Source organism: Numida meleagris, chromosome 1 (genome assembly GCF_002078875.1).
Source record: "Numida meleagris isolate 19003 breed g44 Domestic line chromosome 1, NumMel1.0, whole genome shotgun sequence".
In the NCBI taxonomy this organism is placed as follows: Eukaryota; Metazoa; Chordata; class Aves; order Galliformes; family Numididae; genus Numida; species Numida meleagris.
The window spans coordinates 36,830,047-36,950,715 of record NC_034409.1 but is presented as its reverse complement, the minus strand read 5'-3'; the positions used below and the strand labels follow the sequence as shown (position 1 = coordinate 36,950,715).

The following is a 120,669-nucleotide window of genomic DNA, read 5'->3' as shown; positions in this document are numbered from 1 at the left end:
GGGCCAGGCTCTGATCTAACCACAACATCAATAAAGCAATTAATTATCTGTGGAGGTAAAACAGTCCAGTATGGATCCTACAGGTCTGTTTTTGTAGTGGACAACTTCACCTGTCTCTGAATTGCTTATGTCTCAAGGGTAAAGATTTTTTCTAAAGAACTTGCTTCCTACTTAATATCAGGCTTGTAGAACCTCACAAACTGTAAATGAGCAGAAAGTAATTGCTCAAACAATAACTCGACACTCAAATCTACTCATAAAATAGTTTTAGGATTTTTTATTTCTCTTATACCCACATACTGAAATCAAATACTCATTTTGTCACTTATTGTTGTCACTTTTTCATCCTATTTTTTCCCTCTCCAGAACTCTCACTTTCCAAAACTTTTCCACTAGCTACTTTGAGTAAGTTATACAGCATAGAACCAAACGCCACAAGTGGATTGGGAGCACTATGTCAGTAAGTTTGTTCAAATACTTGCACACTTTTCTCTGTTCTGAAACATCAGGCAAGGAAAATAGTCACCGCTTCCCCTTGGAAGTCTCCAGTGGTGCCTTCCCTGCAGCTTCCCTAGTTGGCATCACATGGCCTTCACTCCTACATGCATACAAAGATCACATAGATCAAGAATAAAGAGTTAAAATCAGAGTCTCTGAAGCTGGAAGACTGAGCAGGGAGATACCCAAGGAAAGTAGCAGAAAGGCTTAGTACTCATGGTACTACGTTTCATGCAGCTGTAGCTTGCTCACTTTATGTAAAGTCAATGTCTCTATCCTTGCTAGCCTCAGTATCTTTTAGCTAACATTTACATACCTGCATCACTGAGGAATCCATTTTGGTCCTAAAAAGAAACCAGCACAAAAGGACAACAGAAAGTTTTATACTGTTTAGTATGATGAGATCTCACCATTTACCACAGCTAACAAACCAGCAAAAGTTTCAAGCCTAAACCAGCCCTTGTCAGACAGATGAGCCCTTTCATAAAATGGAAATGTATGCCTGATGTTCAGGACTGAGTTGGGATCACAGCTGCTCCATGTAATGATGGTTCTTCCTTTTTCTTGACAATAAAATTGCCATAATATTTGGTTCCCTTACTTGCTCCTGTAATGCGAATCAATCATTTTTGTTTTTCTAACCCCCAAAGTTTTGTTTCATTTTTCCAGATGAGGAAAGGATGGATGTCTGCAGGTGTTACTTCTGTCTCGTGCGCAAAGTTACCAAGAGATACTCTCTTTCATGTTTATTCATTATTTTAATAATAGGAACGCAAGTCAGGTCTTCGGATTTTGATATTCCTGTCGGTTATGCCTGAGATACCCAGACATTGCTCCTGCCGTTGAACAATTTACAGAAGTGGGATTGCTTAGCATTCTCCAAATGTTCCAGTGATGACAACAAGCTCTACTGAGCAGGCTTTTCTCCATCAGCATGACAGAGCGCACTTTTATCTGCTGCTAGATGCTAGTTCTGCAGCGCGACATCACACAAATCTGAGATGACCCTGCTACCCTCAGCCTTGCTAATGATCACAGCTCTGTCTGGTGGCTGGATCCTGGCAAAGATTTTCTGTCTCTCATAACCTCTGCAGGATGACTTGTGAATGCAAAACAAACAACGGTATGTTGTGTTGCCATGAGCTATGCAACAGGTAGGGACAGCTCACATGATTCAGCTGTGTTAGTCACACTGACTGCCCTTGACTGCCACAAAGACATTGCCTCTACATAGACAAGAAAGTATCCGTTTGCGACTCATTTTGTAGGTGGACTTTTCCATACAAATGCTAGATTGAAGGACACATTTATAGACTGCAAATGTTTATTTCTTTGTTCTAGTCACAGTAAAACAGCTGACATATGGCTCTGGGAATAGTGCTAAGCTAGAGGTTTTGTTTAGAGATCAGTTTCTCTATAGTTCACAGTTCCATATACATAAACCAAGTAAAAAACTTAAAATTGTTGGCCCCCCCCCAAAAAAAAAATTGAAGTTCATTGAAGTAGCTATTCAAAAATATCTATTCTATAACATATTTCAGAGTGCCACATGGCAACCTTGCTTTACTTTGGAAAATGTGCTTAATGTTTATAGTAAGAAATAAAGATACCTTTCTAGCACACAGGGATAAGCTCACTTTCATTTCTAAAAGGCATCTTATTGCCTATAATCAGAAGTCAGGTAACTCTAAGATCTCTACACACATTTTCCTTCCTGTTATAGGAGAACAAAGTCACAGTTGACTGAACTCCTAAGATGTACACTTTTTAAGAAATACAGAATTCAAGTGGAAAATTAGCTCTAAAAGTAAATCTATGGGTTCTTTTCAAGTTTCAGTCATTTTCTCCTTCTTAGAGACACCAACTGTTCGTTTCAGAATAGCTTTCCTTAAAACTGCTTGTAAAATAGTTTGTAATATTTTGATGATATAAACTGGCAATGTTAAATCCTTCCATTTCATTTTAGCAGGAGGATAAAATCCACAGTGCACAGTAGAATTATAGAACGGTTTGGGTTGGAAGGGACCTTTAAGATCATCTAGTTCCAACCCCCCTGCTATAGGCAGGTTCTCCTCCCTCTAGACCAGGTTGCTCACAGCCCCATCCAGCCTGGCCTTGAATACTTCCAGGGAGGGGGCATCCACAGCCTCTCTGGGCAACCTGTTCCAGTGTCTCACCACCCTCACAGTAAAGAATTTCTTCCTAATGTCTTGTCTAAATCCACCCTCTTCCAGTTTAAAGTATCTTCCTCTCATCCTGTCTCTACGTGCCCTTATAAAAAGTCCCTCCCCAGCTTTCCTGTAGGCCCCCCTCAAATACTGGAAGGCCGCTATAAGGTCTCCTTGGAGCCTTCTCTTCTCGAGGATAGACAGCCCCAGCTCTCTCAGCCTGTCCTCTTAGGGAAGGTGCTCCAGCCCTCTGATCATCTTCGTGGCCCTGCTCTGGACCTGCTCCCACAGCTCCATGTCCTCCTTGTGTTGGGGGCCACAGAACAGGATGCAGTACTCCAGGTGGGGTTTCATGAGAGTGGTCATGCTTCTCTTGATGCAACCCAGAATACGGTTGTATACACCAAGATTTAATCTGATTTACCTCTGCTCTGCCAGAACACTATGAAGTTTTTGTCTACAGGCTTGCTATAGCGGGAAGGAGAACTTCCAAGTCATAATGTGGCAGAACACAGAAAAAAATGAAGCTATGGAAAAGTATCAAAAGAGGCGTAAACAAAAGTGGACATCACTAAGATCTAAAAATGGAGAGAAGAACATTAATTCAATAGAAGGTCAGAAATGCAAGGAGAACAGATACATTTATTATTACTGCAAGAGATGATGACACAAGCAGAAAACTGAATTCTCGTTACATTGCCAAATCATAATTTACTCAGTAAAATAAGGAAAATCATTCACAAGTGGACTAACCAAGGGGCTTCTTCAACAAGGAAGAAAAAATGTACAGTCCTTTCCCAGATTACCAAAGATGCACACACTACCTCTTACATCTGTTTCTCTAAATGAGACAGGTCTGCTGAAAAATGTGTGATCCAAACATAGATTTTATTTTTAAGTCATGAAAATGAAGGAAGCACAGTTTTTCAAGCAGCTAACAAAATTATCCCAATTCAACAACAAAATTATCCCTTAGTGCTATTCTAATAGCACTAGGATTTTAATTGACCAACAGCTGTTGTTTGGTACCTACCAAATGAGAGACTGACTGGGAAGATCTGGAAATATGGATGATAAATTTTCATTCAGGATTTGGAAGAAAACAACAAAAGAGAAAACTCTTATAGGTTGGATTTGAGCCAGCAGGGAGGAATGTGTTGAAAATACTATGCAGAATGGGGATTGCATGGTCTTTAGCAACAGAAAGGTCAGAAAAGAATGCAGAAATGGAAAATTTCAGAAAAAAGAACTTCAATTAATTTAGTATTATTAAAGCATTCAGAAGAACGAAACCCAGTGTGGAAAGACAGTTGTTTTCTTCCAGTACTGGTTTTGGCTTGAGTAGGGTTAGCTTTCTTCATAATAACTCATATGGTGCTGCATTTTGGATTTGTGATCAAAACCGCGTTGTTAACGCACCGGTGTTTTAGCTGTTGCTGGGGGATGCTTACACAGCATCATGGCCTTTCCTGCTCATGCTGCCCCGTAAGTGAGTAGGTTGCGGTGCACAAGAAACTGGGAGGAAACACAGCCAGAACAACTGACCCTGACAGACCTAAGGGCTATCTCACACCATGTAATGTAATGACCAGCAATAAAAACAGGGGAAAAGAGGACAGAGATGGGATGTTTGGAGTTAATGGCGTTCATCTTCCCAGGTACTTACACATGATGAAGCTGTGCTTTAATAGAAATAGCTGAGCATCTGCCTGAAAATGCAAAGTAGTGAGTGAGCCCTTATTCGCTTTATTTGTGCACACATCTATTGCTTTACCTAATAAACTTTATCTTGACCCGTTTTCTCACTTTTACCCTTCAGTCCTATTCCCCATTTCTGGTGGATGAGGGGAAGGCTGTTGATGTGGTCTACCTAGACTTCAGCAAAGCCTTTGATACTGTCTCCCACAGTATTTTCCTGGAGAAACTGGCAGCCTGTGGCTTGGACAGGTACACCCTTTGCTGGGTAAGGAGCTGGCTGGAGGGCTGGGCCCAGAGAGTGGTGGTGAATGGAGTTAAATCCAGCTGGCGACCGGTCACGAGTGGTGTTCCCCAGGGGTCAGTGCTGGGGCCTGTCCTCTTCAATATCTTTATTAATGATCTGGATGAGGGAACTGAGAGCACCTTCAGTAAGTTTGCAGGCGACACCAAGCTGGCAGGAAGTGTCGATCTGCCTGAGGGTAGAGAGGCCCTACAGAGAGATCTGGACAGGCTGGATCTCTGGGCTGAAGCCAATGGGATGAGGTTCAACAAGACCAAGTGCCAGGTCCTGCACTTTGGCCGCAACAACCCCAGGCAACGCTACAGGATTGGAGCAGAGTGGCTGGAAGGTTGTGTGGAGGAAACGGACCTGAGGGTATTGGTCAATGCTCGGCTGAGCATGAGCCAGCAGTGTGTCCAGGTGGCCAAGAAGGCCAATGGCATCCTGGCTTGTATCAGAAATAGTGTTGCCAGTAGGAGTAGGGAAGTCATTGTCCCTCTGTACTCAGCCCTGGTGAGGCTGCACCTTGAGTACTGTGTCCAGTTTTGGGCCCCTCACTGCAAGAAGGACATTGAGGCCCTGGAGCGTGTTCAGAGGAGGGCGACGAAGCTGATGAGGGGTCTGGAGCACAGGCCTTAGGAGCGGCTGAGGGAGCTGGGATTGTTCAGTCTGGAGAAGAGGAGGCTCAGGGGAGACCTTATCGCTCTCTATAACTACCTGAAGGGAGGTTGTAGTGAGCTGAGGGTCGGCCTCTTCTCTCTTGTAACTTATGACAGGACGAGGGGGAATGGCCTCAAGTTGCGCCAGGGGAGATTTAGGCTGGACATGAGGAAATACTACTTTTCTGAAAGAGTGGTGAGGCGCTGGAATGGGCTGCCCAGGGAGGTGGTTGAGTCAGCGTCCCTGGAGGTGTTCAAGAAACGTTTAGATATAGCGTTGAGAGACATGGTTTAGTGGGGTTATTGGTGGTAGGTGGATGGTTGGACTGGATGATCTTGTAGGTCTTTTCCAACCTTGCTAATTCTATGATTCTACTGGGGCTTAGCTCCCCACTGGGACTAACCTACAGCACTCACTAAAGGAAAAAGTTAAAAGTTTTACTGGGAAACTATTCCACTGAAGAGGAAGTGCAGTCCTCTACTACACTTTTAGTACTAGTACTACTGTGATACTACTAGTATCATGAATCATTTGTTTCATTACTGCCTACTCAGAAAGGTTACGTACAGGTGATGAAAATTAGGGCTGAGCTTCTAAATATAAACAGCATAACATGTTAATGTGTAAGACAAAAGCTGTGGTACAAAATTCACAGTAATTATTGTAGGACCTCAAAGGATTTTGATTTTTTACTAAAAATACAGCAGCAGTCAGAAAAAAATCAAAGCATTAGCCCGCTACTGAACACAAGAAAATGGCAAGACAGAAAAAAACTTAAAATGGCCCAAGAATTTAATTTTTTAAAAAATTATTCTTTGCTAAAAGAATCCACTGTGACCAGCAGTCTGTCATATTTAATAGCAGGGACAGAGAGATAAGCTCTCAGCTTTCTGCAGGATAAAACAATATTGGAGAATACTTGGGTAAGTCTGATGATAACGAATGGCTTGGCACAGAAACCACACTAACGAAGTAGGCTCATTAAATCTCTGCCATCAATAATTGTTTTGAGAACTTAGGGGATGGGGAGGTGGCAAAAGACTTAGAAAAGACCAAAATGATGTACATCTTCAGAAAGATACATGGGGGAGGAAGGGCTGAAGATTTATACATCAGTCTAATTTTTTTTTTTTTTGAAAAAATGGTAGTAGCAAAATTATTTGTAAGCGCCTAAAAGATAACAGATGATTAAACAGTCAAGATGGATTTGCTGAGAACAGACTGAGTCAAGCTAATCTCATTTCCTCCTATGACAGTCCTGTGGATCGAGGCAAAACAATTCACGTCATAAATCTTGGCGGTAGTGAAGCATTTGGCACAGTCTCTCATAACATTCTCGCAAGACAGATAAGGAAAAGTCCAGATTAAACTAATAGATTAAAAGGAGGGTTCACTGTTAAATGGAAGGGTGTAGGAAACAGGAGAGGCACAAGTACCTGCCCCCACTCCTATACTACGTAGTAGACCATGTAGTGACCACCTTTAACTTAACATTCCAGTGTGCTTAACAGTTAAAAAAATTAAACAGATCTTGGGTGGGTGCTGTTGGAGAGCTACTTGTAGACCAGCTGCACAATTACGAGAGAAAGCAAAGCTCATATCAAGGGAGCTAGAGGTTACAGAAAATCACCATCTGAACATCACCATTCACTCTACCTGGAAGCATACAAGCACTTGAAAAGTGTTTAAGACCCTGCAATAGTTACAAAGCTATCCTCCAATCCTGTTCAATACAGGTAATCTCATCCAAGCTTCTATGTCTGGTTTACATCTCAACAACGGGGAAAAAAATCGTATGGACCAACACTTGTCCAGAGAACATCTATGGGAGTGGAAAGAAAAATGATCGGTGCATGAAAAAAAAAAAAAAAAAAAAAGTGATTCCAATCATGCTTGTCCTAAGAAGAAGTAAAGGATGAAACTAAGTGCACAGAAGATTGCTGGTCAGTACGGAGAGCATAAGAGTCACCCTACAGCAAAGGCTTCTGACAGTAAGAGCCACGAGGCCATGGAACAGTTGCCTGCAGAGGCTGTAGACACGACCTTACAGGAAGCCTTTAAGAGATTAGACAAGCAGCTAGCAGATGTAAGATACCCCTTTCAACGGGAGATATTCACTAGTCTATTATTCACAAGCTTTTAAAAGTGCCTCCCAATATTGCAAGTCCATGGTTTTTATAAATAAATATCTGCACATACTCAGGTATATACACACAGTGAAATAATGTGCAGTATGGTTGATCTGGAGACAAGAGGTTTTTAGCTGTGAAATTTATCAGGTCCTGTACGTGATCCACTGCACATCTGCACAAGTGGATCCTGCCAGCACAAGCAAGCCAGAAGTGCAAGGGAGAGAACCAGGAATCAGGACTGCCACTTTCTCTAGCAGTAGGCATACTGGTTTGCTGCTTGAAGAATTATCAAGTCCTTGAACCCAAATGCCTGTATCTTAAAGACCTTCTTGGTCTCCTACATCAGTTACTTTAAAAGTCAAACCAGAAGAGCACATGGAAAGCTCTCCAACACCAGTAACCAAAGCTGGCCTACGCTCACATAACTCAAAGTACAATTCAATCAAGGTCCAATTCAATCACCAGGAGCGTATGGGAGAAATTGCTGCTGTGTCACCTTGCAGAGTTAGGACAGAAAACAGCAATTGAATGCAAGTTGCTTCTGTGTAACACAATCATTTCTGTATCAAATCTAAACAACCATTTAAAAAGTGTCACCTTCAAGAGGAAGGATTAATTTATTTCTAGCACAAGGTCAGACATCATCAAAAATGGCTGTCATGATATCATACTGGGTCTGGCCGGGATGGAGTGAGCTTTCCTCATAGCAGCCTTTATGGTGCTGTGCTTTGGATTTGTGGCTGTACGCTGTTGGTAACAGTGTCCTGGCTCCAGCTGAGCAGGGTGTGCACAGCACTGAGGCTTTGTCTCCTCTCAGGGAGGGGCAGGCACCAGGCTGGGAGCACACACAGCCAGGAGCCGGCTCAACCCAATTGAAGGGACAGCACTTGCTGTAAGACGCTGTGCTCAGCCAGAGCAGCTCAGGGAAAGGAGGGGGAAGCAGGGACACGTGCAGTCATGCTATTATCTGTCCAGATGTGCTGAGGCACTGCTTTCCATGCAGAAGCTGGATATTTGCCTGCCCGTGAATGTAGTTTATGAAATCCTCTTTATGCTTTGCTTGCAGGAGCATCTTCTGCTTTTCCTATTAAACTGTTGTTGTCTCCGTCCACGAGTGTTCCCACCTTCCTCCATACCCATCTTTTGAGAGAGCCTGGGCAGGCACCTGGCTGAGCACACACGAAGAAGGAACAGTGTGGCCAGCAGTGTCCTGACCTGGGCAAAAAGTTTGGTTCTACACAATGCGGCCTTGCAGTTCCTTAGGAACGAGATATATCTGAGAGGCATAAGAACTAATGTTACAGGAGGGTGCACGTATCCTATATAATCAAAACTTACATTATAATCCAAGTCCTTCAAAACATAACCCATCTAGAAGACTTAATTTATTTGAATTACGTGAAGAGTTAGAAATATTTAGTTAGAATATTGACTCAGTTCTGACATTTATGTGGGATGTGGTAAAACATGACATCCTACAAATTATTTTTTGTTTGGAATGCATTGGGAAATTCAATCTGTGCAAAGATACAGCTAGTTAACATGAAAATATAGCACACATTCTCTGTGAAGTGTTTATGGTTAAAATCCCCACTTCAATGAAAAATGAAATTAAAGCTGAATATATATGAGGCCTGCAATGCAGTAACATTATAACACCTAATTGAACAGCAGACATTATCAGGTCCCACTAAACATGAAGCATAATTCATTTTGTTTTTTTTTTTTAACACTCTTAGAAAAAAAAGCATTTGAAAGCACCTTTCAATCAAATATAATTGCACACGCATGTGAAATCTGCCTGCTCATTTAGGCACGCGTCTTCTTGATGCTCATGTGCAGTACATGCATCAGATTCAGGTGCACTGTTGCATGTGCAGAACCAAGGGTTAGGATGCCTGCCTTAGCTACACCATCCACAGAGCAGCTCAGAGAATTTCTCCCGTATGAACAAGTGTTGACCGCTGTCATCATTCTGTCACACAGACGGAGATGGCACCAATCACTCTCTTGAAGTGTCCAGAAAACAGCCAAAAGGCTGGAAAATATATTCTAAGGTATTTAGTCAGCTACAGAAAAATATTGTTAAATACAGAAATATGTTTAATACAGAAAAAGTGTTAATACAGAAAAATAGTGTTATCAGACAGCTTTCTACAGCCCACAGACCAAACAACTTCCATCTTACTTTATATGAGTATTTATTAAAACAGACTATCCTGCCTCACAACCCACTTTGTCCATCAATTCTCAGACGCACTTTTAAAACCCCAGTGATTTCATTAGCATTTTCCCCCACTGTCTAACAAGGATCCTTTTGAGGAGAGCATAGGTGTTGCCTACAGACTCAATTCCCAACTTGGTAAGGCTGCATTTGCATTACACTACAGCATGAATCAATTGCACTAGTGGTACCAAAAATTCTATTTATGGTCTAAATACTGAATGCTGAGATATTTAGAATAAAATCTTTCTTTTTCTTCAAGTTTAGGCTAGAGTCTTGCAGCAGAAAATCAGTTCAGAAAAGCAAAAAAAAACCCAAGTATCTCAAATATAATTTTGAATTAAAATGTTATCTCAAAAATAAAAAGCTCCAAGAATACCTTCTACTGCTGAGGATTTTCTGCAGTGAAGCTTTGCTTTGGTGCTCAGTAATCTATACCTGGGAGCAGTGAGGAATCTCACCGCTTAGGCTGACTGGGAGCCTAAACATATTTCAGCAAGCAATGCATGGGGGAAAAAGAAAGGAAATAAAAAAAGCCCTTAGAGCAGCTGAAGAAGCACTGTCAACATCATTGTCCACCAGAAAAATGCAAATATGCTATGAAAAAAAGATTGTTCTCAACAAAGCTGGGCTTACTGAACATGAACGCCTTCATTTTAATTATACTACAGATCAATGCAAAAAAAAAATTGCTAATACTGTCAAAATCACAACATTTCCACACCTGGTTCCTAAAGCAATCAGGACCTACTATACTGTATTATGTAGCCTTTATACTCTTTAGATCAATTACCCACAACAATGAATACAAAACCTCCACACCTGACATAGGTTCGAAGACCACTGGCTGTGATGCTTGCTGGGTATAAATACAGTGATGACAGATGAACAGGACAGCCACACCTTTGCTAAAGATATTCAATATAACTGAAGTGTTAATGATTACGATGGGTAATTAAGTACATCATCCTTCTATAACAATTTTAGACCTCCCAATATCAAATTCATTCTGTAAACATTCACATTGGTCCAAACTCCTATGAGACTGGCAAATTCTCCTTTTTGTTAAGGTAACCTCTTGCTGTCAAACAGCAGCAAAAATCCTCAAGAAATTACTTTTGAGACAAATAAAATTGCCCAGTTATGCTAAAAAAGGAAGAACAGCTCTTGAGGGGTACATAAACTTTACTTTGGAATAGATACTATTTGAATACTAAGACTGAAAAGCATCAAGTTTTAAATACATCCCCCCCATCAAAAAAAAAAAAAAAAAAGTTGCCTTCAGGTTGAAACATTAAAAAACAAAACAAGTTTGCAGTAATCTGTTTACAATTATTGCCCATGTTCTAAGATGAGGATGAGGTTCCTCCGGATTTCAGCTCTTCGCAAGGCTGCTGGCAGCAGGAAAGATCCAGGCAATGAGCGCTGCAAGGGGCATTTATCTCCTTGCTGCTGAAGGCAGAGTAACACTACCTACTCTGCACCTTCCACAACAGTTGCACAATGTAATTCAGGAGCAACCTTCGCATCCTTGACATCTCATAAAGGAAAAAGATTGATCTTACCCAAAAGAGGAATGCCAAACTTTACTTTTTTACAAGGCTGGCAGTATTTCTTATCAAGGGTGATTAAAGTTGCATGACATAACAGAATCCCACTCAAATATTCAATTATGATTTCCTTCAAGACTTCAATATATTGCATTTTTTGACTGCATACCCTGAATAACTAAGATGCACGCATACTTAATTGACAGACTTGACCACATCATCTCAGTTTAAGACTTCCCTAGTTTCATGTTAACAGTTTTTTGACAAAAATATTTAACAAGTACACTTCAAAGTGAATTTGGTGAACCAAAAATACTGAAACTCAGTGTATGCAAGCCACGGTGTTGATGATATAAATACTAATGCCTTTCCGTATTCTCTGCCACATTAGATTAACTGCCAAGAAGCACAATGCTCCACAATGAACAAAGGCCTGATGCTTCAAGTAATTTCCTGAGCAGGAAATGAAAGGACAGAGATACGCCGAGCTGTGAATCCTTGACTTCTAACGCATAAGATTCTCTTATTAACTGATGAGAGATAGCACACGGACAATATTGAAAACAAAGCTTGTACTGATTCAGCTCTTCAGTGTTTGTTCACAACCGGTGTGAGAAGTTTAATCGGGTCTCAGATTGTTGTAACAACTTTATTCATCGATCAAAGCCCTTTTGTATTGCTTGTATTTGCTTTAGATGGTACAAATAATGTTTGTAATAGCATACTGCTGCAGAAAAGAAAGCTCCTTCACATCCATCATCAAGAGGCTACAGCTGAAAGACATACACCACTCAAAGAAGCAAATACTCCCACTGCTCTTTGCTACACGGAATACACAATGCCAATGGACTAACATGTGCTAGCTGTCCCCTCTATCTCACATTGTTACATCAAAGAGACAACTAGATTTTTTCTCTAAATATGATTTAATTAAAAACACTAAATTAGCTTTGATTTTTATTTTATATATGTACAATAGTTACCAAATGATGAATACACTTTATCAGTTATGTTCAATTTCACATAACGTCAAAGACATCAGCATGGCATGGAATAAACTCACAATGCCTTCTGCATATACAAAAAATGCATTAATGTTAATTGTGATTACTTTTTAATAACCTGTTTATTAATTCTCCAAATAATTTGGCATAAAAACAGTGTAAGTAGTTAACTGATCAGTTATATATTAGCAAAGATAAACATTAGTAAAGTTGGCAAGAAACCATCGCAAAATTACCTCAAATGTAAAACTGAATGTATTCACATGAGTTACCTTCAGTTAGAAAATAGTTCTGAAAATGAGCCCAAGTTTGAGCTGTGCATTAATCTGGTCAAACTGATTCATATGAACGAACAGTCAAGTTTATTCAGATATTGAAAATATGACTATCCTTCTAGTACTCACAAACATTTGTGTATATAGTGTATGTGTGTAAATATATATGCATATATAAAGTGAAGATATGTTAATGTAAAAATATACTGTCATCCACTCCCAGTTACACAAAATTCAGTATTTGGACATTAAACTGCCTAAGTAAAAATGTCCATTTCAAATCTACATTCAACCAGCAACAAATACTTAGAAGTATTTTTGTAAACATTTGAAATAGGGAAAACCCATTCATTTACAAAATTATCTTTAACATATCAGCATCTCTTCAGCTTTAAAATTTTGTACAGCAGTTTCAGCTGGACTAACGTGAATCTGCTCAAATCAAAGAACTCACACTGTCTCAGATCAATATGTGTGAAAGCTCAGCAAAAGCATAATTTTCAAATTCCTTCTTAATCACCATCCATTTCCAGTTCACCAGCAAAAAGAAAATGCACTTCGCTACAAAAATATTAAGGAATGTTATTGAAAACAAAAGGCTATTTTGGTAGAAGAAACTACAAAAATAGTTAAGTTGAGTCATGTTGTAAAGCTTTAATGCAAGAGCATTACAGTACAGATTTTCTTTCCAACCTTAAAGCTTAATCAACACCAAATTTAAATATCCATCTCTCAAGTGCTTGGAGACAACGTGCTCGGTAAAGTCTTTCTTCAATTTAATCAGCTGTAATTACGCAGGTGCCAAGCTCTGCGTCTCAGACATCTGTTGAGTGCTTTCTCTTGTTCCATTGGCAGCAATTACAGGTGTTGAGATTCTCTGATACGACGATGTAGGACAGCTCAGCACAGCTCCACTTTCATCCTCTCCAGTATCTGAATCTGGTGTTACAGAACTACTTTCTATCCCCAGGATCTCACTAACTGCTTGAGGCAATTCCTATAAAAGCAAAGGGAAAATTTTCTTTGATTTTTTTTTTTTAATTATTAAGTTCCCTCTCCCCAAAGTAATTATTCAGCTGAATTTGGCTGTATTGCAAACATCTCAGCGTGAGTACCATTTTCTGCATCTGCTTTTCAAACAGACAGCAAAAGAAGAAAGGCTCAGCAGTCAATTAATGATTTTCATCTTCATCCCCAAAATAGAAGTCCACAATAGAAGTCCAACTATTAAAATTACACTTCATCTTATTGAAGTTATTTTTATCTAGTGCATCATTAGTTGATGGCATCCATTTGGTACTCTTTCAGTGGAAAGAATCTTTCATCTCATCCTTCTTAAGCCCATCATACATCAAATTACTTGTACTGAGGTTATCCAGTAAGAGTTAAGAAATAACAATCAAAAGGCACAAGTCAGCTTTCCACCAGTGGACTGCATTTCTCTATAAAATTAATCTTGTTTATAGACTTCTGGAATATAGGTGCTATAGATAGGCACAGCATATCTTTTATCATAGCCAGACATTTAGTTATTTCACAACTTGTACAATTAGAGCCAACTGCTTAGTTTTACTGTCTATAACTGTTTACAGTAGATATATTCAAAATATCATTACCTTGCAATTCATCATCTGCATAGAAATTGCTTCTGCTTTGCAGAGTATGTATTCCACATCAATTTTCATAGACAGTTCATTGATATGCTAAAAAAATACATTCACAAATAGTGAGCGTAACAAATCATGTGAAATATGCTGTGTCGTTAAATATACTGCAAGAATAAATATCATCTCATAGGACTAACCCCTAAGCTGTGAAGTGCTAAACATACTGTCTATTTGCATTGACAAATGGACTCTAGAAGATGTAGTATGCAACAGCTGGCTTTCATCACTAAGACCTGTATGAGGAATCCATGATATTTCTGTATGTGGCAAACTACCCAGCCCTCCTAAGTTACTCCCTAGCCCACATTTTCAATGAGATATCAAATAAGATTATAAGACAAAGCAAAAATTAAGATTAAACATATTAAGCAACAGTTTAAACTGAGAATCATTTTCCATGCTCATCATCTTACTAACTACAGACATCCAATGCATCATTCTGAAAGCACGGCAAACAGGCATTCAGTTCAAACGTAATGCTACAGAAGATGGAGTTTACCCTCCCCACCCCCATTCCCCCCAACATGAAATACAGAAGATACTGCATTAACGCCAGAGAGTTAATATTTAAATAACGCACAAGAACTCAATACCTTTAATATTTCATTAAAGCCATATTGCTTATCCATTATTTGCTGTTTTTCAGATTCTAAGATAGCACAACAGAGGAGAAGATGAAAATTCTGGCAAGGCAATTCTGTCCACATAACCTGTTAAAATATGAGAAACTTTTGAAATGCTTACACTCCTCCTCTGAAAAGAGAGGCAAATGTTAGAAAATAGTGTTTTAATAAAACCCTGAAGCTTAGGGGTTTAACAAGAACAAGCTATTTTTGCAGGAAACTACATATTTCTACAGTTATTTGAAATTTCTCTTTCAGTGGCAACTACAAGTTTAAGTCACTAGCTGTTTAGTTTATCTCAGATACTACTAATTCCCTGTTATCATGGGATACCATCACCATCACACAGGTTCCCTTCAGTCTCTCTAACCTTGGATTAAAACACAGCATGTAAATTTTGCTCTAAAAGCAGTTCACATCTCCACTAATTACATAAGAAACATCGTGTCCCATGTTTACACTTTTTGAATCCCACATGTACATTCCACTGATACCAATGAAGCTGCACAGTTGTGAACAGGAAGAAAAAACAGCGGTAAGCTGGGCTTAAAACGTGACAAAGGTAACACTAGTTTTCACATAAAAATTTTAATATAATGCCTTCTTTTAAAAAAAAAAATGAAAACAAGATATACCTCATTCCATATCTCCTGGCAAAGACACTGAATACTTGTAGTAAACATATGAGGGCTGCTCTAAAAGTAATGCCTCCTATTTTATTATGCTGGCCTACAACTTCAGATGCGGATGTTGGTGGTACGGCAGTAGAGGTTGAACCTTCCCACCAATATCCATTCCATGTTGTTGCTGTGTGACAGATGGTAGCAGAGGGGCAGGCTGACACAATGGCATCTGACAAAGAGATGCGTATGAAGCAAACGTGTGTCACTGAATTCCTTCACATGGAAAACATTGCACCCACTGACACCTGCTGAATGTTTACCAAAGAGACCAAAGAGTGGCTGTGAGCACTGTGAGGCAGTGGGTGGTGCATTTCAGCAGTGGTGACAGCAACAGTGGGCCGCATCTGTTGGCACAGATTTTAATGAGCGTGGCACTCAGGCTCTTGTTCACTGTTGGCAGAAATCCATAGCTAATGGTGGTGACTATGTTAAAAATAGCATTTTGTAGCCGAGATTTTGCTTCGTCAAATAATGTTATTGTGCTCTTTGTATCTGTGGTAGTTTCCATGGAAATAAATAGGAGGAATTACTTTTGGAGTGGCCTACGTACGTTACGATGTGATAAACAGAACCTATGAGACTATCACGTATCATCAGGATTCCATCATCCTCCTAAGACAGTAAAAGTATTTTAAGGATTTAGATATATAGGGGGGTGTTCTTCTGTACACACATTTATACACGCACTAAGGCAAAGGTGATAAAAGCACCAGACTAGGATTACAAACTATGAGAACAGATACAGTTCTCAAGTTAAGAAGAAAAATTTGTCTTTAAAAAAAAATACTGACAAGATAACACTGGGAACAGGAAATGTGAAGATGAGCAATTTTTCCCCCCCAAAAATCTCATTTTACACCTTAGAATAAGAGAATTCTTTTGGTTTTGTGCATTTCAGATCCCATATTTATGAACATTACACCAATACCACTTCTCCTAGCAAAAGATGTTTTTCACACACAAAAAAGTAACCTGATATTCTCCAGTTACTACTCTCACTTAAGAGTCTCACCTGAGGAGTCCTGTTCAAACCTTATGTAAATAAGCCAACTTAACCCATCAGCTCTTATAAGGATTTTTTCACAAACATCTCAAGTTACTGCTTTGGCTATAAAGACACAACATATGCTAATATGCCTTCTCTTACACCAATACAGATTTTTATATTAGAGTATTAATCGCTTTGTAGAATGATCTATGCCTTGCACAGAAGAATACTTTATAGCTTGTGTGATGAAACACCTGCTTACCTCCCAGAGTCGAAGAATATCTTGAAAGCTAAATTCCCTTTTAAATCTGATGAGAAGCCATCGGAAGCAAAAATAAAGGTAGCCTGAGTCTTGAGATTCTAGGAATATGAGTATTACATTTCATAAACATCATATTTGGTTAAGACAATGGGAAAAATACACTTCAAAGGTACAAAATCATACAACGGATAAAATGGTAGTCCTTCTTCAAAACCAATGATACTTGGTGGATGATGGCATAAGCCAGTAACAAGCAGGCACTTTTTCAACACATGCAAAGCAATTACTGAAATCTTACAGGTGTTTCTAATTTAGAAATCTTCTAGATGAGTCCTGTAACCATATCATATTACTCTTGGAAATATGTTTGAAGACTGGTCAGGATATCAATGCACACAGAATGTAGTAAGTTGTTTTAGTTACTGTGCACGAGTAACACACCTACCTAAATAACTGCAAAATCCACTGTCTAGTAAACGAAGCAAAGTACTCAGCTGAATTAGTTGTGTCTTCATACCCTGCATCTGTTCTTCAAAATTCTGATGCTGGATGAAATAAAATATTCACACTGTCATTTATATTAACTCAAATAACGATGAGATTTATATATATAATTATATCAAAGTTATCGTATCAAGTGATTCTCATCCTTTAGGTATTTCGTGTGCGGAGTAGTTAGAGACTATACCTGTAATTAATGAAATGTCTGCTTTTTACTGAAAGGTTTAAGTTAAGCAGTGAACCACACCTCTCCAACATTATCCTTACTTACTTTATTATGTAACAAATGATAACTGAAATTTAAATTAGTCTACCCTCTGTACTGCCATGCAGCAACATTGCACTCAAAACAAAAGACAACTTTTCTTTTTTTTGTTGTACTAGTCACATAGTGTTTTACCACATACATCAATCAGAGAAGTTTCTGTTTGTAGGAAGTCTAAACTCCAGACTGGGAACAACTACACTGGATAAAATCTTTCTAGAGGACTCCTGTATAATATGAAATTAAGCATTCTGGTTCCAAGTTACTTTGGAATTTTCAAATAGTCAAATTTGTCCATATTACGCAGTAAGATTATTATCAACCCACTGTAATTTCTGTCAGAGATAAAACACATTGCCTTCAAATACAGGAGATGATCCTTGCTTTAAAAGTATTTAAAAAAAATCAAGTTCAAAAAATTAACCCCAAATGCTACCCACAGATCTTTCTTTTTTTTTTTAAATATATGTAGGCTAAAAAAAAGCAACTTATTTTTACCATTTGATCCATATATGATACAAAGCACCAAAAGGCATCTACTTCATTCTCCATAACATACAAAACAGGTGAAAGCAAGTCGCTCATTCCCTGGACATAACCTTAACAGAAAAAGAAAGACAAACAGGAATTTAGTTAAACTCAACAGTAGAACAGACATTTTTCAAGTGTGTTAAATGACTGAGCTAGACAGATGTTTGCATTACAAGTTTGTACATTCACTATAATTGGAATTAACAGCACAATTAAGAATAGTAGGGAAGACTTTCAGAGCTTGTTTTCCCCTTATCTCACTCTCCCAACTACCCTACCACTGATGTTCAAGTCAACTTATCTGCTGTCCCATTGCTGCTGCTAACATCTCTAAGTAAGGGAGAACATAAATTGTGTGCATGTCCACCATCAGCAGTCGGTTTAACTTATTTCTCACTTAGACTCAAACATGGTCAGTTACATTTCTTAATAATGTAATTATAATTGAGTAACTGACAAAAACTGAAATCATTGAGTGTGAAAATAGGGAGCAAATGTGAGAAGCAAAATAGAGCAAAGAACAGAAAACAGGTAAATAATTCAAAAAGATTAAAAAAATTTATTTACTGTACATTTAATACTATAGGCAAAAATAAGTCCAGAGAAAATGCCGCTGTACAAGACAATTTAAAAGTCTCTTAAGGATCAATACCAGTTTCATTATCATGTCTTGAGAGATACATTCATTTAAAAAAGTGTCATATCAACAGCTGATCTGTCCCCTTCATTCATATGGAGATTTGTGGCATTAACCAGACTCTCTGTAGCTGTTGTTGAAATATTAAAGCGAGAATTATATCAATACTTGAGTAACTTAGACTCGCTGGACACATGCAATGTCAAATATACTGTATTTCCATTATTCTTTCTTGTTTATAAAACAAAAGACTTCTTCCCTGTATAAATTTAAGCCATCTAAACTGTTTTTAATAGACCAGGTGGTAAACATGCTTTTATTTCATAAGATAAATGTTACTGCAAGGTAATGCAGGTAGAAGCGTGGAAAAACATAGAAGAAGTACACATTCAGGTTTCCCTTTCTTTTTCAAGAAGAAGACTAAGTCTCTTCACAGACTTGACAGAAGGCACAAAGCTGACAAGAACTACTGCTCTGAAGCAAATGTATTAGCAATTAAAAGATTTGTTCTGATTTTTTCCTTCAAAATCCATCACAAAACAGACTTCTAGAATCCTAGCATTTTTCTGTAGAAGAACCAGCCACCCACAAATACAGAAGAGCCAGATGTCATGCTAGGGATAAGGAGTGGAAAACAGCTAGAAATATCTCTCAACTCCCAAGACGAGTATCTCAGCTATACTGGGATTTAAGGTCAGCGTTGTGTGCTTTTCCTTCTATGCCAGATGCATACACTAAAGTACAGTTTTTGAGAAACTGCTAAGTGTACCTCTTGAGAACCAGCTTTTAAAGTATTCAGAAATACAGACGTGTTTACAAACAGCTGGTTAAGCATGCTGAGTTTTAATTACAGCAGTGGCAGCTGCTTTATCACTTCTTATTAAACCCAGTTAAAACTCTGAAAAGCAAACCTGCCTCAACTGCAGGAAAACAACAGTATGGGTAAAATGAAGGCAATCTGCCACTTAATTCCTAATCCCACCTCATCTGATGAATTCAGATGCCTATGAGATTAGGTAAGAGAGTGAGAAGCAGAATCAGAAAGCAAAGTTATCCATATTATTAAAATATGAACCTAGAATTTAAAGAAAGTGTTGTAAGCAATATGAGATCAATCATATTAACAGATCTTAATACAAGCAAAGCTGTACATCGGAAACTAAAACAGCTATTACGTTCAGAGGAGCACAACTTACCTAAGTCGAAGTCATACATGCAATAGGTCATCAAAATATCATGAAGTAAAATCAATCCTGGATTATCTTCACCTTCATAGAACTTATTTGTTCTATCTGTCCTGTTTACATCTTTCTCTAAAAACAGTTCAGATTTAAAAACATTTTCAAAACACGTTGTACAAAGCCAGCATCTAATCAATTCAAGATGTTTTTCTAAACTGCTGTTTATTCCCTCAAACAATGTTGCAAATCTTTGAAGTCTTAAAGACAACAGATGCATCACTGAAAGAACACTTGAAAAGTAAGAAAATCTCTTAAATAAAACAATTCATTCATAAAACAGATTTGAAAGCTTTAGTTTGTTTTAAATGGAAAAATTCCTGATTATAATTCAGTGGAAATGTTCTTCGCTTACAGGGATTAAGAACAATTTTATGTGAGCTAGCTATGCAAGCCATTCACGAATGCTTATGAGATGCAGCATAAACCACAGCAGGAAGGTTACCATACCATCAGCAAAAAGACAATTACAGTTCACTACAGCACATGAGAAGTTCTTTTTAACAAATTCTTACAGCTCGTATTGAGCAGAAACCACTGCTTTCATCAGACAGTTGTGATGCCTCAAACATCACAAGTATGTAGCATGTTCTTTATTAAAGTAACCTTTTTTGAATTTATCAAAATGTGCAAAATTTTAAGTGCACTTTAAGGAAAAAGGACTATTTCATAATTTGGGGTCTAGTTTACAAAAGCCTATTACTCTCACTTACATTTCAGATACTTAGAACTCCAGCCATTTTTGAACCCTGAATGTTATTTTCTGTTAATAAGCCATTTACAAGTACATACTCACTCTAAAAAGCTCAAGACCTCTCTTAACCCTCAGCATACGTGTAAAATTCTTACTGTATCACCATTATTTTAATGACATTTTCAAATAAAAAGGAAAAAGCATTTTTTTTTAATTAAGGGAAGTAAAAAAAAATCCAGCCATTCCGCAGCACTATGGTGTAAAAGCCCTGAATTACCCTGGTTAAGAAAAAGTTCTAAGTGTATAAGAAAATTCAGACATCTTTAAGAATAGCTACACACTAGTTTTTTAATGCCTCTTCATATATGTTACTCAAAAGCTTACATTTCTTCAATTTCATGATGAATTGCAAAGATTTGAGAGTTCACAGAGTTGCATGTTTCTGAAACCAAATTTACCTATGAGACTCCTGTAGTCTCTTAATCTTGAATTTCGTTTTTCCTGTTCCTCACTGACAGACTTCCACTGCAGTTTCATCCTGAAATATTCATCCCTGAGGAAGAAAGATCACTGTGAAACCAGAACATGCTCATTCACTACATTTCCTTTTTTTTGTTTTTTTAAATTAAGTATTCTTTCCATTCGTTCTTTGGAATAAATTGGGTAACAGCAATCTGTCTATATAATATTTTCCCTTGAACGTAATAATCTTTTTAAGAAGGTCTGTCAAACACCTCACCACAATGAACAATCTTGAACAGCTACCTTTCAAGTTACACCTTAAAAAAAAACACCAAACAATTTCATGTATTTTTCAACTTGAAACTGGACTCACGTTTTCCTTTTTTGCAAGTTTGCTCTCTCTTCTTTAGTGCTATTCCAAGGAAAATACCCCAAAAGAAATTTCCATGCCTCTTTTCTTAAAGTATGGCAGAGTCCCTAGGGAAAAATAGATTGGAAACATTAACAAAAACATGAATTCAGTTTTGAGAGGAAACACTCCTACAGCAATACAATGCTTCTGAAGGGAACAGCTTAAGAGAAACAAAACTTATGAATAAGATTGTCCTTGTTACAGTGCAGCCAAACTTTAGTTGCTAACTAATGTACTTGGAGGAAAAGAAGGAAGACAGAATGACTAAGCAACAATACAGATTAGATTCATCAAAAAACTGGAATGAAAACCAATTTAACACATGCTCTAAGCTGTAGAACTACTGGATACCATCCTCAGAATATAAAAAGCTTTTCAAAAGGTATTTCTTACTATATTTTTGCATCACTGTTTGAAATAAAAACCTTAAGGGCACCGCAGATACTAAGAAACAAAAAAAAGTACCTTTAAAATCTATACATTTAAACATGATGCTGTTTAACTGCTGAAGTTTTGTCTCCATACACTCATCTTGAGTACTAACCTTCCATTTTCTCTCTTTTCTAAACAAATAGTTTCATCTAACACAACATAGTCAACTTGCAGATGAACCTTTCAAGCAACCAAAAATACCGTTGTTCACTGAAGGGCACTATTTGTCAGACATCTTGCTAAGTAATCATTTCTATATGACAAAAATGTACTAGCTGAATCCTATCCCCCATACATCAAAAGAGACTTTTCCAACTCCTAAGACCCCACTCCCCCAGTTTACCAGTCCAAGGCCATACTCCTGCCGCTTTGCTTGATGTCTCACTGTATTTTTTTCCGTTTACCATTAAAGAAAAGCAAGGAAGGTGGTGCAGTAAAGAGCATCAACCACTGAAACTTGGTGCTCTAGCCAAGCAGTAACTGGAACTCATCCAGTATGTAACAATGGATGAGAAGCACTGTCTTTAAAGAGGCTCTCCATTTAATGTACTAGAAGTTATCGAGAGTCATTAAGAACACTGAGCACTTGCTCCTCTGGCAATGGAAAACACAAGTGACACTGAAACATCGGTGGCTGGAAAAAAGGGTTTGCAGGAATTGTCACGATTGCTCAAGGGTCCTTAGCTGGACACCTCAGACACAAGCATATTAAAGAACAGTCACATAAACTAAAAGATCTTTCAGTTTTGCTCTACCCCCTTCAATATGTATTTGTAATAAAATACATGTAATGTCAATGTTATCATTCTCTACCCATGCTTAAACCTCCAGAACAGAAGATTGCATTCTCATAAACATGCATCAACAAGTTTAGAAAGAATGCATTAAGGCAGCAGGATTCCCACAAAAATAGAGTAAAAAAAAAAATCCAACACTAAAGTAGCATCAGGTAGAACAGCTACAGCATATAATAAAAACTTATAAAATCAGTGAGACTGAAGTCACATTCAGTGGATTCAATTTTGCAATTATTGAATTGCAATTCAATAATAAATATCAGCAAGTGTTTAGTACTGAGGGACAAATCCAGGTAAACTGCTTGGCAAAGAAAGGAAAGCTTTTGTTGGATAAGAAAACACTCTTAAGAACAATAAGCCTGATAGTCTAACACTCACAGAATCAAAGAATATCCTGAGCTGGAATGGACCCACACGGATCAGAGTCCAACTCCTGGCTGCACACAAAACCACCCAAAAATCAAACTACGCCTGGGAGTGTCTTCTAAACGCTCCCTGAACTCCAGCAGCTTGGCGCTGTGACCACTGCCCTGGGAAGCCTGTCCAGGGCCCTTTTCCTAATCCCTTACCTGACCCCTCTGATGCAGCTCCATGCCATTTCCCCAGGCCCTGTCACTGTCACCAGAGATCAGAGCTCAGCGCTGCCTCTCTGCTCCCCTCATGAGGAGCTGCAGGCCGCCATGAGGCCTCCCCTCAGCCTCTTTTGCTCTGGGCTGAACCACAGCGAAGCACTGGCATTTTCCTGAAAGTCACTTTGATTTCTCCTCTCAATCACTTGGGCCTCTGTCTTTTAAAACCACTCCCTTTTAGTCAGCCACCACAAGATCTCTCTACTTGTACAGTACACCTTATGGTTATGAGATTCATGAGGTATTCAGTGAGCAGTAAGCCATCTTTTATAGTCACTCCAACAACATTGACTACCTCATGCCTTCAGCCCTGCATGAAGCATTGCAAGTATAACAAAGCCAGCATAACTATAATTTGGGAAGGAGATAAAAGGATTTTAGAAAAACAGGTGGTTACCCCTTTGAATATTGATTGCTTTATGTAGTCTACATTTAAAATTCTTCCTTCAGAATCCATATTTTTAGCCCATTCTTCAACTGACACAGGCTCTCTTCTACTAACTTCAGGCTGTTCTCCAAGATCAATCTGAAACAAACAAACACAAAGGTTTTATACAAACCTCAACATTTTTGAACAGTCACACAAATGTTACTGAGCTTGTTAGATCCTCACACTGAGTTCAACTATATTTTCTCACGTTCATATTTGCATTAGCCTTAGATCCTCAGAGTTAGTAAGTCTACATTAGGGAGCAGTACAGAGCAACGCAGGCAGAAAGAGCAGGACACAGTGCACTGAGGACCTGATTATCCAAGCTAGTATTTCAGATTTTGGAAGAGGATGCGTTTGACATAGCCTTCCACCTCCACTAACATCTGCAGACTACTTTCAGGTTAGTCCCATGGACTGATGCCTCTGAACAACTAGAAATGCAATAGGTAGGTGCAGAGCAGCCAACAAAGACAACAGGGAGTTTCACTTCAGAAGCACATTCTTGACATGCACTAGCGCATCTTGAGAGAACTGAAGAATGAACTCAGGCTCAAAGATGTTATTCCCAAACCAGACTGAACAGCATGGCAGTAAGATCAATTAAACTAAGCTACCCCTTAAAAAAAATGATTTATTAGTGGAAAAAGCTAAAATGAAGTGCTAGGCAATATATTTTTAGAACTGCATAGTTCAAACAGCTACTGTTAAGCTATTAACACTATTTTGACCTCAAGGAAAAATAGTAATCAAAATAGTTTAACATTAAAAACATATGAGCTCCTTAAATAGTACTCAGAAGCATTTACAAAGATGTATTTCCCACTCATCTGTAAAAGACAACAGCAGAAGCCCAAAGCAGTTCATGATCCAACTACAACTTCATTCTAGTTTTGGTTCAAGTGAAACATAAATCTGTACATTTACAGATCATGGACATTAATTATCCAATTTAAGTTTTTTTTTTTTTTTTTTAAAAAAAACCTTCTTAAGCTATCTTCTTAAATCTCTTAAAACAAACCAAAATGTTACAGTGATTAGCTGTGGAAGTTATTTAGTAGACTGCATACCCTAATTTTATTTAATATAGCTCTACCCAGCCACAGAGGAAACGTTAAGCATGAAATGAGAGTTCAGTTTGAAGTGTATCTATTCCATATGATAAAAATAATTCCCACTTCAATAATCTCAGACATTTTTGCTTTAAAAGCAAAATTTGTACTTGCAGGCATAAAAAATGACATATTCCAGAAGTAGTTGACAATGATTTTACTCTTGTCAACAAAAGACAGAGTAGATCATGCCACAATTGCCAAGTATAAACAGCACAACTCACCAAGCTTCAAGTCCTACAATTCTTTTAAAGATGTGCATAAAAAGAATCAATACATCTGTGTCATATTCATTTACACACTCACTCGTGTAATGACTTCAAATCCTGGTTCCTCCTGCTGATTTATCTTTAACCCTGGAATAGCATCGTTGAGGAAGTCTGCCATTTCTGATGGTGGTCGCCTTTGAGTAGAAGGGTCACTTAATCGGAAACTATCAAAAATATAGTTTGTGACTTTGGAAAACCTTCCCATTGTTACCGTGTACGGATCTTTCTTCCATTTCTGTGTTATAACAATAAAAACAAGCAAATTATGAAAAGCCCCAGATTATTTAGAATTCTCGTGCTTAAAGGAGATAAAAACAACAAGTAGAACACAGTAAGTCTCAAAGTTATGAAAGTTTCACGTGTAAGTAACTTCACACAGTACATTCATCGCATGATTCAAAAAGTTAAGGTCTTAAGTATTAAAACAATACTACTGATGGATCTGAAAGATTAGATAGCAGTATGCTGAATAAATCTGACCTATGTATAAGATCAGATCAGACTTGGTGTTTACTTTCCTGTGATTAATGCTACAAAACATCATTTTTCTGCCTAAGCTTGTCTACCTTCACATCATGTAGCACCTTGAAAACTCAAGTACTCTGCTAGCAATCACACAGAAAACTTTTATATGACAACTAAGTCCAGAAACTAATGCGCTTCTGAAGATCCCATAAATTAAATGAATCAGTAGGTCAGAACTCTGGCCTCATCTAACCACCAGAAATTTTGCTGCTGACCTTCATGAGGCCATAAAGTCCACCAAATAATGAACAGTTTTAAGAAAAAACTCTAAGCAATACTGTGCTCTTTACTGCTGCTCTATTTCCAGCCTCTCTTTGAAACCGCCAGAAAACAAGAAAAGAGCATTTGGTCAAGGAAAGTTTAGAAAATTCTTTTCCATTTCTAAAACTGTCTGCACCCAGATATACACAGTTGCAGGCAAAAGTAACTTGAATAGGTTTAAAACAGGAATGTTAAGAAATAAGTAGTGTACTAAACAGCTTACAAGTAAGTGTGTTCCCTAGTAAGTACTCGTTTTAGGATACAATTAATGGTGCTGGAATGGCAATGACTCAGGAGATTTTTGTGATATAAAAAGCCTGGCATTTTTCTTTTAATAAATGCCTTCTGAATATTAAAAAGAATATATCAAACAATACATACCTGCAGTAAGCCATATGATGGTTCATCAAGGAGATTTTCAAAAGATTGAGACAGAGATTTGTTCTGAGAGTTCACAAGAAGGAGGAGTTTATCCTGTGGAGATCTACAATAAAATTAAAGCATGGGGTTTCTATAAGTACCACCAGTTCTTCCTGAAAATGTTTTAGAATATTTATAGGTTTTAAAAGTCACATTTCTGGTTCTGTGCAAGGAAAACAAGTCTGATGCAAGATCACTTTTGGCAAGAGTCCATAATGCTAACATTTTATAAAACAGGACTTTTGTAAATAAGATCAGTAATTCATTCTGAGTTATATTCTGTACTTTTCCAAAAAATTACGATGCTGTACTGAGAAATTACATGAGGGTGTCAACTTTCAGAGTAAATATTTTCTATATTTGAGAGTGGACAAAAAATATGACGCAGGAAAGGAAATTCTCAGAGGCAGTCAAACTCAACATATACACTGAAACACCTTTAACATAACAGTGCGAGTGAAAAGAATCCACATCACCATGGGTTAAGTAATTCTTTCTACCAATTAGTAAATCTTTCATTTTTTGTATACTGTAAAACATTACATAAAGGAATACAAACTGTCTTTCATTGTATGAAAGCATATCAACAAATTTCTAACCAATAGTATTACAGCACCTACTGTCAGCCTAATGCTAAAATTCATCCCAGTAAGAGTTTACCAACACCGCAAGCATCATATTGTGAAACAAACATCTGATTACCGTCACACAAACATTTTTGTGTAGACTCCAAATGCTAAGTGAACACAAACCTGATTTAGCGTAACTCACTGCATTTGTACACTCCTGTACTTCAGGCTTGCACAGTCAGATGAAAATGATAGCAAAGGCAGCTGGAACTGTGCCACTCCTAGTATTTCATCTGTTCTTTTGCTCTTATTCCCCCTACATGCTCTTCCCTCCTCTGGCATGGGAACCTGATCAATTAGTCAGCTCCTGAATCAACACCACTTACAGCTCAATATATTAAACTAGTGACAACATTTCAGAAGCCAATCTGACATTCAAGCCCTGCAGTTAGTAGCCAGGCTGGAGAACGCTAAGCTCTGTGCCATCTAATCCTAACCCACTGCACAGACTTGCATTTATAAAATACCTTACTATATCACTCTTTTCCAAAGTTTAAATTCACTATTTCTAGTTTTCAGCAGAAAAATTACTTTTATTTTTATTAATACCTGCATCATCTACCATGTTATTAAAATCAAAGATAAGAACTTTTTAATAAGCCTTATCAGTTTTCAATTCCAACATGACAGAACACTGTCGGATATGAAATCCAACAAGAGATCTCATTTTGAAACAACCAGACACCACAGTCCAAGATCTGAGGCAGTGAAAGTTAATGAAGCTCAACTGGCTTTTACTAAAAAAGTTGTTCAGGGCAAAGGCTGAGTCACATACTGTGTTTTTCTTAACTAAAAGAACAAAAAACTTTGTACAATACTTCCACTGTAATTAAACACGTGCTCTGGACAGCTTGTTCAGTATTGGCAGCTATGTGGCTAATGCTCAAAACACACTTGTGAACTAGAAACTTAATTAAACGTTTGTTCACAATACTGAAAGTTAGAAAGTGTCTTAAGTGTGGTATTTTCTCAATATTAACCTGGTGCAACAAAACTAAGAAAAAATCTTTAGAGCAACAGATTACAAGTATTTTGCTCAAGTTTAGTCCCTTCACAAATACCAATTTCAGCAATGACACAACATTTAAAAAGGCACAGTCGTAATGAAATGCAAAAACCTTTGAGGTAGCAGAAACAGAGGAAGAAAATTCTGAAGACAGAAGGGTATTCTAGGAAAAAGCTAAACTATGTCTTAACATCAGTACTTGATATCTACATAGATAGAGAGGTTGGAATAACAAGTAATTGCATTGCTGCGTACTTCCTTATGCAATCCAAAAAACACCCTTCCCTAGAAGAGGCTGTGAGCTTGGATACTCCACGTACTAAAGCATAAATAGCTACCACAAAATGACAGAAACGTGCGAAGAACAGTTTGTCACCTCCGCAAGTTACTTAGCGTACTATTTTCTTACAAAAGAAAGAAAAAATCACATATGAATAGACCACAGAGGAGACTTTGGTGCCAAAAACAGACCTTAAATGGAAGATAGGAATCTAAGTATTCTAACTAAAACTGGAAATTCCTGTTCAGCTCACTGCTTGACTTCATGCAAATTTAATTTCCATAGCTGCATCACAGTTCCCAAACTACACACATAGTTCCCAAAGTATCTGCTGTTTCAGTCTGCAACACTCAGAACAGTCTCAGGCAGAAACACTATGCAGCTCTGCATATCCCAAATACCCAAATATCATCCCAAGCTTCCCTATCATCCCTTACCAGTGAACTCTATCTGTTAAGCACTTCTGAACTCTCCGGTGCACACAGCTGCTGGATCAGACTGCACAAACCTTTTAAGAACAGATATGAGGACATGGCAGCCTTTCTACAGTTTCCTACCCAGTCTGAGAGGAAATGTTTTGTCCTGATGCTGCGGGAGCATCCACACTACCTGACAAGAGGCTATGAAGGACAAGAACTAAGCATCTACTGGGTCAAGTAGAGGAAGTTAAGTGGCCAACTATTCACCACTGACTATCTGAAAGAGACTGTGTTTGAAATAGGAACCAAAATCCTTCTCTTTCACTTCCATTCAATTACTCACCAATAAATCAACTTTATGTAGCAATGTGAATTACAATTATTTGTTGCACATGACTCTACAGAACTGAAACTGAAGCTGTCACCCAGGGTTTCCTACCCTCCAACTGTATAGAGAATATTCTAAACTATCTCTTCACCTTGTCTCCCTGCTACCCTCCTACATTCATCTTCACAGATTTTTTTCTTCTTTAAAGGCCTGCAGACAATGCTACCAACAGTACCATTTCACCAGCTGGTCACACTGACCATATCACCCTCTCTAAGCAGTTGACAACTTATCACAGACTTGGCCACCACATTCTCATACTGCCAAAGCCTTTTGCAGATCAGCTCAATGACTATACAACACTCATACTCTATTGGCTTGCACTTCAGCATAACAGTAATACTTAGGCCGTAGCTTTACCAACCCACTGAAGGCAACTCTGACACCCTCAACACTCCCAGAATGAGAAGGGCTCTCCATAAGGATTCTCAAAGCCATTTCATTACCTGCCTTCAAATCTTTCATCAGAACATGTTGTGAGCGATGCTAACAAAACACAGTATATATTACACTGATGAAATATCTTGTTGTTTCTTAGTGCTCTGCCTAGTCTTACTTACCATGTTGTCTTTTTATATTATACTTGTGACTAAATGATGATAGCAAAACATTTTATTCTGTTATGCATCTACACTATGCCCAGCAGAACGGCTTTTATCCAGGTAAAAAGCCTGGAGGTAACACTACATAAATACAGAACAAAACTCAAGCACTTAACACCATGACAAGGTCTAACTACATTTACACTTGAAAAATTGGTTTGAAGAATAAAGACCAAATGCAGTATATATTCCCCACAGAAAGAAATTACAGAGAATTGAGTTCTGCGGCAAAATATTTATATATAAAGTGATATAACTGATAGTACTATATTTCATACACTTATTGCCTCATACACCAACATCAATATTCAGATATTTTCCTTATAGGAGGAGATCTCAAATTTTAAACACAAGTTATCTCATTTCACTGTAGCGGTTCATGAAAGATTTAATTTTACATGATCTGACCGTTCACGAGAAGCTTATGAATCCACTGGAGGGAGCTACTGAGGCTAGTAACATTTCAACAGATTCTGAAGTGGCTGATAAAGTAATCCACATTTTAAAACTTCAGCCCATAAAATTACAGCTTTAGACACCTTGATTCTACTAACAAAAAAGGGATCGTAAAATACATCACAAAGTCTTAATCTGAAACTCACTGAGGAATCAAAAAAGTAAATCAATAACCCAAATTTTAAATCAGAACTAAGATTGGCTGATACTTACTCTCTCAGCACAACATGATTTTCAAGGCATTTAATAAAAAGTTTGCTGTCTCCATGATGAAAGTGAAGAGCTGGAAGCTTCACATCATCCTTCAGACAGAACACCAAATAAGACCATCCCATGCCTTCTTTGTTTTGTTTGATTGATTTCAGATCTGTCAAACTGAACAGGAATGACCACGTGCTTTCTCCATTTGTGTGATTTGTAGCATCTTAAAAACAAAATTATCACATGATTTTTGTTTGGTTTTCAGTATTAGCAACCACAAATACATCATCTATCCCTGTTCCTCTAAATAAGAGAAATAACACTCAGTAAACAAACACCCAGCATTAGTTCTGAGAATAAAACATGTACTATAACCACCACAGCGATTTCTCATTGTCTTCTCATCTTGTACAGACTTTTGAAATAAGCAGTTCTGTCAGACTGCTTCCCTTAAGATATGTCAACAGCGTACGAAAATGATCCACCACGTAATGTACAATTGCTGTACAAAATTCCAGCAACATGATAAATCCCACCAGCACCTTCACATGGTAGTACTGCTCATTAAAACTAAATGTAATATACATTATAATATTGTAGAATACTGTATACACTGCATACTATACATTGCACACCATGGGCATGCCTTGTCAGGCTGCAACCAATATAATGGAGATGGAACTGAAAAGCTATTTCCTCCTTCACTGTGCAAATAGGTATACACTCTGTGCAAGACTGTAACACTTTCAAAACAAAAGGATTCAATGCTACGCTACTGGGAGACTGGAAAGCAGCAGGATGCAGGGACACTGGCACATAACCCATCCTAACACCATCCAATTATAGCCACCAGAAATAAAGAAGTAACAAAAACGTATGATCTAAGTCAATAGCTCTCACTGACACTTGCTCTGGATCAAGACGGACTCTGCCTCTTAAAAATTAAGAAAAAAATCAATACAGACCAATGGCATAATAAAACATTCCATGCCTGACAGAGATTTAGCCTCATGTCACCTTAGACGCTCCTCTCAAACACTGAATCCAACAAGCTAAGATTGCACTTTACCCCCACAACATTCACAGTCTGAATTCTAAAACCTGTACTCATAAATGACATGTATGACAGCCAGAATCATTTAAAACTACCATACACATGGAAAAAAAAAACAAGCACAAGAGTCTCTAGTTTCGGGCTCATAAATACAAAGAAACAAAAATTATAAAGAAAAATACTGTGATGAATCAGAGGAAAAAGCTGACTAGAATTTTTTTTAATCATATATCTACTGAGATAGCACAGTAGGAATAATTAGCTATGAAATTATTTTCCCAAAGTATGTTCACTAGACAAAACAGGTTTTTAAGCTTCCACATAAAAGACTCAAGTATCAATATAACTATACGTTCTATCTCCCCCTGCTGTTCCAATAGTGCAAAACATTTGAGTAGTAAGCTTTTCTCATTTTTCTCTCCAATAAGACATTTAGTTCAAATCCCATTTGTTTGAAAGAATGTAAGAGTCCAATGCAGACAGAACTGTCACATCATTGAAATTTCCTGACAACATGATGTTGGATTTACCATTTATTTTCCATACACTTCTCTACTAATTTAGAGAAGAAGTTAGATTGGAGGTAGAAAGCAGGTATTACATTCCAAATTGTTTTTCCACACCCAGAAATTCACCTTTTACCACAAACGAGCCCAGCATTTCAGTTCCTAATGAAATCCATTACACCGGACTATGAAAGCAGTTCTTTAGTTACAAGTCAGAAGAAAGAAAAATAAAGTTCACTTATTTTTGAAGTACCTCCATTTGAATGGGGTTTCTTTTTAAAAGAGACTGTGGTGACCATGTCCCATTCTGCTTCATAATTGTTTGGACGGTCTGCTCCTCGGGAAGACTTTTCCTTGGGAGCTGGAGTCCACTCCACCACAGAACTGGAATCCTAAGCAAAGAAAGTAACCATCAAAAAAAGCACAAGACAAGATTCTCAGATTCAACAAGCAGACGAAAGAGTATCTTCATTTTCACAGATGAAAAGAATTTTTGGTATTAAATTCTTAGCACACAATTCAACACAGGAAATTCTTATTTATGACAACTAAGAAGAAAAAAAGGTTTTACTTGAATTCAACATGGTGCTAAAATATCCAAGCCTCTTTCACAGACTCCAGCAACACAAAACTTTATTTAAACATAAAAATTTCATCTTCCTGCTGTATCACATCCTCTTAACACTGCTTAACCACTGGATCTTAGAACTTTAATAGACTTCAAATATTTTGCATTAGAACAGTGTCTCTCTGCTTTGAGTCTAATTATGAAGAATGAATCACCATAATCCAACAAAATAGATGCAGGGAGATTGGTGACTGTGATTGGCTTATACTCATTTGGTCTTTGTTAATGAGTTAGTTCTCCTTTATTTCATGTGCATACATAAAACACATATCCCCACAACCTGAACCAGGCTGTAGTCCACACACGATATTCCTACGTATAGCTATTAATGCCAACGATAGTCACGTATATAGATTTTGCCTCCAGTTATGAGGTCACCTACCCGTAAATTCCCACAAAATCAAATCCCTAGAAAAACAGAATGAAGAACATTCATAACTAACGAACATACCTTTCCTGCACAGAGGATATTAGAAGTATCCAAAGTATCATCCTGTGGTCTCCAGTCTACTATTACTTCATTTTCCTACAATACAAACAACAAATCTGTATACGAAATTACACATTCCCCTATTTACTCACAGTATGATTCAGGTGCAACCTACACTATATATATAAATGATGAAGATGTCAAAAACTATGCAATACTCATTCACTAATGAAATCCAATACCTAAGAAGACATTTAAGATTTATCAAACACATTATATGCTTGGCCAACAAATATAAGAAGCTTCTGTAACTGTACTGTGCAAATACCTTTTCTATGACACGTAGTACTCCTGATATGAAGTTGTCCTGATCATCATTTTTTCCACAGGACGGATGAATGAACACTCCATCTTGCTCATACAAAACCTAAAACAAAGAGTATAATGAAATAGGAGACAAATCATTATTCATTATCATTTTGATTCACCTGCATAGGTTGAAGTGAACGCCTGAAGCTTCTTACATTTTTATCTCCCTTTTTTCTCCCCTTCTAAGATTCTCACATCTATCAAGAAACAACAGAAACTAGGACTGATTACATTTATTCTCTAACCAATACAGAAGCTGTTATTACTTTGTCAGAAAGTCACAAAAAATGCATCCAACATTCAGTATTTATTTAATTAGCAGACAGAGGTTCATATGAAAGCACTACATGGCATTTAAAATATTAGAAGACTTTCTTACATAGCTCACCTTTCCACCACTTGCTATTTAAGCACGTTGAATTGATAACCTAAACTTAAACTAAAAAATGGCCCCACACTCAGCATGAGTAGCAAAGGTTCCATTTCAAAGCTAGAATATGCAAGTCAGTAAGAGAGGTCCACAGGACTATGCGCTGCTCATCACCTAACTTCTGCATTTAAGTGTTCACAAAAATATGTCCGAAGGTGACAATCCTCAGAGAATTCTGCTCTATAAACAATGTAAACAAGTCCTTTTTAAACAAGTCTTCTAGAGTGAAAAGTCCCTAACATGCCAAGGTAAGATTTTGCAGAAGTGAAACGCATACAAAGTGTCAGTAATTTTCTATGATAATGGTAGTTTTTCAAACTAAGCAGCAAATACTGCCTTAAGAAATACATATTTTTAAAGGCAAAATAAAACAATTTATTTACTCAAAGAGAGAGACTACACTTCTTTAGTACTAAAATATCAGTATCTCTTTTACTGAACACTCATCAGATTTTTAAAATCATCATGTTTGCAATCAGGCCAGTAAGCTAAAAGTTCAAGTGCGTAAGCTTACCTAGCTATAAAAAACAGAGCTTAAAAATATCAATAAAATTCAGTTTACTTGTCCTTTCTGCTGTATACTTGCTTCTCTAGTTTCTCCTCACTTTAATGAAGGAAAAAAAAATAGTGTCAGATTTAATCACAGAAATATTGCTTTTAGGAGCTGATGAGATCACTTAGTCTGATCTCCTGCTTGAAGGATTAATGGCAACACTATTAAGTTCTCTTCCAAATATTGGAAGTCTTCTTACCTTTTCTCTATTACAGGTTTTTTTTTTTCTACCAAAGAAATAAATTAGATCCTCCCTCTATTTCTAACAAATACCTGCTCTGAAATTCAGTCTCTGTTTAAACACTGCAACTTTAGACATTATTTACATTGTACCTTCCAGTATTTGAACCTGATCTATTACCACAATTAGAAGTACGAACTGAAGTCATCAATCACTGGGACAGCTGCTCCAGATAAAACTCTTCTTTGGAGTTATTCTGGTAGCTGTGCATTTCTGCCAATAACTTCGCTAAGTATAATAAAGTACGCCTCCTCAATCTAATATATTACACCAGTTATTCCATGCCATCAAAACAGCTCTACTACTACCAGTCTAATAATTAATGTTTATATGCTTTTTCACCCATTAACATCTCCCAGTGTTGACAGTAATCACCTAACTGGAAGATTCTACATTGCTCTGCAGAACCGATCCACCTCTGCTACAACACATGATGAAATCGAGGAACTTGGAACCTGCTCAGAAGTTTAGACGATATCTGCAAAACAGAGCCCTTTCCACAGGGCAGTTTATTTCATTCCTATCATTACCCTCCCCCCCCCCCCAAAAAAAAACCTCTCAAGGCTGAGCTGTCAGGCTTTATTCTTATCCAGTAACAGGTCTAATTTTGTATGTATTTCTTCTGTTATCAAATACTTAATACAACTGAGCTTAAGGAGGTGATTTTTTTAAACCAACAAAACACTGAAGAAACGAGGTTGAGTCGCACACAGACAAAAGCACAGAAGATGCAATAAGGTATCTTATTTGAAGAAAGATATGGCATTCACAATTCATTCCAGTCAGTCATTAACAACTCTGTGCCATGTGGAGACAGCGGCTATTCTACCAACTAAACTGACAGAGGGTCTGTAAAAACAAGGAACCACTGCACAAAATTCAGGAAAGCTGTGCAATGGCAGTTTACCACTGACCAGAAAACAGAAGGAAGAGGTCCAACGCCAGCTCAGTTAAAAAAAAAAAAAAAACATCCCCTGAGGAGCAGCCTCCTCTGCACTGTTCCAGGACACAACATGCACAATGCTAGTTCAGGATATGGAAACCTGTTCAAGCATTTATATTCCATGGCCAGCAGAATAACTATCTGAAGTCCTGCTGTTATCCTTGTATACAGCTGGTATTGTTCTTATACTGAAGGATGCAGCGTGGAAAATTCCTATCACCAGCTCATTATGCTGCATATGATGAGGAGCCAACGGGTAACATTTGTTGCATTTTATTGTCAGAGACATACATCAGAAGGCCTTCACCACAGCACATCAACAATTACAATACATGCTAGACCACAAGCAAACGTTCTAGATTAAACACTTGTCATTTGATGGCAATTTATGGCTTTGTGCAACCAACTAGTGAGAGACTGACAACACTGCACCCAAAGACAGTGAGGTGTAGGCAACAGGAGAGCTCAGAGCAGGTGGTCCTGACCTTCCCACTCATTAATACCTATCCTGTTTGTGCTGGACACTACTAATTGATATGAGCCAGCAATGTACATTTGCAGACCAGAAGCCAAATGTATCCTGGGCTGTATCAAAACAGGGGCAAACAGCAGGGCAAGGGAGGGAATTGTTCCCCTTAACTCTGCCCTCATAAAGCCCCATCTGGAGAGTTGCGTCCAGGCCTGGGGGTCCCAGCACAAAAAAAAGACATAGAGCTGTTGAGTGGGTCTGGACAAGGCCATGAAAGATGATCAGAGGGCTGGAGCACCTCACCTATGGAGACAGGCTGAGGGAGCTGGGCTTGTTCAACCTGGAGAAGTCTCAAGGGTGACCTCATCACAGCCTTCCAGTACCTAAAAGTGGTCTACAGGAAACACAGAGGGGGATGCTTTATCAAGGAGTGTAGTGATAGGACAAGGGATATTGGCTTTAGCCTAGAAGAGGGTAAGTTTAGGTTAGATATAAGAAAAAACCTTTACTCAGAAGGTGGTAAGGCACTGGCACAGGTTGCCCAGAGAAGCTGTGGATACTCCATCATCCCTGGAGGTGTTCAAGGCCAGGCTGGATGGGGCCCTGGGCAGCCTGATCCAGTGGGTGGCAGCCCTGCCCGTGGCAGGCAGGGTTGGAACTGGATGGTCTTTTAAGGTGCCCTCCAACCCAAACCACTCTGTGACTATGCTATCATGCACTCACTGTTCACACCTTACATTCCGTCTCTTACCTCTCTGTCATACACCACCAATTTGTCCAACACCAGACATTTGAGAAAGTGGAGCAGCTGTGCAACTCTCCTGCTAGTCCTATCTTTCAGACACTTCATACTCTCTTCCCATATCCTTACACACATTCTCCTTCTCTGCCAGAAATTACAAATCAGGGCCTCAATCACTCTTCCAAGACACCATCCAGCTTATGACAGACTCACCATGCAGCACTTATAGGGTGAACCAGCCACTTCAGATCACTGAGCAATTGTGGCACTGTGCAAATCCAGATTCTAACAACTTTTCTACATTTTTGCCTCATATTATAACATCAGGTAGAAGATCTCATTGTGGATTCAACAGCTGAAGCAGCAAGCAGGCATGCTCACAAGAAAGTGACTGAGTAAAAGTCTGAATGCTCCACAGACTACCAATTAAGGAAAAATGGGTCTGCCTGCCAGCATTAACAACAGATATAGCAGCTGATTAGCATCTTATTTTACAAATGCTATTACAAAAGGTACCTCTTTACAGAAGGTAAACAGAATAAAAGATGCAACAGTAAGGAAACCACTACAGGCAAATAAAATAAATTCAATTTAGTCAGTGGCTGTTCTAACTTACATCAACAAAGTATAATACCATAGTTCAGAGCTGATCTTTAAGTTAGAAAAAATAGATCTCAATTTACAAACCTATATCATGCTGCTTTAATTTCCACCTCCCTCTTTGGAAAAGCTGAGCCTTCCCCAGGGCTTATTAACATTGCTCAGCCATCACCAGGCACAGCACTGGGCACTGCCACATCAGTCTACTTCCAGTCACCAGACACCACCATACTTGAGTACTCTGCAATTGTTGATCAATGGATCAACATAGTCCTTTCCTACAAAGAAGATATCTAAGAAGATACCTGAGTTCAGTAAGTGGATAAAACCATATCCTCGCGCATCTTGTTGGCTGAGTCTATGGCTCAACCTGTTTCCTAAGACAGTAAAATTTCTCGCTCTGCTAGTCTTAGAAGTGTAAAACTCTTACAACCAGTTTCCAAGTGGGGAAATGAAAACAAAATACAAATATTCATGTTGTGATGAACACGAGAAAGCTCGCAACAATGGGAAACACATAGCATAAGAAAAGTTCCCCACTCTACAGCAGTTAAGTTTCGCAAGACTGTGCTGTAGATCTCTTTGTCAATCCTGGCTACGAAAAAATCTCAATGACGTCACCTCCATACACACATTACAGCATTTACATTACTGTTTAGTAATACCTACAGTGCTACTTGAACACTTCTAATTGCAAAAACTACACTGGCCAAATATCTGAGCTTAGACCCAACTTCAACTTGAAGAGCAAGGACACGAGCAAATGACAAATAACTTCTCCAACAGCCCATGCGTCAGCTGGTAATTTGAGAAAGATCTAACAGCCCATATGCTGAAGACAGACTCAACTCCAAGAACATGAAACAAAAATCATTACTGTCTTTAGACCAGCTGTAATAATAGCCTATACACTGACAGGCTAAATTTATACTTCTCCCCACAAACAACTCTCTACCTCATTTTCTAAAACAGATCTCCATTATAAGGGTGAGAGTTGGCCCAGAAACTCTTCTCTCAAATAAGGAAAATAACTAAGCAACAAAAAGAGATAATACACCTGCTTTCATGAACAAAGCCAAAAGCTCTGAAAACAGAAGACCTTACTGACATTTTACTTGCAGTAAAAAAATGCAATCCCTAAGAAAAGGCAAAAAGAAGTCCACACTGTTCTAGCACAAAACGCTCATTAGCAAAGAACAAGTTAGGGCTCCAGAAATCAACAGCATTAAGTTTCCTGGAACTGCGTTAACTGTACGGGGAAAAACACTGAAAAAAACCTTCACAGTAAAAAGAAGGAACAAAAAGGAATCTAGGGAAAGCAGTACATACAGTTGCATGAGGTAACTATACTTATAGTTCATACCACATTAATGTTATGAAACAGAAACCACAGAACAACAACAAAAAAAGGAGATAATATGAAATAACCAAGTTGTGAATCCACCGCTATTAATGATGTCTGGGATATAAAACTGAACAGAAAAAAAACAACCATGACAGAAGGGGAAACCACATGGGGTGAAAATAAAATAAAAGCCTCAACCTGATATGGTTTGCTGAGAGAAGATTTCATGAAATCTGAAAGGCAAGCTATCACAGCTCTTTAATACATCACTTCATGGAATTATCTTGGGTAATATTTTTCAAAAAATCATTTACACAATAAAATACATTGCTTTCAGGTTACTGTGCAAGGAGCTCTGCCAAATGAGACTACAGCACTCCACAAGCTAACACCCACTACTCTCTCTCCCAAACATTTATCACCCGAAGTACATCATTAAAACACTGCACAGCCAGAAGGAAAAGCAGAATTCATTTAGGACCCTCACTGTTTCGAAATACACCAAAATGCAGAATGCCCTATGTGAGAATACCAAGTCACACTGTGCTTATTCCATCTGGAGTGAAGTTTCATGAGTTTGTGAGGCCACCCAGAATCCTGCTGCCATCCAAAGAAGCAACTTGTGACCCCGTGATATCTATAAATCAACGAAAAACTAACCCAGACAAAAATAAATGCATCTTTTTCTGTATTTTTTTCCAGCTTGCTAAATCAAATCCCTGAGTGATCAAATGAGTATAGCATCCAAGCAAGCAAGCAGAAGTGCAACACACAGGTGGCAGAGCTCCCGAAGGATGAATGTGCACACACCACCCACTTCCTGAAATTTTAGAAAACACAACTGTCACTTTGTTCTCTGTTTCAAGAGCTTTCTCTTTACCAAGATACCATAATTAAACTACATGAAGAACAGGAAGAATGTTGAATTATAAGTGGCGTTAACACGTAACTGCGAACATGGAATAACTGAACAGAGTTCTGCAACAATGTAGAGATTGTAATGTAAAAGTTGTAAAAGTTGTCGCTGCTGTAATGTAAAAGTTGTAATGTAAAACAATGTAAATGTTCGGCAAACTGACTTTTTGTTAAATGAACAACAAATACACATTAAGTTACGAACAAAAGCCCAAAAGCATCATTGATAACTATGATAATAAAGCTGCCTTTACAAAAAGCTTAATGAATAAGTTCTTGATGAAAATCTATGTGAAAAATGATGCAAAATGAAAATACTCATCAGCATCCAATAAACTACTGAACTGTAAATGGGCAAAATTAGAAGTTCCATTTAAGCTGGATTTTAACAAGCAGCAAGATTTCAAAATTGATTTTTCAGACTTTTAGGGAAGATGTTTTTTAATAAGATGAAGATCCCAGTGTTAAGGCCTTGAATAAAAAGCAATCTATTTCATTTTCAGGACTGAGTGGAGAAGAAACATAATAGCAGCTGTTTTTTTTTTTTGTTTGTTTGTTTGTTTGTTTTTTCCCCCACATAACTGAAAACTCAATTGGCATATCTGGAAACGGCCAGCAGCTCAGCCCAGATCAGCTATATTACATCTTGAACGCCTAACAGCAGTTAAGGATTTGTGTACGACACGTAGGAGCTGTAACAGAGGATGTGGTAAAGCTGCCCGACTAAACCAGTCCCCCCACACCCTCTCCGCAGGACAAGAGAAATACGCATTTCCCTAGCAAAACCCTCCCCCGAGGACCTCAGGGCAGAGTGGACATCCGAGCGCTGCCCAGCCCTTGGGCTCCACCTCATCGAGCTCCGCTTCATCCCCAAACCCCCCTCCATTTAGGAACGGCGACGTGAGCAACCCGGGCGGTCTGACAGCGCTGCGAGCGGGCACACGCAGGGCGGGAGAGCCCGAGTGCCACGCAGCGACCCGCTGGGCGCCCGCCGCGCGGAGAGCCCGCGGCCTCCCGGCACCGCCAGGCCCCTCCTCGCGGAGGAAAGGCCCTTGGAGCCACGCAGAGGCCCAGCAGCCCCTACCCACCCCGCTCGAACGCAGACGAACCCAGCACGGCCTCCGAGAGACGAGGAGGCGGCAGCGGCAGCCCCGCGGTAGCGCTCGTTACCTTGCCGCTCGGAGGCGCCGCCATGTTGCCCGAGTGTTTATGATGACGTTGCGCTCTTCACGTGCTTCCACGCCGACCCACAACAACACCCATCGGCCCCTGGGCGGACGGCGCAGGCGCACTCGGGCGGAGACACCCCAGAGCCCGTCTCTCTGCGAGTACGAGTGCGCCTGCGCGGAAGAGGGAACGAGCCCACCCTTCCCTTCCTTCCCGCATGCGTGGGCTGTGACCTCAGGCTTTCCCGGGGAGCGTGCTTCCCGGTTTGTGTTCAGAGGCGGGTGGTGGTGGTGGTATGGCGGTAGGTGCTGAACCTTCCCGCCCATATCCCGTTATGTTTTGTTGTCGTGTGATAGATGGCAGCAGAGGGGCGCTCTGACAGGGCGGCATCTAACACGGAAGTGCGTATGAGGCAAAGGTGTGTCATTGAATTTCTTCGTGCGGAAAACATTGCACCCACTGGCATTCTTCAACGCTTGCTGAATGTTATGGAGACCAAAGAGTGGGTGTGAGCACAGCGAGGCGGTGGGTGGTGCGTTTCTGTGGTGGTGATAGTGGCAGTGGGTTGCTACTGCTGGTGCAGATTATAAAAAGCATAGCATGCAGGCTCTTGTTCATTGCTGGCAAAAGTGCATAGCTAATGGTGGTGGCTGTGTTGAAAAATAGTTTTTTGTAGCTGAGAATTTGCTTTGTCAAACAGTGTTATTGTGCTCTTTGTGGTTGTTTTCCATGGAAATAAACAAGAGGCATTACTTTCAGAGCAACCTGTGTTGACACAATACAAGGGAGGGACAGCATCCAGAGGGATCTGGACATGCTTGAAAAGTGGGCGCACAAGAATCTGTGGGCACACAAGCCATTCTGTGAATCTACAAAGATTATTTGTTAGGACTACTTACTGTCCCATAGTTGTACTAGGGAATTGTAGCCCACTCAGAACTTGACAAAAAGACAAAGCTATGTGTCGTTATTCCCTATGAAAGGCAACAGCTGGGGCTCTGGGGACTCAACTAAGAGGATGAAAGTTATAAGAAAGGTAGTCTTCAAAAATCATTGTCCAGCAAATAGTTGCTCATCCCTGAAGCTCATTGGAGCCTGAATGCCTATATCATCACAGTGTTCTGGTTACAATTTCTTGAGCAAAACACATGAGAAGACAATGACCTAACTAAAACCCTACCTTTAGAGTGTTCCTGATCTTTCAATCCAGCGTTGTGGCCAGCCCTACTCACTATGCAATTCAAAAGGAAAGAAGAGATTAGAATGAAAATAAACTTTTGCAGTCTTCAAATAGAGACTGTACGTGCCAACATTTTGCCAATATACATGTAAACTGCAATAGCAACATTTAAGTAATTCTGAAAATAGAGTTTTATAGAGAAACGTATACCAGTAGGAGAATCCTAGAACTGTGACACATTTGTCCTTATTTAATGATATTTTAAATGGTTGATTCTTGGAAATTCCCCAAGAAGTACCAGAATAGAGGGAAGAGATAGCCTTCAAAGGTCATGAAACAAGTCTGAAACTAAAAACTTCCGTTATGAAGCCAGAACAGGGAGAAGCGCAGCACAACCTGAAAGAGCTGTCAAGTAAAGAATGAAAAGATAAAACCCATTTGCATTACTGCTGGACATCAGTTAATAATTGTACTCTCAGAGTTAATATCATTTTGTTGGAAAACACCACAGGAATGCCCTATCAGGGTATGTTTGTGTAAAGTTATTGGATGAAGAACAGGTGCAGATCAAGAGACTAATCTTCAATTTGTCTTCTGTCTAAAGCATTACAATTTGATATGTTCATTTTCTTATTTTGCCTAAGGACTAATCTTTGGGAAATTTCCATTACTCCTGAACTCAGCTTGGTACCCACTGAATTGAACCCCTGAGTTCAAAATTAATCTTCTCTAAGTGGTAGTTCTCCCACAACCAAGGTTATTGTTTCCTGGAGAAGTCTTCTCTTAAAAGTGACCCAAAGTTAAACTTGAGACACTTCCCAGACTTTGCATTGAGACTTTATTTTCCTTTGATGGAGGTGTGTGCATTGCAGCTCTCTTCTCTTTCCATGAGACCAGAAAAGGAGTTTTTGCTGGAAGTTTCTTTGGTGAATGATCAACAGTTCCTGTAAGACTCTTCCTGGGACTCCTCTTCTACTGCAGTGCTTTCTTAGTGTCCTAGTCACTGCCTGCCTAGCCATCAAGAAATCAGAAAGCTTTGGTCGCATAGACCAATTTACTCTATGAGATGCATTTCCACCTTCCAGCTAGTTTCCCAATATACCAGGCATTTCCCTTGGGGCCTTCTACATTGTTCTTTCACAAACTATCATTCCGTAACATGGAGCATGTCCTTAGTCAAGATGGAGAGCAAAATGACTCTTTGCTACTAGGTTGCAGTGTTGTAGGATCACTTAGAGGTGGAGGTTAGCAGGGACCTTTAGAGATCATCTAAATGCTCCTGGTCAGAGCAAACTGCTCAGCACCTTGTCCAGTTGAGTTCTGAGTATCTCCAATAATAGACACCACAGCTTTCCTGATCAGTCTGTTCCAGTGTTTGACCTACCTTGCAGTGACAAAGATTTTTCTTGTGCTTCTTGTATTTCAATTTGTGCTTGTTTCTTTTTTGTCCTGAGAAGAGTCTGGCTCCATGCTATTTACTCCCTCTCATAAGGTACTTTTAAACATTGGCAAGATCCCCTGCAGCCTTCTCAAGACTGAGGAGTCCCAGCTCTTGGCCTCTTCTTATTACAACAGAAGAGCTCTAGTCCCTTAATCACCTTTGCTGACCCTCAATAGAACTTGTTCCAGTATGTCCATGCCTCCCTTGTACTGGGCAGCCCAGCACTTCAGAAGACTCTCACTAGTGCTGAGCAAGGGAAGGGTCACCTATCCTGACCTGCTGCCAGCAGTCCTCCTAATGCAGTCCAGGATGCCGCTGGCCAGCTTTGCTAGTTTACTGTTAACATTGTCTACCAGGACACTCAACTCTTCTCTACAAAGCTGCTTTCCAGTCAGTCACTGTGTTATTTCAGTTTACAAACCTGAACCATACACAATACCAAGTCCCATGAGCTGATACAGCGTTGGGAGATTCCTCTCTGCAAGCCCATTAAGAACATGAGGCATTCTGTTGATCTCTGCTAGAGCCCAACCCTTCACACACCACGCAGTTGGGAATCAGATCAGGAGGGTATCATCACCTTGGTGGTCCACACTTCTTTGGATTTTAAGTATCCATCTGCTCTAATAAGGAGCCATATGAAGGTAGTCATTGAGCGTGCAGCCGGAAAGTGTTCCTGGCTTTTCCTGCGGTTTCAATTGCTGTCACGGCTGCAATTGTAGCTTGTATTGCCATGCCAAGAGCTGCAGCAGCTGCTATTGTTCACACAGCTATTTCAGCAGAGCTCCAGGCTCCGTTCCCATATTCAGAAGTGTCAGCTGCCCACATGCTCAACCACACAAAAACCTGGCTTGCATAGGACAAGCACAGATTCTGTCAAGTCCTTCCATCACAGGCCTAATTTGTAAAAATAAAAACCTTACAGCAGAGAAACAAAGACAAATAGTGCCAAAAAAATCTTTCCCTGTGACCTCTTTTTCTGCTTACAGAAAAATGGATGTTTCAAGCCCAGCTTTGACAGATGCAAACCAGGCACATGGATGAAAGCTGTACTCTGCCATTTGGTTTCAAGGCCAGAAGTGCTCATACCTGGGTCTAATTTATATAGCAAAAATAAAATATAGCTTTTGGGACCAGCTAGAATCTTCTAAACTCAGTTATTGCCTTTCTCTCAATGTTGAAACTAAGAGATAAAGAGATAACCATCTTTCCCACCTGTTCCTCTAAGAAAACATACAGTGCCTAACCTGTACAAGTGGAGCAAGCAGGTATAGTGAAGTCATATGGTTGGCTTCCTTTTGCTGCCAGGTCAGACAAGGACAAAGGAATTAAGAAGACACACACTGAAATTTGAAGGAAGGAAATCCCTTTCCCTGGTAACATTTATTTGCATTTGGAGTGCGAAGGCATGGAGATGTAAAACATGAAGGCAGTACACCAGCTGAGGAGTTTTATTCAAGCATTTGTAGCATGTCATGTTTAGTCTGTACATAACCACAGCTGTGAATTTGTGTGTGAACCTGATTTTTTTTTTAAATCTATGCATATTAAGTATTAACAGAATTCCAGAATATGATACAACCCAAAACGTACAAGACTCAGAATAAGAAAACACTGCAGTTGTTATAACTGATGGCAAGCTTACAATGACTTTGTTCTCTCTGTGGGACAAGAAAAATTATCTTTTAAATATAAAACAAGCAGAACAGACACCAACATGAAATGTTCTGTATTTGCCGTACAAGGAGAGATTTGTGATTGCATCAGCCTCCAGAGAGAGTAGCTGGAAACTATCCGAGAGTGATGACTAAACAGAAACTGATCTGTTGTTTGTGATTGGCACGAACAAGTATTGCCAAAGCTAGGAATCCAGAAGTCAAAAACAAGTAGTAGTAACCCATTTCTAGACATGCATTACAACAAGGTGAAAGAGCAATGTTTCCCAGAAAGAGAAGTAAACTAATGGAACAATAGTTTCAGAGTGAGGGTGTTTCATTTCAACTGTTCAGAATGCAGCGCTAGGGATGGGCCTGTTATTAACACAACATTTCCTTCTCTAATTTGCTACTGTAACCCACTCTAGAGATCACTGTTTTCTATACAAGCTGAAATCCCCGAGACCTGAAAACGCCTGAGTGTCTCACAGTGCCAAGCACTGCAGCATTCATATACTAAAAGGACAGTCAGGATTACTAGAATGCTCCAGGCAAAGTATAATCTAATGTCATTTTAAACTTCAACATTTCTAATGTGTATGGGTACATTTTATGGTGAAGGATTGTTTTGTGGTTAGTGTAAGTAATGTCACAAAGTGATGGCACACATCCCCGAGCAGGCTGGCTGTGAGAGGTGCACTGGCTCCTTGCTCTTTGAAATGTTTACCACAGGACTCCCACTGCAGGGCATTACAAGAAGCAGCACATCTGCTTGTCACCATTTAATATAGCCCCTTCAGTGAGGTGCTGACAGTGCATGGAAAGAATAAATCAATGGAAGAACTACATTTACTCCTAAAAGCTCTTGAGATTTTCCTTCTTTGATCAATAAACATCTCAAATAGAAAATACACTCTGACATAAGGATTGTAGGATTTAAGTATTGACTTCTGAAAAGTGCAAATCAAGGAGCTAAGAACAACCAAGGCAGCAAGTGAGAAAACCCTCCTTTCCTTTTGCTTGCTATTTTCATTCACAATGTCCACCTAGTTCAAATCCTTAGCATCAGCTGAACAGTAACTTTCACTAGGGAAGTGAGATCAAACACTCCTTGTAGAGAGGGGACATCAGTATTATATGAAACATTGCTGTTGGTAAACTCCCAATCTTGAGCCTTGGTTCCATGTTCATAGAACTGGTGAGCGTGGTTCAACAGCAACTGCTTCTCCCTTCTCAGTTGTTGCAGGCTGCCAGAGCCAGGTTTTGAGAACCAAAGCTGCATTATGTTGCCGTATGCTCATACTACAGTCTCCAGGGTGTATGGTGGCATAATTTAGAGCAACCTTTCTGAACCTGATTTTGCATCTTCAAGCCATCTTTCAGAAGATCATGCTCAGATGGATCCAAAAACTTGTAATATGAAGAAAAATATAACCTCAGTCTTTACCAAGCCTCTTTGAAATCAGGCCACACCTCCCCCACCCCCAGTAATTTTAAGGGCCCCTTTATTTCAGATTGTTAAAGTTCCAAATTATGTCATTTATTATATGTAAGAATAATTTCCAGATATGACTGTAACAAGGTTTTAGCTTTTTGGCTGTTTATACTTTCCAGCTGTTTTCTTATAATGATTTTCAGTACACGTTTGTCCTCCACTGATCCATTCCTGCTTGCATGCATTTTGACTTTTCATATTTAGCATGAGTGTTTCATCAACGCCTAAAAAGTTCTTGTGTTCTTATTTGACTCTTGGAATTAGTTTATCACATAACTATCTCCGTTTAAATGCATCCTGACAAGTATTTTAGAAACTTCAGCTGCAGCAGCGCACTGGGAAAATTAAGATTTGCAAAGCATCTGGTACACTATTAATATGTCTTTTCAAAGAAGTCTTGTATCTGCAAATTCCAAATAAAGTATTCCTACAATACTCGACAATGTCAAGTTAACTGATGTTAAAACTGATGTGTCCTTTTCAGTGTTGGCTTCTGCCTTACTACAATCTTCTCTGAGTTCAGAATAAATAATTCTATTTGATCAAGCCAGGTAAACTCAATGAGCTTATCATCAGATGAGAAAAATTCAGTCCATCAGTAAAATGCCTGTACAATCAAATAGCACTGACAGCACTCAAGTATTTTGGTTTTAAGTGCTTTCCTCTTCTTCTTCCCCACTAAGAAACTGCCTAATCAAGCTTTTCTGTAGTTTCCTGTCTGAAAAGGAAGAAAACATTCTTCCTACACCTTGAAACCCAAGTCTGTTGACCTTTTAGAACAGAGCACGGTTAACCTGAAGGGTGTACAATTTAACAGTTTCAATAGCTCAAAAGAGACCTGTTATGTGAATTTGGATTTATCACAGGACATCAGACACTCAGCAACAGATGAAAAAGTGGTTATTACTCCCTTCAATCCTCTCTACTTATATTTCTTCTAAGTCAATATCCTAGAATCTGAATTCAGGTACCAGAGGTAGCAGGGACTGTCAGCTCAGTATCTGCCCTTCACTGATCGGGAGGCAGGATACGAACAATTGCTACAGCAGACTGGGGAAGATCACTGCAATACTAGTATTCATTCTTTGTTGTGGTACTTTCAGTGAGATTTTATACACTCAAAAACAAATGTCAATAAGTGAAAAAAGCTCCTCTTAAGAAACTGTTCTCAAAAACAAACAAAAAACAACCACACGTTCTCAGACTGAGAAGAATTGGGTATTACTGCTGTAGGAGAGCTAGTAAAGCAAGCAGGGGGTACACATTTCCTTTCCTGTACAGGGAGATCTCAGGCAAGGAAAGTTTCCTGTGGTATTAGTTCCTTATCAATGAGGAAAACTGTAGCCAACAAGCATTAAGAGACATAACCCCTTACTGACTACTCTACAGCTGCACCAGGCCATGCTGCTCACCTGGAGGCACAAAGCAAAGTAAAAGATGTTTTTCCAATCTACCTTTCAACGTCCTCTTACTGATTAAATTATCAATCCTCCAAGCTGTCCAACACAAGAGAGCGCACAGCTACTCCCTGCAGTCAGACATTTCAGGGCTGTAGAAAATGCCTGTCTATGGACAGTTATGGCTGAGTTCAGTAAAGTTGGTAGTCTCACAAAAACTAATCAAAATATATCAGCTTGAAATCAATTTTCATTTTGGAAATAGTTTGAAAAATTTAGATTTTTTAAATAGATCACAGTAACTATTTTCTAAGCCAAAATATTTTCCACCTGTCTTTGTAGTAATGGTGATAGTTCCATTCTCACTTTTAAAGCCATCTCAATGGAAGAGACATTGCAGATTCTGCAGAGTTCTCAGAACTGTTTGTCTCATTCTGCTCTACTCACAGTAGCTGATGACAGCACTGAGAACACAGGAATGAAAAGAATATACATTATCATTTCATAAAAAAAGCCTAAATTCAGTAGATGGCTACAACACTGAGATGGAACAGGTTGATCCTAAACAAAGCAAAAACCCCATGGCTGATCAAAATCCCCTCAAACAAAAGGATGAGCAACATGTAAAGTTAATAGGGAGCTAGTTTTGAGGTTCTCTCTTTTGAGCTTGTGCAACAACTGGTGCCAAAGATCTTAGTCTTCACTGTTAGTCCTTCACACAGCATTAACTGACTTCATTGAATGATGCATTCTGACAAGTCAGGAAAAAAATCCCAACCTTTGAAGTGAAGCTTAACAAAATCATATAGTTGAATATCTCCTTTAAAAGGAGTATATTTTGGTCAAGATTTAAATAGGTTAGCATTGTGCCTGAAAACCCATTCAAAGTTAGTTGTATTCACTTCTTTAACAAGGCAAAAAAAAATGGTATTTCACAGATGGAAAAATCAATCTAGGAAGTCAGTCACCTCAGAAGAGCTCTGAATTAGGTGATTAGCATTGCTGGAAAGGCACACTACCACCCCCACCAAGAACCAGTTAACTTACCACAGGCACCTTCAGTTTCTCCTACTTCTCCTTTTCCCTCCACAAGAGAAAAAAGCACAAAAGAAAATGGAGGCAGGTTGCTCCACTTTTCTTGTTCCCCTGCTTTACCATTCATCCCACTTGTCTGCTTTCAGCTTCTAGAGATTTTCATTCATTCTCAAGCAGGCCTCCCACTCCTCTTACCTTCTTTAAACTGACACCAACATTTTCTGTGAACCTCTCTGAGGCTCCAGCCACCTTCTAAGACTGCCTAACATTTTGCAAGACTTTTTCATTTGGCTTTGAATCTTGAAACCTAAAAATTCTATTTCTGTTCTAGAGCTGTAAGCTAAATGAGTTACATACTTAGAACAAATAGAAGTAGCAGGATAGAAAGACTCAGGGATTCTTGCCTTCTACCACATCAAAAAGTATGCCTGTCCATAACATGTAAATATTATCAGAGAAAAGTGTGTAAAGTCAAGGTGATGCTCAGTTACTTACCTGTCTCAAGAGACTAGTCAATGCAATTCATCTGGTCATTAGATCTTAAAATTCTACGCAAGTCCACTGAAAGCCAGTAACCACTCTCAAGTCTTTAGAGCTAGTTACATTCAGCTCCAAGCACTAAGCATCAGAAATAATTTAATAGCTTCCTTGTCTACCTCATCACATAGAACTTTTGATCTATAGCTTATAGTTCATAACTGTAATACAACAAGACTGCATCCAAAAACAACTCTTAAAAGAGATACATACCACTGCATTTAAGTCTTTGGACTTTGGTTTGTTAGATATTGTTTCAGCAAGTAATAAAACTTCATAGGTATCTCAAGTATTTATAGTAACTGCAAAACTGTAAGCAGCTACTTAAAGTTGCTTTAGAAAAGTATTTGTACTCACATACTACCATAAAGGAAGTCCCATATGCTATCTTTGTCAAAATTTACCCTGAGGAGGCGTGTTCAAGGTTGTAAATCCTCTTAATGTTGACTTCCATGCTGTAGTAGGAATCTGGTTGGTATTATCTATTCATTAATAAAGGTACTTTGTCACGTTGCTCTCTTGAACCATTCTCATACATGCATATATACAGGCATACAAACTAGTCAATCTAGATAAATTTCAAAGGCAAGATTTAAAAAAAAACTCTAGACACACAGTATTAGTACTGGGTTACTCAAGTAAGATTCTGCTCAAGTGCAGAAAACCAAGCTACTTGTGCTTTCTCACACATTTAATCCAAGTAACAGTCTAGATACCTTCCGCAAAGAGTAGAAGTGATTTTTCCATAACAGTTGTACTTTGCCTGGCAAGAATGAATAGCTCAAGTCTTATGTTAATCAACCTCAATCAATAATATCTTTACTTGTCTAGGAAGCTAGCTTCCATAAATTCATGTTCAACTTTCACTCTCTATTTCCACCATCCCAGCCTTTTGTTTTAGATGCACAGTCCAATCAGCTGTTTCCAAACATTAAGAAACCACAAGTATTCTAGATAATGTCTCAGATCAGTAGATAATATTAAACAAACTGGCTTTCAGGTGACTTCTGTTTTACTACTCATGCAATTAAACCAATATTTTCTTAGAAAAGTCACTGACTGGAGACAATCCTTTCCTTCCTTTAAAGGAAGTAAAGATCCTATTACAGGAGTGTTTATAAATAACTGTCATATGAATCCATACTGCAGTCTTTGTAACATTTTATAACACTTGCCTGAGACATATGTATTACAACACATTTAACAACCTAATATCAGAGAAGAAGGATTTTTAAGAACTATACTCAGGCTCATACTCATATCACCAGATACGATATCTTGCTAAATGGATTTGAGTTCCCCAAATAAAATCCACCAGCCAAGTTACAGCTTAAACAGCAAAGCTCCCATTCAGGCTTTGTCATTTTGTAGTTTCATTGAATTTAAGAGCAGTAACTTCTGAGAATTTCTTTTGAAGTAGTATTTTGCTAATAGCAGCCAAATATTTATTTATTTTAAGTACAAAAGACCAATTTCCTTACCCTCACGGAAGTTTTCAGTAGCTAACAGTTTCAGTTTTGCAAGTGAATTAACGGTTGGTATCAAGGTGACTTTGTTAAATTTTGTATTTGACAGAAGTCACGCAGAGTCCCTACTACGGAATACCTTTTTGCATGCAGCTCAATATTGCATGCCTGCAGACTGCATTCACAGTGGTCCAATTCATGCAGTGTTTACCCAAGTCTATGTTATCACAGCTATCCACTTCAACAAAGCAGAGAATGCTCTGCTCTGAAGGGAAGACATGCTCTGGAATAGATGAGGAAGCAGATAGCTCAGAACTTAACAAGCCTCATCAAGGTTTTTTGACTCTTGGTAAAGAGTGAAATTGGAATTTAAAAAAAAAATCAGGTATCTCCCCATTAGAGAAGTTCCAATCTTGAACATAGGAGCTCAACTTCACTCCTCATATCAATATGACTGACTTGTCTAGTGAATGTATTTGAAGATATTTTAAAAAAAACTGACCTGTTTTTAACTTTGGCAAGGCTCACTCAAGTTGGATATAATACCAGAATGTTTACTTAAGTGTTGCTATATTGACACAGTCATGAATTTTAGAATCAGAGCAAGGCTCTGTGCAGTCATGTAGTATCATCTTCACTAGCAAAAAAACCACCCACATTTTCTGACATGGCTGTATGCATGATGGGCAGAGCATACCAGTGTTAGCTTTAGAGAGAGTTTATGTACCACAGTTTAAGCAGAAAGAAAGGAAATAAAAGCATCAGGACCAGTCTGTAGCAAAGCCATCTATTATTTCAGAGAAAATAGATATCAGATGAAGACATATTTCTTACATGTCAGACTGATTAGTTCCTACTACTCCTGTTGTGCACTGTAACATACCCACACCATTCAATGCATTTATATGCAATACTAATACTACCCTTCAGAAAAAGGAAGGCCAAGAAATACTCTATTTTGTCATAGACATCACCTTTACTGTTTTTCCAAGCATGACAACTTAAGTAAAAAATTCAGAGCACAAAACACTTTGAACTACCACCATTTGTGTTCCTTCTGTGATAGCAATTTATACACTATTTCTGAAATCCCTCCTCCCAGAACCTTAAGTGGGCTTCAAAAAGCATTACAAGTAGAAGAGCAAGTCAAGAGTAAGTTCAGTTTTGTCTAGTATTCCCAAATTTACAATTGCATCTGGCAAGTTTCTTACCTTCCACATAACAATTCCAAGTCAGAAGCAGTTCTAATTAATGCCAATTCATTTTTCCACACAAGCCTTGCAATACAAGAAAAACTTATGCTCATTTTTTTTTTCTAATGCTGTCTTGGTGCACAAATGTATTAATGCAGATTAAGAGTTTCCCCACATCTGGTTTAGGTGGTGACCAGATAGACAGGGGCTAAATTTGCTCCAGTTCTCTGGGGATACTCTGGGAGGCAAGATAAATGCACGCTCCAGCTGTTTCAGCTGGGAGTCAAATGCCTCAATGTTTAACAGCAGCCTAAGGAAGCATTCCCTTCCTACTTAGGGGGTACTCTAAATACTTCTGCTTGCCAGAAAAGAAAGCTTAAAGAATACTGTAGCTATGAGTTCACAAAAAAAAAAGCTGTTTTCAATTTTCAGGAAGGGGAAATAGAATGAACAGTTCAACAGTACACATGAAAAGCTTGCATCTTTTCACTGACTTATTCACTTCACAATCACTGACAAGACTGATGTACATATTTCTGCACCTGCACTTGTAAAAGCAGATAAAATATTTAATAGGTAATTTACAATGTATTTTACCAGCTTGGCATACAGGATGAACAGAATATATCAAAGTAGTTGACGGTTATAGGCTTGTGGAGGCCCTGCAAAAATATTACTTAATGTATCTGCTAATTTAAAAAAAAAATCAATGTGCATTTTAGAAGTGATACAATTCAATCTAGCATGAAATACAAAGAGCTGCAAAAATGTATACCATTCCAACAACAACGTATATAAGTTATTAAATAATGATCTGATTTAAAAGAATATAAATGAAGCCTTTAAGTAGGTCTTTTCTACATGCATATTATTCCTCATTAAAGAAAAATATGTAAAAAGGCCATTGGTAATTGCTTTGTTAACCACTGTAGAAAATGCCAATTCTCTGGTCACAGACGCCACTAGTTTAGCACTTAAGGTCTCTGCAGTGTTATATGTGATTATTTTTAAATACTGTTAACTCTATTACTCCACTGGTAAAGAACGCGTGACTTGGAATATGGCAGTCTTCATATTGAGAGGGCAGTGATGCACAGTTTTGTCACTATCCAGAAGAACAGCACCCTCCACTGCTCTGTACTTGTGGTTCATCATCAATGATCTGTACACCTCGCCTTGCTGTTCCTGACTGACTGGATCCATTGCCTCTTGCTCTTTCATCCACTTGAGCAGTTTCTATCATTCCTGCAAATATAGCGTATTAGATGAAACGTATTAGCATTCCACTGTGTTATGACACAAGACCTTAAGATCTTAATCTATTCGAGTTACACGCACAAAGTTCAGCAAGACTGATTCACTTAATTATGCACACGTAAACACTCTGGAATACCAAGGCATAGTTGAAGGAAAACGTTTAAATCTTTTTCCTAAAGCATAAAGCATTCAGAAGTTCTTGTTGACTATGGAAAATCTCAGATGCTCCGATGTTCTGGAGTTAGTGACCTTCAAAAGCCAGATTTACCCACTCATATTAGAAACACTTGGTCAACTAAAACCACACAACCCACAAAACACAACCATGCTGGTGAAGTTCTGCTTAATTTCTTGCAAAATAATAACACTGCAAATAGGATAGCTTCCCTGTGTTGTGTTTTATCCTAGGTTCAGTATTCTTTATCATTTGCTTCATCTACTCATTACAGTTTCAAGTTTATGAACTGTAACTGACATCGTTTGACAATATATTTGAAAGATGTTGAGTATAAAGTAGAGAGCAGTGAGAATAATCGCACTAAGCTTGATCTGAAGTTACTACTTAAGTATGTTGAGTGAAACAGAAAGCCCAGGACTCCAACAGAGCAAGAAAGATGTTCTTGAAGTACAGCATGAATTTTCATCCATACATCAAGTTTACATAGCTGTTCCAATACAGAAGTGGACTGCAGTACACTCAGAGGAAAACAGTTCTCAGTGATTTAAAGGGTTTTTTATAGGGTTTGAAGCATTCCTGAAACCTTTGTGTATAAACTTGTCATGAACAAATTAGACAATACCTACTTTTACAGAGGTCAAGAAACAGTTCTTCAATTCCTTTATTCTGCTTAGCTGACGTATGATAATGTTTTGCTCCAACAGATTCAGCATACCTGTAAGAATGCAGATAAGAAGAAGAGTAAGATGCATTGAGTAACTTAGTCTTTCTAAGCCACTTTACATAAAGTAGAAAGGAGTTTAATTAACTCTTAATTCATACATGCTGATTTAGCAAAGGGAACTGTGGTTAAAATTGAGCAATTCAAAAAATATTAGCTTAAGTACATTTCTAGACACGACAGCTACAAATGTTGACTTTTGTCAGAAATGATGTAAAACTCAAATAACACTTGGATCATTAAGGACATTCCAAGATTAAGATACTAACAGAACACTTTGTAGGAGCCAGCCAGGCACAGCTAGTTATGCCTGCCAGTTGTTAAAAACATCACAAGTTTATTACCCCAACGTAAATCTGCAATGACTGCTTCTATTAATAATTGGTGTGACTTACGTTTCTGCTTCTTGCACTGAAACATGTCTCTCTTTTTCCAAGTCTATTTTGTTACCTGTTGAGAACAAGTTAATATTTCACATCTTTCTACTCCAAAATTAACAAAAGTCATGTAATCATTGTACCTTATCTTCCCCCCCCCCCCAAGCTGCTTCAATAAAAACAGATTCTTACACAAGTCTATCTAGACCACAACATCCTTTAAAAGCCCCCTTTCAGTCAAACATTTACAGGCCATGAGCTTTTGTAGCTATATCAGGATAGTTGAATACCTTGATAAGTTAAAAGAAGAAAAGTAGTGGCTTTTATTCGGCAAAATATCTGTGCTGCAGAATGTAGTTTTCATAGAATATCCACATACCTATCCCCCTGAAACTTAAAATCAGATCTAATGATTAAAACTTCAAAACTAGTATTTACATGCATTTGTAAAAATTTATTTAAATATCCAAGTTTTAGACTTATTCCCCACTCTCCACACCCAAGCACTTAATTCTGAAAACAGACAAGTATCCAGTCTGTGCCACTGCAAACAGTACATAAAAAAACAAGGAGTCAGGGTACTTGTAAGAAGGATCTAACACATTTGAGATTTATGTTTCTTCATTCAACTTTGAACTTTCCAACTTGTCTGAACCATACACTTCTGCCATAGTGCATCACTGAACTTTTTCTAAATTAATGCTATTTTCTTCAGTTGTGATCCATTGAAGCTTCTAGCTCCAAATGCCTTTTTAATTGCCAAATTCACTTCAGATTTATCCCTTCATATGCACAAGCTGTTACAGTAGAGCTTGGAAGGTAATATCAAAAGAAAAATTTCCAATTCAGTCACTAGAATCATATGTTAAAGAATACTTACCTACTATACATAAACAGATTTCATTGCCCAGCATTTTTCTTAATTCCTTAACCCAGTTTTTTACCTGCATAAAGAACAGAGGTAAGTTTGATTTCTCATGATACACTGCCAGTTTAGCCACTGTGGAACTGGCCCATTTCCTTCATTAGCTGTTAAAGCCTGAAACAAATGTGTTTAGAACAGAGTCTGACAAAATATTCTTTACACGGCTACACATGGCTCTTGTTCATAGTTGAAATCTAGAGCAAAGTGACTTGGATAATCCAACCATTAAGTTACTTCTGAAACTGAACTCTTTAAACTCACATGAGCCCCACTGCAAAGAACAAGTTCACTACATCAGCCACTTTAGATGCACAGAAAGGCACAAGATGAACTGATAGACAAGTCAGTGGTGCAAGCGCGTGGCAATGCAAAAAGCACTTTACTTGCCTTACACTGGACTATTTCTTTAAATTGCTTATTCTGCTGTAGAACCATATCCTGATACTGCCTCCATCACTAATTCAAGCCTGGCCATACAGCCATTTCCTATTCCTCTAGAGGAGAAGTCCTACTGTTTTTGCCATAAGCTCATCAGGTCCAGACTCCTCAGAGAAGCGTATCTGTTTACAGCTGGGGCATCCCACAGAGCAACAGCACCAGTCTCACACAGGACTGGACAAAAACTCACCGGCCTCAACCTGATCAACTAATACCGTAAAGTAGCTGATGATCAAATTTCAGATTAAATGAAGACTTGGAAGTTCAAATGTCTATAATCACCAAGAATGCAACATTTCCACTTCTGTGTATTGTGATTTCAGAGTGTTCATAATCTGAAGCTTAATATCCTTAATATATTTGAGCAATTTGATTTATACGGTAGAGAACAGTACTTTATATTATCACAAAAGTACTTCTATTCACATTTATAGTCTGTTACATATCTAATTCTCTGGTGTTCTTTGAATAACTCTGCTAGACCCTTATTAGGAGTAGGCTTCAAAAAATAAGGTGTACACTTTCATTACACGGTCTAATTTTGTAGATGTAATATTATCTGCAAATGACAATCAGGCATTAATCTCATTATTCAGGCAAATTAAGCATAGGTACTATCCCTGAAACAGAAGATTCCCCATAAGCACACTCATATCATAGATTCCCTTTCAATCAGGATACACTTTACATAGGTAAAAATCTGTTCGGTACCTTCTGGAAAGAGTCCTCATCTGTTATATCATATACTAGAATAGCACCATTAGAGTCTCTGTAGTAGATTGGCCCCAGTGCATGAAATCTTTCTTGACCAGCTGTATCCTGCATTTAAAAAAAAACACTTGTTAGTATGTAAGACTGTAACAATACTGTGAGAGATTCCAATGACTTCAAACTTCTACTTTATTACAGAGTGCCTAGAATTCAAATGTTATCAAACAGAATATTTTCCTGAAAAATAACTTACTTAACTAGGGAGGTAGTGCATAGTGGGGAGGACAGTTTAGGAAAGCAAACATACCCATATTGCAAGGTTTACTCTTTTCCCGCCAATATTCAGCTTCTTTGTAAGAAAAGATGCCTGGAAAGCAAAACAGAGTTCAGTTTTCACACACAAATATGTCTGTCTGACTTCAGATTTATTTACTAATACAAATATCTCAATCAACAGAAGACAGATTCCTGAATCAAAATACTCCCTGAGCCAGAAGGCTGGGTCAATATTAAGCCAGTTAGTCATTTCACTACAGTTTGCCAGAAATCTGTTCTAATTAAGTCTGCCTTGAGCAAATCATTTCCTACATCTTTCTGCTGTTGCTCTAAATGACTTAAGAGAGATAAGAACGTTGAATTCTGAACAAGGATAAGCCTAAGCTGAACTTGAAACACTTCACGAGAGTACACAAAGCTACCTGGATTTTAAGGTTGCAGGTATTAGTACAATAGTTCAGTACTAGTGAAACAGTAAAGATAAAATAGTTCAGATTTAGAGCTAGAAGTCTCACAACATTAGTAATTTGCAAGAACTTCCTTCATCTGTATTTTTCTTCCTGCTGAAATGAGCTCACAGCTCTCTTCATTTTACGCCCTCCCCCAGTATTCATTCAGATACTGTTTCTGAAAGCCCAGTGTTAACGCTACTCAGGTAACAGGACCACAGGAAGCAGGAGAAGGAGTACATACAGAAGAAAAGCAAGTGGCAAAGTGAAAAAAGCCTCAGAAGAAACATACACGCTCCTCTATGTATTCTACTGCATTGTCTTCTGAAAACATTTGACATGACCAGAACACATTGCAAGCTTAGCCTAATTTCCGTAACTCAGAAAGATGTCTGTTCTCAGAACCTGCATGGCACGCACTTTCAAATGCTATACTCTTCTGCTACCCTTAGATAATTAACTGGCTAAAAAAATAAGTATAAAAATTGATATTAGTTCAATAGACTAGAACAGGCTTTGAAGTAGTCAATACATTAAGAACCTGTTCCTCCATTCTGAAGACCAGCAGTAACAGGTTAACATCAGATAATTCAGCTGCCAAGATTAACTTCAGTCTATTTCCCAAGTTTACTCAGCTCCCCTTTCAGTTTCACCTCAGCATACACTCGGTTATCAAGTAATCAGTAGTATCTTCATAAACATTCATCTCAGATCATTTTAGGCTGGCCTGTAGCATTTCAACACAAGCCCTCTGTATGAGAGCACTAATCAGGCACTGAGCTGACTAAAAATCATGTGTATGTAGAAAGGGAAAACGTCATCGGCCATGTCAGCTGCTTGAACCAGTTTGCAGCTTAACAACTAATACATGCACAGAAGACCACAGTAGTTCAATTTACATCAGCATAAACTGCTGTTGAAGTATCTTTCTCAAGTCCTGCCCGTGTTAAACTAATCCAGCATCAATTCTGGCAGTTGTATGACTGAAGATGAGCCAATAATTTTCTTCTCTGTTTTGAAAGAAGTCATACCTCCCTGCAAAGCTTTCCACAAAGTCTGGCAATAAATGGAGCAGAGCCAGAAAGACAGACCACGGGAAAGAAAGACACCCTGAGACTTTCCAAGCACAGGCAGAAAGGAACTAATCACGACCATTGTGTTGAACACACCTAGAATTTAATACCACCCCTTCAGTCTACAGTAAAGTGGTGTAAGTCAACTTCAGGAAGAGTTCCAGACAGCAAGTTTGAAGTATTTAATGCGCTGGTCAACTTGTAACAAACAGCAGAGCTGCAAGTCTTAAACATCAGGACAACACCAGTGGATTTTCATCATAAATTGCGCAGAAGTTCTTTTACAGCTTTCACTCATCTGTTCCTAAGGATCATAAAATCCATGTCTAGTCTCATAATTTGTTCCACTGCATCAGTTTAAAAGTTGTAAGCTCAGATGTTTTAATATACCAACACCTGGATCACATTAAGAAAAGTTATGGGTTAGGCACACTGAATCAAGCTTACCTGCCAACATTTTATTGATCTACTGTACTAAAACACTTGATACTCTACTGTACATCTCAGAGGAATAGCTGTTCAAAGCATCGTTTGCTTTTGTCACTAAAATAAAGCTCTCTCCCAGTTGATGCAAAACTGGCAAAAACCACTCGAGAACCTCATTTTTTGGACCTCTGGACCAAAAGAAAAACGCTTCACTGAAACAGGATTTGCATTAAATACCACAGAACACAATATTCATGAGGTTAAGTCATCATGGCTTTGGACATTGGCCCAGTGAGGATAGCTGTGCTATTAGTCGTCTGACATATCCAATATTAAAGTAGGTTTATCACATCACAGACAAGGTGGTGTGGTTTCTTTATCCTGTTTTGTTTTATAGTAACATGTCCCACAGGTCACTATAGCTTTTGATAGAACATTATCATTTAGGACTAAGAATAGAGTATCTCCTTTTCAATACATCCAAATATTAGAAGGCCAATACACTCAGGCAAGTCTTTTAGTGTTTCCTACAAAAAGTGACATGTGACAGTAGCAAGGGTATTTAGGATTAGCTAATGTATTTGCTCTCTGCATCAAAACTTGGTGCATTTGTACTGTTTTAGGTTATAGCCCAATAAAGTCCTAGATTCCTAACCAAAATGATGATAGTCTATATCAGATATCCTGATTACAACCAAGTTTATATAATAAACTTGCTTGTTAACAAGACTGGTACTTGGTATTTGAGGCAGACATAGTTAATAATGAGCAGAAAACTTTAAAACATGCTGTGAGAAATAGTCAATACTATATTAAACTATAAATGCTTCATTCCTCTATTGTATTCATATACTTGAAGAATACTGTAAGCAGGTCCTGTTCTTAAATTAAAAGGTATGGGTAAGTCTGGTATAATTAGGATCAGTTAAGTATATTTTTAAAGTCACAGTGCCATATACTCCAAAGACAAAACAGCTGATACCTAACGTTTTAAAGTTACACCCACATCAATTTCCATTTGTCTCATGGAAGAGCAAGGTTACTACTCTCCATCCATTCAGAAATTAGAGATGAAAAAGCTAGAGAAAAAAAAATAATCAAGGGATCAGCAGGACTTGCAGTTTTTAGAAATCTGGGGAGTCCAGTGAGTAAAGAAAGTCTTCCCTACAGGTTGTGAGTTCCCTATCCAACCTAGTGTGAGGGGGGAGAGTGTCAGCCACCAAGAGTGTGAAAGCCTTTGAAAGCAATGCCATCCAGACAGCATTAGATGATTACACATTGAAGAGGAGCGACATATGTTCTCATCTCCTGAGAATTTACCCAGTTGAGCACTAGGGAGTTAGTTAAACATCAGTCACGATTTAATTTATAATCAGCAACTCCTTTCCACATTCTTCTCGTTATAATGGCAATTCATTTTAGCTCCGACTTCCAAAAAACAAGTGTATGGGACTACTGTTAATTCCAAGATAAGTAATCTCAAGCAGCTCTTTGAAGTAGACTACTAACCTTGGTATTTTGACTCCAGTGTCTTATGACTAGCATGAAGAATATTCATACACTTAGAAGGAAAGGAGAATGCAATTGTGAGCACTAAAATACCAGTCTCTTTATGTGACTGTAGAAAATCTCTCTGTTCTTTTAATTCCCTTTTAAGAGCTCAGTTCCACATGTGCACAAGGCCCTGCTGAGATCTGACAAAAGGACCTGACAAGAACACCAGGAAGACTCAGCTGGAAAAGATACCCTTGAAAATCACTAGAATACAGCAGGTTTACATCATCTGCACCTTGACTGCTTTATCACAGAGGCATAGCAGGCATACAAACACTGCATGCAGCACTGGACTTCCTTGTATTGCTTTTTCTAAGCTGTCTTACACATCCAAGACAACTTTTCCTGGTTATGCAAGTCCACTAAAGCAGTGAGGATCACTATATATCATTAGCACCACCATGTCTGTGGCTTAGTACACAAAGGTTGTATTTATCCCAAGTAATTAATTACCAGAACATGCCCAGCATATTTCACTTGGTATCATTTTACATCTTAGAATCCTTCAAGAAGATACTGACCTCCGTATTTTGATCAATGGGAACCAATTCTAATCATCCCACCGGGTCTAACAGAAGGTTATGGATTGTCAAGGAAGAAAAACCACAACAAAAACAACCCAGTCTTTCCCACATTTTTCTTCAGCAAATCAATAGCTACCTTAATTTCTATTTGCAGCTCACTGATATCTGATGTAAATGACTTCCAGCTAACAGAACTCCAGCAACATGCCCTGCAGCCTCCTAACTTCAATATAAGCAAGTCCCAGTTTACCACTTCCTTCTAACCAGCACTTAGAAAAAGAGCAGGAGGGGAGAGAGACATATCCCTTTCAATAAAGCTTTCTGTTGCCTACAAATAGGTGACTTTCCTTTCTGCTAGTACACTGACGACCTTCACAATAGGATATGGCTAAGTACAGACTCGCACGCTGCTGGAAGATTCACACTGACCAGCTGAAGGCCTTCCTGTGCTCTCTCCCATCATTGGGGTCACACTACAGGAATCCCCAGCCAACATCTATACAAGAACACTTCAGAAGGCTGTAGTCTCACTATGTTTTTGTTGCAAAAAGGTTGGCATGAAGTACAATAGCACTTCTACCTCACCACCCCCTCCTAAATCAGATTACTGTGGACTGAGAGGCCTTCATCCCACTGACCAGTGATTTTTTTTCCATATAGCTCATCACTGTGGCTCCTTTGCTGAATTAGGAATCCAATATTTATCTAATTTTGGCTTTGTTGGAACCGAAACCTATGTGCTGCAATACTTTGAACTGATGCCACAAAGCAAAGTCACTTCACCAAATTAAGCCTTTAATAAAAAAAAAACTTACAAAAGTGTCACTGTTGTGCTAGTCTCCCCATGTTTTTTTTTTTTTAATGACTGTTTTAATGAGGTTTGGTTACTCCTTCCACTACCATTCTTCTACAATTACAAGATGCAGAAAAACAAGAATGATAATAATTCACAGGCATACACTATATACAACAAGACTCAACAACTGACACTGCACTTTACTATCAATAAGATGCACGTGACTAAGGAGGTTCAGAACAGAAAAAGCAGGGTGAGTTAAGATACACTGCAACTGGTTAAAATACACAGGGAGCAGCTAGAAACCTAATCACAGCAGAGGAACAGAACTTCAATATCACATGTCAGCATGTGCTCCCCTTCCTTCCCAATTCCCAATCCTCCATTCCCCACAAGCAGCCTCAAACAGAAGCTCTTGTGCTGCAGCATCTAGATAGACATTTTACTGTCAACATTTTGGTGCCATTTCAATTTCCATTTTATGACGTCTGTGACCCAGCTCACTTTTTGCTTCTAATTTTAGGCTTTCCGCTGCAGATTTTAAGAGACAACAAAACCAGAGCTACGTCACATGACAAGCTATTCTTTCTGCACAGGATATCAGAATTCAGCTATACACAATCACTGTAGTGCACTTCTAAACATGACTGTTTGCTCAACACTACGCTTCAGGTGGTATAGCAATGCAAGTCACAACTGCAACTCTGATATCTATCAACTGCTGATTGCTTCGGTAGCGTGTCAAGAATAGGTTACCCCCGTGGCAATTAGATCTACAATTAGCTTGCCGTGACTCCATCATCACATTCAGTAAACCTACTAATAGGTACATCTAACAGCCCAGCATGAGTGCAGGCAAATGAACTTCAAAATATTTTTACCTATCTAAAACAAATATGGAGCAACAGTACCTGTTGATGAAATATTAAGTATACTGTTTCCAGTGAGTCTCTAATGTTTCCCTTCTTTTAAGGGAAAGTTTCAGGGTTACACACTCCCAGATGCCCAGGCCACTGGAATCTCCCCCAAGGTGTGCACAAATAGCAAACAGCTACCCTGAGGCACCACCATTTATTCTGTTATTTCACAGGACAGTATACATCACAGTTCTAAAACCACGCTTCCACACACATGCACACAATAAGCAGAAAAGATGCTGTGCAGCTGCAAATAAAGAGGTTAAGCGTGCAGAGAGAGCTTAAGACACGTGCTGATTGTACAACCCACAACATAAAGTTCAAAACACATTTTCCAAGGCCACATAGAACGCACGTGCATTTTACTGCGTGGGATGCAGACCGCTCAGCACTGGGAGGCAGCGACAAACATTGCTTTCAAGTAGACACCCATCACACTTTCACCAGTGGAAGGAATATCACTGCTCAGATGTTGATAAGTTTGGTGACAACTCTTAATGTAAATCGGGCTAGAATTCCAGGAGATTACATGACGGCCTTATGGATCTTGCCTGTTATTAAATCATAAGCCTTAATCTCACAAACCCATTTGTGAAAGCTGCTCTTTCTAACCGCTGGCACGGAGGTAACTCAGGCATCGGGTCTGCCAGCAAGAGGAAGGCTGTCGTTAACAGAAACGCAACACACACGAAACACTTAGTCATCAGCCCACCGCCACCGATTACAACAACCACGTTACTTTAAAGCCGCGCTTCCGCATCCCAACACCCGAACGAACGCATCCACGCGCACGACTGGACAAGAACCACCAGAAGGAAAGCGAGACCCCGAAGCACCACCCCTCGCTACGGGCGCAAACCGAAGCGCGACAGCAGCCCTCGGCAGCGCCCCGGGAGAGGAGCGAGAACCGCCCCCCAGCCCCGCGTTCCCGGCCCGCACCTGCAGCGTGGTGATGTGCTTGTCGTTGAACTTGTTCTCGCAGTAGCGCAGCACCAGGGAGGTTTTCCCCACGCAGCCCTCCCCGAGCAGCACCACCTTGAAGGAGAAGCTGCGACCGCCGGCCGCCGCGCCGGCCCCCGCCGCCATCCGCGCCCCGCCGCCCGCCGGGCCGCCTCACATCCACCGCCCCGCTCCGCGGCGCGCCGCCGCCCGCAGGGGGACGAGGACCGTAGGGAGCGGAAAGAAAAAGCCGGCGGCACGGAACCGAGAAAAGCAGCGGGCAGGAGGAAGCGCCGCGGAAATAAGGAACAGACAGCACCACAAACAGCTTCACGCAGCAGGCGGCCCCGCTGCCCCCTAATGGCGTCTTCTTCCTCCTACGTCACGCACCGCCAGGTCACGCGCCGCGTCGCCGCCAATGGGAGGGGCGGGAGCGGCGGCGGAGAGAGGCCCCGCCCCCCCGCTTCTCGTGGGCGGGGCCAATCCGCCAGGGGGCGGGGCCTAGCGGGCGGGGCGGCCTGTGCATTCGAGGTTTACCAAGAAATTACCTTATCCAGAAATAAAGTGTCAGCAGGGAAAGAACGCCGCACGAGGTTCATGCGCACATGTGATATGTTCTTAAATGCCTCCTCAAGGCTTTCCAGCTGCAGTAAAACCATGGTGCTGTGAGCGAGAAGACAAAGCCTCTGACAACAGGTGATAAACATAAGCATGGGTTTTGTTCCGCCCGGTGTCACTGGCCCCATAAGTACAAACTATTGATACTTAAATGTTTGCCCATAAACAGTCAATAATAAAATGCTTTGAAACAGAGATGTGGGAACAGGCAATGAAAAAAGCACAAGAAAAACGTTCTTCTGTAGAACTCCTTGATCAGTGGGCTCCTTCCTGGAATCAGAGAGTGCTTTGGGTTGGAAGGGGTCTTACAGCTCATCCAGGTCCAACCCTGTTCGGTGGGCAGGGACACCTCCTGCTGGGTCCGGCTGCCCAGGGCCCCATCCAGCCGGGCCTTGAGCGCCTCCAGGTTTGGGGCACCCACAGCTCCTCTGGGCAGCTCGCAAACCTGTATTCCTGCAGCAGCATCTCGTACATCCAAGAACTGGGTAACTGCCTTGTAAAATTGAATATCCTTCCTTAATTAAAAGCATTCCACACACAGCAATCCAAACTGCTGCAATGTAACTCCTCTCTAGTGATCATTTAGTGGTAAGAAAAGTAATGCTTATGAAAAGGCATCACGGTGCAATTTCCTTTGTCAAATAAGACTAATGCTCTGCTGTGTGAGAATGAATAGAGGAAAGAACTGAGAACGCTTCCAGGAGAACAAAGATCAAATTTCCTGGAGCAAGAAGACTCATTAACGAGCAGCGTTACATTCACATAGAAAATGGATTTGTTTTTATTTTCCCTAGATGTAAGCGAAGGAAATAGGACAAGGTGAAAAATCAATGCAGTCAACATCTTCAAGAGTATCTTTTCTTTAAATGCATTCCTAGTTTTATCAGCAAAAGAGTTATTTCAGCAAGTTAGGATAAAAATACTGTCTTGCTGGAAAGTGATACTGGCTTCTGTCAATCCTGCCTTCCACGCCCTGGCAGTAAAACTGCCCAGCACATTAGTTAGTCTTCTAGGCCAAATGGATGAAGAAGTGAGGTCTGCTTGGATGAGGGTTGCAGAGACAGTGGAAGCTGATGCTTGAGAGCGCAAGCTACTGGCACAGCTACAGAAGAGTTGTCGGGGAGAGTCATTCTGCACAAAGTCCACAAGCTGATGTTCCTGACCACAACTGTGAGCACTGCTTTTCTAACAGAGCACAGCAAAGCATAAGACACCATCTGGAGCTCAGTTCTGGCAGAGTGCATTTCTCCAGCAGTCCTCTTCCACGGTGCACAGCCAGAAGATGCATCTTCCTGCTGACAATAATCTGTTTCAAGTTACTACTCTATTCCATCATTCCTGTTTTCTTGTATCTTACCTGGAACCTGTGATTATAAATGTGCTTGTATGGCAAATCCTATAATAGCCAAAACTTCAGCCACCAGTACTAAATGAAATTAGAAGGCTGATATGGCTGAGAACAGAAAACTGAGTATGTTTTGTATGAGGTACAAAAAGTGTCACATTTGACTGTAATCTGATGTGTGTGACATTAAAATCTGCAAATCTAAATATCTGTGATACTTATCAAGTTATTTTAATAATGGCAATTAAATTTGGAAGTGTTTGTTTTATTTCAGAATATTTGAGAATTCTTTTATTCAATTTAATATGGTGCGCTTCCCCTTTTTATGCAGCTTCCTAAAAATACTTCTACAAAACTTCTACTTTAATTTTTCTTTCATATTGATGTTTTTATACCATTTTTCAAAACTCTTGAAGAAAGTAGCCTTACAAGGCAATCTGTTTTGTAGATAACTTATAGCCCCGTATTTCTTCATTGTTGCCCTTGAGATTCAGGATATCTGCTGCTGCAGAGAGGGCTGGCAGTCAATAAATGTGTTTGAAAATAGAGCTTGTAGCTCACTGGCCCTGAGGCGATAGCACTGTGATAGCAGTTTTGTAGTGAAGCAGAGTCAGACACAAAGTAGTGCTTTTGTAGTGTGAGCTCCAGGAGTACAAATGCCCTGCACAGTGAGGGTGTAGCTGATAGACCCTTGGGTTGGAGTTCTTTTCATCTAACTTGTGGACACCTGCATAGAGTCAGGTGAATTCTCTTCCATCTGTTTGAAGAGGAATGCTCAGCTGACTTGGCAGCATGTGTTTTTCCCCGCAGCTCCAGAGGAACAGCTGTTTCACCTAGGCAATGACAGTTTCTGACAGAAAGGAAAATGGAAAAGTCAGCTATATTGCTGATTTCACCTGCAAGAAAAATGTCACTCAAAACATATTTTCTATTGCATAAAGAAACCACAATAGAATCATAGAATCATTGAGGTTGGAAAAGAGATGTGAGATCAAGTCCAATCATTCACCCAGCCCTGTAAGTCCACCGCTAAGCGATGTCCCTAGGCACTGTGTCCACATGTCTCTTAAAAATCTCCAGGGATGGAGACTCCACCACCTCTCTGGGCATCCTGTTCCAATGCCTGACCACATTTTCTGTGAAAAATTTTTCCTTATATCCCATCTGAAAACCTCCCTGGCACAACTTGAGGCCATTTCCTCATGTCTTATCACTTGTTGCTTTAGAAAAGAAACCAACACTGTCCTCAATGCAACTTCCCGAGATGTCTCCCCTCAGCCTCCTCCAGACTAAATGACCCCGATTCACTCAGCCACTCCTCATATGGCTTGTTTTCTGGTCACATCACCAGTTTTTTTTGCTGTTCTCTGCATGCATTCAAGCAACTCAATGTCCATCTTGTAGTGAGAGGCCCAAAATTGAACATAGTACTCAAGATGAGTTCTCACCAGTGCTATATACAAGGGGATGATCACTTGCAAACCCTGCTGGCCACACTATTTTGGATGCAGGCCAGGATGCCATTGGCTGTCTTGGCCACCTAGGCATACTTCTAGCTCATGTTCAGGTGGCTGTTGACCAGCACCATCAGGTCCTTCTCTGCCAAGCAGTTTTCCAGCTGCTCTTCCCCAGTCCCATACCAGTGCATGGAGTTGTTATGACCCACGTGCAGTGCTCAGTACTGAGTCTTGCTAAATGTCATACAATCGGACATGGTCCTTTGATCCAGTCTATCCTGACCTCTCTGCAGAACCTACCCTAGATGTTATGGTACCAAAACTGATTGCACCATTGTATCTATTGCCACTACCTTTTATGATTCTTGCTGAAACTTTATTCAAGCCTTTGCTTCAGAGATGGTCAGCTCTAAGAATAAAAATCATGGACTTCTTTTGGCTTGCATTATTAGATCTCATTACAGAATGTTACATGTTTTTTTAATTCCAGTGTAAAATAAAGTGCATTTAGTAGCTGTGCATCAGAGATGACACTCTAATTGGTCATACCTCCAACAGCATGAACACATTTCATGCCACAAACCTCAAACACTGATTTGATCTCCTTCTATAATCAAGTGGTCTGCCTGGTGGATGAGGGAAAGGCTGTTGATGTAGTCTACCTAGACTTCAGCAAAGCCTTTGACACAGTCTCCCACAGTATTCTCCTAGCAGAAGGCAGCTGGCAGCCCATGGCTTGGACAGGTACACTCTTTGCTGGGTTAAGAACTGGCTGGAGGGCTGGGCCCAGAGTGGTAGTGAATGGAATTAAATCCACCTGGCAACCAGACATGAGTGGTGTTCCTCAGCAGTTGGTATTGGGGTCTGTTCTGTTTAATATCTTTATTGATGACCTGGACGAGGGGATTGAGTGCACCATCAGTAAGTTTGCAGATGACACCAAGTTGGGAGGAAATGTCAATCTGCCTGGGGGTAGCAAGGCCCTAGAGAGGGATCTGGACAGGCTGGATGGCTGGGCAGAGGCCACTGGGATGAAATTCAACAAGACCAAGTGCCGGGTCCTGCATTTCAGCTACAACAATCCCAAACAATGCTACAGGCTTGGGGCAGAGTTGCTAGAAGACTGCGTGGAGGAAATGGATCTGGAGGTGTTGGCTCGTGCTCAGCTAAACATGAGCCAGCAGCATGCCCAGGTGACCAAGAAGGCCAGTGGCATCCTGGCTTGTATCAGAAATAGTGTAGCCAGCAGGAGCTGGGAGGTTATCCTTCCCCTGTACTCAGTACTGATGATGCCAAAACTCAAGTACCATGTTCAGTTTTGAGCCTCTCACTGCAAGAAAGATGTTGAGGTACTGGAGTGTGTCCAGAGAAGGGCAACAAAGCTGGTGAAGGATCTGAAGCACAAGTCGCAGAATCACAGAATGACAGAATCACATAATGTCAGGGATTGGAAGGGACCTCAAAAAGATCATCTAGTCCAACCCCCCTGCTGGAGCAGGAACACCTAGAATGGAATGTATCCAGGTGAGTTTTGAATGTCTCCAGAGAACGAGACCCCACAACTTCTCTGGGCAGCCTGTTCCAGTGTCCTGTTACCTTCACAGTGAAGAATTTTTTCCTAGTATTTATGTGGAATCTCCTATGTTCCATCTTGCACCCATTGCCCCTTGTCCTATCACTGAGTGTCACTGAGAAGAGCCTGGCTCCATCCTCCTTAAGTCTTATGGGGAGTTGCCCTCTATAACCACATGAAAAGAGGTTGAGATGAGGTAGAAGTTGGCCTCTACTTTCATGTAACAAGCGATAGGATGATAGAGAAAGGCCTCAAGTTGTGCCAAGGGAGGTTCAGGTTGGATATTAGGAAAAGTTTCTTCTCTGAAAGAATGGTCAGGTGCTGGAACAGGTTGCTCAGGAAGATGGTTGAGTCACTGTCCCTGGAGGTGTTCAAGAAACATTTAGGTGTTATACTAAGAGACATGGTTTAGTGGGGAAATATTGGTAGTAGGTGGATGCTTGGACAGGATGATCTTGGAGGTCTTTTTCAACCTTGGTGATTCTGTGATTCTATTCCGTGATTCTGTGATTTCTGGATAATTATCAGCTCTATGTAAATTACAAAGGTGGCCGTTATTGTGCAGATGATGTGATAACGTGAATCTTATATTGACATTTTTTTCCTTTGAGTAGCATTTATGAGCACAATTTGTCACAGTCGCACTAAAATGTTCTTATTTTATTGGATTTACTTGGAAAAATAAAGACAGCGTGAAATCTTAGCCAATTAATATGTACTTTTATAGGATCAAATGGCTCCTTGAAGCTGTGTAGATGTCCATTAAATCAAGATATAAGAACAGGCAAAAAAAAAACAGATTATCATGAAGATAATAAAATGGTATCGATGCTGGCAGAAAAGAGCAATGTTCAGATGAAATGTGTGTATTTGTCGTTCCGTTATGAGTGATATGAACATCTAGCATAGAAGAGAGACAGTAAACACTGTTCCACCAAATGACAATTATGAGTAATATAACCTTATGCATCAAGAATATAGTAGACATATTTAGGGTGAGAGCAATTGCTTAATTAAAAAAAAAAGGTGCTTAAATCATGGTAATTCAGTAAGCATATTGTAAGAAATATCCACGTATTAAAATGGTACATTTTGCTCCAAAAAGAAAGATGACTATTCAGGCATCAAAGATGAAGAGTAAAGATAAAGGAGAAGAGTAAAGCATGTGAACCTAAACAGAAAAGAACAAATAAACCAGGAAGAACCTTGACCCGTGGGGACTTTCTTTACCCATATCTTCCCCACTCACTCAGTGCTGATAGCCTTGGTGTACCCATGGTGAGGTACTTGGCAGGTTCAGTAATGTGCTTGGAGACTTTGCACAGTATGAAATTTGTTTCCAATTTGTAGAAACAAGTGAAACATGGAAACTGATTTCTAGCTAAGAAACAATTCCAACAGGGGACAACTGTTGTGCTGCTGTTTTTTTTTTCTTATAGAGAAAAAGATGATTATTTTTTAAAAGTTCAGTTCTCAGTATTGAGGAGTAATTATCTGTCACTGTAATTACTTCCAGGATAAGCACTTCTGAAGCATTTGCCGCTTTGCATTCTCTTTTTCACACATACACTGGGACACATGAGGCCATGCCAAATTCCATCCCCATGTGGTTCTGATAGAACTCACTGACAAGCACATGCTGAGAACAGCAAGCAGCACGCTGCTCCACTGTTCATTCATTAATCTCCTCCTCTAGGCATCTTCACTTGCAGGAATTAAGGCGCTTTTCAGGCTATAAGTGTTCTGTCTGATGTTCCTTTTTCTCCTGCTGTTCCTGGAATGGGCATTCCTCAAACCTTGTGGTAAAGGAACATATGGGTGAAAGAAAGAGCAAAGCTGAGGGCATCAATATGCTCAGAGCAAGCTCAGAGAAAAAGAGATGCTGGAGTTCTGGAGAAAAAAAAGAAAGCAAGAATCAAAATAAAGCAGTCAGGTAAATGTTTTTTTTTTTCGTTTTTTCAGCAATTCTGCCGTTCCCAGGAGAAGAAGAAAAGAAGAGTGAGTAATGTTCTAGGCTAAGAATGAGGAGGAGGTAAACTTTTTCCTCAGTTTCTCTCTCCTCTTTTTTAAGAACATCCTCTCATATTCATACCTAAGATTTTTCTTCACATTTCTTCAATTTTGGAAAATCTGGCCATTATCTTGAATATGTTTTTCTGATCAGAGTATGTTTTTAAAGTTACTCCAGCTCTTGCTGTATTAGTAATAATTAAGCTGTAATAATAATAATTCTTGTGTTCTTTGACAATGTTACTCAAAATGATGTGTGGATGTACCGTGTTTATTTTAGGAAATTAAACATCTAAGGTGTAACATGTACATGAGAAAAATGTCATCCACAAGAGTCTCTATTGTCAGAAAAGCTTAACTTTAGCCCAGATATTCCTAAGGTTATCTGACTGTAACTATTCTCACACACCATTTCATTTCCCATAGGCCTTTAATACAAGTTTTAATTATTCAGAACTTGCAGCAAAGAACATGAAGACAGGATCTTTTGGTGCAGAGGGCAGAAAAGCAGCATATAATAGCAAGATTTGGACTAGAAGACCTTTAAGGGTCCCTTCCAGTTCAAACAATTCTATGTTTCTAAGATTCATCAAGACTGTAGGATATGGTCAACTCAGATTCCCATTCTTCATCCCTGATGGGGTCAGGGACAATATGGAGCTGGTGGCAACCCCTTTCTTATGGGGAGATGTCCCCAGGCAGCACTATGAGGAGGCTGCACCCTGAGAGAGCAGAAAATATTCCATCCAAATGGTTGGGTCCTCAGCTGCTGCAAACGCAAGTTCTTGGCTGTGTGGAATTTGTCCTCAGTCCAGCAGATGGTCTAGAGTTTTCATTTGAGGGTTGGTCCTCCTGACTGGCAACCAAGAGGAATTCAGAAGAGGGCAATGAGAGGATAAATACGTTACAAGTCCATCTACATTGCATTATGTTTATACTGGCAGCCTGGGAAATAAGCAAGAAGAAAAAATTACTAACAAAATGTGATATGAATAGTGTTTCTGAAGATTGCGTGGACATTTTGAATGGCTGAAATATAAAAATAATATGCTATAATCTATTTAACAGTCAAAATGATAGTGAAAAATTACTCATGGGACATTATAACTTGTTTTGAAGATACTATAACATGTCAGTATTATTAACAACTCAGCTACAGAGAGCCTTTAATGTACCATTTCGACCAGAAAAACTCAATGAAGGGATATTGCTGGAAATCAATAAAAGGACACCAAACAAACTAGAAAATAAGTCTGAATTTCTTCATAGAAACATGTCTGTCTTCTGCCTGGCATTGGCACAGGCTTCCTGGGGAGGTGGTGGAGTTACTCTAAGTGGTTAAGAAATATGTAGATGTGGCACTGAGGGACATGGTTATTGGGCATAGAGATGATGACTTGATAGTTGGACTATATGATCTTAGTGGTCTTTTCCAGCCTTAATGGTTTTATGAATCTATGAAAAGTGGAAGTCATAACTGGGATTTCTCTAAGAAGAGTGTATAAGGCTAGAAAAACCAAAATACTATAATTTAAAAAAGAAGGATAAAGAGGTAGCTTACACTAAATGCCCCACATGGATGAGCTGGAGCAGAAGTTAAACAAATTAAAAAAAAGACATGAAAAGCAGGAGAAGTAGAAAGCAATTGTTAGTCATTTATCATAATGACAGGCAGAACTCATGTTCTGAACAGAGCATTCGTATCTTCAGCAGTGGCTGGAGTAGGTGACCACAAGGAGAGAAGTAATGATGTAAAAGAATGGCTAGCAATTAAATGAAGCTTTGGAATATTATCTGTGCCAGTCAACAATGTCTAATGGAAAAGTAGGTCTGGTCAGACAAAGTAGAAGGGAAACCCACTGCTTATAAAGTCAATAGGTTTTAAAATGTCATAGGAACAAAAGCAAATGGCTCCCTCCCCAAAAGTCCACTTTCAAGATACAGGCTATGACAGCATTAATAATGAAAAAAGAAAAAAAAAGCAGAAGTGCTTATTCTAAACACTGTTAGACCAGGGAAATTCCAGAGGAAGGCAGAAGCAAGAAGATTATGTCAAAATAAATATTTTAAAAAGTGAAAATGGGACCCATGTGATTATAAGCTACCTAGAATACTGTCAGTCCTTGGAAAACCTTGCTGGAAAGATCATGCTTTGTTGAGACAATCATACCCATGTTTGCAAACGCAGAAGGCCAGTGCAGCAGCTGGCAGGCCTGCATTTACCTCTGGGAGTGTATAAGGATGGAACCTGCCAGCAGAGTCACTGACTGCTACAATGTGTTGCGGAGATGGGGGAAGTCAGGGCACCGTAGGTTCCCTCATGCTCTGCTCCCAGTGAGAGGGATGTGGGAGCAGGTCCAAGGTGAGGCCCACAAAACAGTAGCATTAAACTAGAGGTTTTATGTTTTCTGGATGGATGATTGGCCTGTAAATCTTCCAAAGGACCTATCCAGGGAACAGGAACATGGCAAGGAAGAGTGGATGCTAATGGAGCTCCCTGGGGACAGCCTAAAGCCCACTTGTTCCTGCACTACTAAGCTGCAGCCAGGCAGTGGTAATTGCACAGGGAGGAAATAAATGAGCTCCTCTGAGAAAACCACCCTGCTGGAAGCTCCCTGAATCAACTACACAGCTTCATCCAAATCATCAGCATAACAGCAACCAGCCCATTCCCAGACTAACTCTTGGGCAACGACAAGTGCCTAACATGTACGGGCTTGCACTGCCTTTGTACACACCGACCTTGACTCATGCCTCCTCAGCAGGGCATTCATATCTTCAGCTGTAGCTGGAGCAGGTGACCACAAGGAGAGAAGTAATGATGTAAAAGAATGTCTAGCAATTAAATGAGGCATTGAAATATTATCTGTGCCAGTCAACAATGTCTAATGGAAAAGTAGGTCTGGTCAGACAAAGCTGTGATGAGGTTACAGACTCGGCTGTTAGAAGATAATTACATACCTGTGCTAATTTTTAAGCTGCTTGTCTTAGCACCATGTGTTAATGATTACTGGAAATATCCAAATAATTTATCAGGATGGTATCTCTGATCAAAGCAGATTTTATTCGCAATTGCAATGGCAGGCGTGCCTGCAGAAAGCAGTGTTACATCTTTTATGCCCTATTACCCGATGCTTATCTTTTCCTCCCCTGGTTCCTCATTGGCTGAGTACTTCAGGTTCACAATCTTCCTGACGCTCAACTAAACATATAGATACTGGTTAAACACAAATTGTTGCTAGCTAAGCATGTATATTGCTAATTAATTAACTTCTAACACTTGCTTACTCAACACTCGGTCATTATTTCTGGACACCTGTTCGTCCTTGGATAGAGATAAGTGTGGTAGGAGGATAGAGGGGGCATCCTGATGCCTGCCTGTTGTATCCCAACCTACCCACAGAGTGAGGCAGTTTGGCCTTGTGTGGAGGCCCTGGCTTCTTTGATGTTTGACAAGTCTGCTGTTCTTTTGCTGAGGGTCTCTTATCCAAATAGAACGGCCTTACAGCATGCTTTCCAGTCCATAATACTATTTCCATACTATTCACAACTATTACAGTTTTACAAGTGAGAATTAATCACGTAATTCAATACCTATATTTCTAAAATATGTTACTGAAATATATGGCATTTCTACTTTTTCAAACTAGCTGTTTCTAAGGGCAAGTTACAAAATACATTGTGCTCTACTTCTTTAGATCAATTCCCCTTTTTCAATATCTAATGCAGAAACAACATTCAATTCCTACATGATCAGAAAAAATAATTACTTCATAAAGGGATAAGCACAGATGCAGTGCATCAAGAGCAGACTGAGCAACTCAAAGCAGCTGTCAGTGGGACAATTGTCTTTGAAAATGGATGTTTCCTTTGGGGTTCCTTGGGGTTCCTAAACTGTCTGGAAAGCACATATAAAATTGCTGCTAATTGAGAGTGAAGTAATGTTGAGCTGTCAGTGTGATGTGCAGCAGTAAGAACTGGACTGTCAGCTGCATGACAAGTTATCTCCTGGAAAGCAGAAGCATCTAAGGGATGTAAGAGTAATAACTCTTAGGCAACAGAGAGTGTATGACTGTCAAAACCTGACAAGCATCTCTGTGCATGTCTGCAGTGCAAGGATGATGGTAATTCCTTGATACAAATATTGGAGAAAAAAGTGATCTCTGTGTATAACATTGGTAAAACTGATACTGGAATTTGGCATGTAGCATTGAAATAAGGCAGAGAATAGGAAAGAGATCAATAGTATAGCAGGGACAAACACAAGGAAAAAAGTCGGAGTGGGAATCCAGAGCTGACAAACACAGATCCAGAATGAAACAAGTCTTAAACCTGGAAGAACTACAGAGTGAAGCAAGTGATTCTTTATTCCCTGACAGCTTTGCATGAGCTTGTTGGGAGCTTGCTGGCACCATGCTTGCTGGCTGTCCAGATACAGATTGCATTTCGGACAGTCACTACAACTCACAGGAGGCTGACAGTCTCAGCCAGCTGTGAAATGTATGAAATTAATTTTTCAGTATTGTACTCAGCATATTTATTTCTGAAATAAAGACAGCCAGAATTATTAATGGCCTGAATGAGCACAACATCTTGGTAAAATGTTGTGCATTCAACTAAGACTTCTACAATTTGGAGGAAAAAAATTGCATTGTAAACCTATCCCTTATGTGAATAAGTGGAGCAATCCTGGGACTACGTTATATGATTTAAATTGAAGCAGTTTATCCTAAAGCAGACTTCAAAACAAGAAAAAAGAAGAACAAAAACATTTTAATAACATTGTTCAATCACTACCACTGATACAAAAATTATTGCTGTGCTCCGAAATACATTTAATTTTATATTTCCTTTCCTTTGCAGAGTGGTCCTTAAAATGCTTTTCAGTACAGATATCGGTATTGAAAAAGTGAACAGGTCCTACCTGTTCTTACTCATGTGCTCAACTATCACTCCTGTTCAGTCCTGCCATTTAAAATATTGCATAAAAGGCAAGTGACTGGGCATCAGGATTACTGCCATATAAACCCTTAAAGAAAGTGATTTCATTTCTACCAACCAATCAAATAAAGCCAAATCAGTCAGCCTTTTCCTTCCCCTCATTATTTATTTCCTTAGAAATTTCCATTTTAAAGCCAGCTCTTCATGTTTCAATTACACTCCCTAACCCAGTTGGGATAAAGTCACGTGGGCACAGCAGGGAGAAAAGCGTGTTGTTCATAAAGGACAATTACATAGCACTGTCAGAAGAACACATCCCATTAAAGAGAAAAAAAAAACACACATCTTTCTGCTTTGGCTGATTAAGTATTCTCTTTTAAAATTCAAACCCTCTCATGGTTAGAAGTGGAGAGCTGCAGTAACAGAAATGATGGTTCTCAATTTCTGCAGAGAAACATGCCCAGGTCTGGCTCCTCTCCCCAGGCCTGAAGCAGCTGATGAGGGGATTTGCATCGCCTCAGTTTTGTGGGAAACCAGAAACCAGGATGATATGATTCTGACAACCGCGCTGTACCAAGCACTGCTCAGAGCCAGCAGCGGTGCTGCATTTCTGTCACACATCCTCTGCCTGTCCGTGAGCAAAAGCACTGCTGCCACAGTGCATGCCTGTCAGCTGGGTTAAAGAGCCCTACAGAGCCGTGTAGGCATGTGGTGTGCAGATACAGGTGCATGTGTATATAATTTGACATTGTGTTCTGGGATGGCATCCACATTGGAGAGAGATTTCACAGGCTGCTCAGGCCTGAACTAAAACCACAGAGAACAACTCTGGAGCCACAGATCGCAGTTGTTAGTGCTAGAGATATCATCACTCTCAGTGAAGATGCAGCCAAAGACAGGAGACTGTCATAGATTCCAGTACCGATTTTCTCTGTTGTGGTTTGAGTTTTACATTTAATTTTACCCCTATAGTAATAGCCCTTATACCACTATTACTAAGCAACTCTCAAGCTGAGTTGAGGTCTTGGGCCTCAAGCCAGTTGGTCCTATACAGCTTTCCAAGAACATATGATGCAAATCTTCCGTGTTTCCATTTCTGGACAGCTGCCCATTTGGCGACTTTGGAGTGAGACCTTCAAGACTTTGTATCCTCTTGGGCATTTCATAGGAAGGGTCTGAGATGACGAACCTCCAAACAGACCTCCTATTTCTCATCAAATAATCACTTCTGGAAGACTTGTCGTCCTTAGCCTGAGGGTAATGCTGATCAGATAATGCTGATGATATTTACTATTAGGACACGTAGTTTGCAGGTGAATTTATACATATTTTTGAGGTGGCAATTGCTTCTGAATGTACACGTGAAAGAAAACTTTTTACTATACAGTATTCACTGTTTCCTCAAAATAATAGCCCTCTAAATCGTAGCAAAGCAAAAGAAGCAAATAAGAAACTGAGAATTTTTTGTAAGCAATAAACTTTGTATTTTATCAGCAAGACTCCCTGCAGACTGTAGCTTTGTTGGAAGCGGTGTCTGTATTACAGGGCTGTCAGGCCTGGCTGCTCATTTCTTCTGATTTAGAGTTCATATGGAAGATACAGTCATCTGTACTCAAGTATGTTACCCAAGTATGGTGCTGTGTCATACTTGTGTCCTGCTGCAGAAGGAAGGAGATGTCCACAAAAACATTAAAATAAACATATTTTTTATTCTTATGGTCACCGAACTGTTGAAAGATTCCTTGTTGTATTGTTTAATCATGTACTTTTCTCATGTAAATTCTGTTTCTTGAACCTTACATTTCTGTGCAAACATAACTCTTTAGGTATATAATGGACACAAGTTTAAGAAGACAAACAAAAAACTAATGCACAACAATGTTTGCCAGGTTCAGTTGACCAAAAATCCCAAGGAGAGTTGTGACACTATAAATCTGGAGTCAAAATGGGAGACATTGTCTTAACTTGATGTTATCTGATGACTGCTAAGGTGCTAAGATTGCCTTAAGGCCATGGACAGAAGGTGCAAAAGAGGCAGTGGAGCTGCAACAAACGCCATGCCTGAGTGGGTGCTACTCCTAAGCTCTTTAATTGTAAAGTGCAAATTAGAGACCACTTATACTTGGATTACTTGGAGTAACTTCTGTGAGAAAAATCATGTTCCCCCAAAACTTGGCAAGCATTTCACTAAACTCTGGTAATATTCCCAGAGCTTGCTAGGCCAGATAGGTTTCATTACTTTTCCAGAAAATGATGGCAAACAAGGAACTTGCTTTTTATTAATGATTCTGTGATTTCCATAATCTGAAGCCCTACCTGAATCTGTATGAAGGAGTGAAGTAGTTTATATAAGACATTAGTTGTAGGTACTTCAGAAAAATCTACCAGTAGGACCATAAACAGCAGTTCTCCTGTGAACAGTTCTCCTGTTTTTAATGAGTGAATCCACGAGTTTTGTAGGCTTTTTCACAGAATCCCAGAATTGTAGGGGGTGGAAGGGACCTCTAGAGATCACTGAGTCCAACCTCCCTGCCAAAGCAGGCTCCTGAAAGCCTTTCTCCTCTTGTGGAGACATTGATGGCTACAAGACATATTGTTGCATTCATTAAAAACAAACAAACAAACAAAAACAGCAGATGTAATAACAGATTTCTATCAAACAAAAGCATTTGCCAACTAGAACAGCCAAGATCAAAAAAAAATAAAACCACCAAAACAACAAAAAATGCAGCTCTGAGGGAAATCCATTTTTCCAAGCCATCCTTATAAGAACTTCGATTCAAATTATCATTGCATCCTTGGTCAATACATTTTCTCCATGAGTACAGGGGTGGTGCACCTTCAGGATACACTGATTACTGAACAGTACGTGCTTCAAATAAACCCTAAGCACTAAACCCATGAGCACTTGGTGCATTGAGCACTGACCTGTGCAAGTCACCTGCCCTGTTCCAAGGCTTCACGCTGTCCTACTTCTCTGCAGAGGTCATTGCCATCTTCTCCTTTCCAGCCCACTTCAAAGAACCCTGTACCTGCAGAGTGCCATCTTGAATAGGGTTGCTTCCAGGGTGCAGCACACAGTTATTTCATCTTTCACCTCTCTCTGACATCCAGGTGCCCCAGGTGGTTGACTTCACCTTACTAATGTGAGCTACACACTGCATGCATTGCTTTCCTTGTTGAAAGAAAAACTGTGGAGTACTATGGGCAGCGTTGGTTAGCCCAAATGGGCACACCAGAAGGCCTCAAGCTCAGCCTTTTCTCCATGAGATAGGCCAGTAGCACTTCTCCACTGATGCCTATTTTTTTTTCCAGGGGAAATATTTTCCAGTTGAGCTTCTTGTTGAAAAACATCATAAACTTTTTACCTTAAAAAAATGTTTCGTTCTCTTCTTGTTGAATATTTTTACCCTAGGCAGTAAAATGCTGAAAGCATCTTCTGATAAATTCTAGTTCTTACATACAGTGAGCACTATTTGCTTGTTCAATAGGTGGCAATGATCTGGAACACCAGAGCCAAACACTGGGGGCTCTTTTTTTTTTTTTTTTTTTTTTTTTTGCCTAAATCAATGAGTGGCTCAAGAAAAGAGCTAGACCATGCATGTATTTATGTTTGGTGTGTAATTACCACCAGATTAGATGTGCAGAAAGATAGAAAATTGCTGGGATTGCCCCAGGAAGATTTTCATTCTATTTTATTCACTAAATTCACCCAGAAGATCCCTGTGCTGCCCCTACTTGACATCTCTGTATCTGTTTCTGTGCCAGCTTTTGTGCTAGGAAATATATCAGTGTGATTGTGCCAATACTATTACACTACTTCAGTTCTACAGTGTAATTATCATGGGGATATTGTAACCTAATTAAGAGATATTTCCTGATTTAGATATGCCAAAACATGATGATTGAAATGGAAAATAAAAAAAAAAAAGGCTCTGTATCCTGAAACTGGGGATATTATTTTAAATATAGATTTATAACTATCTTTAGGCCACTACATCAAGCCCCGTATTTCAGGGGGCTGTTATCCTTTCGTTTTCTTTAATCTTTGCCCAACTGCTCTTTAATGATGCATAATCTCCTCTGTCCTCACCTCCTCAGTCTTAACCAAATCATCTGTAGCAATAGTTCGGCTCCTACCACTTTTGCTTTCTTTTTTGGATGACCACAGCAGAGAGAAGTCCAGAGTGGGGCTTTGACCCACCTGATCCAGATATATTTTGTTCAGCTGCCCAAGATGAATTCACCAGGTGAGAAGGGAGGGACAGGCTGACAGACCACACTACTGACTTTCAGCTCCTTAGTGCACACAGTCCAGTTAGCTTGGTCTTGTGTCACCTGCTCTGTGCCTTCTTGTCCCATGCTGAGGCAGGAGAGTTTAAATAGTCAGACTTTCTTGTCTACTTGTCACAGAATCACAGAATGGTTTGGGTTGGAAGGGACCTTAAAGCCCAGCTCAACTCCCAGCCATGGGCAGGGCTGCCACCCACAAGCTCAGGCTGTGCAGGGCCCCATCCAACCTGGCCTTTAGCACCTCCAGTGATGGGGCATCCGCAACTTATTTGGGCAACCCTTTGTCCTTACCACATGAGGACAACTGCAAGGGGACTGCTGTGAGTCTCCATGGGAGATGGGCATACATCTAGGTTCAGTCATCATCTTTGCCTTTCAGGTGGTGAAAGCATTATAGGAATTTTAAAATTCTGTATAGCAGAGCTGCCAGAGCTATGAGGTCTCACCTCTTGGCTCCCGGACTCCTCATTGGTGATTAAAGTAAAGACAAGAACTCTAAAGTTTCAGAAAATTCAGCCTCTTAACTAAAGTGAGTTAAGTAACTGCCACCATGTGCAGGTCAGTTCCTAATTGCCTGGGCCAGTTCTCTTACTTCATATTGATTCTTCCTTTGAGGCATCCAGCGCTGGCCAGTTTCCAGGAGGAATCCTGAGGCTTCTGCTCCAATGTGATGGTACATTATGTTCCTAGGAAATGTCGTGTCTCTACATGCATTAGACAAAGGAACAATACAAGATCCAGAAATGCAGCACTTTCACATGGCTGAGTCACGGCAATCACTGGAAACAAGCTGGTGCCTGGAAGCCTTAGGCTCCATTTTGGTAGCTCCCTACTTCATTTTCAAACAGGACAGCTGCTGGTAATATTAAAAGAAGACATGGAAGGAGTTAGAGATTAGCTTATTTCAACGGAGGTGTTCTCAAGAAATGTCTGAAGTTGTAGGTGGTGATTGGTTTTCCATTTATCTTTCCATAGAGTGGAGCAATTTCTTAGACTCTGATTTTCCCCTTTGTCTATTAGCATCATAAAGGAAAATGTGAAAGAAATCATCTATCAGTATAAAAAGCTTATTTAGAAGGTGAAGGCTGAAGTTACCTGCCCATCTGAACTGACTTTCCATGGAGAAACATAAAAAAATCGCTTATACACTTCAACAAAATGACAAGGTCTCTCTGATGCCACAAAAACACTATGATATCAGTCACTCTCCACACATGCACTGTTCTGTGCACAGCAATTGTCTCTGACCAAAGGCAGAATGGACCACCTTGTCTTGGTGGCAGCAATGTTTGTTATGTGCCTGTGCCAAACTCTGCTTCCTAGTGTCCGTCTCCTACTGTGTCTTTTGGAAGGACTTGACATCTATGGAGTAGGCTGCCTTGCCTGTCTCCGCCTCTGTCTGATGGTCTGCAGATAGATGTCTGCAGATAGATGTCTCTGGCCCCATCTCCTGCTGTTCCTCACTGGACTCCCTGGGTACTGAGCAGGGAACCTGGCCCACACAGCTCAAAATTCCCAGTTCAGGCAGGAGCAAAATTTATTTGCAACAGAGTTCAAATAATTTAGGGAAGCAAACTGAAATTCAAGTGGATTGGGAATTCAGGAGATATTCCCTCCTCCTCCCACTGAATACTTTGGTAATGTGTAACCTGAAGCCTGCAAAGCTGGGCTGAGCGAGACCATCCGTTGGTGCTGCCGGTTCAGCTGGGCAGCAGAAACCAGCCCAGATCTGCTGCCCCCATCCTACCTGAGAAGTTGCTCTACTGCATTCAAATGCCCTTCTCAGCAAGCAGGCAGGACACACAGTACACAGACCTGTAGCTATAATGAGAATACGGCTTAAATTATTCCAGTGTTGCCATTGCAGCGTTGATTCTGTATGGTTATATTATAGTATGGCTCTGCTGTGGCAAACCACTTTGGAAATCCTTTGGTTGTTTTCTAATTCTGTGTTTTTATCAGAAAAGCCTGCAGGTTGTTCAGGCTCAGAATGCTTTCAGGGTCAAGCGTTCAGAGTCAGAATGCTTTAGGCTGGTTAGGTGTTTTTGTGTAGAAATAAATTCTAAATGTATTAGTGTAAGCAGATGAAGAAACTATGTGCAACTAATGGCAAATTCAAAGCAAAAATAAATAAAAAAAATCATAGAGTGGCTTGTGTTGGAAAGGACTTTAAAGATCATCCAGTTCCAACCACCTGCCATGGACAGTGTTTCCACCCACCAGCTCAAGCTGCCCAGGACCCCATCCAGCCTGGCCTTGATAACCTCCAGAGATGGGGCATCCACATCTTCTCTGGGCAGCCTGTGCCAATCTCTGACAATTGCCTTCTAACATCTAATCTAAATCTCCCCTCTTTTAATTTAAAACCATTCCCTTTGTTCTAGCACTATCAGGCCATGTAAAAAGTTGGACTCCCTCCTGTTTGTAAGTTCCCTTCAAGTACTGAAAGGCCACAACGGAATCTCATCAGAGCCTTCTCTTCTCCATGCTGAAGAAGCCCGGCTCCCTCAACCTCTCTTCACAGGAGAGGTGCTCCAGCACTCAGATCATCTTCATGGCCCTCCTCTGAATCTGCTCCAATGACTCCACATCCTTACTGTGCTGGAGGCCCCAGGCCTGAACGCAGTACTCCAGATGGGGCCTCACAAGGGCAAGGTAGAGAAGGACAATCACTTCCCTCTCCCTGCTGGCCACCCCTCTTTTGATGCAGCTCAGGACACTGTTGGCCTCCTGGGCTGCAGGAGAACACTCCTGGCTCATGTCCAGCTGCTCATCCATCAAGACCCACAAGTCCTCCTCTGCAGGGCTGCTCTCAGTGAATTCTTCTCCCAGTCTGTACTCGTATCTGGGATTGCCTTGACTCAGGTGAAACACCTTGTGCTTGACCTTGTTGAACCTCATTAGGCTGATGTGGGCCCACTAACCAGACTTCCTTTGAAATTAAGCTGTGTTTCTGTCAACAGTTATAAGCTGATAGCTCTGTTCTTTGTACTGGAAGAAGTATTTTTCTTTTTTTCATGCAAAATGGAGGACAGGATGATAAGATAAGGTAGCAGGGCAAAGTACATTTGCATAGCTGCATGAAAATGACAACTTGGCTGAAAAACCACAGAAGATTTGTGAAATATTAAGGATAAGCCCTGCAGCTTTGCTGCAGCCTGGTGATGGGATCCCACAAGGATTAAGGGGAAGTGGTGGAGCTCAGCCAGCCAATCCCACAGACCTCCTTGCCACCAGGTAAACTGAAGTGCTTCAGGAGGTGACACTGCAGAGATGACAGATGTACTGAAGAAGCAAACCATGACGGACACTTTCCAGTATCTCAGTGAGATGTAAAGCAGAAATTTTGGCTATCTTCATTGTTAATTAGTTGATGAAATGCTTTATACATCTGCATAAATGCATGTCAGTTGTCTGCCACATGATCTCTGCCTGGCTCAATAGCTACACTTAGACACCAGCGTCCATGTCTTCTCCCACAAACAAGGGCCGCCATTTTGAGTCACTGCTTGTTCAGATCCATTTCGAGTCCCACAGATGTGATCAACAGACAAAATTCATGGACCAGCAAGCTACTGTTGCCATCAAGTGCCCTGACCTCCTGGCTAATCTAATCATGGCATCGTCTCTGACTAATTCTTATGAGTTATAGAGCCTATCTTTTGATGAGTGCTGTCATGGCTTCAGTCTTCCACCTGAGTAATTATAGTCACTCACTGACAGCCCATTTTACCTGGAGGATCTTCAGTTGTCTTCAACGTGGATCACTTTAGTACTATGTAATTTAAAGGAGTTTTACTACACCCAGTTTCTGGGTGCAGCAGTTTTAAATAGCCTATCCACATTCATTTCCTTAAACCCTCCCTTGAAAACTATCAAAGTGCTTTTCCTGACCTGGAAAATAAGTTCCAGGGGAGGGAGGATCTGAAGCAATAGCAGTAATAATGCACTCATTTTGAATTATTTATGTTTGAGGCCTAAGCACAATTCAGTAAAGTTAAAACCAATTAACTCAGCCCTGCAGCTGCACATGCACTTTATGGACCTGACCACAGGAGCAGGGCACACCTCCCACAGCTGAGGCACAGGACCCTACTGACTGCGGGTTAACAAGGCTCTTCAAACAACACAAGCACACCCTCTGATTGCTAGCCCTTCAGTGGGGCTAATACAAATACAAAGCTAATCTACTGTTCAGCCTCCTACTGAAAAAAAAAAAATGGTAGACAACCTATTCTATCTAGGTGCTCTTGGATAGAGAAGCTATACAGTTCTGGTGTGGAAGGTTCTCTGCTGTGCCCTGGTATGGGCTCAGGCAGGACTAGTGCCTAGGTTGTGGGGAAAGATGCTGAGCTGATGCTTTCACATTGCCTTCAGGTATAAAGGTGTCTCTGTGCATTAAACTCTTCCCCAGGAGATGGTATCCTAACACTCCTCAGCAACCTCAGGGCAAAAGGGGAGCTCAGCTTTCTGCAGCTTTCTACCCCAGCAGTCAGCTTTTACTGTTTTATGTTTCACTATTTTTATCAACCTGGATGCAAAAGGAGACACCATACGCCCCAGAGGACATCAGGTTGTATCTTTATACAGCTATATGCACTAGCAAGGAAAGAATAATAGCACGAAACAGATCAGTCCCATGCCATGCGCATAAGTGCAAACACCAACGCAGCATCTGCTGCTACGAAGAGAATCACTGTTCTGTGGTTCCTCTAATCTGCACTCATGAGGACTGCAGAACAGCTGCAGACTGCAGGAGGAGCTAAAGCTGAAAACAGAATGCAATAAAGGAGACAGGAACGAAGGAAACTGAATTCTTCAGATACTAGCAGAAAATAAACAGGAAATGATATGTTTCTCTTGTTGCAGACATCAAACAGTTTAAAAAATACTGTAATGATTACAGTGCAAAAAGCTGGTGATAACAGCCCCAAAACATGCACACAGGTGTTGTTTTGGGACTTGTGCATTCCGTGAAGGCATGGGCACAGGCTGATACATATTCATTGCCATCACAATCGCTTTTCTCATGCCTTCTTGCTTAAATACTGAAGAGCTGCCAGTGCGTAGAGCAATCATTAAAGTGAATGTAAGCAATACTGCAGACTTAATAGCAACTTGCAATAACCAAACCCATTTAATCTCTAGAAGACTCCTTTTGGCATACAGTTCTAGTGTTTCCTTCTCAGACACAAATGTGAGTAACATTCAAACAAAATGTTATCCCAGTGATGGCGTGAAGAAAAATGCATACCTACAATGATGCACCTCTTTCCTACACACAAATTGGAACAAAACATCCAAAGCAGTGGGATTTCAACTTCAGCAAGTGGCTGTTGTCAGAGAGAACACTCTCACCAGATTTAATTTTTGAAGATTAGAGGTGTCAGAAAGCAGTCCTGTACGCATCTATTAAATCTGGTAGGATTCTACTTCTACACTACACATAAATGATGGTCAACACCTTCACTCTTCAGGGCACTGTTAAATGCCAAATATCAACACTAACGGGTGGGTCCTGCATTCACGCTGCCCTTCCATGAGACATTGGCTTTCCTTAACATGAAATACACTGTTGCATTCAGTTGTCCTTTCAGTTTGGCCCTTTACAAAGTTCCTAAAGCATGTGCTTTTCCAGAATGCTGGTTTGGTAGCACCACTAACTGAGGTTTTGGCACAAGCACCCAGAGTAAAACATGGAAGTTTTACTTTTTTCAACAGAAGCAGTATTTTCAAAGATCTCAAGAAAGCAGAACATTGGAGTTAAGCCCTTGTGTATTTTCTGAATTAGGACTTTATTCTTGTTCTAAAAATGCTATTGCATTGTGTCTCAGTCAAGCCACCCACTGTGGAAGTCTGAGCTCCTGAGATTGCACTTAGGGCTGCAGGCCGAGAGCATTCTGCCAAAGGATGATCAAGGGTGCAGTCAATGAACTGGAGCACACTGTAATCAAGACAGAGCTTGCAGTCTAATGCAACAACATCTGCAAGGAAGAATTGGGCAAAGCAAGTCAGCCTGCATCTTCAAAAACACATACGGGTTTATCCTTGTCTCTGTCCTCCTGACTTTGTTGCATCTGAAGAACGAACACAGCTCCTCACATAGAGCAGTAAGTGAAGATGACCGGCAGTTCTCCCTTGTGGAAAAGAATCAAAATACGTAGTAAGAGGCTGGATTCATTGGAGAGAAAAAGGAAAGGCATCTAAGTTCCACGTTTATGTTACGTTCTTATTTCAGGTTAGTTCTGAAGCAAATGAAATAATGTTAATACACTCCAAATCAAACCCAACTGAATCTTCGTGGTGTATTACTCACAAATCAATAGGCAAGCCAGTGGGGGAATAATTGTTAGTTAAAACTGTAAAGGACAATGCATTAACACATGCGTCCACTTTGTCTTAACTGCTCTGGGCATTTTTTAGGGTATTTTTTTTTCTGGCACAGCTAACTTAGCTCAGAGTTGCAGACACTGTGAATGCAACACTCCATGCTGACACTCTATCACTCCATTTTCATTTTCTTATTGCACCATCAAAATGACAAGACTTCCAGAATTCTAATGGTGAATTACACACATGCTTCTCATCACAGCACACTGTGGATTACCTGCTTTCACTTCTCCATTTTAAATTACCATGGGAGAAGACATGTAACGCAACAAGATGATACATACATATTTCATACTGGGAGTAACATAACTGGAGGCATTTGGCAGCTTAAGGCAGGCAAGGAACAGACAGAAATGACCGCTGCTTTGGGATAAGCACTGGATTGCAGCAGCTTTCAACAGTGATCTCAGGATTTAGGATATCAACAAATAGAGTAATGAAGTATCAGGATAATGAACACTGGTCACAAGGAAACCAGGAAGGCAGGGTCATCGCTTTTCTAGTACTGGGCTGAATGCTTCAGCAATCATTGTAGTAGGAGTCCATCAGCTGTTTCATGGGAATTTTAATGCTTTTATAAATATACAGCTGTGCTAGAATGTGGGGGTAAAATTTGATTAGTGTATTTACCCAGATAAACACTTTGGGAACCCAAGGGCTAGTATAAAGCCTATAATTGGGTTAACTGAGAGAGAGAATAAAGAATAACATATTGTCCAGTTCGCAGAACAAGATTAGGCTGCAGAGCTCAGCCTCTGTAACAAGAAGCGGGTGCAGAGGCCTTTATTTTTGCACGATGTCTGCGATGTCACTCCCTTGGGCTGATAAAAGTTTTAATGAGTTTCTTCTACTTTCATAGTTTTGCAGCTAGGACCGTAGTTGGACAGCCTTGATAGAAGCAGTAAATGAGTTATGAGAGGATATGAACCAATGAGCACAAGACAACTTGAATTCTTACTCTTTCTTGCTCTCTACTGGCATTTTCTCTAATGGCAGAATGCATTCATACTTTTTGAAACTGCTGTCATTCTTGTGAGTGGTACGGTTTTGAACCTCCAAATCCAGTTTTGATGGTGATCACATAGAGGTGTTTAGTTCTGCTTTATGTTTGCTTGCCACAAAAAAAAAAAAAAAAAAAAAAGTAGTAGAAAAAGGGGAAAAGTAGGAGCAGTTCTGTAAGTCCAACCAAGTAGTTATCCAGGAATGGCAGTTGTTTCCAGGCTGGTGGTGTTCCACTGTCTGAAACCCCTTGCCCTCAACCCAGGACAAACTGGTTCTTCCACATTTCAGCTACACCCAGTCTTTTCTTCTACAGCTACTGTTAGGAACCAACACATGTCCCTGCTCTAGGACCACACAGCCCAGAGCTAACAACCCTCTCAATGGTCTACTAAAGGAATGTATGTTTATTCTAATGATATTTCCAAAGTTATAATGTGTATGACACTGTTTCACACTACCAGTCAGTCACACAGGAAGTTTCTGGGTCAGAACTTGCACACAGGGGAAAGCTGAAGACCACAGTTACTGGTTTTATGGCATATTAGAGAAAACTGGCATTTAGTTCTTCATTGAGCAGCAAGGTATTCATATTGACCAACTTCCTTCTTGGGGATGGAAGCTGAAGTAAAGCTATTGAATAAATTCTGTCCTGTTGGAATTTGTTTCGTTTTGGCTCAGTTTGATAGATCAGACAGCACCTAAGTACAAGACACCATTTGCCTGACAGCTTTATTTCCACATTCCCATATTTCATCTTCATTTGGGACTTGCAATACTTACTGGGGGCTCCAGGATTTGGTGCATTGTAGTGCTACACATAGTCTGAGTGAATTCATGTCCCTGCTCTTATTCACACACTGTGACAGGCCCCTAATTCTGAGAGCTGCACATTCCCTCCATCCCACATCTCCCAAAACCAAAGCAAGTATTTAAATTGAAAGAGATTATCCAGTTACAGTGACACTGGAAGATGCAGACACTCCGACAGGTTGGTCCTGGTGTGAAGCAACAGAAGACCTGGCAGCACTGGAAGAACTGCCAGAAGCAGAGAGTGCGATATATCTACAAAGCTCTAAGTCAAAGCTCTAACTTCCTGTAAAACAGGTTAACTCCTACTTGAAAAATAATGATGTAGTGCAATTTCAGGATCTGGATAATTAAGTTTAGGGGAAAAAAAAAAAAAGGGACCAGAGTAATACTGGGGGAAAACACAGCCCCCTGCTCTGAAAAGTCAGTTATCTGAACGTTAGCTACTCCTTAAATCTCAAGAGAGGTGATATATCCTCTTCATTTTTTATACCTCCTCATTTCATTGTCCCAGCAAACTGTGCTTCGCAGCTGTAATGACAGACCAGTCAACAGCAACACAGACAGACCCGAAACAACCTACAGGGAGCAAAACAGAAACACAAAAAGTAATTCTGAATATTGGTCACTCTGATACCAACACCCTTCAACGCTCAGGATCAGGACACCAAGTCTAAGCGAGACCTGGCTAAAGACTTCTCATACACAGAGTGATTGCAATGTGTTATTTATTAAAAATAAATTCTGCCATAATCATACTTTTTCTTGAACTTCTAACACATCTAAAAATCAAGCCAAAAATGAGGAACAATGTTTCACAACTGAAACTTTTCAGTTAAAAAAATCCAGTGTATCCTCTTGGGGCTGAGGAAAACTTTAGTGGCACTTCAATAAAATTTAGTGATAGAATTATCTCATATACTAAAGCTACCAACAGTTCTGAAGCAAAACACATTCACGCGTTTTTAATTTCTTTGTTTTCACCCCAGCTCCTCTCCTCATTTTCCCTTTTACTTCTACACTTTCTTTCTCCCCAGGCATCACATGGACAGGCAGTATTCCTGTCTGCTCCTTTCTCATCTCAGTAAGGGCTCTTAGTGATGCATCAGTTAACAGGTTGTTCACAGGTGCAGCCACATACTGTGTCTTCCTCCCTGTAACTTCCATTAAAAAGAAGTAACTAAATTAGCCTAAGCTGTACCTCAGCTGATATACCTAGAGTTAACACTGTCCTTTTTGGAGCTCAGGAGTACTCAGATCTTACTAAATATTGAAGATTTAGGAGTGGGAATTTCATGAGCAACTCAGTGTCACCACTGTGAAGGTAAGATAAATGTAAAATTCTCAATAGTGGCCTTTGCAGGTCCTTCCTGCAGGACTCCGATGGGATCACGTTAATTCATATGACAACACATAAAAGCATTTCATGCTGCTATGGATTTAAAACTAAAGATGCCTTCTCACTGTGACACGCTGTTTTTAAAACGAGACTCACATTGAACAGTAGTGAAAAGCAGGCTAAGTCTACTTCAGTGTTTGAAAGCCGACTTTGTTTCAGGAATCAAAATAATAAAAAAAATAAGGCATTTAATTGAAACAGAAATTATCTTACAAAAATGTGCATTTCTTAATTCCAGAAATTACAGAAGTATTAATAAAATCCTAAAAACCAGCAAACACAGCCTTTATGCAGAAGCAGCATAAATCCACTCAACCTATAAAAATATCATGTATCCATTGCTATAGATTAAGTGCATACATTCCTTTTATAGTTGCGTGCCTTTCCACAGAAAGGCTAACGTACAGCAATCACACAACTTGTTCTTTTCAGAAAGCTTTTACACATTTCAAATCTCATCTATATATCTGGATAAAACCAGTTCCAGTGCTGAATTCCAGACTTACAGAGTAGATTTCAAGTTAATAAATCCAATGTGGAAGGTGTTATAATTTTTCAATATTCTCAAAAAAAAGCAACAGAGTACATGATCCAAATGAATTTGGACAGGCAACGTACACAACACGCTTGTTCAAAAAATAAAAAAATCAGCTATTTAACACAAATATTCACCTACCTCTAAAGATAAAAAAAAGCTTAAGTCAACAGTACAGGCTCTACCTTCTGAATGGCTCCAGTTATTACGAAGGTATACAGTTAGTTTAAATACAATCTGTGCTGGCTCAGTAACTTCCACATCTTCTATAATTAATGATGAAAGATGGAACAATCTAATATGGCAGACAGAGCACTAAAATTGAATTCCCTCTTCCAAATGATTTGCCATTGAGACTCTCTACTCACTTTGAGGATGACCTCTGTAGCTTCTCTGGTTGAGACTCTCATCTGTGAATAGCAGCCTCACAAAGAAGTAAGAAAAACTTACACTGCTGTGCAAAAATCAAAGAATATAGTTTGCTCGGAATGCTAAATATCATGAAGTAATTCTATGTGTAGAGACAATCTGCATATTTATAAAACAATGAATGTGAATTCAAAATTTTGATATTTAATCCTAGATAATTTAACAACTATCGCATTACAACAGCGTTTACAATCTTCGTATATATCATTAGTAAGGAAACAACAATTTCAAATAAACATGGGCAAATTTATTATTCTTACTGGAAACACTTTTTTTTTATTCTAAACATAGCCTTTTGCACCAAACATTATGTAATAGCATTATTTTTACCACCTGTATTTTTCAGGGAAGTAAAAGTTTTATCAGGATGCAGAATAGGCAACAAGGCTTACTTTATTTTCCTCCCCAAAGTATTTCCATAAAACTTTACATACTCTAGATTATAGGAAATAACAAACCAGAATTCATCCTTTTCGCCTGTGTTACCGCTGCCTACACAAAGTTGCAAAGGACTTTGTGCCTGGCTTGGACAGCAGCTTCAGTGCTCCATCACACTTGTAAATGTAGATTAGACTTCCTTTTCCAGTTTCTTGATCCTCCATTGAGACCGCTGAACCCAACCCTTAGGCTCCAGGAGGACAAAGTGCTTTACCTCACTTGGCGATGATCTGCACCCACTCAAGGAGCAGCAAGAGCATATTGACAAAACTTCTTGCCCTGAAAGATGGCTTCTGCCATATGATGCTTACATAAGTTGAGAGGGAAAGTCCTTTGGCTCTCTCAAACGTTCAGATCCCTCTCTTTAAGAGAGCTCTTAGAGCACCCTTAGAAGTCTTTAAGAAAGATTGAATATAACTGAATTGCATGCTGAAAGCCTTAAGCCATTTCAACCTCTTGGCCAGAAACACAATGCCACAGCTGGAAACACCAGAGCAACAAGCAGAGAAGAAAAAAGATTTACTGCATTGTTGTCTAATATAGGTTTTCCAGATATGTGCTGGCAGTCTCTTGTTTGATAGCTGACAACCATGCTGGTATTCTTGTCAAAACCTGGGAAGAGGTAGAGACTTCATTTTAAAAAGGCAATGCAGATGAAAAGAAACATAGTAACCCAGTGTATGCAACTTTCTATATTCCCTTTACCATTACAGCATTTGACCCTGTAAGAAAAGACAACAGAAGTCTAAACAAAATTATGGTTAGCTACATCTGGTAGGTTCAAAGAGTGAAACCCAAATGCAATACTTTGAGTTCAAAGTTTTGAGAAGCTGTGCTTCTACTGAGTCTACTTACCTCTTCACGCAGCTCTGTGACAAAGAAAGGTAGGAAACACGAGCTAAATCGGAAGAGGAAAAAGCTATTGGGAGAGCCACTCTAAGGCAAAGGATGCTGTTCTGAACACAACAGAAACAACTGACTGTTAGGAAGATTTGTTTTTAAAAGAAAACTATGGAAGTAACGCTTCTAAATGAGCTGAAAGAAAACAAGGTCTGGGTAGAGCCTGAATTTAACATTTCTATTTAGTTTTATACTACCATGCATTTTATTCCTATAAGTAATTTCCTGCTGTGCCTATGTGCTCCCAGCATTTGAGCACCATGTCTCATTTTCTGTTACTGAGCATGTTCCATTATCCCATGTTTTGTCCAGTTTTATATGTTGGTGAAGGTGTAACATTCTAGCATGCTTGATTTTAATGGCTGCTCACTCACGGGTTAGCGAAACACCGATCAGGTGTGCATACATGCACAGGTTTAAGGCTGACATAAACAAACGCTCCAAAACAATTGAGCACATTTTGAACTAAAATTATTCTTCCCTGTATACTGGAATATCTGCTAATGCCCACAATACAGAAACATCATTTTGAACTGCTACTTTACTGAAAAATTTTCAGCACCTCAGAGAAATCTTAGAAAAAACAATAAAACAATCAAAAAACACAAAACGGCTGTAGCTTACAAACTAAGTTGCTGAGCATGGAAAAAAATATCTAAAGTGAGTAAGAAACAGAAGATAAACGCAGACATGCATTAGCTCAGTTTACCACATTCTCTTAATGCATCTGCGTCACTAGGAGAATGAAACATTGTCTGAGTGCTTAAGTGCTTCATCTTCAGTAATAAAGAATTATATTTAAGAATTCCTCAAATGGTTAAACATTCCATTTTGGCTTGGACTTTCCTGGCTCTACAAAGAACAGAGCACACAAAGCGTAGTGATAATAAAATCAGAAAACTTAAATTCTTTCTGCAAATCAGCTTTCGAACAGAATAGCATCAAATATGGATTTTAAAATATAAAGCTTAGTCTGAAGGTTGCCTGTATTGTTCCTTCACAATGATCTGAGGGAGCAATAAGTAAATAGTGGAATTATTTAGGATCAAACAGCTGACAACCCTTTTCAGTGGACACCAATTTGTTTAAATAAAACTACAGCTAGCTTGTGAAACACTTAATTTCCAGGAAACAGTACTCTACTAAGCAGTCAAAAAACAGACTATAGAATAATGGGCACATCTTCTCAGAGCTCTTCTTGTTTAGTTCTTAAAGCTGATACTACACTAGGTCTCCAGAGTAAGAAATGGAGACTGTGCAGTTACCAATTAGTCTGAGTGAATGGACAAAATTAAGGCGACATTTTCTCTTATAAAAGGTTACCATAATTAGATACAGAGAAAAGGAGGAGGCAGCAATTGTTTTTGCCAAGGTAGCATGTCGGAAACCTCTGGTCTCTTTCAGTCATCAACAAGACAGTAATGTAAGACAAATAAACCAAAATGTGCAAAATGAAGAGGATGAAAGACACAAGTGAGGATCAACTGCCACTGCTCTTGTTGTCATTATGATGCTCATCACTTTGACTCTTTGTTCTTTGTGATCTGTACTCTGTATGCCTCAGCCCTTCCTCACATGAAGGGCATTTTTAGGTCATATTAAGAGAGGAAAAAAAGATAAGAAAAAAGAGAATTCTTACCACTGTATTGCATCGTAGCACCCAAATATGAATCAAGAATTGATCCCAGTAAGCCAGCTGCTGCACCAAACACAATAATTGGCCATTGTGGAGCCGACATATCCAGATCACTCACGAAAATGAGCTGTGTTATGTAGTAGGCTATACCTACTGCCATGCCACCAAGAAAACTTGAGAGCAGGCCCACTAATGTAACTCCTCCATTAGTACCTAAATCAAAGAAAACCAAGCTGATTTACTGTTTTTTTTTTCTTGCAGACTTACATTTACTATGCTCATAGTCATATCTATCCAGAAGACTCTGCCATCACAGCCTTTATTTACAATTCCCATGATGCTGCTCAGATGCTTAACTGGTACCACTATATCCTATGTATTAACATTACTTTCCCTGTCTCTAAGGCTTGTTACGTAGAAATATTTCCTAGCAATAAACGAAGCAAAACCAGATAGCAAACTTCTCAGTGTAACCTGGTCAATGTAACCTGGTATCTGACTGCTGCAAGCCTGGAGGGAAAAAAAAAATGGCTCAAAGAACACAGAGCTTGAGTTATGCAGGCTATTAAAACAATGCCTCTTTCAGAAGTAAATGAAGATGTATTTCACCAATACGTTTAAAAGAGTAAAATCCATAGAAAAGACATTTGATAGTTTACTGAAAAAAAACAAACTGAAGAACATTTATAACGAGGAAAGAAATGCCCACACAATGTGTAAAACGCATATCAGCATGCCTGCAAGACTCAAAAAAGACACAGGGATTTAAGGCACCAATGTCATCCACTGTGTAAGAATGGTTTCACAGACAGAAGGCTCATTTTGCATACTTTTGTAAGACATTAAAAGAAATGAGCTATTTGACTAAGTGAATTTTCCACAGCATCTGTACTGAAAAATATTTCTTCTGTTAAAATGTTAATGACTGAAAAACACAGTTCATAACTTGTATTCTTTGTGTTATTGTCAGTATAAACACTTCTATGAGTCAAGTACCAGAGCCAAGAAGTGACAACATTCACTAAGAATGATGTTAGCTCACCAGACTCTATGCCGATGCATCTCACAGACGGTGTACAACAGAAACACAACTGAGTAGAATACATTTCAGAGAATGCATTCCTGCTAGCATTTTCAAATCTCAGTTTCCTGATGTTTGGTTTTTTGAGGCTTTTTCGGAACTTTTCAAGTTGGATACATAATCCAAAAACAAATCAGCAAAATATTAAGAGAAGAAAATATAGAACAGATATCTCACCTACTGGAACCTGTTTCCAGGTTGTTATCAGCCTTGGCTTGCTTTTACTCATAACACTACCAATCTCTGATGCCCACGTATCACCAGCTGAGCATGCCAAAGCTCCCAAAAGGGATAAGCACATCCATGATGCTGTGTAATACTTTGAAAAGTCTATTGGAATTTCACCAGGTCCACTTTCTATCATATACAAGATAGCCAGTTCAGTAGGAATACCACCATTACAGAATACTTGCAACCAATTCCTCTGTCCACCTAAAGAGACAGAACAAAATTTTAGTATTTTCAGATAAAACACCTTGAAATACAACAGCTGGAGACAAAAGCAAAACACACACATATAACATTAAATTTTAAAAATACACATTTTCAAAACGTAAGTTGCTTGTTGACATTCATGGGGATAAGGGGATGGGAATGACAAGTGTTCGCTATACTGGGTGTTACATCACATCTGACCCCTTGAAAGAAAGGGGAATACAAAGCATTTACTCTTCAGAAGGGAACTGAAGAAACCAAAGTGTTAGGGCTTACCTTCTTTGTATTCTGAATCTATACGTTTCTTTATATCTTTTTTCCATTTAGTAAGTTTTGAAGAAGTAGCAAAAAATACGAGCAAAGAAGTGAAGAAACTGTAATTTGCAACTGTAAGGATAAATCCAACCACCAATCCTATAAAGAAAAAAAAGTATGTAAAATTCCTTCACGTAACAACTTAACTGCAAAGCAATTAAGTACTTTAGTCTCTTGAATACAATCTTCATGATAAATGAACATCATGATAAACCTGAGATAAACATGCAATAAGGAAATTAATGAAGCATTTAACATCTGTAATGAGAACTTGAGAGACATCTTGACTGAAAAATATCAGTTACCTTTATTATTTTCTCGTAAATTTCATTGCTAAAATTGCTAATTTTATTGCTACTGCTAGAGGATACGACTTCTTTTGAAGATCTTCTCTTGTCATGAATCGGTAAAGCAGTGCAAAAGATAGAGCAATAAAGAAAAGACAAAGGATATCTGCCCATAAAACTTGACTCTTCATATGAGAAGTACATAGATACCTGTGACTACTTCTCTATCTGCAATCTTATCTTCAGTTTAAGGATCAAACCCCCCTCCCCACACAAGGCCACTCCCTGCCATTAATTTTCTTTTGTTTCTGATTTGTTTGATCTTTTTCTTTCTGTTATTTTCTTTAGTATTTGAGCTGCTGGACATGCTTTTTTTTTTTTTTTAAACTCCTCCACAGAGGAAGTCTACTTCTCAGTGCCCACAACTCCTCACAACTGAAAGAAAACATGCTCTTAAACCTAGAAAATCCTCCCTCTGAGCTCACAGACAGAACAGTATTTACAGATCGGTGACATTGGAGGAAGAGATCGTGGGTTGTTTCTTTCCACTGACCATCAGCTCAGATAATGCCCCAAGACAAGGAAGGGTCAGCCACCTCAACCAGAGGTCTTGCACCAGATTTCAATGAACACCGAGTACTTTTTTTTCCTCACTGTCAAAAAAAAACACTGTTGCAACAGTCACTGGCTTTGTAGTAATTGGAAAGATTGACAGGATGGAAAAGGCATTACAAAAGGGATGGAAGAACCGGCACAATAGCAAGGTGCTATAAAGGAAGGGAAGTAGATCGCTCACCCATATCAGAAGATTCTGGGTTCACAGGAAAAAGCTTCCACCAAGGAGGGATCTCCAGAAAGAGATCCTTCCTCAGTGGCAGCCAGCCCTCAAAGGAGGTCTAGGAGCCCTTAAATGAAGCCTGGCTCCACCCCTTCTGGTCACACAGTGAATTGCCTTCACCTGTGCTCCCAGGGTTGACTGGGTCTTTCCTCCAGGTGCTCAATCAGTGGTTCAGGCCATAACTCAACAGCTCCCAGAGAGGCTTGAAGTGAAAAACAGATTTAATTTTCTTCTTATTTGTGGGAGACAAAAATGCTCATATTAGAGAAAGGAGAACCATGTTATCTTTACTGGTTTCCTACCAGGCAGGTAGGCTGCTGGCATGGTTTGGATTTATGGTATTTCCTTACCACTGCCTCTTTCACATCATTATCTCCAGATAATGCAGATTTAACTGCAAATTGTACCAAAGTTCAAAACGATCTTGTAAAATTACATAAATCTAACAATAATATTAATGGAACAAATTGCAAACAGCTGCAAAAGTTAACTTGACTGAAGCAGTGTGAGTTTGAATTCAAGGTACGTACACTTACATTTACACTGAACCAGGTAGAATGGTGTTAAAAGAATATTACATACAGTAAAAGGGATCTTAATTCAGTTTGAGTGTTTAGCTTAATAATCTCGGAAGAAACATACCTGCCAATGCACCACTGTGATCAAGACTCCTCTTCTTAAAACCCTGTGTAGCAATCACTACTGGAACTACGAGTGAAAAAAGCCAGCGCCATGGAGAAATTGGTCGTATATTACCTGGTAAATATAAGGATGATACGTAACCATTTCATTTTAAGTTTTTTAGTGCCTTTATATCTGAAAAATATTTCTCTCCAAGAACATATTTAAAATCTGACCTTAACAGAGATTAAACCTCCTTACCATTCAAAACAAAGTATTTTTATGACAGGAAGATCAAAATACCTCTAATTATCTACTCATTTTTTTTTATTCAGCCATCACAGAAAACAGAAAATACATTGAATTAACTAATGTTAATGATCAAGAAATGGTAAATTTGTTAGAAATAAACACAGTGAGATTTTTCATTCTGAAAAGGATTCATAAACCCCAAAAATTAACATGCAAAATGTTACAAACAACTGAAATCTACTTTAATAAAACATATGTTCAGATTTCAGACAAAGTACGCACTCACAATAAGGTATGTAGAATTCAGTTTCAAACATGAATAAAACACAATGTAAAATCACGGTTAATAAAGCATTACCATTCCTTTCATGTAAAGAGACTACAAAGCAAATCCAAGTAAACAAATTAGGGCAAGTGCCTCTCTCACGGATCATGTGATGAGTGATTCGCTCAGAACTTAATGAATAAACCTGAATTGTTCATGATGATGATGGCATTTTTTTTTTTTAATCAAAGTTCAGAATATATGGGAGCAATGCAGGGAACGAACAGCATTATCTGTAGTCACTAAAGCTTTTTAGCACTCTTCTGTTACGGAAGGACAATCAGAACATCATATTGGAAACTTTACCTCGCCTTTCAAGGAATCCCAAATAGTAGGGATTTCAGGAAAAGTCACTATTGTTTAACAAAACTTTAGTTTAGTAGCTCTTTCACATCCTTTTTTCCATCCTGTATTTTGAAGTATTCCTAGAATGTATCAGATGCTGTCACTTTGTCAGCCATGTCGTGAATTAGAATTTTACACTATGTAAACAGACTGCTTCTACTTGGCTTCTACTGTAATATATTAAGTGCTGAGTTGAGCTGCACTGATGCTTTATGTCTTCTAATAAAACTACCTGGAAGTGCTGCTGTTCATGTATATGGTTGCTCTATATACTAATTGTTTCCTACTGGTGTATGAACAAACCATATGTTCTCCACAGCAACACTGATAATTTGCACTGACAAAGGAAGTTCAGTTGTTCAGCCGCGTTTTACAGTAGTAAAAAAAAGAAAATCCCTCTTGTTGGTATCCAAACCATTTTCACTGTTTCTACACTAAACCTGGTTGAAAACATACAAACTAGCACACTGGATCAAGCCAAACATCTGCCTGACTCAGAACCCCATCTGGCAGCAGCCAGGTGCACACGCTCAGTGGAAGAGCATAAGAAAGATATACAGACTTATATTCCCCTTTTTATCGGAACTTTTATGTTTTAATTTCTAAAATCACCCCCACATATTTGTCCAAACCCTTTTTGAAGCCTGTTGTCATTTTCAGCTCTGTAGCCACATGCAAAACTGAATTCTAGCTATAGATGCAATGAAAAAAGCCTTTCAAAAAGCCCAACTAAACAGATCCTGCTGCCTCAAGTCTCATGTGAAACTCCTTCCTTTCTGATTCTGCTACAGACTCACAAGATGAGGGCAAGCGTAGGCAGTACTTACAGTGGGCAGACACCATGAATTTACAATTAGAAAATACTGAGATTTTCTTTCTTGCTAGCAAATTATTGGCTTTTCTGACAATGTGTTTCATTTCAAAAAATGAAAACAAAACAACAGATGGGGATATATCAGGTAACCTGGACAACGCAGTTCCCTTCTCTTGCATTAGCTGCTTGTACTGAACTAGGCTACCGACTTCTTCAGTCATGTAATACATCAATTACAGACTGCTGTGGTGTAAAATACAAATATTTGTTCCATTGCTTCCACTGCTATCTGATCTTCTTTATCCATCTTTAGGGTGCTGTTGGGTCCTTCTCTCCCCCACAGCAGTTCATCTCCTCAACAGGGAGAATCTCTATCCCTCAGCATCTGCAAAAGCATCCATTATAACACAATGGATCTTCTTATGACTACATTAACCAAAAGGGCTAGCAGCCCTAGGAACTTTCAAAGTAAACTAGGAACGCTTAAAACTGTAAAGGAACTGAAAATTAAGCTTACTTCAGCAAGCCTTGGGCTCCCCTGTTAAACCACTGTTTTTATGAAAGAACAGATGTTATAGATCTTGTATTTAAGGAAAGGCAGCCAGAGGATTTAAGTCTGGTGTTAGTCTGGTTTCCATTTAAATGTTTATCCTCAAGCAAGCTTGAAGTTACCAGTGCAGTTCTCCCAGTTTTGTCTCTGTTCCTCTAATTTACAGAAAACTTGGCTCAGCTGAGAATCACAGGTGATTCAAACTTCTTCACTTTGAGGACTCCCTCTTTACCACCCATGCATGCATGAACAGCCTCCTCCCAACCTGGCAGCACTATAAAAACTGACTGCTTACCTTGGTCTGTAGCCCTGAGTACGCTTGTTGAAAAACAAGTTATATCCAACAGTTTCATGTCTTGTAATAGATATTTACTGTCAGAAATTCTTTCCTGCCCCTGCCCCCCTCAAGACTAATCTTTTCCTCAATTTTTGTTCCACCATTTACTTTTCTCAATTCTATCTAGAAAATACTCTCAGCAACACTGCCGAGTCAGTTATCATCAGTTCTGTTTGTTGATTCATTAACGTACCGTTTTTATATCCTTAATATTAGTCATTCCTTTAATACGCGTGAGTTATTATTTTATCTTTTAGTCCTTACTATATTTTAGCAAGTGCTTCGTATTAGATTTAGTGACGAGAATTTCCTTTGGCTTGCCCAGCACGTTCACATCAGAAATCAGCCTCTTTGTGGTGTGACGTATACAGCAAGGACTGAAAATACATGTTCATGAGAAGATATGTTTATGCTAAGAGATATCCTTCTTTTTCTAAGTTACCTCACTCGGGGGGGAATCCCTTCCACACTGGGTTTTGCTGTCTGACAGTAGCTGCAACAGAATTGTTACGTTAAGGCAAGTCTCGAGTTTTCAGAGATTTTAGGTTCACATGTCTTGCTAACTGAACAATACACAAGAGTTTAGGGGTGACAGAAGTGAGAGCTGTGAGCTTCCTAATGACTCTGTTTACTAGTCGACATAATTTAATAAAAATCCTGTGCTTTGGCTATTCAAATGTGTGAATGCAGCTTGTCATTTTCCCTCACAGAACAACTGTAGTACATCGCATCGCTAAAACCTGTCGATTCCCTACTGTCATATGAAAACAACATGATCACAGGTTATGTACTTGAAAAGAATACTGATTTTGGGGAACTAAAGAAAAAAAAAAACTTCAGGTCCACTACTAATATCTGTGCAAAAATGGCTCACCTGTTATCTCTGTCACACAGAAAATAAAGCAGGTTTAGAAAGTTTTGAAGTATTGAATGAGAAAGTAATGAAAACCAAAACACTCTGCAAGAAAATAGTTTTTAATTATATTCCCCACTAACAATTTTAAATTTGAATGCTAAAACCACCAAGACAGACCATCAGAACAACTCCCAAACAAAGAATTAAATTGTTTTTTTAAAACTACAAATAGTTTACTTTTACAAAACTGAATAAAAAATAGCGTATTTTTAAAAAGTTATTTACTCATCAAATCACCTACAGTGCCTTCTAACATTTTTTCTTCATTTGCCAGCTTGTCCCCTTTGCCTAATCATTCAAATCATTACGATGTGAATTTCCTTGTAGAACAGAAAAAGAATATCCCACACCATACAGCACCAGTGTCCATAGCAACTTATCTTCTAAAGAGATTATTTATCTTCAATGTCCTAAACATATTTCCTTCTCAAATTCCAGAACACTCACTAAAATAAAAGGTATTAATAAGTTAACGAAGGAGTTGTTACCGTCCAGTTAGAGGGTTTATTATTTTAATCATAAAACTTACTCAATGTATCTACTGCCTTAGCAGTAATCAATATATGCACATATATATTCCATCACCTCATTTTTACTTTAAAGACATACTTTAAAGATATACATCGCAAAAGATGTTTCAAGTACATACTTTATACTTTCAAATTGTTGTATTCTAAGAAGAAATGGTTACTATGACTGTTACAAAGTCTTCGATTTTTGCACCCAGATACAAGAAAGCTATTGATTATATCCTGAACAACTTACTCTGAAAGATTTTCATTTCCAGAAAAAATGACAAGAAAGTCTACTAAATGAAAGTGGTGCGACTGCTGTTTAGAACATCATCTCTTTGAGCTCTTTTAAACTTGATGTAAGGCCCTCAGAAAAAAAAAAATACCTTAAACTGACTACCACAGCAAGATTTCATGACTGTTTTGTTTAAAAAAAGCCTACTAAAAAAAACAGTAAAGCTAATCGTTAATGTGGCTTTTGAATTAAAACAATACCAAAACATGAGAAATTATTTATTATATTTGCTAGACAAATACATGACATCAGAAATCTAGCATTACATCTGACCAATCTAACAGAATAGAAATTTCACACAGGCACAGCTGCTTGCCACACTGGAAAGCTGAACATGATGGTTTGTAACATGAGCACTTGCATCAGCAGTACCTACAGCTCTGCAGCTACCCAGGCTCCTTGGAGGAAAATAGGGTAAATGCGTTTTGCAGTGAAACACTTGTCATTGCTGCACAAAGGTTTTCATGATAAAAACAACCTCTTTTTCATGCACTGAAAAAGCTCAGTGCCACAGATGGTGTGGAGGTGAGCCCCGTAGCTAACAGCTCACTCAAAAACTCAAAGAAAAGCACCACATCACAATTCTCTCTCCTATCTGATTAAGTTCACTCCTACTATATACTTAATTCCCCTTCACAAACCAAGGTCTTTCTATAGTTTCAGGCAAATGGAAAACAGATGTTCTACGTTCCATAGGAACACAGATTATGTTCCATAATCCTTCTCTGCAAAAAGGAGGATTTGTCTCCACTCTCCTTATTTCCATTAGTCCTTGATTCACGTAATATCAGGGTTCTCCACCCTACGCCATCCAGTTACATAGCAAGAGCAGGAATACCTTAATTAGTGGAAAAACTGAGAGAGCTACACCTACTGAGCAGACATGCGTAAAATCAATTTGTTATCAATCTGCTTAAATTTGACTGCTCTGGCTTAATCTGGCAACTGGCTAAGAACCACAGCTGCTTGCTCACCTTTCTCCTTCCCGGTAGGATGGAGGAGAGAACTGGGAAAAAAAGGTAGAACTTGGGGCTTGAGATAAAACTATTTACTAAGATAGAGAAAAGGAAAGAGATAGTTGTTATGGCTATATGTATATATGAATGTATATAACAAGTGTTGCACAAGCAATTGCTCACTAACCACTGACGAATGCCCAGTCAACCCTCCGTGCAGTGGAAGATGAACTCCCACTCCTTAAGAACTCCTTCTGCCACAATATTCCATACCATATGATGGTATGGAATATTCTTTTGGCCAGTTTAAGTCAGCTGTCCTAATTCTGCTCCCTCCCAGCATCCTGGGCCCTTCACTGTGAAAGGCCTTGGCTCCGTTCAACACTGCTTAGCAGCAAGTTTATACATAGGTGTGCTATAAACATTGTTTTTCTCCTAGAACCAAAACATAACATCATACCAGATACTCTGAAAAAAACAATCACATCCCAACTGAAACTAAGTCATCAACTCCGCTAGTATAATAATTACCAAAACCTCCTTGTCAAGCCTGTTTCTGTACACCTGCTCTGCGTCAAGTATCTCTCTGCAAGCTAAAGCGGAGGTGTCACAGATCATCTCAAGTTGGAAGGGACCCACATGGATCACTGAGTCCAACTCCCGGCTCCACACAGCACCTCCAAATCAAAACCCTACATCTAAGAGCCAATGCTCCTTGAGCTCCAGCAGCTCAGGGCCGTGCCCACCGCCCTGGCCTACCTGTTCCATGCCCACCACCTTCTAGTGCGGAGCCTTTCCCTAACCCCCACAACACAGCTCCGTGCTGTGCCACAGACATAACCTGCGCTCATCTGACACTTGATTTCATGTAACTCTGATAAGGAAGAGAATCTGGTATGAAACCGTGAGCGTCCCTTTACTCTGTTCAGTCAGTATCATAGAACATCCTAAGCCAGAAGGGACTTGTAAGGATCATCAAGGCCAACTCCTGGCTCTACACAGAACCATCCAAAAATCAGACCGTATGTGTGAGAGTGCTGCCATCCTCAAACCCAAAGCACTGGAAAACACTGAGCAGAGATATTCAATTGCCACTGCAAGAGTAAGCATATACTGGTGGGGTATTTATTATATCTTCTTCTGAATGCAAGGTGACAACAGGCACCTGGGCATGCTCCTAACACATCCCTAAGCATTGAGTGACACTGCAGCGACACTGGAGCTCCTCCCGCGGCAAAGCAGCTGATGCATTAGGGACAGCTGTTCACCTGCCCAGGAAAGCTGTTCAACTCTTCAAGGTTTGAACAGATGCTGTGGGCAGCGTTGCTGCATCTGCACGTTGCTGTAAGAAAAGGCCTTAACACAAGTGACAGTCCACAGAGAGCACTTGAGTCCCTGCAACCATACACAACCCACAGCCCATTGGAGTTACCTAAACAGAGCAGAGCTGACTGTATGCCCCCACCTCAGCAACTCCCCACACACATCTCTCTCCTACAGCACTGATTCTCGTTTCTCTCCTCTCTGTCCCAGCACGTTTTCCCACCTGCCCTACTCAAGGCCTTCAGGTTCATTTATAAAACTTCTGCAGGCCGGCAAGCCCCTCTCTGCCCATCAGCCATACCCCCACTACAGGACAGCACAGCTCCCGTTCGGACTTGGGCTTACAGCTGCACTCGGGCTGGGAAAGGCCCTACAGATGCCTCGTTCAGCTCCTGCCCCACCGCGCCGCGGGGAAGGGGAGACGGGGTCTGGCTGCGGGCCCAGCCGACGGGCTGCGGCCTTCGGACTCACCGTAGTATGTGCTCGCAGTCATGGACACGATCCAGAACGCCAGAGAGACCGAGATGAGCAGGCTCAGGATGACGATGTTCGCCAACATCTTGAGGTAGTCCCTGAAGAAATCCTCCTGGTTGCTCGTCATGGGGAGCCAGAGGGCGGCCGCCTGCGGGGAGGCATAAGGCACAGGGCACGTCAGTGTGGCGGCCAGCCCCGCTGCCCCGCTGCCCCGCTGCCCTGCCTGCCCGCCCGGCCGCCCGACACCTACGGACATCTCGGGGGGCTCCGCGGGGGACTCCCGGCGAGCCGCCCGCGACCGCCCCCCTCCCGCTACCCCGCGCGCGGCCAGCGCCGAAACAGCCCCGAATCCGCGTCAGCTCGGGGGCGGGAGCGGCGGCGGCGACGAGAGCCAGAGAAAAGCTTCGGGAAGCGTCCGCCCCGCCTTCCCCCCGCCGCCCTGCTCCGCCACCGACCTGCAGCTCGGGCCCGCCGGCGGCGCCACCATCTCGCCCCGCCGCCAGCGCCGCACCGCGCATGCGCCGCCCACACCCGCCTCCGCCTGTGGAGAAGGAGGGCGATGCGGTGCCCCGCGGCGCTGCCGTGTCCTGTCCTGCCCGGGCTGTTGGTTGCTGATTGCTGGATGTTCCAATGTGGAGAGCTTCCCGTATGTCTTCCCAACACCTCGTGAGGGCACGAGCGCGCCCACCCTGGAGGCAGCGGCGCCTGTTAGGTGCTTCCCCCTGAGCCTGTGGGTTCCACCTGCGTACAACAGTTACGTAGATGTCAAAGGAAGCAGAAATCCATTTTGCTTGTTCGAGAAATAGAAGACAGGAATGACAGTTGATAATGATAGGGGTGAGTTTTTTTTTAATGAGGTTTGAAACTTGTTGGAACATCACAAAGGTCATTAACGTTTAGACTTGAAACATTTCCTAGAGTCGTCTTGGGATGAAAACAAGCCAAACCTGCCTAGTGGCTTTTCTGAGAGCATGCCAGAATTACCTGCAAAACATATGGCAATAAATAAAGCCAACACGAATTATTAGAGAACTCCACATCTCGCTCTTGCGTTCCAAAGAAACTTTGTCAGCGCACTACAGAAAGATGGGAAGCTCCACCACTTACCAACTCCTCCTCCCTTTGCTGTGAGGCAAATAAACAAGAAACAAGATTTATTTGAAATAAGCAAGATTTAAAGCATTTCAGAAGAGATTTTAGAGGAAACATATTCAACATTTGTTCTGTAAATAGAAGGGTTCTGAAAGCAGATGGAAAAAAAAAAAACACCTACATTTTACCATGTTAGAGATGGGCCATTGCATCAACATCAATAAAGTAACCTCAGGCCCTTGTTTTCACAGAACTGAAACAGCAGCATAATAGAATATTTAATTATTCAGTGAGAAGCTGAGCAAAAGGAAAAAGTGTATTAAAAGATCTTTTACACAGAACAGGCAGCATGATAAGTTACAGGCATTAGTAATCTTGAAGAACAGAAGTTTTTAGGGTTGAAAATTCTAATGAATAATCTTCGGGTAAGAGTTGATAGATTCCCTACTGGATTTAAGAACATTTCTGTCTCATTGGCAGCTGATTGATCACAAGGCATGTGTTGTTGCTCTTCATTCAGCACCTGCAGTAAGTTTCTAACAGGATGAGCACGCAGCTTATGGGAGTCTTTTGCAACAGAAGCTTAGTTATATGTATGTGTTGTTACAGATGAAATAATTGGTTATCAGTCAGGGCTTCTGCAGATGTTGTTTAAACTAGTGACCATACTAGGCCTACAAATGGCTGGCTTTAGCTGAAGATAGTAGGTCGATTCCAGAGACTTTTAAACACTTGGGCGTTGACAGTGTATTGTCTGTAGACAGTTAGAGCCAAAAACCTGGACCAGGTGCCTTGGACACCTTAGACTTTACCGTATTCTCTGCTGCATTTATTGACAGTAACAACTAGGAACACACAAATTTTCTCTGAGCTAGAGATTCTGAAAACAGTACTAATGTAGCAGAACTGGCTTTAGTATATTTGGTCTTCCATCTTCCAGCACTTGAAGGGAGCTTATAAGTAGGAGGGGGACCAACTTTTTACATGGACTGATAGTGACAGGACAAGGGGAAATGGCTTTAAACTAAAAGAGGGCAGGTTTAGGTGAGATGTTAGGAATAAATTCTTTGCTCAGAGAGTGGTGAGGTACTGGAAGAGGTTGCCCGGAGAAGCTGTGGATATCCCATACTTGGAGGTGTTCACAGCCAGTTGGATGGGACCCTGGGCAGCCTGAGCTGGTGGGTGGCAGCCCTGCCCACAGCAGGGATTTGGAACTTAATGATCTTTAAGGCCCCTTCCAGCCTAAGCCATTCACTGATTCTATGATTCTTATCTCCAAAATTTTTATTAAACCTCCATTTGTGAAATGTATCTGAAATCCTGGGCTGAGTAGCTGTGGGATGTGTTGTGAGAACAGGACACCTTTTGAAGGATAACGCTGATACAGCATTGGTTAGATGCTCCTGCCATAATCCAAGTAACTGAATTTTGTGACCAACTCGACTTAGACTGGTGGCTGAACAAGTAGCTGCTTGTTTAGCTGCAATCAACCCCAATAACGTGTTTATTCAAATAGCCCTTAACTGCAATATTGCTCTGTTTTATTTATTGCTTAGTTTTTGTTTTCTAGCTTGTAACATAGACTGGATACTGGAATTTCTGGTAGAGAAACAGAGGCTCTTACAGGAATCATACAGCCCAGGCTTATATTGGTGGAACTATAGAACCATGTGACCGTGATGAATCACAACCCACAAACTAATGCAAAGAGGAGGTATGTTTGCGGAAGATCCTTCAGCTTCCTGCATTGCTCCCATACCTGAGTAAAGAAGCTCTGGAGCCAATTCAGAGAGACATGCCAGACTGTTGTTCTGGCTTATCCACAGACCTTGCATCTTGGCTTAAAGCCGCAGGCGCTGCTGCTGTTGGAGTTTACAAGAGGAAGAAAAGCAAAACAGCTCTAAATGCCTATCATGACAGAAGTAACTCTAGTTATGAATTCTGTAGCAACCATAGCATGAATCATGTTGACTTTGACTCCTACTCCAGCTCAGACACTTCTGTTACATGTGGCTTCATGTGTTATTTGAAATCCTGCAATTGCTTAATAAACATTAAATTTTAGAGGCAGATTAGAAAGTGAAAAAGAAAGAAACTTGAAATTCTTTATTTGGAAACCGAAGGAAGCACGCACATTTTTGAAAGTAATGAATCTCCATCTCTTCGTCCAAATACTGTATTTAAACTCCTGCTTTCTAAACGTTGCCCTTTGTTATTTCTAGGTCTTGAAATTAAAAAAATCATCACACTTTTAAGATTTTTTTTTTTTAGTTAATGTACATCTAGTTATTGACAATATTGTGAATTTAGAATTTACATACTTAAAATGCCATCTTGAATCAATGAGAACAGTATTAAGGCATATGTGATGCATTCCATATGTACATTTCATTAACAATTTTTCCTTATATTTAAATATACACTTCAGGCTTATGTAGCTAAAAAGCTTGTTAATTTAAAAAAGGCAAGTAACTGTTGCTTGAAAGCTTTTCCCTACACTTTCATATACAAATACATACTTGAAGTAAGAAAAATCTGAGAAGTTTAAATCTAAAAGCAATATACTGGCATTATAAGCAGCCTGGGTATTTGTACAGAGAACTATAGGATACAAAATACAACCAGCACAGAGTCTAGAATTAAAAATAAACTTGATGATTTAATAGGAGACAGGAATGCGAGGTGAGCTAAGGCAACATGACAAAGTGAAGATAATAGCATGTTACTGTATTTAACACATTAATTAAAATTAATTGTCTTGCATTCATTCTTAAGAGTGTATTATAATTCAGAAGATTTGGTGTATTATGGCATAAAATTGCAAAAGTTTCATGAAATAACCTTTCTGCTCTGCTTTGCTTTTCCGCCTCTTTTTTTGTCTCTTCATGATGGTACTCTCCATTTCTCTTTTCTGCTTAAACATTATTCCTGTTTGTGAGGGCTCTGTTTTTGTCATGTTATTCTTTTTCTCTTAGGGGTATGAATTTAATAGAAAATGCTAATCTGACCATGGAATAATTGATTGCAGTCAGTAGTCTTTTTTATAGGATAAAAATTATTGTTTATAGGAAAGACTAAAAAGAATGATTATTAAATATGTATGTATAGACTTCAGTTTTGTGTTGATCCAGGGACAATAATAGTGATTCAGTTTATTCATAATATTCTAAAATGTTTAGACATTTTCAGAGCATCTGAAGTATTACTTTAGCTTTAAAAAACAATTTGGTATTTCATTGGGCATGCCAAATTTTAAAAAAGTATCAATTTTGTTTCAAGCTAATCATTTTGTACACTTTGCATTTTGTGCAAATCTGCACTGACAGCTTATAGAACCATCCTTCCCCACTTCTAACTTGAGAGCAAGGACTGCATTTTTCATCAAGCTAGTGAACACAGCAGTGAGTACTTCTGGAAACAGTTGTTAAAAGGTATAGTACACAGGAATGCTTCATGAATCTTTGTTATTATTATCCCAATTTAGCAAACTTCTGCAAATGTCTGACCATAAACAAACTAATTTGTTTATGATCAAATGCTTTGCTGAATCAGTTCTATTCCCGATCTTGATCACAGATGGTCTATGAACCTTAACGAAAGATTGTCCTATGCTTTCTTTTTGCACATCGACGTAATGACTGTAACAAATGTTCCAAACTGACAATGATACTGTGAGCAGTTTTAATTGCTTTAAAACTTACACTTGATGAGCAGTGGTCATTTTTTTTCAGTTCTTTTGATTAGATGAAATCAGGTCTGTACTGTCTCATCTTTGAGATTCTTGGATACTTTCAGAGGTAGTACTCAGCTCCTTCTGTTTTCTCATTTACTCAGCTGAGCACAATTTATTATGGCATAACATGCCCAGAAACTGCCATATATTCCAGGATAGCTTTCTATATTGAAGTGATGCAGCAAAATTGACTTTTTTTCTGGTGGTGGAAACGCTTATTATATGTGACCTACTTTTTACTATGTGTTTAGTTTGTGTTTATCTACTTTATCACTCATTAAAAAAACAAAACAAAACAACAAAAAAAACATGAAAGCCCCTTCAGTGTTATTGCTTGTACCATCTCTAAGTGAAACAAGGTGTCTTTTTATGCTGTCTGATCTACCTCCTCTCTCCAACTTTGAACAGCATACACTGCAAGAAAGAATTGCAGAAGAATAGTAAGCTTAACAAAGCACCTGTAGCAGCAGTGTTAGGAAGACGCACCATGAACAAAGTGCCCTCAAGGCCTCTCACATGTCCCTTTCACTGAGGAAGAAGAGCTTGGTGCTCCAGCTGATCTGTCCAGAGTTGAGCAGAAATTAATGGGGACAAGAGATGATCTCAGGCTTGTGGAACTGCAGTCATAACAGATGGGATAATCAACAGTGGGTGCAAAATTTTGAGATGTGGAAGGGCATTGCATGAAGAGTGTCTTTGAATCATAGAATTAGCAAGGTTGGAAAAGACCTACAAGTTCATCCAGTCCAAAATGGAGCCATTTCCAGTCCATGCTGGCTCCATTTCTTTGCCACCCTTTCACAGAAATTTAGGAATCACCTCCTACTAGCTAGTGGCTAACCAGCTTTGGATAGACAAGTCCACTGTGACCAAAGCAGTAATCAATGTATTCAAGGCCATCCTTGAGACACTCTTTGTTTGAACAATATTTATGAGTTACGTCAGTGAACTTATTCTGTCCTTTGGTTCTTTCAGGTTCCCGGGAAGTGAGGGTGTTGAGGGGATCCTTGTTTCTATCCAGAGTCTAGCCCAAGGCGCACACCTGTGGAGTTCAAAGTGCTAGGTGGAGACTACAGGACTTTGGGATGGTGCAGAACACATGAGGGGTGAAGGGCATTTGGAGCTCATCTCAAGGGAAACTGGGAGGTTAGGCTCCTGCAGGAAGAACCTATCTCATGGACATAAATACTGCTTTGAGAAAAGAATACCAACATGCAGTGGATAAGAACAACCATGGAAATGGCTTAAAGCTGCCCTGTTGTTCTATATCACCTTGCTAGGTACATCATAGTCTGTGTTGACAGAATAATAGCTATGCAAGGAAAGAGGAGTGGCTGGCTTTTAGATTCAGATAATTTTTAAATGATATAGGATAATTAAGATAAATACATTTTTAGCCTGTGAAAACTTGTCCTTCCACTTCTGCCTCAACACAATGGGTGTAACTTGTCATATGCAATCATTCAAATTAGCGGTTTGATCTGTATAGGTAAACTGTAGAAGTGATGGATCTATGCACATATATTTTCTTGCATAGATCAATCACACTGTTAGATTTAAGATTTTCAGAAGAACTGCATCACATTTACCTCTCAGGTATTTAGTAGAATTGGAGATTCTGGTAAATACTGTTCAAGATGACTACACTTCTTCCACAGTTAAAGTCATTCGTAAGAGAGAATGGGGAAGTGGGGACAATCTAAACCTAAGTCTAGATATGTAGTCTTAATAAAAATATTGTTCTCCACATTATTACTAACTAGTCCTGAATTCTCACAGGTTTGCCAAGCTCCTGGCTCATTTTAGTTGAAACTGAGTGCCCAAGTATCTTTGAGGATGTAAATTGTAGTCCTCATAGGGGAAACCTTTGGCAATTCATTCCAGAGGAAGGGCAGAGAGGAGCTATTAAATTGTTGAACTGGGTCTTCATATAAGCAAGATTGGTGGCTTCAAGTAAAAATAAATTGAAGGCAAAGAAAAGAAAACAGCAAAAAAAAACCCACTATTTTTTTCACAGTGGCAGGCAGATTGCCTGGGAAACTCTAGTGGAGATAGACTGGAGCATGGGAAGAACCCTCAGGCAGAAAAGGAAGGAGGAAGATCTTTACTGAATGATGCCATCAAGAGGAAAAGAAGTGATAAAATAATGGTTGGATAAAAAAAATGCAAAGTAGATGCTCCAGCATACTTTGACACAACAAAGATTTTAGACTGTAGGCATGACAGTTCTATCAAAAATTTCAAATCAAGTGCATTCACCTCCAAACGGTTTAGCAGTTTATAAATCTCCAAGACTATGAGAGACAAATGTTTACGGGTCTTTACTAGTTACAGAATTAGGCGGAAAAAGGATTGAAACTGAGTTTACCATGTTTATTTGACCACTCCAACCACCAGTAGGGAAATATGCAACTCACATTTCAAAGATAATCTCCTTGATAAGATGGTAAACTGTATTTTCCTTGAAATACCAAAACACAGCATCCATGTGACTAAGATACTTCACGCAGCTGCTTATCATGCTGTTTTTTTCTTCTGAAATAAAACTGCACTCAACTGCACCATGAGCTTTAGTAGGGGTAACGGCCAGCATAGTCAATAGGTGATAATGCTTCAGTTGCCAGGTCTCCAGTTAGAGCACAACTTCATTTCTTCTCCTACTCCTCTTTTCCAACATTGTTTCAATTGCTCCAAGCAAGTGATTCTTCCTTTTCTATGTAAAGGAGGGCAAGATGCTTTTGTAACAAACCAGAGAATTACATAAACTCTAGGATGAACCATTTATGGCTGTACAATGCTGCAATGCTTTTCAAGTCAGTGAAGATGTAGTATGTTACACAATGTGCAGATCTGACCCAAGAACTCAAGGCAGATGCTGTTAATACCATCAGGCTGATGTATTTTCTTACTAATTATTAGCAAGCAGTGAAAATTGCTGTTTTACTAAAGAAGAGATTGGCTCTCAAACCCTGATTAAATGATTTTTTTCTCTGTACTTTTTTGCTTCATGTTCCCTATTAAATTTCCACTTTTTTTTTAATTACTCCTGAGAAATTAATATAGAAAGTGGTATTTTTTATTAGTGACAACTCTTTTTTTCAGTGGTAAATCAGAGTGGTTAAATCAGAAAAGCACTGAGTGCTTGTTTACACATCTCCTTTAAACCAGAGGACGAATTATGCTCAGATACTCACTAGACAGACCAGCAAGTGGCCAAAATCCAGCTTTTACTGAGCTGATAGACACACAACAGAGAAGCACAGATAACTAAGGCACTGTCCCTGCTAGCTGCCTAAACCATTGCAATTTGGACTGATTTTAGATGCATGGATGAAAATGGTACAATTCATGTTTTCAGTGATGAGTAAATTCAATTTCAGTTGAATTATACAATGAATACTGATGTGTTACTGGTAGCTCTGATTGAAAAAAAAAAGGTAGTAATCACTTCATACATAATTGAATGTAGTCTTCATTTATATTTCTTTCAGTTGATTAACACAACAGATGTTACTGTTTATGTATAAAATTCAGTTCTGACTAGGGAGATACAGAAAAATAGCTTTCTAAACTCTTCTCTGCAGTTATATATTCTACTGTTAAATTTATAATCCATTATATAAAATCTAGTGAAGCGTACAAAATACCTCATAAATCAACTTCAAAGCAGCTTTATTTAACTGTTTCAGGTTATTAAAGCATGGATTAGCAGAAAATCTAGTATCAAGAGCAATCAATTTTGAACTGAATGATTTAGGATGTGTAGACAATACTGGTATAACATTATGAATGTTATACTGCATCTGAGAAGCAGGAGCATCAGTTATGAAGATACAGAGTAAGTACTGAGGTTGTTCCCTCTCTTTGAATTAGTAATACATACTTTGCATTTCTGTAACAGTTAAATCATAAGAGGTTAAAAGAGCTTCACAAACATTACATTCCAGCAAAGGTAAAGGGAAGGGAATAATACTGGTAGGGGTGTTCTTCCAGGCCACACGAGAAACTCAATCAAGAACCACATAAAGCTGGATATCTGATAGTTCCTTCATACACAATGAAATGTTGTATTAAATGTTTTATTAAACACTTGTAAAAATGCTATGAACCCTAACCAGAGTCTCTGAATTCTTCAGTAAAACCCATGATTGTGCTTCAACGCTTAACCTCCATAACTAGCAAAGAAACTGCAAGGAAAATTCACAAGAGGATTATCTGCCTGAGGAGCGCACCTGAATTCAAATGCACAGCACTGTGAAGTCTTCCACATATTTCAGATATTGTAGAAACCTTATATTAACTTAGTCTCAGGACACAGGAAACCTTACATGTTAGTGGTAGCCTATTAGAAGTACTACAGACAGCAGTGGTGTCTGATGTGTTTTTAAAGTGGACTATTTCTCTTCCCTACAGTGCAACATTACTATAAGGACAGAAAGACTAGAATACAAATTCAAAACTAATTCTTAGATTTACAGTAGCTTGTAAATTATGTACCTCTAACGTACATCTGAATAATTATATGTTGCATTATTCCTGGACAGTTGTTCAGAGTTTTCTGTTAAACCAGATGAACATTATGAGCTGTACAAATTTAGCTCCATTTTGCAGATAGATGAAAGCATAAGTTCTCTGAGGCAACAAGCTGAAGATATAATTTAATAATGAACATGATTTTAATAATGAACATGAAGTACTTTACATATGAGAATACAATAGTTTTGATTTTGTCAGTGCAGAATTTTAGTCCACCCAGGACAAACACCTGGACATCTAACTTAAAACACTGCCAGATCTGAAAGCCTTTTCACAATAGAAATTGGATAATTATTTAAGAAATGTGACAATTTTCTGAAAAAAATAAAACTACAGTGTAAAGAACAAACGATTTATGTAATAGATGTGGCTGTAATGATGTGCACTCAAAAGTTAAGCAGAAATATCCCTTACCTTTCAAGACTGCTGCTCAGTCCAGATTCAGTAGGACTGTTGTAGAACAAGCGTTTAAAAACCAGATTCCCAACATTTTCTACAACTGATGTCTTATCAGAATGAACATTCAACTGCCTATTCTGCTTCTTTGCTGTGATAATTTAGCCACATTCTTTCAGCCACAAACGGCAGCGATGCCACAGCAACTCACCCTGCCACGAAGCAGATAAGATGTGGAGAAATCAAGAAGCTAACTAATGGAGTGGAGCCCAACTCACAGCTCTCACACCAAGGCAGTGTCAAGTAAAGGATTTCTTTTCTTGTTCTTCTGAATTCAGAGATCCACCCAGTGTCACAAATTGGTATTGAAGTTGCAGTGCCCTATCACTGTGCCAAACACCTAAGGTGCCATTGTTTTTATCTCAGAAAAGGTTGTGGTTTTGACTAGCTATGCTAACAGCCCACAATAAGTATATTCTTAGTTTGTGAAAGGAGTCTGTATATACTCTCCAGCATTGTCATAGCAAAGATAAACAAAACTTGGTGCTCTGCTTTTCCACGCAGATCTGAGATACTTCAGTTTTTGGAAGTTTAGGACATCACCATAACAACAAGAGGTTAGCTCATGGCTGCCAAGTCTTCCCACACTTGGCATTTTTTCTCAGTGACATAGACACTGGATAATACATACTCAGAAAGGAAAATGAATTCAAACAAAACCTTATCCATATAAATCTAAAGACAATAAAAGTGAATATTGTTAACATCCTTGGTTATTTTAGTAGAATGGATCATGATTTTTTGCATATATTTTGCATTCTTCTGTCTTGAGATTTCAGTCAGCCTGCTTTAAAGTTACTTTTTTGAGCCCCTCACCTGTGAGTCCATTAACCTATCTGGAATTTATTTTATATATTTAATTTCTCTTATATCAGCTACTGATTTAGTTGTATGCTGGAGCTGACCCAGTCTTTGTGAACAAAGTATTTGCGTTAAAAAAGAAACCACTTTATTTTTGCCTAAAAATTTGAACAGAAAAGATGTTTTGTCAAAGGCTTTAGATTTTTCTCTTGCAATTGAGGAATTTGCATTACAGAGTCAGCACTATCACACAGATGCACCTTTAAATGTTTTTTTTTTCACTAAAAACTAATTTTACAGTTTCAATAGACAATGCTCGGATTCAAGATCCTAAGTGCAACTAGTAATGAAAAGTTCTCTATACAACTAACAGCTACCAGTACCTACTGAGTGAGTGAGGTACTGAAACTTTTGCAGAAGTGGTTAATGTTATGATGGTCTCTGATCCATGTCTTAGGACACTCATGATGTATATAAAATTCAAGTTTAGCCTATAGAAGCCACTCTCTTCCTATTAATTAAAGCAAGAATATTTCTTTTTTGTGTGCTCCCTCTGCAGTCAGCTAAAACTGAGTGAACGGAAACAACCGGTAGAGACATTTTTCTTTGCCTGTTAACTAAGAGAGAAGACCTTGGTGGCAATTTTATACTGCTAAATAAATAAACAGGGCCTTGAAGCAGCTCAGGCACTTGACCTCTCAATAATCCACACATTGCTTAATTGCAAGTTTGTTCTCCAGCTGCAGTTGAACTGCTCCAACCAGTTGTTTCTAGGAGATCCCCCAGAGTCTGGGCTAGTCCTAAGCACAAGCTGGCCTTGAGGTCAGGGACTGGACCCATGCCCTGCTATTTATCAGTACAAAGTCAAATATTACCCTTCTGTACTTTAAGTTAATTCCTTTGTGAATATCATCCCTGTCGTGTGTTTTCTTGCAATTTTAAAGATGCATTCTGCCAAGTGAAGGTTCCTGAGCTTTCCTGAAGACAGTGCAAACAACACTTCAAGTTGTCCACATTGTCCTAGCACTAAGAGTCATGTCATACCTCTCTACAAGTAGATTCAGTTTTCCAGGAATGCAATCTCAACACTCTTAACAGATACAAACTGAAAAGTATCATGCATATTCCATTGTATATTACAAATTTTGTAACTATTTTAATTCTGCAAATTTGTCTCCCTTAATATGTTTGATAGTATAAAGGTCAATGTATTTAATAGTATGAATTACTGACTATAAATACTCAGGTAGTCTGGTGGACCAGGTCCAATGGGATGCCTTTTTCAGCTGTTAGGAAAAGACATCCAAAGGAAAAAAAAAAAAAACAAAAAAAACCCGAACAAATAAAATAGATGCTGCTGCTGCCTTTTTTTGATTGAAAAAAAACACCCAAGTATTCTGATCCTGCATTATCTCTTAATTCTTGCTGCTTCTCACCCTGTTACATCTCTCCTTTTAAAATGGAAAGCCCAGCATATTTCCAAATCATGGTTAAGTGAGAACAAATATTACTCCAGTTTTCAGCCAGTATTTCTTTTGTTTGCTGTTCTACCCTTAACCCCACAGCATTGTGTGCTGCTTCTTGAAATGGAGATGCACATGAATGTTGTACTGTGACAGAAAAATTCCAGATACCTGGGCTTGTTTAGCTCGGAGAAGAGAAGGCTCTGGGGAAACTTCATTGCAGCCTTGCATTACTTGAAGGGAGCTTATAAGCTGGAGGGGGACTGACTTTTTACATGGTCTGACAAGGGAGAGGTGGATTTAAACTAAAAGAGGGAGATTAGGTTAGATGTTAGGAGGAAATTCTTTACTCAGGGGATGGTGAGGCACTGGCACAGGTTGCCCAGAGAAGCTGTGGATGCCCCATCCCTGGAGATGTACAAGGCCAGGTGGGATGGGGCCCTGGGCAGCATGATCTGATGAGTAGCGACTCTGCCCATGGTGGGGGGTTGGAATTGAGTGGTCTTTAAGGTCCCTTCCAACCTAAGCCATTCTATGAATCTATGATCTCAGAGATGTTCCCCTACAGAATGCACTCACAATCCTTTTTGTAGATGAGTCCTGTCCCCCTAGCTCCTCAGGACACCTAGCATCAGTGTATGCAGTCTGTACTTCCACCAATTTATTGCTTATTTATTGCCAGCCACTGCTTTGGCACAATTTGCTGATCTCATTGCTCTCACAATGAGATCTCACACACAAGGGCAATCAGCTGCTGTTTGATACACCTCTGGGGCTGTCCATGACCATAGGCAACTTTGAAAACAGTTCAGGTCTTTAAAATCATCCAGTGCTCCTATGCGAAATGGCTGCTGTGTTGACGGGCTTCTGCAAGCATTACTACTACTCCCTCTTTCAGCAGTAGTAAAATGCTAAGCTCATGGTTTTCCATTTGGTAATACTACACAAGAAAGTGCTTTTATTGATCAATCAGCAAAGACAGCAGGCTGTTCTGGTCTGCAGGCCCCCGAACGTGTCTCACAAGCCTCATCCCCACCTGCTTTTCTTTCAAAACTGCCTTATTTCACAGGAACTGGACCCAGGAGATGAAAATGATGGCTGGCTGGGATAGAGGTACCACTCACGCCACAGTTCCTTTTGACAATCCCAGGGCAGTGGCTGTGCTGCACCTCAGGTTCCCCTCTCTTGCTGGTGTGACCCCTGTGGTGGCTCACGCTAGCAAAAGGGGTTTGATTGCAGCAGTACAGAAAGTTGGTTTGCAAATGGTCCAAACCAAAGTTGCGGCACACCCAAAACAGTGGGGTCCTGTTGTGCATTTATAAGTGGATTTTATACAGATACCCAAGTTCTGTAACTACCAGTACATTTTTCTAATCATAAACATGTTCTTATGATGGCTATAGGCCTACCTATGTAGACACACAGATACTACAGCTGTCACCAAGGAACCCTTGGTTTGATTGTTTGATTCGGAGTACCCCTCAAACTACATGGTGACCAAGGGACTTAGTTCATAGAACAAGCTGTTTAGGTGGTCTGTAAAGCCTCAGAAATCTAAGAGCATTTACACTCTGAAGCTGTCAAAAGGAAGAATTTTGATTTAAATAAACTGCCCCATATTTGTGAAGTAACTGTCCTTAATTGGTCAGATCTGTACCATGGTCTCAAGGGCACCGTGAATAAAAAACATGCACTATTGCCTTAGGTTACTGCATACCCCACCTAAGCACCTAAGCCACTGCATCTATCCAAGCTACAGATGACCGATGATGCTATGATGAACTATTAGAAAGTTCTAACGAAATGTGTGAGAACTTGCCAGTAAAAGAATCTCTTCCAGAACATGGCTTTGAACCGTGCCACTCTTGGGAGCTCAGACTTGAGCCTACACTGAGGTGACACACGGATGACTGAAGATCAACAGAAAGGAACCCACAGACGCTGTCCTCTAAAAGTCAGAAGTCATTGTATCACTACGTGAACTATAAAAATACCCTTGAGTTGGCTTATCATTACGATAATGACTTAAATGTTGCATAATGTTGGGTGTGTTTCAATGTTCCTCACCAGTCTAATGAAGTTGTCCCCATGTGTCCTATAGCATGTAATTTGTCAGTTAAAAGATCAGTCTGGAAACCACAAAGGGCAGCAATTGCTTGTCCAAGATTATATCTGATGACAGTAAGTGGAACTGATCCAAGTCAATCCAATACATGTAAATGTGAAGCTCCAGCTCTGCCCTCCACCCAGGACTGGATGCCCCTAAGAACAGGTGCTACTTGAAAGCAAATGCAACATACTACATGGGGCACAGTAATCATACCCAAACTGCAAATTTTTAGAACAATATTAGACACTTATTTGACAACCCGCAGAACTGATTTCAACTCATCTTCTATACCTGCTTCCTTTGGAGCCTATTTTATTCAAGGCATATTTGCATACCCATGGCTCCAACAAGGCTGATTTGGATCATGTTATATAATAACCCCAGCTATTCAACATTTTTTTTCTTTTCCTTCTGAATATTATCAGAAAATGTGAGCTCAGAACATGAAAATTGTTGGGCTAAGTAAAAATAAATTGTACAGTATTTTATTCTTACTACCACTGTTGGTTGTACTGTATTTGCAGGATTAAGAAATGCGGAGTCACTGCTGTAACCATACTAATCCCAGCCTTGCAAATGGGATTCATGTAGTGAACAGAGGTGGAAAGAGAAGTTGAAATCCAAAAGTTGATGCTGGTGGACACCCTAACTCTACAGGCAAGAGCAGATGGTAAGACAGCATAGTCTTCATTAGAAGAGCCATTACGCCTGTGTCTTGTCTGCAGCAGTTTCTCAGAATTGTGAGAGAATAAAATCTTGAAGAGGGAAGGTGGCATCAGGCTCCGTATGCCTAAAAGACTCTCAAGGACACAGCACTGTCACAGGATGGGCAAGCTGAACAGGGACATGTTAAGACCACTGGAACAGCTGCTGTGACAAAGTCTCCTCCTGCACAGATGCTGCTTTGCCATATCAGGCCCTTTACAAATCTGATTGTATCTGCTGTAAACGTTTATGCTTTAAAGTCACAGTTCATATCGATAGAGGACTGAACCTCTGTCATTCTGTGCTGTCTCCCATAGCTATAGAAATAACCCACTTCTGCCTAACCTAAATTTGCAAAATAGGCTATGTGTTTATTCTGTGACACCAGGGGAAGAGTGACTTAGTTGAAAAGCATTTTGTTATAATACATGAAAAGTGTATTCTGCATATTCTGCAGTTTCTGCACTTGAGAAATTACTACTTATGTAATATGTGGAAGTTATATACAGTGAAATGACAAGTCCTTAGACCCCAAGCTAAAGAAATGCAGTCTCAGTCACCCAGAAATACAGTTCTGAAGGACAAGTAAAGAAGAAAACTTTCTTTCCCAGTCAAAAAAGGAAGAGTTATTTATTCTTATCCACTCTGTTGCCATGATCAGTACAAATAAACAACTACTCTCTTATAACAAACACTTCATTCCCTCCACCCAAACAAAAAACTTATAGATAAAGGCTCCTGTTATGTTGTAATGGCTAACTTATGACTTGTGTCCAAGACCAGTTTTGCCATCCTTTGCTCTGAGTATATGCTGTAAAAAGTACTACTTTAAAAATGTTCATATTGAGGAATGCGAAGAACTGATAAAAAAAAGTGCAGAACATGACAGTGTATTGCTTCTAATCATTTCCACTGTGCTTTTAACTATAATACTGGATGTTTATATAGATGAAAATGCTGTAGCACAGCTTTACCTGCCTCATAAAAAAGAAGTCTCATGTGAAGTTAAGGTGCAGTTTCTTTTTTTCACTTTTTTCTGATTCCAACATTTTGCATGCAATCCATGGCAGTATTTACAACCGACAGAAAACCTACACTTGATTTTATTATTTAAAAACATGCTCATTTGCACCCTTAGTTTCAGATTATCTCTTACAAGTATTTTGGAAGTATTCAAGAAAAAAAGACCACAGACATGAAATCTGTCATCTAGTGCAAACATGACATTGACTGTATCATCCATGTGCCAAAAATAACAGTTCCCTTAATCTTGTGTCTGAAGAGGAATCCAACTCCAAGATACTTTTGTTTAACAAAAAATACATGCCTATGTTAACATGGTGAATAAATAAAGACACTTTAGGATATTTCTAGCTCTGTATTTAGATCAACCATGATTACACGTGCATACAGTCTGAAGAATTAAGGAACACTAATCATCCTTGTATGGGGCAAAAAATTCTTTACGCTCTCACTGTGGACTTTGGTGTTAACTTCGATGTATTAGGTTCAAGTACAGTACAAACTCAGCTGAAGTCGTCTTTGCCTTAACGATAGCATGAGTTATAAGGTTCAGTTTCTGACCTTGCTTGCTTGCTTCTCAACATGTCATTCATTTCTTTGATTCCTTACAGAAAGGCTTGTTCAGAGTCTCAAGTGCCAAT

At 39.6% G+C, this 120,669-nt stretch overlaps 3 protein-coding genes across 4 annotated transcripts; all 3 read right to left on the bottom strand.

Annotated features, from left to right (window-relative positions):
* On the bottom strand, positions 11,846 to 40,857 carry TBC1D15 (TBC1 domain family member 15). Its single transcript, XM_021385186.1, has 17 exons — positions 40,704 to 40,857; positions 33,255 to 33,353; positions 32,948 to 33,022; positions 32,122 to 32,260; positions 30,321 to 30,531; positions 26,289 to 26,391; positions 25,159 to 25,356; positions 23,708 to 23,836; positions 21,414 to 21,517; positions 21,037 to 21,131; positions 19,843 to 19,959; positions 17,977 to 18,077; positions 17,158 to 17,257; positions 16,713 to 16,810; positions 14,750 to 14,866; positions 14,106 to 14,192; positions 11,846 to 13,486 (listed from the first exon to the last, which is right to left on the bottom strand). The coding sequence occupies exons 1-17, from the start codon at positions 40,725 to 40,727 to the stop codon at positions 13,280 to 13,282; spliced, it is 2,004 nt and encodes a 667-aa protein (XP_021240861.1). The 5' UTR covers positions 40,728 to 40,857; the 3' UTR covers positions 11,846 to 13,279.
* On the bottom strand, positions 51,672 to 64,046 carry RAB21 (RAB21, member RAS oncogene family). The gene is made up of 7 exons (XM_021385187.1): positions 63,661 to 64,046; positions 57,014 to 57,073; positions 56,707 to 56,814; positions 55,513 to 55,576; positions 54,651 to 54,705; positions 54,161 to 54,249; positions 51,672 to 53,344 (listed from the first exon to the last, which is right to left on the bottom strand). Exons 1-7 carry the CDS (start codon positions 63,805 to 63,807, stop codon positions 53,205 to 53,207), a joined length of 663 nt encoding a protein of 220 aa, XP_021240862.1. The 5' UTR covers positions 63,808 to 64,046; the 3' UTR covers positions 51,672 to 53,204.
* Positions 88,808 to 105,014, bottom strand: TMEM19 (transmembrane protein 19). 2 transcript variants are annotated; one of them, XM_021385183.1, is made up of 7 exons: positions 104,565 to 105,014; positions 104,107 to 104,257; positions 97,032 to 97,145; positions 95,226 to 95,363; positions 94,692 to 94,946; positions 93,437 to 93,646; positions 88,808 to 91,509 (listed from the first exon to the last, which is right to left on the bottom strand). In XM_021385183.1, the coding sequence occupies exons 1-7, from the start codon at positions 104,997 to 104,999 to the stop codon at positions 91,346 to 91,348; spliced, it is 1,467 nt and encodes a 488-aa protein (XP_021240858.1). In that variant the 5' UTR covers positions 105,000 to 105,014; the 3' UTR covers positions 88,808 to 91,345. The 2 variants fall into 2 exon arrangements, with proteins under 2 accessions (XP_021240858.1, XP_021240860.1); XM_021385185.1 differs by lacking the exon at positions 104,565 to 105,014 and adding an exon at positions 104,360 to 104,536.

What these genes read in the sequence shown, in the direction of transcription:
- RAB21 (XM_021385187.1), bottom strand. Translation starts at nt 63,807, where the DNA reads ATGGCGGCGGGGGCCGGCGCGGCGGCCGGCGGTCGCAGCTTCTCCTTC. An exon ending in AGCACATCACCACGCTGCAG is followed by an intron (nt 57,074 to 63,660) that starts GTGCGGGCCGGG and finishes TTTGCTTTCCAG; the next exon opens with GCATCTTTTCTTACAAAGAA. An exon ending in TCAGTGCAAGAAGCAGAAAC is followed by an intron (nt 54,250 to 54,650) that starts GTAAGTCACACC and finishes GCATTCTTACAG; the next exon opens with GTATGCTGAATCTGTTGGAG.
- TBC1D15 (XM_021385186.1), bottom strand. Translation starts at nt 40,727, where the DNA reads ATGGCGGCGCCTCCGAGCGGCAAG. An exon ending in ATATCCTCTGTGCAGGAAAG is followed by an intron (nt 32,261 to 32,947) that starts GTATGTTCGTTA and finishes TTCTTTGCTTAG; the next exon opens with GATTCCAGTTCTGTGGTGGA. An exon ending in GCTTTAATGAAATATTAAAG is followed by an intron (nt 14,193 to 14,749) that starts GTATTGAGTTCT and finishes GTATTTTTTTAG; the next exon opens with CATATCAATGAACTGTCTAT.
- TMEM19 (XM_021385183.1), bottom strand. Translation starts at nt 104,999, where the DNA reads ATGACCTTTGTGATGTTCCAACAAGTTTCAAACCTCATTAAAAAAAAA. An exon ending in TCACAGTGGTGCATTGGCAG is followed by an intron (nt 95,364 to 97,031) that starts GTATGTTTCTTC and finishes TTTTCTTTATAG; the next exon opens with GATTGGTGGTTGGATTTATC. An exon ending in TGCTACGATGCAATACAGTG is followed by an intron (nt 91,510 to 93,436) that starts GTAAGAATTCTC and finishes ACCTCTTCCCAG; the next exon opens with GTTTTGACAAGAATACCAGC.